This window comes from Cryptomeria japonica, chromosome 10 (genome assembly GCF_030272615.1).
Source record: "Cryptomeria japonica chromosome 10, Sugi_1.0, whole genome shotgun sequence".
Lineage (NCBI taxonomy): Eukaryota > Viridiplantae > Streptophyta > Pinopsida > Cupressales > Cupressaceae > Cryptomeria > Cryptomeria japonica.
Genome location: NC_081414.1, coordinates 17,259,726 through 17,403,904, shown reverse-complemented (window position 1 = coordinate 17,403,904; position 144,179 = coordinate 17,259,726). Strand labels below are relative to the sequence as shown.

The window sequence follows — 144,179 nt, the reverse complement described above, 5'->3', positions numbered from 1 at the left end:
GGGTAATGACAGGGGTTCGATAGGATAATGAAGGGTAATGACATGGTATGATAGGATAATGAAGGGCAATAGGATATGAAGGAGGAAATCTGCCCCCAAGTGTGGTGTGCAAGAAGTTCATAAATTACGCATGACGCCTGTTTGCCAGGTTTTCATCATGGTACTTGCCCAAGGCGCCTGTTTGCCAGGTTTTCACCAGTGGACGAATTATTTTTCTTTACTTTTTTTCTTCTTTTGTCTTTTTTTTCACTTTTTTTTTATTTTTGTATTTTTGACTTTTTCAGAAGAAGATGGACACATGATAGGGGATGGAAGAAGGACTCAAGCGTCTTTTTATTTGGATAGTAGCCTTGAAAAGAATGGACCATGACCTTTAAAAGTATGCTCAAAGACATTGGTAGGATAAGGACATGGAAAATGAGATGAAACTAAGGCGAGGATTTATGCAAAGGATGGGATAAGAGGGATGGAAGGATGGAAAATATGCTTTGGATAATGGATAGGGTATTGGAAGAATTGGGCTTGAGTAGATGGAAATGTTGGCAAGATCAACATTGGCACACACCTTGAGGGGTGATGGACTGATGGAGGAAATACGTATTTTGGATATTGAGAGTTGGATGGAGGAATAGCTTGGGATTTTGGGACATAAGGGCCCAAAATGGATGAAGAAGGTGATGGAGGAACAGACTTGGAAGGTTTGGATGGAGGAATAGCAATTTTGGATGCCAATTTTGATGTTTCTTTAGGCTTTTGTGCTTCAAGGAGCTGCTTGGGAATCCACATGGTTTTTGACTTTTCATGCTTTTGTGGTTCCTTGGAGTGCATTGCTTGCATAAGGGATTTAGGAACCCATATATATTTTGACTTCGCTTTATTTTGCTCAATGGGCCTTTGTGGCCTTTTGTATTTTTCTTTTTCTTTATAGATCATATTGTTCTTTGTTTTGACATGTCGATTAGATTGGACATGTTGATCCTTGAATACATGTGGATTGCTAGACTTATGACTTTTATACTTGGCATCCAAATTGCTTGGAGGAGGGAATGAATGTTGGTGTGGACGGGAATGATATGGAGGCCTGTGGGATGGATGGAAGGTTCTCCAGGATGTGTGCCTTTGTTGATGTTGCATAGGAGATGGAGGGATATAGGGACCTAGAATGGATGGAAGCAATGATGGGGAAGGTGGACATTTGGATTTTGACTTTGAAGGGATACCAACGCCTTGAGTGTGAGCTCTGTAGCCATGACCATTAGTATACTCTTTCACGTGAAGGGATGCTTGCTTATGGAGATCTACTCCTTTGCCTTTATCAATATTTTGACTAATAGGATACTCTTTTCTTTGGGAAGAAGACGCGAGTTCATTATGAGGTGGATATGATATGAGAGAAATAATTAGATCTTGAAGTGGATCGGATTGCACCAAAGTGGAAGAACCCATTGTTAATGTCAGGGGTTCATGAACATCTTGCACTGCCACGTTAGAATCATGAGGGGTATCAGGATCATGAGGGGGACTAGGAGTGTGTAGTGGACATGGTTCAATGACAAGCTCTTCAAGAGATGGAATGGGAGAAACAATGGGATCATCAAAAGAAATGCGATCTTGGAGTGAATATGTTGGATTAGGACCAGGAGATGGAGGAACAAGTGGATCTTGTGGAGGATCTGAAGGAATGATTTGATCTTGACAAGGAGGAAGATCATTGGAATCTTCTTTAAAGGTGCTTTGCTCTTGACTTTTAATGGGATCATCGGAAAGGATGGGAGGAATATCTGGATCTTGTTTAAGAAGTGGAATGTCAATGGGATTTGAAAGGACATTGTGTTCTTGGAATGGAAGGGGATCATTTGGGATTGGATGGACTAAGATATCTTGATCTTGCTCGGAGAATGGAGTGTCAATAGGACTTTGGATAGGATGGACAAGAATAGGGGAATCATTGCGAGTGTCTGGGGAAATGAGATTTTGGTCAACAATTGGATGGGATGATAAGGTTTCAGGATCTTGATCTTGATCTATTTTAAGACACATTTCTTCATGCTCTAAATTATCCTCTTGACATGAGGTTGGACTTTGGATATGCATGGAGGATTCTGGCAAGGGATTAATGCTTTGGCATGAAGGAAATGCACTTTGAACATTTGTGATGGATTATGGCAAGGAATCAATGCTTGAACATGAGGAAGAGGGACTTCGAATGGGGTCCTCTAAAATAGGTAATGGCAATAAAATGCATGGTGGCATTGGATCTTGTATTTCTGAAACATGACAAGGATGTGCATCATGAATTGGATTATCTTGGCAATCAATTATGGATAGCTCTTGGATAATTACAGCCTTGGGTGTATTGTTTAATGAGGACAATATGGAAGGTTCTTGTGAAACTTTTAAAGGTGTAGGGATAGATGCCACTGGAGAGTCAATTTTCTTGTGGGGGGATGAGGCATTGCTAGACATAAGTGTATTATCTTTATCTTCCTCAAAAGACTCACTTAGTCGTTTCCTTAAGAGCATTGCAATAAGGCCACCCTTCTTTTTAGGTTTTGACATGATTGGACTTGGAATTTGAACTTGTTTTTGATTTGATGTCATGTTTTGATATTGGACTTGATGTTGATCAGATTGGTTTGACATGTTTGAAACTTGGGCTGGTGTGTGTTGCAACCTTTGTTTTTGAATGTTTTGTGGCAGTTGTTGACATTGATATGTTGATTGAACTTGAACTTGTTTTTGATTTGATGTCATTTTCTGATATTGAACTAGATGTTGATCATTTTGGTTTGACATGTTCAAAATTCGGCTTGGTGCATGTTGCAAGTTTTGTTTTTGAATTGGTGATTGTGGTTGTTGACATTGATATTCCACCATTGGTTGAACCATTTGTTGACATTGTATAGTTGGTTGGACATATTGTTGAAATTGAACCATTGGTTGTGTTGGTTGCATATGTTGAACAATTGGTTGTGTCATTGGTTGTGATGGTTGAAAATATGATTGATAGTAAACACCTTCTTGTTCTTGTTGTGGAGGCACATAATGTTGAAATTGATGTTGTCTCCTTTCTTGTAATTGTTTCATCATCTCTATTTGGGAGAGGAGAGCTGGTATGTCTGATCGTTCAAGAAGAGATCTTACATTAATTGGCTCAAAATTTGGATTTTGACCTGGAAATTTTTGAAACATTTTGGACATTTGAGATCTTATCTTCTCACTGTTTATCACTTTTTGCTCCAATATCTCCTTTTGTTGAGCTAGTTTCTCCTCTAGTTTTTGTATTTGGACATTTAAATCATCATGATAAGTTTGACCGATATTGCCTTGTTGTTGGGTTGGATATAATTGTGATTGCCTTGGATTAAAATTTGATTGCATTGTCGGTTGATATGTCAAACTTTGTTGCATCACTGGTGCTTGGAACCTTGTTTCAATAGACATGTCACTATGCAAATGCAATATTTTTGGAATTTTTCAAGGATAATATATGATATGCAACTAAATGCAACTTAAATAGATGAAAATGCAATCTATGTTTTTGGTTGTTTTTGAAGATTTTGACAAACTTTTGAATGCAAATCTAAAAGAGACCCTTAGGAAACTGAAATGATGTCTAGACCTCAAAGGACAAAAGGACGTAATTGACAAAGGACAAGATGACAATGTCTCCCCTATATGCTTGGATACTAAGCTAGGTTTGACAAAATGATATTGATGACAAAAGGACAAAGGACTTTAATAAGGTCTAGACCTCCTAACAATGACTTAGGGTTTATCAAAGATTTGGATTACTCAAGTATGACAAGATCTAGGTTTGACACTATATGCAAAAGGACAATTAATATGCAAATGGTCTTAATATGATATGACAATGACTTAGGCTTAATGAAGAGACTTGGGATATGCAAATGCAAATGTATGACAATGGTATGACTTTAATGCAAGAGGACATATGCAAGTGGATGACTCTTATTGACATGCAAAGGAGTATGACTTAGGTGAAGCCTAACCTTGATACTTGACAATGACTTTGAAAAATGCAACCTAGGATGAACCTAAATGCAAGTGACATGAATGTTAAGACAAGATTTTGAACAATGTTGGATAACCATGCTTTAGGAATATGATCCTTGAATCTTGCTGAATTTTTGTTGGATGAATGTCTCTTGTGTTCAAATCTTATGTTATATCAATATGTTTGTTCTTGAAATGGGATTCAACTTTTGACAATCAAAGAATACAAGATATTGCAACTTAGACTCAAGACAATCATGCTCATTTCCACATTTCTTATGGTAGGCAAAGACATTAGGTACTTGAGAGGTAGACTCATTATGGGATTCAAGGAGAATACATAGATGCTTGACCCCACGGGCTCCCCTCCACGACACTCACTTCTCACGACAGCCAAGCATCAGTTCCCATGGAATCTCCCCATGGCGAACTTAGTATCTCTTCCAAGTATCCGAATTTGTCCTTCTCAAGCAACTAGAAGGGTTTTTTGGCCTCTAAAAACAAGGTGTTTAGTAAGGATTTCTGTTAAGCATTACTCCTTGATGTCATGCAAGCATGATTGAGACATTAAGCCCATCAAGATACCAAACAAATGTAGTCGCGCAAGCGCGATTTAGACCAAGAGGCCCTACTTAGATGTTGATATGAGAAAGAGTTCAAGGGTCATCACTTCCCAAGTAACTGCAATTCCCACGTAACACTTCCTTCAAAGCTTTCGCTCATCGGGTATTTTTTTATAGTGAGTTAGAATGCCAAGGAATTCTAGCCGTACTCACTTTGGGTCGTTCCCTTCTCACGATTATCACTTGCTTGCTAAAGCAAAGTGGTCGGGAAGGCAGGCCCTCTAAGGGTGACAAACAATCAACAACACAAGTATGGTACCGAAGATCTGGATTTCTGATCACCCTAAGAAGGATGAGAGCATACTCTCCTACTCCAATGTCATACTTAACAATCAAAGCAAACAAATGTTCATTCCCACCTACTTATAAATCACTAAGTGCCTAATTAAAAATCTCAAACACACAATTTGGTTGTTTCTCCAAGGCAACCTGCAAAAACACATGTCAGAAGTTTGATTTGTTGTCTTTGACCATCGAATTTGCATAACACATGTTAGTAGTTTGATTTGTAGTCTTTGTCATGCGTATGCCAAGATCCTACACAAATAATTAGTACCAAAATCCAAAGCATAGAAAACAAAAAGCAAAAACACCAAAAATTATTTACATGAATGCATGATTAATTTGCCAAGCTAAATTAATCTAGATGAAGGTTGCATGATTTTGTTTTTTTCAAAATTTTGACCATTTACAGTAGCATAATTAAAAACGTCATAAATTTCTCAATATTTATCCAAATTACAAACCGTAAAATGATCTGGAAAGATAACAACGTGATCTAATAAACCCAGAAATCGTTTATTTTAATTCTGCACGCATTTTTTTACGTTTTCAATTGATTATGACTGTTTTTTTCTTCGAAGAAAAAAATCTGCAATTTCTCCACAAAAAAATTCTGCAACTTCACAAAACATTCCAAAAGATATTAGATCCAAGCATGTTCACGTCGGGTTCACCAGTTAATGTAGCGTAGAAATTAGGAATCATCACAAGATAAGTAGATCAATCAAAACACAAGACATGATAACTCAATCAAAAGAACATTCATTGCAAATGAACCTAATTCTAAGTACATTCAATAGAGGTATGAAAACAAAGCATTCAAAATGAAAATGTCATGCAAACCATATAACAATTCGGATGCTTCTTCCATGCGGCTCCATTGTTGTTCTTTCCTCTTCAATGGGTTTGTGGATCTCACCTACAAGTGCTCACACAATTGAAAGCAAGATTGATGAAAAGCTCAAGAGTACTAGAAGCGTAAGTTCGGTAGTTTGATAGAAATTAAGAATCAAGATTCGAAGGGATTTGATTGAAGAAATTCATCCAATTTATAGAGAAATTGGAGAAATGCACAAATTAGCATGATAGTGATTCGAATAGAAATTCAAATCAAGAATAGCAAAATTATGACATGTTGCTATGCAAAGAGGCTTATGACAATTTTATGACAGATTTTATGACAAATTTCCATGTCAAGACAAGTTCTATGACAAATTTCTATGTCAAGACAAGTTCTATGACAAATTTCTATGTCATGTCCATAAATTTAGGAGAGAAATAGGAGGAAACTAAAATTAGGAAATAATGAAAATAGGTGGAAATTAAGAATTAAGAAATAATGAAATTAGAAATTAGGAAAATGATGGAAATTAGAAATTAGTGAATTAATCAATAATTTTTCATTTATTAATTAATTCATTTACAAAGAGGAATAATTAGCCAATTAAATGAATATTTAATTGTAATGAGAAGACGTAGGATAAATAAACAATTTATTAATCCTAAAGGAAGAAATGACACACACAAGGTTAAATGATTAAATCACGAAACCCTAGAAGATGAATTAGGTCTTGAAAGATAATTGACTCGATTCGATTTGATTTTGGATTGATAAATGACCAATGTGATAAATGATTTAATTGAAATTGGTTGACAAAAATCAATGACAAATTGACCAAATTGACATGATTGAAAAAGGACAAGGATCGATGACGAATTGATCGCAATATGACAAGATTGACAAGGACAAAGATCGAACAAAATCATGATTAAAGATTGCTATCAACAAGACCTATTTCAAAAGCGAGATAGATGAAGAATGCAGAAGAAGGACTCGATGCTCGCAAATGATAAAGACCAAGTGCGTAACATGGAAGAAATGTTAATGCGACGCAAAAACCTAAAATGAGGCAATGCGTAAATGTTAAAGTATGACCTCACAAGCATTTGACCATTTTTGGGTGTCTACAGCTGCATATCATTATTGCTTTCTCATATAATTGCATCAATAAAAAACATGATGATTGTCTGAGTTATTCACCTATCTGCATTGAAAGGAACGAAGGTTGTCTCATTTCCTAGATACTTGTTCATGAAGTATTTAGGAGGCCTTTAGTCATTCATCTTCAACGTTACCTTGTGATTAAGCTTTATCCTTGGTTGGGTAGAAGTTTCACTACCAAGTCTTGTCACCCAAAATCTATCAATTGCTATATCTCACACATTAATCAATAGCTCTAAGTCATTACAAATACCCAGTTGGTCATGTGGCTAGTGAAAAACCCAAAGTTCTATTTCAGCACCGTTGTAATCATCATACCCAAGAAGGTTTCATTACTTACAAGTCAAGGCAATAAAATAAAATAAAAAAGTGTTATGTCAATATCCATCTCTAAGCAAAAAGAGCAAAGATATATAACTAAAATATCACGCATATAAGTGCGATAATAAAAGCTTGACTACGAGAACATGCAAATAACTCCATCAGGGCTGTGGATGCCTGTTAGCAATGGAGAAATATTTGAGAGATTACAATGCATAACCTTGTTGGAGCCCTAAAAGCTTGCTGGCAGCGAGGCTCTATCCAGGATGTTTTTGAAGTCAGAATAACTCACGTAGCCAGCCACATAGGATTCCAAGGGTCTTTGATGGTTATAAGAGTAAGAATAAACTCAAATGCACACACATGGGCAAAAGAAGATCAAAGTTTCAAGAATTGATGGGGAAGTTTTTTGCTCTTCCATTCATAAATCTTTGTTACATAGTGTGTTAGGTTGGATGGTCTAAAGTCTTTTGAGAACGGATTGAACTCCTATCTCTGAAACATTTCACACCTTTAATCCAATTAATGCATTTCAGAATGAAAGATGCACACACTCATCCTTGTTCGAATAGGAGTTGCATTTTTGTCATGCATCTTGCATTAGCATAACTCATATAAAAAAATCATTGTCTCCATATGCATCATCATGTTATCATCATAGGTCTTCACACTTGGGGGCATAACTGAAAAAATCATAAAAAGTCCTGAAAAAACGTCTTGAAAAATCCTACAGGTATTTTGCTTGCAGGTGCTCTTGGGATCTCAAAAGTTGTATTTTCTCAACTTCTTCATGGTATCAGAGCCTATATCTGCTGCTGCTTGTTCTTGATTTTTTTCAGAAGATTTTCTTTGGAGGCAAGGGTTTTTTTTTTTTTTTTTTCAGAGTTTATTTATTTATTTTGGATCTGGGGTAGCTCTTTGATTCTGGGCATTTTTGAAATGAAAACACCCAAAAGCCCCCATTTTCATATAAAATTTATCCAATTTGGACAACTTTGGCTCTGGGATTTTTTTTTGTTTTTCGATTTTTTTTTTAGCAGTTTTGCGGCTTTCCTAGGCCGATCCAAACACGACCGAGCCACCGATGGTTTGTAACTCGTCGGGACTAGCCTGGCGGTTTACTGCGGGTTAGGGAGTCCTCACAGACTGCTACCGGCGGTCTTTAAACTGTCGCCCCCCCACTTCATGGTTACCGTGGCGGTTTTTAAACCGCCACCCCCACAAGCCGCTTGCTACCAACGCCCGCCACAAGCCCCTACTTCGCCCGACCGCTGCCGCTACTCAGCTCGGCCACTGCCGCCCGACCGCCACCCAGACACCACCTCCCCGCCACCTGCAGGGGGGCCTTTGAAGGGCTTTTGACAGGCTATTGGTTTTTTTGCCATAACTTGGGCAAATAGAGTCGATTTTTGAAAAATAGTATATCGCCGAAAATATTTTTTCGAGATCTATTCAGATCTGGAGGTGAGATTTGTTGATTTTTTCATTTAGTATCTATTTTTTGCTGTCAAAGTCAGAGCTCTTTTCTGCACTCCAGGAGCCATACTTGGGCAAATGGACTCCGTTTTCAAAAACCGAATAGGCGTCGGAAAGGTCTTGGAGATACCTATTCAGATTTGTGGTTCATGTTTTCCAGAAAAATTACTAGGTACACAAGATATTGTCTGACACATTCTTTTAGCTCCTGTCTTCTTTTCTAGCTCTCAGATTGTACTAGTTTTTGGTTTTACATCTTGTGGGGGGTGTTATTTTACTACTTTTTGTAATTTACTTCAGAAAATTAGAACACCTAAAAATAAAAATAAAAACCCTTATGCATCCTCTGTCTAGTCTGAAAGATCACTTAATTAAAAAATGAAGAGCAAGTCCAGGTACAGGTACACATGGTAGATTCTTCAGTTGAGCTTCTTACATCCCAAAATTATCACCTCTAGAAAGATCGTATGATGAGGCTTCTCAGATCACGAGGGTTGTGGTCCTGTTTGGATGCAGATCAGCCTCAGTTGCAGTGTCCTTTTGAGATTCTTCAACACAGGAATATGATGGATGAGGCTATGGGTGTCATCTCCTTACATGTTTAAGACAACTTTCTCTTTCACCTTGATGGTTTTCTCACTCCTCGGGATATGTGGTCCAAATTTCATACTCTCTTTGGTACTATCAATGAGTTAAGAGCATTACAGATTGCGGTAGAGCTCTCTTCCTTGTTACTTGAGTCCTTTCCTCACATTGAGGACTTTCTGAACAAGTTTAAAACAACCAGATCTATCCTACACAGTTGTGGTAAAAATAAGACATACACAGAGTGTATCTACCTGATTCTGTAAGCTTCAAGGTCCCTATCAGATATTTGCTTCCACATTTTATTCTACTATGGATATCTTGGTTACACACTTCACCAAACCTACTTTTGATGTGTTTTGTGATTGCTTGACTCGTGAGCAGGCTCACCTATCTCAGTTGGACACTCTCAAATGGTCAAAGAACAGAGCATTGGTTGCTCAGACATCTAAAGAGAACAAGAAGCAAAAACCGAAGCCTAAGAAGGATACAGTTGGCAGTGAGCATTCCTCCAAGCCATCACCTAAGTCTGATTATAAACCGAAGTCCTATCCCAAACAGGAGGAATCTTCTAAGTCTGGTGAGTCTTCCTCCAAGACTAAGAAGAAATCAGATGAACTTTGTAGTTTTTGTGGCAAGGAAGGTCATCCAGTTTCCTGATGTTGGAAACAATTAGAGGCTTTGGAGGAAGCCATGCAACAACATCATATTTCTTCTCCTCAGCCTCCATCTTCCTCTTTACAAGGAAAGGACATGCTCTTTCTGCCCGAGCTATTACTTTTGCATCCACTTGGATTATTGATTCAGGGGCTTCTCACCACATGACACACTCACAACAACTTGTTACCTCACTTGCTCATAGTGATACTTTACAGATTGCAGTTGGTGACTCAACACAACTTTCAGTTTCAGGTTCAGGTTATGTTCCATTGACAGGTGGTTGTTTTCAGGATGTTCTTTTGGTTCCTGACATTTCAACGAACCTCCTCTCTATTTACCAGATTTGTCATTCTGGCTCTGGTAAAACAATTGAGTTCTCACCACATGATGTGGTTATAAGAGAGCTCCATGATCCTGATTTGGTTGTGGCTACTGGCAGTGTTGATCTTGATTCTCGGTTATACCGGTTTGATGGCTTTGAGAGTCCAGATGGTTCAGGTGTTTCTCTTGTAGCACATGCAAATTCAGTGAGCAAACTTTGGCATGAGCATTTTGGCCATGTCAATTACAAATACTTACAACAGATGAGAACACAGGCACTTGTGATTGGGCTCCCTCTGATATCCTGTACCGATGGTGTATGTCGAGGTTGTGCACTTGGAAAGCATCACCGGGATCCTTTTCCTACAAGAAGAGCCACACGTGCTAAGGCACCCTTGGATTTGATCCACAATGATCTTATGTCATTTCCGACTCCATCTTTTTCAAGGTCCAAGTATGTGCTCACATTCATTGATGACTTCTCTAGAGGTACATGGGTGTACTTTCTTAAGTACAAGTCTGATGCCTTTGATTCATTTCGAGTCTTTAAGACATTTGTAGAAAAGTAGTCTGGTCTTTCTATCAGGAGGATACACATAGATAATGGGAGAGAATATGTGAATCAATCTTTTACAAATTTCTGCATAGAGCATGGTTTGCATCATCAGTTATCAGTTCCTCACACTCCTCAGCAAAATGGTGTTACTGAGAGAAAGAACATAACACTATGGAAGATGGCCAATTGTATGCTTCAGTCACATTTTATGCAGCCTGCTTTTTGGGTTGAGGCAGTTAATTGTACCACTTATATTCAGAATTAGATGCCTCATAAGGCATTGCACAAGATGACTCCTGAGGAGGCTTGGTCCCATGTCAAGCCTGATGTTTCATCATTCTGAGTTTTTGGTAGTGAGGCTTGGGCATTTATTCCAGATGCTCAGAGGAAGTCCATGGAGAGGAAGAGCCGACCACTCATATTTGTTGGCTACTATGAGGATGTTAAGGCGTACATGTTATTTGATCCTAATTCTCGAGAGCTCCTGTTTAGGTGGGATGTCTAGTTTGATGAGCACCTTCCTTAGATGGATTCCCCATCGCTAGCTTCTCCCCAACTGCCTCCTCCTCCCTCTTCATATTTTGAGGATTCTTTATTCTTTGAGGATGATGCAGATGATGGTCCACCATCCCCACCACCACCACCACCTGCAACTCAGCCTTTGCCCAAGTGGGCCTGGTTTACAGTTGATGGTGTTGGTTCTATGACAGGTGATCCTTCAGACACTCGTCATACTCATGCACATACATCTGGTTCTAGTCTTCTGAGTCATGCCATTTTGAATGATCCTCAAAAAATTTCAGAGGCAACAGGTCACCCAGAGTGGGATAGGGCCATGGATGAGGAGTATTATTTTTTGATGAAGAATCATACTTGGGATCTTTGTACTCTTCCGAAAGGAAGAAAGTTGGTTCGCTGCAAATGGGTGTACCGTACCAAGTATGTTGCATATCGTTTTATTAATAAATATAAGGCATGTCCTGTTGTGAACGAGTTTTCTCAGGTGGAGGGTATTGATTACTCTGAGACCTTTGCTCATGTCGCCAAGATGAATTCTATTCGCTTTGTCCTTTCACTTGCAGCTTCACAAGGCTGGACAATTTTTCGAATGGATGTGAAGAGTGCCTTCTCGCATGGAGACCTTCATGAGGAGATCTATATGGACCAACCTGAGGGATTTGTGCAGGATTCCTCTTTGGTTTGCAGACTTCGGCATTCATTATATGGTATCAAACAAGCCCCTCAGGCTTGGTATGAGAAGATGGACTCTTTCTTGCTCTCCACACTCTTCACACGTTGCCATTCTCCCACAATGTATATTCAACGTTAGGGGATGACATATTTATCCTTGTGCTATATGTTGATGATCTCATCATTACTGGTAGCTCGTCCTCCTTCATTCAAGACATTCAGAGAGTTTTGATGGAGCGGTTTGAGATGACAGATCTTGGTCGTCTGCACTATTTTTTGGGCCTACAGGTTATTCAGTCTTACGATGGTATTTCAATACTTCAACAGAAGTATGCTCTTGATATGCTTCACCGATTTGACATGCTTGCTTGCAAGCCTGCACCCACACTATTTCAGTCAGGTGTTGTTTTGTCTACCACTTGTTCTACAACTTCCGTGGATCCTACCTTATACAAGCAATTGGTTGGCAGTTTGTTGTACTTGACACATACGTGCCTGAATCTTTCCCTTGCGGTTGGTCTCATCTCTCGGTTCTCCCATGATCCTCATGAGAGCCATTGGCAAGTAGCCAAACGTATTTTGAGGTATATTTGGGGCACTACACAGTTTGGCATTCACTATACTTCAGGATCCCCTCACATTGTTGGCTTCATTGACTCAGATTGGGCTGGTGGTGCTCATGATCAGAAGTCTACTTCTGGCTTTATTTTTTTCCTTGGTTCTGGCCTCATCACATGGTCTTGCAAGAAGCAGTTTGCTATTACATTATCATCTACAGAGGCTGAGTATCGAGCAATGGTGTTAGCTAGTCAGGAGGTTTTATGGCTTCGAAAGTTGATGACTAAGTTTGGGTTCCCTCTTGATAGTCCCACTATTCTTTGGTGTGACAATCAGAGTACCATTCACATTTACCTCAACCCAGTGGAGCACTAGAGGACTAAACACATTGAGCTTCACATGCATTTCATCAAACAGTTGATTCAGGATGACTTTCTCATCTTGGATTACATTCCTACAGAGGAGCAGGTTGCTAACATCTTCACTAAACCTTTTACATCTCCGCACTACCTTCAATTGCGCTCTATGCTTGGGGTGAAGGAAGTTGTCCTTGGGGGGTCTCATTGAGGCCTTCCTTCCTTCATGTTTTTTTTAGCATGTTTTTCCTATCTCTTTTTGGAGTAGAGTTTTTTCCCATGTGGTTTTCTCTATTTCTCTGGTTCATAGAGATTTGGTTGTGATTGGGTATCTCATCAAGCGTTGTTGTCGGGTCCCAAATTTCCCTTCTTCATGTAGTTGTTTTTTGCTTTCATGCATTTAGTTTTTTAGCTACTCCCTAAGTTCATCTTAAGGGGGGGTGTTAGAGTTATCTTGTATTAGCTAATAATTATTTATTTAATTATTAGTCTATTATACTCTACGCTTAAGCTAAACTTAGGTATTTAATAATATGGTAGGTATTTAATAATTATTCTAATTATTAAATACACTTTATCCCTTTAGGGTTGCACATCTTTAGGGTTTCATATTCTCCTTTTATAAGGATTGTATTGTATTTTTATTTTTCATTCCCTCTCTTAATGATAATCTTTCTCTTCAGAGCCATTATTGTGTTTTTGTCTCCAATCTTCTCTTATGACAGGTATTTTTCTTACAGGTGCTCTTGGGATCTCAGAAGTTGTATTTTTTCAACTTCTTCAATTTTATTTCATCAAATTAACATTTCACCAAATGTGAATTTCAGTTAATCTCATGTACATTTCAGCATTCGAAAACCCAAATTCAAATGCAAATCAAAATGAAATTGAATTTCAAGTCAATCTCCTAAACACATGTTGAAAATAATAATTAGTTGATCATATTAGTTAACCAATCAGTTAAATGTTCAATCTCCTTCAATCACATTTTTCTAACTAACCAATTATCTCCCAATCAATTCAGTCATCTCTCAATCAACTCAGTCAATTGGCTAATCTATTCAGTTCACTGGCCAATCTATTTAGTTGACTCCTCAACCAAATGGGTTAACATATCAATATATTGAGTTCACTGATCAATCAATTTTGTTTGACTATCAATCAACACTTGAGTTCTATTTCTCACCTCTTTTGTGTTGAAAATCTATAAATTCAACCTCTTTTCTCAATTCAATCTAGAATCACAGTTTTCGATATAGTTGCTAATCTATGCAGGAAATTAGTGCGATACTTGGGAGCCAATTCAACAACAACTAAGGAGAAGAGCAATGGAAGCCTTTGTTAAATCAATTGAGGGAGTCTTTAAATTAGATTTCAATTCATTTCATAATTTAATTGATATTAACATTATTTCATTGTAATTTAGGAGTAATGTGATTAGATTAGAGTTGGTGATTCGCTCTGATAATCTAATTATGTTATTTACACTTAATTTACCCCTGAAATCAGTCCATTTGATACACTTCGAAGTTTTTTGTGAGCAACAAAAGCAAGAAACATTTTGATTGCCTCCATCCTTAGCCATTAGAGCGAAAGTCTCCCAAAAATCAACTCTTGCTTGTGAATAGCCTTTGCAAACCAACCTTGCTTTGTTTCCTACCACTTCTCCATCTTCATTCAGTTTGTTCCAGAATAGCCATTTTGTTCCTATCACTTTCTTATCTGCAGGCCTAGAAACCAACTTCCATGCCTAATTTTTCTCAATCTGCTTCATTATTTAATATGATCAAACAAATATTAAGAAAACCATCCACCATCAAATATTCTAGAATTTTAATCCAATATAACAAATTCAATAAATACCCAACATAAAACATGGTATTGTAATAATAGTCTCTAAACAAAATGAATAAAAAGAGGCGAAAATATCAAGAGCACATACTTGCAGACTCCCTCCAATCTACTCTTTTTCTCTAATAATCATCTTTCTCTTTTTGAATGGTTTTAATTGACTCCCACAACCTATCTTAGTTTCTCCCCAGAATACATAGAATTTCTCATTCTATAGAGATATTTTATCTTCCTTTCACTCCTTCGTAGACTATTTAGTCCTTGACAATTAGTACACCATAACATAACTTTCTTCCTCTTGTGACCATTATGAAAGAATTAAATATAAATTATAATTAAATAAGAAGAATACAATATTTTCTTTAGAATGAACTTCATATAGTTAAACCAATAATTACATTATTACACTTTCAAATGATTTTTCTGCCAAACAATTGTTAGTAATGCTTATTGCTTTAAACAACCATAATTTATATAATGTCATTGGAATGATAAAATAATTTAAATAATAAGATATAAAAGTGTTGACTATTTCAACTTTTTCTATTAATAAATAATATGTGTATAGACAATTATTATGTAATAATATAAAAAATAAAGAAGAAAAAAGAGGGCCATGAAAGTAACAATGACATTGATATGGGCTATAAATTTGCTAAAGAAAACTTTGGAATTAGTGGCAGCAAAGAGACTATAGCTGCTTTGCTTGGAACTTTTGAGATAGATGCATATGTGGAGAGCAAGTTGATAGAAAATATTGTTGGGAATGAGATTCTCTTCAAACTAATTTTATTGATGTTTTTATCTATGCTATATAGTTATTTGATTCTGTTAATTATATGGTATGATCACATGATGTAATGTTCTAATATGTCGACACTATTTGATCTTTGATCCTATGGGGAGAACTTACTTTTTGTTATATATTTCGTTTGGATACAGGGAATTGTGGTCCCCATGACACATTTATATTGTAATCCGTTTTTTATTTGATTCTATTAATTATATGGTATGATCATATGATGTAATGTTGTAATATGTTGACACTACTTGATCTTTGATCCTATAGGGAGAACTTACTTTTTGTTATATATTTCGTTTGGATACAGGGAATTGTGGTCCTCATGACACATTTATGTTGTAATCCGATTTTTATTTGATTCTGTTAATTATATGGTATGATCATATGATGTGATGTTCTAATATGTCGACACTACTTGATCTTTGATCCTATAGGGAGAACTTACTTTTTGTTATATATTTCGTTTGGATACAGGGAATTGTGGTCCCCATGACACATTTATATTGTAATCTGATTTTCAAATATGAGCTATATTAGGATTGTAATGAGGGTTGAAGAAGAGGATGGGTATGGTTGCATAATACTATGATCTACAATAGCTAGGATCTTGAACTAGTAAGGAGAGCAAGACTAAGTGAGGAAAAAGCATGTGAGATGGAAATTAGATACTATGTGTAAGATGATAACTATGGAAATCTAAAAGAAATGGATGGAGATCTAGGTCTACTAAAGAATTAAATAAGGGTGTAGAAGTCTATGGATAAATATGATACAAAGGAATGGGTATAGTAGGGTATATGATAAGGGCAATTAATAATAAAGGTATGAAAATCTGAAAGAAAAATAGAAACCAAGCTAATTGTAAAGGAGTGAGTAGGTGAGATGTGATGAAGGAAAAGGAGGGTGTTGGGGTACATTAAGGTGTGTTGTGAAGGCTTGGTAGGGTGGGATACATAGAGGTGACCAGGGTTAAGTTTGTAAGAAATAGATCTTGGAAAAGCGAAAGATGGTGTCGGGTCAAGCTAGAGCTAGGAAATGCTACTGATATATGTTTATGAGTCATTTGAAATAAATGGGTAGGAGGATTGAAACATAACACACCACATCTGATCTTAAGACTAAAAATAGAAAGAATGTGACAACAAATTTGACCTAGAATTTGGAAAGGTGTAGTATAAGTAATGAAAAAATAAAAGTATGGAAATACAATGAAAAGAAAAATAAAATGGAAATGGGTATTTGTTGGTCTTTACAAATTTGGGATTTATGAGTGCAAGATTCACCTAATGAAAGATAGGAAAACAAGTCTAGGAAAACATGTTCCTGAAGTGTATTAAACCTAAAATGTGAGCTAAGATATAGATTTAAGATGATTGATTAATATCTAACGTGAACTAGGGTCACCCCTTCAAAATACAACTCGAAGGATCCCAAATAAGATGTTTTGCATTTTATATTAACAAATAACAACTAATTGAAAGAGTTAGATCGATCCTACATTTAAAATTTTAAAAATTAAAAACTGAAAAATCATTTTTAGTAATACCTAACCTAAATCATTAGTACAAGTATAATCTAACCCAAACTGAAAGATAACTATAGATAAAAATTCCAAAAAGGAAAAGTACAACATATGCTATTTTCACCAACACAACAATGATGAAGAGAAGCCTCTTTAAATTTGGTGAATGAATCCGAGAAAGCATAAGGGTGGAAAAGGCAATTGATGAAGACCCATATGAAAAAGTGTTGTGTAGAACATGTGACAAGGGAACATAGAGAATGACCCCTCTTCCTTTTTTTCCTATGTATTACGACCAAAGAGGGGACCATAAAGCCGGACCACCATACATGGAACCTATTTTTTAAATCATTATGTCCTTTCCGGAATGCTCTACTAAGCTTTTGACTATGACTGCCTAACATTTCCATTTAAATTATAAGCAAACAAGTTTCATACTTTTCATGACACGTGGGACGCCTTATTATTATTTCTTTTCTATACCTCGGTGTTCACATTGAATTTATTCTTTTTCTCGTAGAGGATAAAGTGTATGTTTAATATATGTTTTAAATTATTGCTTGTTTATTGATGATTTGAGTTGTCTGAATAGGATTTTTAATTAAGGATGATATCTTATATAATTTAAGATTATTAATTATTAAGATAAAATATTCATCACAATGATATTTATCTACATTCACATCAATCTCAATATCAATTGCATCAAAATTTGCATTATGTTTTGAGTGTTTTCAATCTTTACTTGTGTTAGCATCAGGGCATGACTATTAATGAAAGGAAGTCAACGGGGGTTTTTAGCACCATCTCATTTCTATATGCTTGCAATAGGTACAAGGGAGTGAATCTCATGGGTCAATAATGGAAAACTTGGTCCACCATAGTATGGTGCTATGGTGTAATCTTAGATAACAAAAAATCTTTAAGGATCTTTCTATCATACTCTTTTTTTTTTTTTTTCATCTCTCTTCTAGTATCAAATATTTGTTTCCATTTTTTTGTTATTATGGTCAAACATAATGAATCCACCATCATATCGAAAATCATATATGTTTTTTATATTTTTGTGTCTTTGTTATTCAAGTCTCAATCATTATTTTAGTCTTGATTCATATATTTCAAGGTTTAATTTGATAAGAGTTAGGTATGATAGAATAAGTGACTAGTAACAATTTGAATTAATGTATATGATAGTGAAAAATCACAATTTGAATTAATGTATATGATAGTGAAAAATCACAATTTGAATTAATGTATATGATAGTGAAAGACCACATACTATAGTATACAATTAAACAAGAACAACAATAAAGATTTTATGTTAAAGTCATTTTCCATTATTGCTCCTGAATTATCTTAGACTCTATGCAAACCTTAAAAAACATTAGACTCAAGTTGTTGTGTAATATATTTGATCCCAATCATTATGTATTTGATCTTTGATGTTTTGAATTGACACAATGTGCAAAATAAATATAGATGAAAATAAATAAAAATAGATAAGAAATAGAACATAAACCAAATTTGATATAGAAATATATTATTTATTAATATATATTTATGTTAATAATATTTTAACAAAATAAAATAAAATAATGGATATACAATTTTACCCTATTTTGTTTAGCTATATGATATGGGAGCACAAGCCATAGATCGAACCTCTTCTACTAAGAGTCAAGGACTAGTGGTATCTATGCCACCAAAGTTGAGTGAAGTAAGATCTCGGCCTCATCCTTTATGATGTCAGAGCCTAACAAAAGTTGATGGATGGTGGGCTCAATTAGAACCATTCAACTTCACCAACAAAAAGAAAAGCTATTGACTGGACATCACCATTACACCTTAAAAATATTAAAAGTATTGATTGATAGTATATCGAACTGAGTACGTAATCTTATAAGCCATGGATGGTGATAGCTACTGCTGAGCGGACAAGCAATAATACTGTAAACATTAAGTATACTCCATGGTTGGAATACGGACATTTTGCAAACAAGTCCAGAATAAAACAAGAATACTCCCATACTTAGTGCTTGGCTCATACTGATACCGGATCCAAAATATACCCCAACACGCTAACTGCATATTAAAAAAACCCTAGCACCTCCCAGTAAAATTTACAGACCAGAGCTAAAAATATTAAAAACCGTATGGAAATGGCTGTAGGTAAGGCGTTTCTGATGTTTTTTCCCAGAAAAAAAAAACCTAACTTTTAGGTACCTAAGAAGAGTGCAATCAGTACAAGAAGCTTTGGGTAGAAATTTAGGTACTGTGCATTTGAAGGGCAGGTCTGAAGGTAGAAATTTAGGTGTCAGAGAGGGAATACCTGCCCCCATACCTAATATGACGAGAATTTTAAATGATTAAGAAGAAGATCTGTAATTAGCTTAGTCGCTTAACAATGGGCTACAACAAAAATTATTGCTTTAAAAAAAATGTGGCTGTGCCGACCGTTGTTGAGTCCCGACTGTGCGGGGGACAACACAAACGTACTGTGCATGGCAGAAGTGACGCATTTAATGCACTTTTGTCATTCACTGGGCAGCGGGCAGCGGGCAGCGGGCACGCCATTTTTATAGCATTCATTCACTCCTTCCCCTTTCTCTGAACACTGCACACGCGATCGCGACACTGCACGCATAGTCGGTCGTCATCTTTCTCGTGTGCTCCGCAGATACAAAATGCCCAAAATTTAGTACAAAATTTAATCTTGTACAATATCTCCCCGCACTCCCAGCTAGCAGCCTGTTTTCATGTCCTTCCAGTTCAGCTGATTCAAATGAAAGATGCACTGGAGGAGTTGAGTTGAGTTGAGCTGAGCTGAGCTGAGCTGAGCTGAGTGAGTATTTGGATTTCCTATGGTGGGGATGAAGATAATGAGGATTTATCAGTGTGGTCGCCAAACAGTGCGAGTTATAGAGCCCGACGGCCAAGTCAGGCAGCTCCACCTGCCCGCCGCCGTTGCAGATCTGCTCCGCCTCCACCCTCACCATTGTGTGAGTCACGCGGGCGGAGGAGCCATTCTTCCGCTCGAAACGCAGCTCGAGAGCGGAGGAATATATTTGCTTTCTCCCCTGCCGCGCCTCTTTCCAACCTCCGCCTCAGCCCCACCGCCGCTGCCCGGGACCTGCCCTTGCTTTGCCCAGCCGCCCGCGGAGGAGGAGGACGACGACAGGAGGGCTTTCATCAAGTGCGGCCCATCGATCTGGTCCGGAAAGCGCCACTGGGCCTTTTCTAAGATCTCCCCCGAGGGCGTTTCGCTCCGCGAGGCCGCCGGCGCCGCCGGCGGAGGCGGTGGCGGCGGTAAGGGCGGCGCCGCCGTGGTGAAGCGCAGCAGGGTTTGGGAGCCTTCGCTGGAGATAATTGTGGAGGACGATGACGGAGTTTCTTTGGAAGGAGATACAACAATGACGGTAACGCGCACACGGAACGGCGTGAAGAATTCGGCGGCCAAGCTTTCAAGAGACCGCCGCACCAGTTGCAGGGGACGGCAATGATCATGCGGTGTATCTGCCCCGTTTTCACAATTTGTTCCAGTTAGGGTTTTGTAATGCAAAATTGTTGCCCTAGGCCCAACAATGGAAATGGAATCTCTTTGTACTTGGAAATATTTGTTATGGTGTTGTAGCACTCGTATATATGCGCTGTGTAATGACTTGTGAGGGTTTAACTCTGTAGATTTATGCATTGTAGTTTGTAAGTATAGAGCCCGTCTCATCTTAATTCATCTCTGGTGAGCAATCAAGCTATAGCTCTGTTTTCCACGTTGTTGCAGTTTTTCTGAAACCCATCTCATCTCAATTCATCTCTGGTGAGCAATCAAACTATAGCTCTGTTTTCCATGTTGTTGCTTTTTTTCTCAAACCCGTCTCATCTCTGCAATCAAGCTATAGCTCTGTTTTCCATGTTGTTGCACTTCCTTCTGAAACCCATCTCATTTCTACAATCAAGCTATAGCTCTGTTTTTCATGTTGTTGCACTTCTGAAATTTTGCAACAGGTAAGAAACCAATTCATTCCTTGTCAGAGAATTTATGAAGGCCAGGTAAGTTAAAGCACCAGTGGCATTAACTGTGTACGTTTTATCCAGAGCTCTTTAATGGTTTTGGTATTTAAATTTGTGTAACTTTTACGGTGGTCACGGGGAATGGAGCCCATTATTTGGCTTTCTCCATGTGTGGGAAGATTTGGATGCAAGCTTTAGAGCCAGGGAGTTGGGTAAAGGTAACAGAAAGGAAAGAAAAACAAATTTGTAGCAGGGCGGAGTTGTTGAGAAAGATAGTGCTACCTAACATATGCTGTGGAAATCCTCCGTGTGGTGTCAGATTCTTCTGAACATGTTCTTTTTATATCAGTATAAGTTTGTCTGGTGTGAGGTATACAGTTCCAAGCTGTCTAACTACCCACTCCTTAGGCTGCTGATTCAAGAACAAGACATGCATACAGTTCCAAGCTGTCTAACTACCCACTCCGTCTGTCTGTTCCATTGGAGTCACTCATCCAGCATTGGAGTCAGTAATCCAATAAGTAGTGTATATTTTATTAGGGAGTGTGCAGGATTGAAAGAGATGGAGATCTACTGTGGCTCATCACGTTATTGAGAACCCAAAAGAGGGAAAAAATACCCACGGCTTTTACAGTTCAGGAAGAGATTGAAAAGCTCATTCATGTGCACTTGTTTATGGGATCTCTCACTGTTCTTCAGTGAGTATTTTGAATGTGAAATGTCTGCGTTTTGCACAGATTCTTGGAATTCTCACCCTTGCTTGCTTGCAAGATCAGTTTTTGTGCCATGGGTTGATATCATTGTTCACTGAGATCCTCTTTTATGGGTGTCTTTTGCCGGCATATAATTAAACTGGGTCTCATTTTGCTGTGTCATGTCAGTTTAATCTGGTCAAATTGTATACAATTCAGCATAATTAATATTAGATTAAATGAATTAAAAAATGGGAGTGATAATTAAATAAAATGAAACGTGTAGAGTTAAGATTTTTAAGTTGAAGAGGATAAAGGAATATAATCTTAAGATATTAGGATATTTAATTCTAGGAATAAAGGTATTGCATTTGATTTAGGATAAAGGTATTGCATTTGAAGGTATATGGATATTTAATTGTAGGATAAAGTTATTTATTTGTACTCGGCTTTAAAGTTGAATTTTCAATTGGATTTGGTATAAAGTGCATCGTGTTTTTTAACCCACTCAAAACTATGGTTGGAAAGCATTGAGGAACACCTAGGGTGGTTGTCCAAGCATAAGGGTTGTGTTCTTGTAGGTCATTGTGTTTTTTAACCCACTCAAAACTATGGTTGGAAAGCATTGAGGAACACCTAGGGTGGTTGTCCAAGCATAAGGGTTGTGTTCTTGTAGGTCAATTAAGGATTCCCTTAATTTGGTCGCTTTATTTATGATTATAAAAATGATTAAGCATAAGGGTTGTGTTCTTGTAGGTCAATTAAGGATCCCCTTAATTGGATCACTTTATTTATGATCATAAAAATGATTAAGGAAATCAATCTTTAGACATGTAAATGTTTCTAATATGTTTTGTGAATGATCAATCAAATGAAGTTTAGATAATGAAATGAATGCACATTGAATGTTTTTTAATTACAAGTATGTGGCAATGAATCATACCAAACTTGTACCCAAGTTGGCTCATGCCAAAAAAGATGTGGGTTGGAGATAACCTAAATTTGAATTTTGAATTTTTAGGGGTCAAATTTGTTGGTGTGATTAGTCTCACACCCACAAGGTTGTTCAAGATATGGAAATAATAATTTCTAGGTAGAGAAAAAATGTGTGGATATTGGTGGCAATAATGGATATGATAAATGATAAATATATAATAACTTTGTGGTGGGCATGGGTAAGGTAGAGTCAAGTTTGGAGAATGAGTAATGATATAGGGGATGGGCCCAACATTGCACAAGAGGTGCACCATTTGTTGATATACCCACCCACGATGAATTACTACTCCTTCAGGGGTGGGAATAAGAACGAGTAAGTAGTGGTTTCCCCACCCAAACCTTGTAGGTTCACAAACAACTTAATTTGGCTTGTCGGAAGGCGACATTTTGGAAGACTTTGCTTAAGCTTCTCTCTTAAAAAATGAGGATCCACAATCGAAGGGAGGGCCTCTATCTATATACGGCAAGAGAAACGCTAAAATAGTTCTAGAATTTGATATGCAAGTGTATCAGGTCATTCTGTCAAAAAGAACCCAAATCTAATTAGGAATTGGTATAATTATGTAAATTTAGATGTAGTTGATAGATGGAAAAGCTTTAATGAAATATTATCCAATCATATAGATCAAACCCTTGATTTAAGTAACAAACATCCAAATTAATCACACAACAAATGCATAGAAAAATGATTGTGTTTATTTATCCACAATAGTTACACTCACTAGTTGTTACAATTAGGCCTTTTAGTCATATAACAATTATAAGTTGAAAGGTCGTGAATCTAATACAATACACTTTACTAAGATCTCTTTCCTAGTCTAGATGAATCATAGAGCAATTTTGCAACGTGAGTGATACTACAAATCTTTAGGTCCTTTCCTACAAAAGCAAATGCAAAATCAAATCCTCATTATTTTGATCTTAGATACTTGTATTCACACTTTAAATGTGCCTATTTCCTTGAATCTCCAATTCTACTCTCTAATCCACACTTCCAAGCTCCAAGTTCTCATTGTATGTTTCTACTTACCACCAAAATGAGTCTAAACCATTGGTTATATAAACTTCTACCTAAAAGAAACTCATTACATCATTCAAGGAAAAAAGAACTCATTATCACATAACCACAATATTAATTTAGGTTGCCCTCATGAAACATTTATTATTTGCAACATATTTTCATCCATTCTCGTGCATAAGAAGGTTTTAATTTAATTGCACTAGTAAATAAATCTTTATTAAGTATCAACAAGGCCCCAAATCACCAAATTGTACACAAATTTGTTGAGAATGACTTCACTTGGTTTCTTTCTTCACTACAAGTCATGGAATAAATCCTTATCCTTAAAGTAAAATAAAATAAAAATCTTGGAAATCAAATAATTAAACTTAATGATATCTTAGATCATGAAATATGATTAAACAAACACAAGGGTGACATTATACACCATTCATATTATGAATACTGCTCTGAGCATCATTGTATAGGCTTCATATTAACAAATAGGCTTTGATCTTTATGTGACAAATAAAACCCAACCAATCATCTTACATCACCACAATATACATTCCCATGTTTGATGTAGATTACTTTAAGAAACACAAAGCTAAACACCATCAACAACACCAAAAATCGACCAAAAAAACATAAAACACAAAAGAAGATAAAATGTGTATTTCTAAGCTATGCAATATTACATGATTCTTAAGATGTTCCCACATCAATTTCACCATTATATTTTGCCCCACTTTGAATTTCATGTGATTTTTAAATGTTTGTGTATCTTAATATATGTAAGCAATTACAAACAAGCATATGAAGTAAACATCCAAACATAAAAGATTCCAAGGTCAATGTAGAAATGGACTCTTCTATATCTCTTCATGTAAGACCAACCCTCAACATGTGTGCTTTATGGAAACCTACAAAATACAACAAAGTACATGCAACGAATAGTTCTATCACAAAAGCAACAATAATTGCAAATATAAATTAATTATTTAATCATGAAAGAAATAAAATAGCGATAATACAGTTACAATATGTTTTTCTTAGTCAAAAGTTGTAATGCTTTGTCTAGTGTGATATTAGTGGGATGACATGACATATTAGACTCTACCATGCAATAATTATCTATCTAGGCATGGTAATAATTCTATGTAGGAACTTCTAATTAAAACCTCAACATAGGAGTTATAGTGAAAACATATGCCCCTTTCAATTGGTTGAATCCATTGGATGCAAGGTTAAATCTATTTAGATAAAGTAAATAAAGTAATTAAAAGACACTTAATTAAATAATTAGATATTGTCCTAATTACTTCAACACTCCCCCTTAAGATTAACTTAGTGAGCAGCTAAAAAAAATTAAGATGAATGCATAGATGGTCCTGACAAAAAAGATCGATTAGGTACCCATGTACAAACCGATGCAACTCTCACAAACTGTGAAAAGGATAAAAACCCAGTGGGAGAAAACTCCTTTCCAAAAGAGATAAAAAGAAATGAAAAGGAGTACATGTGACTAAGCGTGAATAACACCAAATGTCTCCCCAAGTATTGAATCGATCACATAGGTACAAGTAATACCTCCCCATGCCTAGGAGAGAAAAGAAAAGACAATGTATTCCCTCCATAAGAGAGAAGCTCCAATGTTGAAGATGAAAGCTTGAGGACAAATGTTGGTGAATATCCAAAAGTGGCAAACCACATTCCTCCCCCGAGGACTTGAAACAAATCCAATGGCCAAGGCAAAAGCAACTCCTTGAAAGGAGATGGAAGGAATAGTCTCATGATGTGTGTCATGGAAGATTGCTTAATTGTCCACATGTCTGAATCAAAAGATGCCAAATAAATTAAAGCAAATCAAATAATTGTGAAGATACTTGATGAACAACTTCTAAAGGCACTAAAGGTGGGATGACAAGAATGCACAATTTGTCATCAAAGAGGAATGTAATATCATCAAATATGTCCTCAATGCCTATAGGGTATGCCTCAACAAATAACCCTACAATATATGGCAAGAAGTCATCCCAAAAAAATGAAATAGGAAGGGAACTATCGTTATGTTAATTGAATCAATAGGGGCCATGCATGAGCCAATGCCAATGTCATAAAAAACAATAGAAGATGAAGATTGAGATGGTGTCTCAATGTGAGGAGTAAGAATTAAGAGACAAGCCTTCGATCCATCAGGACATGAAAGACTTGTGATATACTCAATCATCTCAAAAGTACTATTATCATTGGGTATGTAACCTGCATGTTCAAGGGGAATAAGATAACCTACTGCATGATCCTCTAGAAATGTCGAGATATGAGGGTCTCCATAGATCTCTCAAAGGCTAGTCCAAATTTTGTGGGGACAATCAATGTCTAATAAAGCACACATAATTGCCAAAATCAACACTAGAACCAATCACTCTGACAATATGGTCATTAATGATCCTCCAAATATGTTTACCCCTCTCTAAGATTGTTTGAGGGATGAGTCCTCCTAGATAAGGCAAAAAATTAAGCCACCTAATATGTGTCAAGATGCCCTTTCTCCAAGACTCATAATTGCCCTTTGTTAGGTCGATAAGAAAAGGATGGATAGAAAAACCCATTATACCTCCTCAAATCAAATTATCAAACCCCAAAAACCTTAGTACATATAAAGAAGATAAAATAAAGCCCTCTCCCACAAATAGATCTTTTCTAAGTGCCAAAACATCCAAGCAATCGACCAGATAGTAAAATCACAAAAATCTGAAAAAAAAAATGTACTTATCAAGAAATCTAGAAAGATAGACTTGAATCTGTGTAAGGGAATTCACTAGCTTTCCAATGTCTATTTGTTTGCAAAAAATATAGTCTAAATATGAAAGATATAGCCTTGAAAGTGCAAAAATAAAGACCTAAATTCATAGGCATGGTATGAAAAATTGGAGCAAATGCTAGAAAAAAAAGACACACCAGTAGATTGGCGCCAAAACCAGCCTTTTGATGATATCTTGTTTGCATGATTTTGACTTCGTATGACCAAGTTATGGCCAAAACACAAAAGGTAGTTCAAAATAAAAAAGAGGTCCAAAAATGAAATATTTCCAAAATATTCCCCATTGCCTAAAAAAAGAGTTAGCCTGAAAAAATTGTTGAAATATTCCCTAAGATTCCATGCCAATTAAAGGTGATGACCTAAATATTCATAGGAATTAAAAAGGTTTCAGTCACTGCATGTCTAATAATTTGATGTCAATGGCAGATTATTGCATGTTTAGGTATGAATGCCTATGCAAGGGTTGTAACTACCCGCATGAGCAGTAAACGCTAGTAAGCCTAATTTTAAAAAAAAGTACACAAATTTTGACCAAAGAATTTGAATTTTTTTTGCAACTTTTTTTAACTTGTGTGCAATATTTTTAATGACTGCACAAAATTAATGGTGGTACGACCATGATGATCCATAGAAATGTATAGAAATTTGTATCATCCAAATTTTCTTTGCCCCAATTTCAATATGCTAGATTTTGACTATTTGATAGTCGATGGTAGGGTTTTTGGTTGCTCTGAGTGCAATTGGGACATTCGTTTCACTCCAAAATGCCCAAATTTTTTGTTGACCCTCATATTTTGCCTTGAATTCCATGTCCTCAAAAAAATTGACCCAAAAATTTAACTATTCAAATTTTAATGAAATAACAATCAATCTATAGGGTTTGGGATGTAATGAACGCAATGGCAACCTCTATTTGAGCCCAAAGTAGATCGAAAAAATTCTCAAGGCTAGATCCCTCAAGAACATGGACACAAACTTAGTAGATCTTCTCTAATACCATGTAGAAGTCAACGATCCAACCTCACAAGCCAAGAATCCTCTACAGGCACACCATTTGTCACATAGAAAAATCAAGCAAGGTTAATTTGCTCAACATGACTTGGGAATTTTGTATTGATTATACAAAAAGATTATGATTACAATGAATGAATGAATCTTCATGAAAGGATGGATGAAATCTTAGATACAAACCCTAAAGCTAGATTAAATTAGCTAGTGCCAAGTGTCACAACCATAATGAATGAGATAACTTAAGCAATTATTAACTTAATAAAAGCAAAAAATACCAAAATTTAGCTTAAGTGAAAATAGTAATTAGAAGACCTAATTAATAAATAATTAGATATTGTCCTAATTACTCTAACACTTTTAAAATGTAAAACAATTAATAATTTATTAAAACTCATTATATTTTATAATGATAAAAATATATATTTTTTATTTAACTAAAAAAACAAAAGACAAATAAAAATAACAAAAATAAATATATTTCTTCTATGCGTCTTCAATTCACCACGTCAAATTTTTCCTCCTCTTCCTTTCCCAATAAGTAAAAGTTTCCCTTGATTTATATTTCTAATATTTCCATATTCCCTCATTTAACTTGTCCAATAGCTTTAGTTCCCCTTGAGAGGTCTACAACATACCCAATTTTCCAACACACAAATGATGGAGCGGAGAAGGAGGAGGCTAGGGCTTCGCTCGAGGGAGTTTCAAAATTTTTAAAACTTTCAGGGTTTCCAGGGGTTTCAGGCTCAGGAGGATGGCTTTCAGGAGCAAAGATTTGCAGACTGGGGACCTCTACAGAACTTCACACAGGCACGACCTGGAAAATGGCCTTGGCAAAACCCAAAAAAGGCTTGGGAGGATCAGGACAGGTTTTTTCACTCTCACGCGAAATGGGGGGATGAAGGTGCAGATGGAAATCCTAAATATCTGAGAAATGGGGGACCCAGAAGTCAAGGACATTACAGATCAGAGTATGGACCGAAAACAATGTGGCAGCACTGTTAAGAGAAAGAATGATGGCCGAAAAGGAATGCCCAGAAACAGCGAAAGTCCCCAGACAATAAAGAAACCAGGAAAACAGAGAAAATATCCTTGATGATAGATAACAAAAGTTGGAATGACTCGGTCTCCTTTTTCCGGGCGAGGGGTTTTTTTGTTAAATGCTTTGGGGATTGGCCAGCGGTGGGAAAGATGAAGAATTGGTGCACTAAAACCTGGAAATGTAATATCGAGCTCAAAACCCTTCCAAATGGTTTTTTTCTTGGTAATAATAGAGGAGAGTAAGGATAAGCATGAAATATTAAATAATGGGCCCTTTTTCATGGGTGGAAGGGGTCTCTACATTAGGGATTGGGAGCCAAATTTCAACCCAGTGCTAGCCCCGATCGAAATAGTCCCTGTCTGGCTCAGATTATATAATCTACCCAGAGAATACTGGAATGAGGAGTTTTTTCAAGCTTTAGGGAATAAACTGGGGTTCTACATCCGAGCGGATGAAGCCATTGAGGCCAAAGACTTTAGCATGTACGCATGAATATGTATTGGCTGGAAACCCCACTACCCACTTCTTGAACAAGTGGAGATCATTACAAACGCAGGACAATGGCTCCAAAAAATAGAAATGGAGGAGTCAAATGAAACCTATCAAATCTGTAAAAAAGTAGGACACTCGGAGGAGACATGCCTTATAGGTCCTAAAGGGAAAGCGGTGGAGACAACGATAGAAGATGAGGTGATATTTTTCGCAAGCAAGGCCAACACTTGTGAGGGAATGGGTCACCTTGAGGACGAGATCCAAACCTCTCAGAACCCTGTATTACAGAGGGAGGCGTTGAAGACTCCCATCTTCACCGCCCCAGAAGCGAAGGAGAATGATTCAGAAGATGAGATTCTCAACAAGCACAGGGAAGCTGCAGAATGGGTGGAAGAGGCCATTACAAGAGTTGAGAAAGTAGTGAATATCCTGGATGAGGTTAATGCCAGGGCATCTCCTCCTGTGGACGTAGGTATCAATGTGGAGCTGAATCAGCCTTTGGAGAAGGAAATGAGTTCGAGGTTGGAGTTTGAGGAAGGCAAAGATTGTAGAGAGGTGGAGGGAGCCGAGGAGGATGACGAATGGGGATGGATGGACGAGGAAGATATTGTGGAGCTAAGAACCATAGAGAAATCGAAATCGACATGTACTAAGATATGATTAGGAGAAAAGAGATCGAGAGGCAGAAAGTCAAACCAATTCAAAATTGCAATGGCTGGTAGCGCGAAAGGCCAAAGTAAATTGACAATAGGGAAGGGAGTCACCCTTCCTGAAGGACAATAAAAAATCATATCCTAGAATGTTAGGGGCTGCAATGCCCTTGAAAAACGCTGATTGATCAAGCGAGGTTTAGATCAATTACGGCCAGATGTTGTTTTCCTTCAAGAAACAAAGTTGGACAATGGTGAAGAGAAGTCTCTATTAGGGTCTTGGAAGCAGTGGTCTGGGGCCTTTCTGGATTCAGAAAGTGCTTCGGGAGGTTTGGGTATCCTTTGGAATGCAAATATCCATAAGGTGGAGGAAGGTTTGGCCTCCAATATGTGGCAGGTATGTAAGTTTCACTCTTATCCTCTTAATGTTGAATTTATAGTAATCAATGTCTATGGACCGTGTAAATCTGGGCTGCAAAAAGGTTTTTGGAGATCCTTATCCTCCCTCATTTGAGAGTTAGATGGGGGTCTCTTAATCATTGGGGGGGATTTCAATGCTATTTTGGAGCTGAGTGATAAATTGGGGGGTAGGGGTGACATTCTTGTGAACCTTGCACTTTTTCAGAATTTTGTGACAGAAAATGGACTAAAGGAAATCAAGTCCAAGGAAGGTCAGTTTACATGGTCTAATCGTAGGATCTATGGACAACATGTTGCGGAGAAGCTGGACAGGTTTTTCTTAGGAGGGCCCTGGGCGGAAACTAATCTTCTATTTGCCTCAATCATTCATCCAGTGGCTGCTTCGAACCACGTACCAGTTGAGCTATCTATAACCTTTGATGGCCCCCCTGTCAGATGCCCCTTTAAATTTGAGAAAATGTGGTTGAGCGATCAAAGTTTGAGGGAGTTAATTAATGGTTGGTGGACAGGGGCTCCGGAGGTGAGTGGAACTAAGGCGTTTGTTTTTGTTAAGAAGTTGCAGTTCATCAAGTCTAAACTTAAAGAGTGGAACCGAGTGAAGTTTGGTAATATCTTTGCTAACAAAAGGGATCTGGAGGACAGATTAGCAAGCTTGCAAGAAGACATCATCCAAATGGGGATGACATCAGAAAAATTTATGTAGGAATGAGAACTCAAAGGACAATATAGTGAATTGTTAGCTCGAGAGGAGGTTTTTTGGAGGCAAAAATCGAGAGAGTGCTGGCTTAAGGAAGGAGATCGAAACACTAAATTCTTTCACAACTCGGTAAAGGCAAAAAGATCTAGGAACAAAATCACGACCATCCTTAATAGAGAAAACTTAGTATTAGATAAAGTGGATGATATCAATAAAGAGGCAGTAGATTTCTTTCTTTCTTTATTATCTAAGGATAAGGATCCTGAGTTGGAACAACAACAAGAAGGGCTGAATGTTATCCCGAAGTTGATAACAGATGCACAAAATCAGACTCTGATGAAACCAATTCTATTTGAGGAGGTGAGAAATGCAATTTTCAGTATGGAAGGGGATAAAGCTCCAGGATTGGATGGTTTCCCGGCCTTTTTCTTTCAAACTTTCTGAGAGATTGTAGGTGTTGAGGTTTGGGAAGTAGTGGAGGATTCTCGGTGTAGGGCAAGTGTGGCAAAGGAGTTTAACTACACACTTATTGCCCCGATTCCCAAGGTGGAGCATCCTACTAGGTTCAGTGAATTTCGACCAATTTCCTTGTGCAACACCATCTACAAAGTCATTTCCAAAGTGATGTCTAATAGATTAAAACCATTACTAAGCCTAATGATCTTAGATGAACAAAGTGGCTTTGTTCCGGGCAGATCGATTGTGGAAGGGATAATCATAGCGCATGAGGCAATTCACACAGTCCGCCAAGCGAAGGTGGATCGAATGATGATTAAATTAGACATTAGAAAAGCTTATGATATGGTGGATAGGGAATTTCTTGTCCAGGTTTTGCAGAGATTCGGATTCTCTAAAGAATGGATTAGTTGGATAAGGGCTTGCATAGGAGTGTGGACCTCTATTTTGGTTAATGGTAGCCCTCAAGGCTTCTTTCAAAAATCACGAGGTCTTACACAAGGGAACCCATTATCGCCCTTCCTCTTCATTATACTAGCAGAAGTACTGGGCAGATTAATTTGTTCTCAGCAACGGCGAGGGAAATGGAAAGGCATCAGAATTGCGGAAGGGATGGACCTAGTGACCCACCAGCAATTTGCAGATGACATTCTACTCTATGGATAGTCCTCTCTTCAAGAGGCCCGAGTAATGAGGAAAACTTTAGATGTCTTCTGTAAAGCAAGTGGCCAACAAGTAAATTGGTCCAAATCGGAAGCTATATTCTTTAACACAGAGATAGGCAGACAACAAGTTATTTCAAACATTTTAGGGGTTAGACTGGGGACCCTTTCGGGGAAATTTTTGGGTACCCCCCTGTTTGGTGGTAGGAACAATCCGAGCCTGTGGAATAATCTCATTGACACTTGTGGAAACCGATTAGAAGGTTGGAAGAGCAAATGGCTTTCGTTATCTAGGAGGATCATGTTGCTTGAAGCAGTTCTTTCCGCTCTTCCCATTTTCTCCATGACAGCCCTCAAGATCCCGGATAAAGTGTTAAATTTTATTAACAAGGGAATGAGAAAATTTTCGTGGAATGGAAAAGAGGCAAATGACAAAATCCCATTAGTAGCTTGGGACAAAGTCTGTCAAGACAAACAGGTTGGGGGAGTAGGACTGAGAAATTGGAAACTGTTAAATGAAGCTATGGGGGAAAAAGTGCTTTAACAGATCTATGATAAGCCAAACCAGAAATGGGTTCAAATTCTAAAGCATAAATACCTAGATCAGATGAGAAGAGAACGAATTTTTACAATTTCAGCATTACCAAAAGGATCAGCCATCTGGAATTTATTTCCTCATGCAGACATGTTATCACTGAACACCTCACCTGGGAAATTAGTAATGGAAAAATGGCCAATTTCTGGATAGATTCATGGGAAGGGAGACCAACTCTTGTAGAGAGACAAGATATTGAGAACATTAGACAGGTGACCAATTCCAATTGGGGAGAGAAGGTAGGAGATTTTCTCTTAAAGAAGAGATCACAAGGGGTTGATGTGTGTGAATGGAAAGAGGTAGAAAATTTACCTTTACTAGCAAATTAGAAGGAGATCTTAAAGAAAATCATGAAGGAGTACACTCCCATGCCATCCGCAAAGGAGGACACTATGAGATGGTGTGGCTCAAAATTGGGACAGTACTCAGTAAAAATTGGATACAATATCCTCGTCAATCTGGAGGAAAAAAAGGAGTGGCCTCTTAAGCTGCTGTGGAGTTCTCCAATTCTTCCAAAGGCAGGAGTCTTTACCTAGCTTGCTTTGAAAAATTGAATCCTAATGGGTGAAAGATTGAGCAGATTAGGGTTCTTGGGCCCTTTCAGATGTGTAATGTGCAAGAAGGCAGCGGAATCACTGGATCATTTGCTCCTACAATGTGAGGAAGCACAAATGGTATGGAAATTCCTTTAAACGAAGTTAGGCTGGCAAACTCCCCTTCCTAATACAGTCTTTGAACTTCTCTCTAGCTAGAATTTACCGATTAGCAGATCAGTCTTCTCCAGTGTCTAGTTAGTGGCGTCGTCTGTAGTATTATGGGAGATTTGGAAGGAAAGGAACAGAAGGATTTTCCAAGAGAAAAAGGAATCATCGGCAAGTTTGTTATCAAGGGTGGAAAGAGCAATCTCAGAATCAATGTCAGCGACAGCTATAAATCATAATTTAACAAAATATCCTTATTCCAGTGAAGACAAATTTATCCAAGAAAATTGGCCGCTTGTGAGCTGCCAACCCATTAATGGGTCCTGGAGGGTTAGTCCCCTGTCCGAACCAACAAAAAATGAGCCTAAATGGGAACCGCCAGCTAAGGAGTGGATTAAAATCAACTTTGACGGGGCGTCTAAGGGAAACCCGGGTATCTCCTGAGTGGGAGTAGTGGCGACATGATAAGGGGATTATCCTATTCAAAGGGGCTCGACGGCTTCAGAATGGGTCAAACAATGAAGCGGAAGCACATGCGACACTAATGGCTACAGAATTGGCTATTAACATGAAAGTGTCCAAACTACATTTGGAAGGGGATTCCCAAGTAGTGATCAATGCAATAGTGAAAGGTACCACCCCTTCCTGGAAATTAGCTCATTGGGTAGAGATAATACGCAAAAAACTCACCTCATTTGAAGCTTTTCGGGTTTCCCACGTCCGGAGAGGTGCGAACGTAGTGGTGGATCTCCTCTCAAATGCCAGATGTGATTTGTCAGATCAAGTGGCCAGATGGTGGAAGGGAAATGGGAGTGTTTGTGGTATTAATGCAATTCGTGAAATGATAAACAAGCAAGCATGCTTGACGGCTCGCAAGGACGAGTAATCAATCCCACTGGCTTGGTAATAAATGTGACAGTTCAAAGCACAGATATTGGTCCAAGACAATGGCGGAGGGCAGGAAATCTGATGTGAAATATCTTTCCATTTATTTCACAGATCATGCATTTATATCACGTCGCAAACGACGACGGATTTATTACAAATTCGATTATTGTGCATTGTATTTGCCAAAATCCGGTTTAATAAAGCTTGTTGGTGTCTTTGCAGTCTACTTTTCTGGTTTTTTACAAGTTTCGAGCATATTTTAATCGAGGCAAATTTCACGCTCCGCACAGAGAAGAAATTGGTCCCGTTCCTGGGAAAGGTCTCGGACAAACGTTTGCAGGGTCTCTTCAAATACAAGGATGATAAGTTGTGGAGTGCGGCTAGATTGATGCTGGGGGAGGAATTGGTGTATATCCATTTCCGGTACAGAACAAACATGGAAGTCTACTCCCTGATAATGGCATGGGCGTGCGAATTCGAACCTGAAGTGGAGAAAGTCAAACTAACAATGACAAAGCTCGTTGATGGGGATTTCCTAATCTATATGGACTCCATTCTGTAATGGGTGATCCCCCAAACCAGAATCTGTATCCGGGAAGGAGAAGCAGACGAGGAGATTCTACCATTTGTCAAAGGACCTAAGAGTCGACTAAAGGAGCAATGCAGGGAACGAGCTCGTATTGGCTAGGAAGCCATGAAGCTTTGTGTGAAGTTGATTCAAACAGACGAGGTGTTAAAGGCGTTGAAGGTGGTGGCGCGAATGGAGGTGGGAAGAGAGCTCCGGGACCGTTACGAGGGGAGAGCGGTTCAGTTCCTAGCCAGTCTGGAAGGTGACCCAGACTTTGGGAACCTGGACTGCATCCTGAAGATGAAGACGGAAGTGGCCAAAGGGAAAGCGTTGGCGGATATCGATGACATGGAGTTGAAGAAGCCGAACCAGAGCGACTCGGACTGAGCGGCCATGGTGCAAAATATGGAGCTTTTCTTGCTTTATGCTTCTTTTGATTTTTCTGTTAAAAAACTTTTATGGATTACTGTAATATTTTGTGCATTAATGCACAGTACTGTTATACTTTTATTTTTTGTTTAGCTGAAGCTGCATAGTAGGTTCGAATTGTTTTTTGGGCTGATGTTGATATCTTTTTGGCCCTAGCAGATTGTTGAAACTTTCTGAAAATTAATATATCCAAAATTACCGATCAAAAAAAAAAAACATACCCAATTTCCCCTTTATTCAATGTGATTTTCCCTCAGTCCAATTGAACAACCAAGTTCCTTTATTTTTTTTTCAAAAATTGTTGCATCTAAAATTAAATATAATTTTAATAAATTTGACCTAGAGATTTTTTTATTTATTTTTTAATGTAGAAAAGGATACACATTAATGAACCAAAATAAGGTTTTTGTTGTTGCATCTAAAATTTATATTTAATTTTAATAAAATTGATTCACAGATATTACATTTTAAAATCATATTTATTATTGCATTTAAAGTGGGAAATGAATGTAACTTTAAGAAAAAGAAGTTGTAAAATAATATTACCATTTTCTTAACATTAATTTGATATCTCTCATTTGTTATACTAATATGATAGTATGTGAATGTTTTTCCCAAAACATAAAGTCCAACTTAAATTTAGTCACCTTTCTAAATTTGATGGTCTAATTATTGGTGTGATTGAAATTTTTTTTTCTAAAGAATGAAGTTTTGGTATATTACAATTTGGGTCAATATCATCTTCCTCTACTTGGAAAGAAGAATTGTTAAGGATAAGATGAGAGTGGATGGTTTCTTTATGCCTTCCTATTCCATGTTGTATTCAATTTAGGATTTAATCCATGCCCATATTAATATGATTTATAATTGTATGAAGGTTCCATTAAGTCAATATTTGTAATTTTTTTCTTTAATTTATTTATATGACTATTTTATGATATTCTTAATATCAATTTGTTTGTGGAAGCAAAAAATTATTTAAATAAAAGAGTGGTTAGTTTATGTTTTCTACATATATGTCTGTTAGGTTAGTAGACATATTCTAAATCCTTTTTTTTCACATTTTAATTGTGGATTATAAATTTATTATAGAAATAACTAGGGTTGCATGAAGTGGAATGAGATATATAATCTAAATTACTAATATTTGAGATTGAAAAAGTCATTTAGCAAATCAAAAGCACATATATAATTTATATATTTTGATAGGGGTTAGATCAAACAACATACAAGAACATATATTTCTCAGATGAAAATATGAATTCTTTTTATTGAAGTGAATACTTATTACATAACACCAAGTATAAAACAAATAGAGGATCAAATCCTCAACACGGTGCAACACTACATAGCTCTATTCCCCTTGGTTCTAACACCTTATGTCTCTCTCTAACTTCCAATTTGATTCTCTTTTTTGCATTCCCTCCTTTTTCACAACTTCCACTTTCCCTACTTTTCCACTACTTTGAAATATGTCAGAATATGTCATAATGATTTTTTGACGCCTCCAAGACAATTTGAAACTAATAAGTCTTAACATGAAAAATAGCTCAACTATTAAGAGTTGTAACTTTTGATTTGTTCAACTAATTGAGTTTGTCTTTTAATTTGTAGTGCTAAGAGCACTCTACACCCTTGAAATTGATTTATCCAATTTCTCCATTTTTGGGGGGCCTCAAAAATCAATTATAAAGAATTTTTTGATATTTTCATGAACTTAAATATTTAATATCTTCACATCTAGACCTAATATTGACTATTCACCCACAATTGAAGGAAACTTTCAAGTCCATACATATTCAAAAGCAAGCTTACTAAAAATAGAGGTCCAACTATTCTTAATCTTTTTCAAAGATTTAAAGTTCTAAATCGTTCTTCAAAACTTTTAAAGGAATGAGCTTCATTGGTATTTTTCAATGTAAATAGAAATTAATATATATATTTTTTGGTGATATAAGATTTCTCTTATGCCTCTAGATACTCTTGCATCCTAAAATTTGTGTTCCTTTCTCGTTAAACTTATTCACCATTTATATTTTTAAGTATTTTATATTTAAATATATCTATTATATTATTACATTTGAAATTTCTCTATTCATGAATAAATGAACTTCTAATATGACATTAAGCATTAATAAATCAAATGAGATTTTTGAACCAACTAATTGAAACATTATCACCAATTTAGCCTTCAAATATACTAATATTCATATTTACTTATATCTTATATAGTCTCGTACATTGAAATGGTTTAGTTTCTTATGAAGATTACATGTGTAAATAAGATTATACTCACTATAGATTTTGATAAAGTTATTGATGACCCAATATTTTCCCCTCTATAGATTTTGATAAAGTTATTGATGACCCAATATTTTCCCCTCTGTAGTGTTTGCATAAGTCATATATCTATTGCTATAAACCATTGTTTATTACCCCATGGAACATTTGTTAAGTTTGTATCTCAAGTGTGAATTTTATTGCCATCCCTAGGGGTTGTGTATAGGAAGGTAATATTAATGTCCATCATTTGTTAGACCAATATTCTTATATTTAGATCTTAGTTGACTTAAAAAGATAAAATGAGGAGAACAATTTAGGTGCAAAATTGTATGACCTTAAATAACAAGAAATATTATTTACTACCACTTATATAATTTTTTTTTTTCAAACAATCCAAAAGAAATTATAAAAACGAAGGAAGCCAGCAATTACCTAGAGTTGAAAGGTATGTAAGGAACAATGCATTATAATAAGTCCTAATCATAAATGTAATCTATTGTGTTATGTATGTTTGTTTTTAATTTTACAACACATTTATTAAATTTTTCATCATGGAATTCAATAAAGATAAAATCAAGATTCCACTCAGTCTAATGGTTGGTTATATTGTTAAGGTTTTAGGGTTTATAATTTGATTATATGATTAATATTTTCTATAATTTTATACCTCATTATGTGGTTCGAATTGTTAGGGTTTTATGCACATTCTTTAGATTTTCTAAGTTTATAATTTTTTCATGGTTTTATATAAAATTAAAATCTAAAATAGAGGAAAATATGATAATGAAAAAAGGAAAAACAAGGGAAAATAGAGGGACAATGAGCATTGTTGAGAAAAAAGTATGTTCTACACCTTGCATAATGTTTATAATGCAATAAAAAATATGTATTTGTGGTGCATCGAGGAAATCTAGGGGTTTGTGGATCACATGGGTTAGATATTATTGGAGGCACTTTGTATGTAGCATTTAGATAAATATATAAGATGAAATGCACATTAAAAAAACTTAGTACAAAAAAAATATATTACCAAAAGAGAATTGAAGGGAAATATTTTTGTAAGATCGTGGTTTAGTGGATGCATGGTTTATGTAATACCACTTTGTGGTTTTGTCCATGCTTGTTTCTATAAAGAAAGCACATGAGAGTTGTTGAGTTTTCCTATCATAACCTTTGGCTTGTTAGCTATGTGAGAAGGGGAAGCATGGATTAGGATGTGTGGTTACATGTTTCTCATTTTCTTGTTGACATAAAGTGCAATTAGGATCTTGATGTTTCAAAAGACTTGTATGGAAACTTTGCAAGTGTATTGTAATTTTTATTCATCAGACAATACATTGAGTGTGTGAGTTCTTTTGGAGGCTAGGTTTTCCCCCTTGGGGATTTTCTTATGGTACATCTTGTGTAATCTTGATAGTATATGTTTGAATATTTCTCTCTCTTAAGGTTATATGGTAATGTTGTATTATTGCTACAAAATTTCCTTTTAGGTATATCTATCAATTTTAGCAAATTTAGGGCCTTCAAACGAATAGTTTTTTCCTACTTGATTTCTCATTACTATTTTCCACTTCCCTTATTCATTACAAGATCTTCCAATAATAAAAAAATCTTACAAGCTTGTTCTAGTCACTTTCTATGCCCTATTCAGTTAGTTTTTCCACTAAAATAATGTTGTTCATTCTAAAAGTGTATGTTTAGGTTTTATTTTTTAATAAGATAAAACAATGACCTTTAATTGAAGGTTATGTCACCTTTGACCAAAGGTTATGTCAATTTTGATCAAAGGACATTCCTGCCATAAAATCTCCTCAATAATCAAAGGTGATATCACCAATAAACAAATTTTATGCCTTCTATTGAAGTGTCTTGACAAATAGCATGCATCGTGCATTCAAAACAAGGTGCTTCCTTTGAAGGTGTGAAAATATTTTTCTACCCTATAGCTTGTTTTTGTGCTCCATCCCACACTTGTGGGACAAGATTTTATGCTTTGAACCTATATCAAGGGTGGAGTAAGGTACAACAATGACATGTATAGTGTGGGTATCAATAGATGTAGTATAAAGAGGATGAGAAATATGAAGCAAGGATGCTACACTAGCTTGGTATGAAAGGAAACATTAAAAGGCAAAGAGGAAGGTGAGATCAATGGATGGTAGTGGTGGGAAAAGAGAAAGGAATGTAATGAGTGGGCTACGAGGTAAATAGACACTAGAATGAGAGGTATTAATGACAGTAGTAGAGGGAACATGAAGAGTTGGGATCATATTAGAAGTAGTCTTATGAGAGGTAGGCATAATGAGGAGATGTATTTTAAGACAAGAAGAAGAACCAATGGATGAAGAAGGTGTGCAATAAGGAAGATATACCATGCAAAGTACTAGAAAAGACCATCTTAGTACCAATTATGTGAAGAATCCATATACTCAAGTATGCACCAATAAACAAATTATAAGATATGTGCATCGATGTAGGAGAAACGACATTACCAAGCTCTTTAAAAAATAATTATCTAGTGAGAGAAAAAAAAACTTGATTTCATACATGTGTTTTATGATCAAAAGTAGTTTGCTCATTAGGGATCCCTTAGTCAACAAAATAAGAATCCATCATAGGGATTAGGTGAGCACTTCTTCTCAAAGTTAAATTAGGGTTTCAACAAAAATCCTAGAAAGATAAACATTGATAAGTCAAGGGTAAAAACAAAGTAGAATACATCTCATTTATAAGCAACCGTAGATTTAAGAATAGATAAATCCTAAGCGTATATAAGAGTGGTTGACCAAATTGAAAAGGGACAATAAAATCTTTTTTAGATAAAACTTTAGGGTAAAAATAATTAAACAAACATAATTAGATAATTACCTTAATATTAAAGAGTCAACAAGAATAAGTATTTAGAGATTGAAACTAACAACTAATGATGCGAAGAATGTCCTAGATATTGATGTTGATCAAACTCATACATGAATCATTTTAACAATTATGAATAGAGATTAGCTAATGTCTTAGATGTTGATGTGAACATGTATTAAAGTGTTTTTAGATACATTTTGAATGGTTTCTAAATGATAGATTGTAGATGTGTAAGAAGAAACTAAGATTAATAACATACAAATATTTCATATTTTGAATCACTACATAGTAACGAGTAGGAAGGATTATTTTGATCTACATGAAAATGAGTGAAATTTGAATCAAATAATAAATGAATAAAAATCACTAGTAGTAGTATACAATTTTCATCCCCTATAGTAATCGAGGTTCCTATCCGTAGCAGTCGACACGTATGACATGGACCTTCCGCAAGCAAAAGACAATTATAACAATTAATACACGCCCGGTGGGACTCGAGCCCACAACCGCCTGATTAGAAGTCAGACGCCTTATCCATAAAGCCACGGGCGTCGCTACATTTTATGTTACTGTAAAACAGAATATAGCAATAATACAATTACAATATTGTTGTCTGTCCAATAAAGATTAGTTCCACTTACCAAATATGTAGCGGGGATAGCTCAGTTGGGAGAGCGTCAGACTGAAGATCTGAAGGTCGCGTGTTCGATCCACGCTCACCGCATTGCGTTTAAATACGAAGATCTACTACACAGTGTACTTAAAGTAGCATATCTTCTTTGAATGAAGTTTTTTCCTTCCTAGGGTAGAACTCATGTTGTTTAGAGGGCGATGAACTCTACGCTGAGACACAGTTCATTGGTCCGTTGTCCGTTTTCCTTAGTGATCTTTATTTATTTTTATTTTCTATTATTTATATAATTTTTTTTTACAGATTTTAGGAATTTGTTGACTAATTTGAGTTAGGTGAGATTATAAATAAGGGATCTCATCTTTATCAATAATGTATTATCAACGATATGAATTGTCGAGGCTCATAAACATAGTAGTTCAGGAGGGGCCCAAAGTACACAAACACACTAGCCCAACAAGAGTTTAGCATATTGGATGAGCAAGGGCACAAAGTTCATGATCACAATAGTATGGTGAGGGTTTGAAACTTGATGACAACAACAAAAATGTCATGCTTCAACTATCACACTATGCCATTTAAGTTCATTTTTTTTACGCTCATGATTAATACATGGCATGTAAAATTTAATCTAAAATTAAAAAAATAAATTTTTGACTTTTCTACCCCTTTTTCACTTACTATTGTGAGCACTTTTGGTATACATTTTTGTGACAAATAATTGGTTGGTTTTTTGCTTTGCTAAGGTTTATGTCTTTGCTTGAAATTTATTGCCATCATGTCACACTACACCTTTGGTGCAAGAAAACTTGTAAACTTCCATGCATTTATTACAATCTTTTAGGTTGCCTCTGTATGGCATCAAACTATATCAAACTATATCAACCTAATAATTTTTGTTGGTGCTAGTGATTTGGCAATTATGAACAATGGTTTGACTGAGCAAGCATCCTTAGAAGTTTGTGTCGAAGGTCTTTAGGAGATTAGAAAAATTGATCTTGTTGCAGATGTTATTTTATCTATCCCTAAGTTTGATAATATATGTAAATGACTAGAGTGCCTTACTTTGTCAAGTTGTTCTGTTGGGAGAACTCCAATGGGTTAGTAAGCACTGGGTCCCCACATGGGATCTATCCTGATGTAGTCTACAACCTTACTAAGGGTTTTTCTCTTTCATTTTGTTGAAGCTAGCCTTAAACGGGCTATCCTTAAACATGGCCTCTGGTATGTGTATGCATCTCTCCTAGTTTTTCAACCATAGACATGTGACTTTCTCATCTTGAATGAAAAGATGATTTGTATGCCAATTTGGCTTGAATTCCCAAGGGTATGACTATTATCGTTACCTCACTTGGCAAGATTATTTGTTTTGAGCTTAATAAACTCTATTTGACTCATTTTTATATGCATGTGTGTAGAGTTTGATCTTTTCAAGGACTTGAAAGGTTATGTGGATATGCAAATTGGTCATTTGCACCACACTTAACATGTTATTTACCTTAACCTACCAATTTTTTTTGAAATGTCACAATAACCATATATTTTATCTTCATGGCTAGAGAATATTATTCATTCCTCTCTTTCTCTTGTTAGGGTTTAGGCAAATCCGAAGCAAATACAAATTAACAATTATATGCAGATACAAAACACAAAAGATAAAGAAAAATACATAACACAAATAACACAGAGATTTAATGTGGTTCACCCAAGATGGGCTACATCTACAGAACACAATCGTCCAATCTTTTCTTATTATCCAATAAATCAATACAACACCATTACAATGCCTTTTTACATTCCAGCTGCTTATAACATGCAATTTTTAGGGCAACATACAAAGTCGTTTATTTTTAGGGTTTTTTCAATGTCGGTTTTTTTTTGACAAAAACAAATTTCCTCAAGGGTTGCACCCCCGAACTCCTGCTCGAGCCCAACAAGGATACATGATGAGTGTACAGTACTTGCATGATTAGTCACCACATATCAACCATTTCCCATTTGGAGACTGATTAGGCTCCACACCAAACAATCTCCCACTACTTGTTTGGCATCCACCTGCATTGCTTCTTCATATCCTTATGGTTCACCATAATCAATTAAAAAAATAAAATACAAAGAAGGAGAAAATATTTCAATAGGTCTACTTAACCTCGTAGAACATCTAACACTTGCAGGAGTTTGTGGGATATTTTGTTGTTGCTGAGCATCAAGTACCAATGGCATTTTATTTTTTAGGAATCTCATCCAGCACAACATATTCCTTTTTGACATGTTCATGCTTCTTTTCCTACATCTATTCTTTATACATGACCTTCTCATTGAATATAACATCTCCACTTCTAATTATTTTATGATTTTCACAATCCCATATCGATAACCAAAGTCATCCATTCCATATCCAATGAAGGTACATTTTTTAGATTTAGCATCAAGCTTGGTTATATTTTCTTTATCAACATGGACAAAAGATTCACAACCAAAGGTTTTCAGAAAAGAATAGTTTACCTTTTTACCAGTCCATGCCTCCTGTAGAATGCCACCATCCAAAGGATTTGAAGGTCCTTTGTTTATCAAATAAACAATGGTATGTACAACGTCTGCCCATAAATGTAGGGGCAATCCAACATGCAATCTCATGCTCCTTGCACGCTCCATGATGGTCCTATTTATTCTCTCAGACACACATTTTCTTGTGGGGTCCCTGGAACCATTTTCTACCTTCAGATTCTATTGAAAGAACAGTAATCTTCAAATTCTTTTCTGCAATACTCGCCTCCATTATCAGATCTAGGACACTTCATCTTTTTTCCTGTCTCATTCTCAACCAAAGCTTTCCATTTCTTAAAAGATTCAAAAACATCTAATTTTTGTTTTAGAAAATATACCCATGTTTTCCTGGTTGCATCATTTATAAAAATAACATAATAACAAGAGCCACCAAGAAATGATACTTGAGCCGGTTCCCATACATCTGAATGCACAAGCTCTAATTTCTTTCTCTTTTTCTCTTTCCCAACCTTGAAAAATATGACTCTTTTCTGTTTACCATAAACATAATTTTCACAAAATTCTAAATCAATCTGCTTCAATCCTGGCAAAAAAATTTTAGAGTGAAGGATTTTCATCCCTTTCTCACTCATGTGCCCAAGTATATGGTGCCACAATTTTGAATCTGTCCTTGCAACATCTAAAGTAGAAGTCCCTGCAACAAATTTTTTTGTAGCAGCTAAGGTAGAATAAGTATTACCAGTACACAAATACAATGTGCCTACCTTTGCACCTTTAGCTACTACTAATGCACCTTTAGTGACCTTCCAGAAATTATCTATAAAGGTAACTATGCAACCTTCATTGCCCAGTTGTCCTGTAGAAATTAAATTTCTTCTTAAATTAGGAACATGCCTTACCTCCTGCGATAGCCAATCATTTCCATTCTGCAACTTGATTTTTATCTTGCATTTTCCAACAATTTTATAGGGCTCATCATCACCCAAATATACCTGTCCAAAATCACCTTGAACATAATCTAGAAAATATTTTCTATGGGGTGTAGCATGAAATGAAGCCCTTCAATCCATTACCGAAGAATCATTAACATTATCTAAATACAAAATCAAGGCATCTTGTAAAGTATTACTTGCAACATTAGCTTCCTTACTATCATCTTCATTTTCATCTCCTTCTTTGTTTTTTCGATCGAGAACAACAATATTTCTTTAAATGTCCTAGATTTCCACAGTACCAGCAATCCCTTCTTCCTTTGGATTGAGAGTGTCCTTTCTTTGACTTCCCTCATGACTTCTCCCGCCCAGGGCCTTTTCCTCTTTCCTTTGATCTTCCCCTATTCTCTACATTCAAAACAATACCCGATGATGTTGAACTCTCACTTGTGCTTTTTCATCACATTTCCTCGCCTAGGATAACATCAACAACATCATCAACTTTTTAAGTGTTTGCACCAGAGACTGAGTTACTTACATCCACAACCAAGCTATTCCAGTTTTCTAGCAAAGAACATAGAATTAAGAGAGCCCTAACCTTTTCATCAAAGTTAACTTTTACAGAAGTCAATTGGCCGATAACTGTATTAAATTCATTCAAATGATCTACAACAGATCCTCCCTCACTCATTTTCATATTAAACAAATGCTTCATAAGAAATACCTTATTTGAAGCTGAGGGTTTCTCATACAGTTTAGCGAGTGTCGACATCAAATTTGTAGTCGTTGTTGCTTTTGATATATTGAATTCTACAAACGATGCAAGACTGAATGGTTCCTAGTGCCTTTCTGTCCAAAATATCCCAATCTTCATCTAACATCGCGGTCGATTTCTTTGTCTTTCCTTCCAATGGCCGCCACAGATCATTTTGATACAAGTAATCCTCCATTTGCATTTTCCATAACTGATAATCCTGGTCATTGAACTTCTCGACTTTGAATTTGGTTTCTTCCATTGCTCCCACTCAAATATGAAAGTCCCTATCAATTTACAGAAATACACGACTCTGATACCAATTGTTAGGGTTTAGGCAGATCCGAAGCAAATACAAATTGACAATTATATGCAAATACAAAAGATGAAGAAAAATACATAACACAAATAACACAAAGATTTAACATGGTTCACCCAAGATGGGATACATCCACTTAACATAGCCCTCCAATCTTTTCTTATTATCTAGTAAATCAATACAACACCATCACAATGCCTTTTTACATTCCAGTTGCTTATAACATGCAATTTTTAGGGTGACATACAAAGTCAACTATTTTTAGGGTTTTTTTAATGTCGGTTTTTTTTCAACATCTCTACCATGTCTTCGTCATCCTCGTAGTTGGCCAAGACATCTAGAGGAATGAGAATTTGTTACAAAAAAAAAGGAGGATGTCAATTCCCTACATTTAGTCTAGTTTGTTTAGATTATGTTTTGCAAAATTGTTATTCTTCTCTTGAAGATTCAGATAGTGATGACACGATTCTTAACTCTCGTCAATGAATTTTGTCTCTTGGAATGTTTGAGGTATTTCTGTCAAAGGGGAACAAAAAAAGGGGCATATAGGGAATGACTCACAACAAAAAAAAAGGAAAAATGAAGCTAAACAAACAAACAAAAATATGTAAACAAAACTAAACAAAATTGATAGAAAAATACACATCAAACAAACACACACGCAAATAGAAAGAAGTAACAAAAGAAAATTAGAAATGGGAAGAACCCTACTTGTTAACAATAAAATGACATATCAGGGTGTTAGGGATGTTGAGGAATGCATGCTCAAATGATCAAGTTTGAAAGTCTAACAAAAGGTAACATACTCAAATAACTAAGGAAGAAACCAAGAAAGGGGAAATAAAATCTAAAGGGAAAAGACTAAACAAACAAAAGGACACAAAGAAAACACACTAGAAGCTAAGAAAGAAAAGAGGGTCCTCACCTTTACAAGTCAAAATGGGGTGTGGGTGCAAAGCACAACACCATCAAATATGAGATTTGTGGGAAAAAAAGAGACTTCAAAACTTATGAACATTAGTGTTGGAATCTCCTTGAAGGGATTAAAAAAAAGTGAAATTATATGACAATTAGTATGTTATTCACTTTCAATCCTATCTAATGTTGTTTTACTCCAAACACCTTCCAAAATGTGTAACTTTTAATCTAGAGATCCACTTACAATATTGTTGGTTGACAGATTTGCCTCCCAAAAATAAGTCAAAGATGACTCATAAATACCCAATACAAGAGAGACAAATAAGAACAATAGTTGGAGAAATTGCTATTGAATTAGCAATTTTCTACTGAATTTTAGAGGTACATCTCCCTCTTATGATGTAATTTGTTTCTTTTTGAGGTGTGATTTTTACCAGAAAGCTTTGAGAAAGGAAAAAGGGATTCGACAAAAATATAATCAAATAGAATACAAAAATTATATCCTAAAATATTAAGATCGATAAAGGTAATCTACATTACTATTTCATTCATTCAAAGCTAAATTTTTACGGTAATGGGTACATGCAAATTTCATTTTCCATCTAACAGATAAAAGAAATATAACCCAAATGCATAGTATTTAGCATAAGGGGAATAGTTTTATTCATTCATCACAACCCAAAATTCATGATATATGAAATTTATTCAGTTCTCTCTTTTAGAAAATATCCATCAAAAGAAAAGGTCAAAAGGTGAGCCAAAAAAAAAGAAAAAAGTCCTTTATCTTTGCTTCCTATCTAACATAAATAGTCCACAATTTTTTAACTGCCTTTTTTAAAATAACAATCTTTGAAAGCAACTGCTTCAAGAAAGAATTTGAACAGTTACTCAAAAATAAAAAATAAAACAACCTATAAGAGCCTGATTTAATCACCTTAAACTAGTCACATGTCCAGAGTTGGGCAACATGCATTTGGGCCTTTTCTTCTTCTTCTTCCAACACAAAGATAAACCTCAGGTATTCTTCATAGCTCCTTTTGCATGCCCAAGCCAGGGTAGTCAATCCAGAAAGGATGTCCTCTTGTGGGTCTTCAACCAATATTGGGTCGAGTTGGACTATAGGAGTGACGCCTTCCCTTAGGAGCACCATCAACTTGTATCACCTCGACTTGGAAATGCGTTGGGTTAATTTGCCTAAGGTGTGGGTTTTTTGGATACAACATTTTTTCTCTGTAGAATTTGGTTGTGAACTTTGGCTCGCCTCTCCTCTCTCTCCAAAAATGAAGTTATCCTTTTGTATTCAGCGTAATTGGCCTTTTATCTCCATGCAACTCGATTCAATTGAGTAACAATCTCTTCTTGCTCCCTTTGAATCCAATTTAAATTAGGTTGGACTATGTGAAATTTGATCTTTATGAGGAAGCACCATACTCTCTCAAGGCGAGGGAATAATCCATATCGAATGTTGGCCCAAAGAATTCTAAAACGAAAATAATTGAAATTTTAGAGTTTTCATTTCCCAAATAAACACACTAGCCTACCAACTTATTGTTTTTTCTAACTAATCCCTAAAGAAACGATGAATTCTAAAATTTGCCACCTTTCGCATATGTACATGGCCATCATCTCATTAAATTTCGACAACTAGAAATAATATCATTGCTCTTCAAAAGTTGCGTCAACAACTATACATGCTTTAGCCACCTAACCTGTCAGTAAGGAGATGTAACCCCCATATCTTTGAGCAGATTACATCTTAGAGAATGGGAAATTCCATATAGTCAAGCGACTGTTAAGGGTTCTTGATCCTGTTGCATGAAGATCAAAAAATTACCAACCAAGGTGATGTCAACTTAGGTGACAAGACACCTTTAATGTAGTCAACTAATCAACAAATCTTGGAACCGCCTTAAGGTGACTGATACAAAGAAGTAGACTTTGGAGGATGGTCGGTCAACCAAGGATTGTTAGAACTTTAGAACAAATGTCGGGGTTCAAGAATGTTCCGACTGTCTGACTTTAAAGACTGGCGCTATTTATGACCAACACCGCCATTTCCAAAAGGAAGTTTAGGAAATCGACAACTTTCAACACTTTAAGAAAATGAAAATTAAACTCTGAACTCTGTGACTTTGTCAACAAATTCTAAAAATCGATAAAGGGGTTAAGTCTCGAGTCATTTCTGACAAAGATGGTTGAAAATTCAAAACCAGGGGTAACGAATATATAAATAAATAAATTGAAGATCTCAGTGAGTTAAACATATTGAATTGATCAAAGATAAGTTTAGAGATCATTAAAACCTTTGAAACCACCTCAAAAAGTGCTAAAATGAGCACCAAAGTTTTGTAGTGTAATATCTAAGAAAAATAGAAAGGGTTAGATAGTGAAATTATATTACAATTAGTATATTTATATTATTCATTTTCAATCCTATCTAATATTGTTTTACTCCAAACACCATCCAAAATGTGTACCTATTAATCCAAAGCTCTACTTTCAATATATAAATAAATAAATTGAAGATCTCAATGAGTTAAACACATTGAATAGATCAAAGATAAGTTTAGAGATCATTAAGAGCCTTAAAACCACCTCAAAAAGTGATAAAATGAGCTCCAAATTTTTGTAGTGCAATACCTAAGAAAATAGAAAGGGTAAGATGTGGATATAAAATATTCAATAGGATGTTACATTCGTATATGATGGTGGATTTGGAAAACTAACCTTGAATCTTACCATAAGCAAAGATTCACGAAAAGGTCCAACATCATATCAAGAGAACACTTCCTCAAGAAATGCATAACATAAACAAACATAAATGAATAAACATATGCATTCAAGAGACACTTGATTCTCTCGTTCTCCTATATACCAAGATCTTGCATGATAATGATTTTCTCTCAGATTTACAAGCACAATGCACAAGAAGCTATGGGAGAACGAAGTTGGTTGATTGATACAAATGATTGAAAATATGAGGATTGCTATGGCTCTTCAAAAGATTAGGCATGCATAAACTTTTAAAATGGCATTAAGACATGCAATCTTCAAAGAAGGGAGAGGCTCAAAAGTGAGAAAGAGAATGGCTTTATAGGAATCCTCATGGGAAATCCAAGTTTTGGGAAGGATGTGGAATAAAAGAGTGAAATGGAGAGATAAATGCTATTTATCCCACATTTGTTGAATAAATGTGATTGGTGGAGGTTGAAGGGGATAAATTAAATGGAAGAAAGGGATTTTATTAAATAAATAATGATTTGTTTAATTATAGGAAAGAAAAAGATATGTGAATTAAATAAATAAATAAAATTACTTATGTAAATAATAGAGGAAAAAAGTTAAATGAATTAATTAAATAATAATAATATATATTTTATTAATAGAGGAATTAGGATAAAATAATTAAATAAATAGAATATTTATTTAATTAAGTGAGGACAATTTTATGTGTCTACATTTTTTCCCTCTTTCAGACAATGCAACCTATCACATTGCTTCAAAGAAAAATTGATTAACTAATGCATGCCCTATGGATATCCTAGTAAGGATGATGATTGATACGATATGCCCTCTCAAGAGATTGATAAGACAGATTGTGATAAGATTGATCTCTCAATAGATCACAAACAAAATATTTGATGATTGATATTGCGCAAGTGATTAAGCTGAGATGCCCATTTGATGAAAATGCAGAATTAATAAGTGTAATTGAACACTTGATGTAAATGATCAGTATAGCCAGATTGATAAAATGATTAAGTTGATGGATTAATTTATTGATTAATATTGATACTAGCACATGATAGGTTGGCACAATGATTGATTAATTGATCAGGGAGCGATGGGATCCCATTAAGAAGCAAGTTGATTAATTTGGTATTTGGGTTGAGAGACATGTATCAGTGGGATAAAGCGATCTCAAAGAGATACAAGATAAAGATTGAAAGTGATGAAAAGGAGTTGAAAGCGATAAAGGAAATGGATAATGAGAAAGGAATATGAAGGTGATGTAAATTCTTGTGCTTTTTAAATGCTTATATCATCATTGAGATTATTATGGCAAAAGAATGAACTCGTTTGGATATGGATTAGACCCAAATGTATCAACATAACAATTGCATGTAGGAAGACACATCAGAAAATTAAATAATGCCCCGATTCACATGAGACCCATATGTCCTCAATGATCTTAGACAATCATGTCCTAAGAAGTGGCATCATATTACTAAGGAACAATCCACAAGCAACAAACAAGTGAACATGCCCCATCATCGCCTTTCTAGTCAAATACATTCTAGAGATAAAATTTCTAGCCAAGGACATCCTAGAAAAGCTAAAAGATATGTCACCAAAGATAAAATAAAAAACAATTAAAAGACCTAATCAAACAAATAAGCATTATGCTCCATGCTTAAATGATTCTTGTCACAGTTGATGTGTCTGGTCTGATAGGTTGATAGGATGTTGTTATGTTTTCTCGATCTTGGTTTTGTCATGTCATGATTTTGTTGAAGTCTAAAGCTACATGTTTGTCTAAAGTGTAGTGTATCCACAAACTAAATGTCTTTATTGCGAAGAAAGGGTAAAGTGATACAGTTGATGGTGCAAGTGAAATTTTATTATAATTTGTGAGTGAAAAGGCAGACAGAGATGATAGTTCCTCCAACTGCAAGATGCCAAATATCCCCCCACCACTAAGGTTGACGAGATGCCCCAATGAGGAAAAGGATTTTTATTAGTATGCATTAAGAAGGGTGCACATGAGTTATTCAAAACAATCCACAGGCCATGGCGAGGGTGGAAATGTTATTATGGTGTGATAAGAAGGATATGTATAAAAGTTATCAAGTAGAGTGCTAAAAGAGAGAAAAGAAAAGTCGGGCTACACATGGCATCAATTGTCCGATTTTCATCACGATACTTGCCCAAGGAGCCACCGAAGTGAAATCACACATGGGAAAATTTATTGCTTATATATATATATATATATATATATATATATATATATATATATATATCATTTTCTTGCTTTTTTGTATTTTTAAGCACTTTTTTTGATTTTTTTTGGTAGTTTTCGAGACTATTAAAGAAATTCCCTAAAATGCTCAATTGTAAAACCTACAAAGGTTAATGTTGTTGATTGGATTTTCAAGTGGTTCACCATCTAAAGTAGCCAGTTGATATGCTCCTGATCCATACACAACAATATTAATGTATGGACCTAGCTAGTTAGGTACCAAAGTTTGCCCTTTTTCTCTTTATCTTGCTGATTCTTTAGATTCTCTTTAAGGAAAAGATCACCAATTTCAAATATCCATGAGTTAACTTTGTGGTTGTAGTTTTTGCACATACGTTGCTAGTATTCTTTAAGGTGATTAAAGGTAGTTTGTCTTCTTTAATACAATAATTCTAACTCCTAGAAGCGGGATACTATGAAATCTTCATGATTATGCAAAGAGACCCGTAAGGAAGGTGTCTAGACCTCGATGGGCACTATGGATTTAGCACCTTAGACAAGGGCATATAGAGTGGTGCCTGTGGGAGTGCAAACACTCATGCGATAAGCCCACAAGGGACAATTCAATTGAAAATGTCAGTCATGACCGACTTCATTGACCATATTTTTTAGAATTCTCAAGATTGTTTTAATAGAGGCATCAACCTGTCTGTTACCTTGAGGATAATATGGTGTGGAGAAACGATGTTGTAATGGTTTAATTTGGAACTAGGGTCTCACCAAGTAGGTTAAGACCACCAATTAGCTAAATTAACCAATACATTAAAAGTAGGATGAACCCTCAATAGATCCAACCTCAATTCTATTAGGAAGAGGGTTAAATGCTAATTGAGGTCCTATTTCCCCTTTTGTTTGAGTTGAAATTGTGTAATTTGAATTAGGTTTGGAAATTGTGAATACTAAATCTATTGAAATAAAATGATGAAAACGAGTGTTGTAGAAACCAAACAAAGCTACAAGATAAGGTTCTGAGCACTAGAAGAGGATCAGAGCCCATACCTGTAAATTCAAAAAAAATTGTCGAGACTAGGATGAACCACCATGGTCCTCGATGAGTGCCATGGTCCCTCTGTAGCGCCATGGTCCTGAGGTGTTTCCAGAAATTTTGCAAATTGTCTTGGTCTCCTTTGTCCTTTCCCGCTTGTATAGCTCTCGAATCTGCCACCTACACACCAAAAAGAAGGGAAATTGTGTGGCTATATAAGGTTTTTCCTAAGTCAAACCCCTTGTTTTGGTGATTTCCACCTCAACAAATAGTCGATAATGTATTGAAAAGTGTGTGTGCTAGAACCTTGTGTGCATGCAAGATCCTAAATGAGCTAGAAAGCAAATCTAGAGTTCTACCCTACACTTGGAGAGTAAACCCTAAATGAATGTAAATGTAAATGCTTAAAATCACAAATGCAATAATGGATCTAAAGCATGAATGCAAATCTAAAAAAAAGTGTTGTGAAACTTATAAAGAGATGAAAATAACATGAAACCATACCAAACCCTAAGGGAGGGGTACAAGCCAATCAATAGTCGGTGATCTCCTATTATTCTTCAATATCCCAAAGCTTAAATTGATGATGAAAATGGTTGATGAAAACTTGATAAATGCTTGATTTGTTGGTTGAAGACTCCACGTAACCTGTACTTTCACTTCATAAGAGGCTCCTTCAATTGCTTGTCGATGGATCCTTCAAATGGGGAAGGGAAAGGCTATATGTATGAAACCCTAACTTTGTTTTTTATCATAGGTCGACCTAGAATCAATATAATTACGCAATCCTTTGGATTTAAACATTATAATACCGTCAAAACATGATCTCGAAATTCGGGGAGAAAAAGTTAGGACCATAGTGCCGCACAATGGTCCGACCAACTTTTTTGCAAATTTTTAAGGATGCAAGGTATCGTGATTATAAGGTAATTCCCAAGTTGGTGTGACAATTCAAGGTGTTTTGATATGTGAAATCGAGCCTTGAAGGTCGAAATAGGACATAATCAGGGCTTTTGATAAATTAATTAATCAATTGAAAGAATAAAATAAAAAGGGGCACACTTAGGATTAAGAGCCCAATTTTATGATGTGTGAAGGGATAAAAGAAGACTTTAGATTTAATTTAATTAATTAATTAAATCCATAAAGTGAATTAAAAATGCAACATGAAAACACAATAAGGCAAGTGCTAAACCTAAACGTGGAATTGTACCACCCAATGAAGGGTGTACAATTTACGACGCTACAAGTGTTAAATGTGAAACTTCTCACAAAGCTCACGAACATCCTGATTCTTGAATGGATGACTATTATTTGTGATGATAGGGAGGGGAACACTATACTGACATATGATGTAATTGATGATGAATGTAGTAATTTGTTTACCAATGACATGGGTTAAAGGAACAACTTCAATCCATTTTGTGAAATATTTTGTGGTAGTGATGATGAATTTATGGCCATTGGATGAAAGAGGATGTCTTTTTCCCACAAAGTTGAGTCCCTACCGATAGAAGGGCCAAGATGTAACAATTGGTTGTAATTCCTAAGCAGACACATGCATCAAGTCTCCATGTATTTGGCATTGCTTGCATTTCTTAACAAACTGATAGGCATATTTTTCCATGGTAGGCTAGTAGTAACCAGTTTGCAAAAGTTTCTTAGCTAGGGTAGAACCGCTAGAATGTGCCCCACATATACCTTCATGCACTTCTCATAAAGCAGTATTGACCTCATCACACTCAAAGGCATCTAAGGTACCATCGAGACATCGACGACATAAGGTTACGACTAAAATGACATAGCGGAAAGCTTAGCATATAAAGGTTTTATGGGATTTATTGGATAAGTCAAGTGGTAGGGTATTGTCATGTAAGTAGGTACAGATGTCTCCATACCATTGGGAATTAGGACCAACGATAAGATATATTATCTCAGATTGCAATATATTATAGGAAGGTTCTAAGAGCAGTTCCACCAAGAACTCACAGTAGGGGACGTTACTTGGAATCTCTACAAGTGACCCTATTGTATCCATTGCGTCAATTGTTCTGTTGTTATCCCTGGTAATTTTTTCAAAAGTAATTGATGTGAAATAAGCTTTAAAGTCATCCACCATTCTCTTGTACAACATTATCTTTTCATCCTTTGTTTTGTAATCATCATTAACATGTATGATCACTAGATGAGAGTCACCAAGAAAACATAATTCTAGTATTTTCCACAGCACAACCATATGGAGCCCAACAAGTAGTGCTTCATATTTTGCAATGTTGTTGGTACATGGAGAATGTATCTTGTAAGATTTAGGTATACAATCCCCTTGCGGTGTGACAAAGAGAATGCCAGTGCCAGAACCACCTTGTGTGTAGGAGCCATCAAATATAAGTTCCAAAGATGTGTAGATTCCATGTTAAGTATTGATTCATCAAGTAACTCTGTGATAAGGGGACGATCATCTATCATAGGAGCATCAACAGGTTGATCCGCTATAGCTTATCCTTTTATTGCTTTTGTTTCCACATTGAATGTCGAATTCACTAAGAATTATGACCCATTTAGCCAGTCGTCTTGTTAGAGTTGCTTTATTCAAAAGGTACTTAAGAGGATTGATCTTAGAAATGACCTTTGTTTGATGTGTAAGCATGTAATGTCGTAGCTTCTATGAGGCAAAAACTACAACAAGGCACACTCTTTCAATAGGAATATAATTAAGGTCAGATCCCACAAGAGTATGACTGATATACTCAATAGCACATTGTTTTCCTTTAGAATCATGTTGTGCCAAAGGTGCCCCCAATGTTGTGGTAGTCGTTGATATATAAAGGAGTAAGGGTGTGTCATCTATATAAGGTACTAACACTAGTGGTAACATCAAGCATTCTTTGATCTTTTGAAAAGATTTCTCACATTTGTCATCCCATCTAAATGGAACATTCTTATGTAATAGGTGCTACAAAGGATGATATTTATTTGCAAGTTGTGATATAAAACGATAGATAAAAATTTGTAATTTTCCTTGCAATGATATAAGTTGACTAATACTATTTCGTGGAGGCATTTCAAGTATGGCTTTAACTTTGGCAGGGTCAACTTCAATTCCCTTAGATGAGACAATGTATTCGAGGATCTTCCTAAAGGTTTCCTTGAAGACACATTTCTTTGGATTCAATCACACCTTATATTGCTCTAATCGTGTGAAGATCTTGTCCAATATTTCCAAGTGTCTATCTCTAGTGTAGGGTTTCCCAAGAAAATCATCCACATAATCTTCCAAATATGTATGCATCATGTCATTAAAGATATTGGTCATTTCATGTGATGGTATGATGAAAGAATAAGTATCCAGTAGAATACTGAGAGGGGGGGGGGGGGGGGGGCGTGAATCAGTATACTGAAAAACTGATACAAAGTTCCCAAACTCAAATTCAACCACACAAAGTAAACATATCTTAGTCAAGATCAATATTCATAAGAATACTTGACATCAACCGGTTTGACTGTTATAACAACTTAACAGTAAACAACTTCAATCTTGTAAACATCAACAATGCTTAATCATATCTCAACATATTCATCTCTCAATGCTTCCAGTTATCATGCCTTATCAGAAGTTAATCAAATCAACAAATAAGATCATAACCACAAAAACATTCACCACTTGACACAAATGTTTATATGTGGAAAACCCAAATAGGTAAAAACCACAGTGAGATAAGACTCACAAGGATAGCTATCTGAACTCTTTTGAAGTTCGCCCTGTTAGTAGCCAAGCTTGTTAAAGCTTTACAATAAGTCATGTTAAGAACTAATTCCGATTAGGAATCGCCCAATTAAGGGATTTACAAATATGCCTTGATGAAAAGCACAGTACCCTGTTAGGAGTAACCTCGCTGGAGGATTTAAGAATCCAAGCTAATGGACCACCTTGTTAGAGGATTTAATAAGTAACCAAGCTTGTTAGAGCTTACCCGGTTAAGGGATTTCACTTCTATTGTAATTGTTAAAAAACAACAGGTTTTTTTTATCTATCTGAATAGCACTACATTTGCTTGATCGGATCCTTTTAGGCTTCAATCTGTCTTACTCAAAGTGCAGATCCATTCACCGGTTAGGCAACTACACACTCAACAGATTTTTGCCAATCTTGCCAACAACCTTTACAAACAACTTCATCGACCTTAAATACAAATCAGTTAGGTCGGCAACACAACAAAAACCTAATTCTCATCATCAAGATTACAAACAAGTCGGTACAATCTTGACCGCTAGAAATCATAACAATCTCTTCTCAAGAAAATTCCAACCGCTTCATGTTCACCGCTTCATCGCACTTTGTAACTCATCATGCGTTGTGTATTAGATGCAATCCACTTTGCTCCTTCCCTAGACAACAAACAAATGCGCCAAAACAATTTGAACTTATCCTCATACAATGATCACACGTGTCTCCATCATTACCGCTCATCAGATAATAAAACAACAAACTTGATCAGTTAGGGTTTAACAACTGATAGGGTTTATCGGTTACATTGCATAGAAAGGTTTAACCCTTTACACCTGTTTACCGGTTCAACTCACAAACTTAGCATACCTGTTTACAACATCCTCCACAAAGCTCTTCTTACCAGTTGCTAGCCAATATAAAAAACAACAATATCAGCAATAACATGAATACCATTATCGGTTCAATTGACATCAATGACAACATATCATTAATGCAATCTATATGCAAAATGCCAACATCGTGTTGATAGGTGGCTCTAGCATTCTTCAATCTGAAGGGCATGACATTCCAACAAAAAGTTCCCCAAGGACAAGTGAATGTTGCCTTGATCTGATCCTTAGGAGAAATTTTGATTTGATTATAATCCAAGAAACCATCCATGAGGGATAACATCATGTTCCCTGTTGCTAAATCCATTATTATGTCAATATTTGGAAGTGGGAAGTCATCTTTAGAATAAAATTTGTTTAAGTCCCTAAAATATATGCAAACACAAACACTCCCATCGGGTTTTGAAACTGACACTAGATTTAAAATCCACTCTTCATAGTCAACTGGTTTTATGAATCCCATGTCTAGCAACTTTTGTAATTTTGCATTTATCTATAGCGCAAATTGCGTGTACATTTTCTCAATTTCTGCTTGACAGATTTTGCCCCCAATGGAAAAGACAAGTGATGCATAACTAAATTAGGATCAAGCCCTGACATATCTACATAGGACAAAGCAAATTTAACCCCTCTTTCCTTAAAAAACTGTATAAATGTGACTCTTTCTTCAAGTGTCAATGATTCTGCTAAATGTATGCTTTTGGTTTCTCTTTTGCACCCAGATTTGTTGGCATTGTTTTTTTAACCAACATAGATGACTTCTCATGATATGATGCTTGGGGAAGTGTGTCAAGCCTTCCATCCTTAGGTACATCCTTTATTTTTATTTTTTGTTGGGTCTAATAGTGTTGAGCATTTTTCACTACAAGACGTATTTACATTTTCTACAATTTTGCAACCGAAAGGCTTGGAATACCTACAAAGTAAACCACGCTATTGAGTTATATGGTGAAATCAACTCTATGATCCCCAAGGGGTAAGTCACTTCGTGCTTCGAGAAAGTTTATTAACATTGGTGGACCTTGTTGGTCCCAATCAATAAGTTGTGGGTGAACAAGTGGTAAAGGATTATGATTAGGCTCGAGATTGTGAACTGAATCAAGGGTACAAATAGTGTCATAGTCATATATGTCAATGAAATCATCATAGTCTTTGATGGTGCCTTCCTTTTCACCTTGTGTTACATTAGACTTCCCTACCTCACTCGAGTTTTCCTTAGTACTCAAGGTCTTACCTTTTTGCATATCATAACCTAGACCGGGAACTCTACGTTCACCATTAGGTTGTATTGGTTCAAGTATGCCTTGCTTTTGTAAACCAAGAGGATTGTGACCATCATAGCCATGTCATTCCATTATCTTAAGTCCTTTTTCATATTGTTCAACTGACATCTTAACTTAGATGAATTTTCATTTGGTTCCTTTTTCCATGTCTTCGTCTCTATTCAACCAACCTAGGAGATCTTCTTCCATTTCATCATACAAGGATCCCCATTTTATGAAAGTTATTGGTTTACAGACCATAGTAGTGGTATATGATGTGGTTTCAATCATTTGTGGTTTTCCATAAGTTGGGGAGACAAAGGTAGCTTTCCAATGCAAAGAGCACGACTCATAGTATATTCTCCCACTCCTTGTTCTTTTCAATGTATTTTGATCTCAGCCTCTTTGGATTTAGATGTGGATGCTTTTAAGGATTCATGGTCAACATATGCTTGAGAAGGATGCACTTCACAATTGCTAGGAATTGTGGATGCATTCCTAAGGTTTAGATTAATGCAAAACATAAAATGGGTTGGTAACCCAGATATTGTAATTTTAACACCATTGTGCAGAAATTTGATGCATTGATGGTATGTAGAGGGTACAACTTGCATCTCATGAATTCATGGTCTTCCAAAGAAGATGTTATAAGTTAAAGGGAGATCAAGGACTTGGCAAACCACATGCCCAACCTTGATAGGCAATGTGACTAACCCTTTGGATGAATGTTCCTCTTCATCATAAGCCTTTATGGTAATCTTTTTTTTCGGATCCACTGTATTTTTAGAGAACGCTTATTTTGTAATTAGTTTTGAAGTACAAATATTGAGACCTTCTCCTCCATCTATCAAAACTTGCTCGATCTTAACTTTTGTGGATGAGAGCTTCAATGTGTAGGGGTGCATTGTGTGGTTGTTGCATGGATGAATCTTCATTTTTTGTGAAGGTGTGAGTGTGAGGGAGATGATATGTCCCACCATAGCTTGGAATTGATCTACTTGCAAGTCAGTGGTCACTGTAGCAGTAGCAAGCACTTTGTCAAGGATAGCTTTATGCTCAGGAGATAGGCGTAAAAGATCAAGTATAAAAATTTGTGTGAGCGTCTTCCCTAAATGTTCTATAAGGTTATATCACGAAGTTGGTGTAGCGGGTTTAGAATTAGGACCTCAAAGGGTAATTATGCCTCTATGTGTGGTGATATTACATTTAGGTTCCTTGCCTTTTATAATCAAAGTATTTACATGATTATCTCCCTTACTAATGTAATTTATAACATAGTCATATTGAGCTTTGTTTGGTCTGTAAGCATGTAATGTCATATGATGGTGATATTGGGAAAATAATCTTGAATCTTATCGCCCAACCATAAGCAAAGATTCCTAAAGAGTCCAACGTCATATCAAGAGAACACCTCCTCAAGAAATGCAAAACATAAAACAAACATACTTGATTATCTTTTTCTCTTATCTACCAAGATCTTGCATGATAATGATTTGCCCTCAGTTTTGCAAGCACAATGCACAAGAGGCTATGGGAGAACGAAGTTGGTTGATTGATAAAAATGATTGAAAATGTGAGGATTGCTATGGCTCTTCCAAAGATTAGGTATGCAAAAGCTTTAAAAATGGCATTAAGACATTCAATCTTCAAAGAAGGGAGAGACTCAAAAGTGAGAAAGAGAATGGCTTTATAGGAGTCCTCATGGGAAATCCAAGTTTTGGGAAGGATTTGGGATAAAAGAGTGAGATGGAGAGATGAGTGTTATTTATCCCACATTTGTTGATTAAATGTGATTGGTGGAGGTTGAAGGGGATAAATTAAATGGAAGAAAGGGAATGAAAGGGATTTTATTAAATAAATTATGATTTATTTAATTATAGGAAAGAAAAAGCTATGTGAATTAAATAAATAAATAAAATTACTTATTTAAATAATAGAGGAAAAAGTTAAATGAATTAATTAAATAAATAATAATATCTATTTAATTAATAGAGGAATTAGGATAAAATAAAAATAAATAAAATATTTATTTAATTAAGTGAGGACAATTTTATGTGTATAAAATTGGAAAGAGTGCCAACATATCATAATTGGTGGGAGTATTCAACATCTTCGTCATGGAGTCCTATCCTTGGGAGTATTTCCTACCAAGTGTTATGGGCTCAAATATGTTATTAATTGGTTTCTATCTTTGTTACATGTTTCAATGCATAGTTGAGACGTCTTCTCATAATTGGCGACACTATGGTAGTTGGCATCTTCATCATGGAGAGTTAGTCTCCATATTCCTACCTACTAGGATTTATGACAAGGTGATCCCATAGTAGCGTGTCCCAATTTTTGGCCAAAGAGAGATAATGAAATCAACATTTTTCACCAAATTTCACTTTTTGACACCTAAAGCAACTAAACCATTAAAAATTTGAAGATAACATGAACTAGTGATTTTTTAGATTATATATATAGGTTACAATTTTATTTTTTTAATTTTAAGAATTCATTTGTGATTTTTTAATGTAACTTTTAATAACTAATTTTGATTTAGTTCAATATTTTTTTAAAGTAATGCTACTTTGATACATCATAATTTTATTTGTAGGAAGGATTAAATTATAAATTTTTAAACATAGATTTGTAACATCAATACCTAGGGCACATACATTTTTCCATAATTATCTATTGCATAATTTATTAGTAACCCACATCAAGAGTGGGTATAAATTTCACCCACAACTCAAGGAAGAGTTTGGGAAGAGGGAAGAAAAATATTTCCTTCGTTGATGAACAACAATCCAAGAAATACTATCATTTGGGACACCATCACAAAGGGGAGCAAGAGGGGAAGTCCCATTAGTGAGACTGCCAACACAAGGAGCAAAATGTTGACCAGTCAACACATCATCCACCAAAGGCTGGAGCAAAACATGAGCTACAGATGGAGTATGGTCCACAAGGCTAGAGGGGGCCACACCAGCAGCAAGGGGCAAAGTAGTATCCATACGACCAATAGAGGCCACAGTAATAGCATGAAGCAAAGTAGTATCCATATGGCCAGAAGAGGCCATACCAGTAGCAAAAGGCAAAACATCATCTTGGGAGGAATCATCAGCATACTGTGAAGAGTCATCAAAGGAAGAATTGAAAGCCAGGATAGTAAGGTGATCACCATTAGCCTCCTTCTACCAAGTAGTAGCACCTTTACGACGTGGGAGAGAACAATGAATGGCCAAGTGACCAATAGAGAAGCAACGATGACATTGAAAGGGGAGGTCCTCATAATCCAGTGATTGAGATCGTGGCCTATCCCCAACAATGAGAACCACATCCCCATGAAGAGGTATGGAGATGTCTATATCAATCAAAATGTGTGCAAAGGTAGAAAGACCCATGGAGGAGGTGATATCATCAACCTTCGAGAAGCGGCCAATAAAGTTACCAATGGTCTCAAAATAAGAATTCTCCCAAAAATGAAGGGGAAGATTAGGAAGACGAACCCACACCAGATGCACATTGAGTGGTTCAGTAAGAGGGTTAAAGGATGTTGTCCAAGGTTTGACCAAGAGGGAATGAACACCTAAATCCTATAGCTTGCTCAATATCAAATCACGGTCAACAAAAGAAACAAAAGTAGCAACAAGAAAACCCTTAGCACAAGGGAAAGCTCAATGTTAAGGGTTTCCAAGAATACATCACCCATCAATGAAGATCTAGGAGAGAAGGCCAAAGACTAGCAAATCTACACATTGACCCACAACGTTGGTAGAGATCCACATTTTCCATCACATCTTGACCACAAACCACAACAGGAGAGGTCTTGGCACAAGCAAGAGGATGAGATTTTCCCCTTGTGAGGTTGAGCAGTATCAAAAGTAGCAACACGAGTAAAGCTCCACCCACCAACAATTAAAAAAGGCCTTGGAGAGGGTTCCCCAACATTAGTAGCTATAGCAATAGGAGTAATCACAACACCTTCCCCAACAAAACTAGGAAGACCATCAACAACAACAGGAACATGATACACCTTGGGGAGGCCATCACCAGAGATCCCAACAAAAGACCTAGAGGGCTTGCAAATATCCCACCCCCAACGAAGTAGATGCAGGCCACATAGAAGCCTCAACAATAGGAATAAGGCTAGGAAGAAAGTCGGGAACTTATAACTTTCCCATTAGGCCAACGAACTAGTAGTGCACGAGAGAGCCATCATAACGAAAGCCAAAGCCATATAATAAATTAATTCCAATTAAAAATCCTAAAATCCTTCCCACTTGCATTTTCCTACAAAATCCACTTGCTCACTAACACACCTTTTAGATTCTTCTAATCCCTTCTAATTAGCTTAATCCCCTCCTAAACATTTGCACATTCCTTAAGAAGGGGTCACTTCTCAAAAACATGCAAAGTCTTCAATAACCATTAAAGGTTTTATTCCTTCTACAAGATAACCTCCAAAGTCTTCTCAAACCATTAATGGTTAACCCACTTGTAACCCTTGGTCAAAGACTTTCTCTCTAACTTAACCATCCATTTAACTCATGGGTCTCTTCAAGCATTCAATGCTTTGACCATAGTTATCCTTTAGCCTTTGCACAAGAGTTTATCCCTTGGATAATAGGATTATCCATTAACTCCGCCTTAACCAAACCCCCTAGGGTAACCTTCATGTCTCTTCAGGCATTTAATGCCTCTTCTCTCCCCACTCAAGCCTTCTCATATTGACACTTGTCAACATGTGATTGGCTTGAAGAGGAGCACATGGATTGAGGATCACCACTTCCTCAAGCAATCCTAACCGGATCAATCAACTCAATCTCAGCCCTTCATTTGCCCATTTTCCCTATAAATAGAGCTCATTCCTTCATTGTTGTGGCTCTCACACACACACACACACAAGAGTTATCCATGCATTATCATTGTTACTTACAATTTGGATGTTTTGTAGGAAGCCATTGTATTAGGTTCTAGCTCTTCCACTTGTTGGAATTGCTATTTAACCTCTTATACTTCATTTGCATCCCCATTCCACTCTCCACAATCATCAACCACTTCAAACCTTCATTTGTCATCTCAGTGTGAGTGCTTAGCTAAGGGCATACTTCGTGTAGCCACAAGATCTTGAAGAGAAGGACAAGGAAGAGACAACACCATCAAGCATAGGGAGAGGTATTAGAGTTATCTAGTTCTTTATCTTCCTATTTGCTTTATTACTAATCTTTCTTGATATGCTTTGAATGGATTTATCTTCATGTTATGTTTGTAGTTGAAAGTTTACTAACATGATTTTATTGTGATTGTCACTAATCCCTTTTTCATTGCATCAGGGCCATTTAATGACTTAAGTGTCGTTTAAAAAGGTGGTCATTTAAATGACTTGAGTGAAATTATAAAAGCATTTAATGATTTTTAATGAGTTTAAAAGGCCTCAAGAGAAATTGACCTAATTGGAGATGAATATAAAAGGCACTAAAAGAAATGAAAGAGAGATCATTAGATCATTTTATACGTGTGTTTGGAGAGCTCCTCGCTTGGAGAAGAAACCTAAGGTTTTTGCACTTCTTTGATAATTGAGAACAAAAACTCTCATTGATTGGCATAACTGAGGTTGTGAAATATCTTCCGAAGGGTTGCCCATGGATTGGCTTCATTCAAGAGTCAAGGTTGAGCTTATTGGAGAAGAAAAAATGAAGTTATTGATCTGCTACTACAATGACGTGAATAGTACCCGCGCTTCAGTGCTACTGTAGTATTAATCATTTTTGGTACAATATTACCCAGGGTTTTCATTACATATTTACTGGTATAATTTTCAGGGGTTTGTGTCATCATCAACAGATCATCCAGCAACTTGTGACGGGTTCTTTACATTGAATTCTCATGTTATTTGCTTGTAATCAGATTGCAGCAAATCGCAACCATTAGACATGGCATAATCTTGTTATGTTAGGGATTGGTAGTGGGAAAATCAGTCATTGTAATTTGCTTGTAGAGCATAATAATCAGAGTTTTGTAGTTAGTCCATTTTATAACAACATTGAATAAGAGGATTGTAGTTGTGTTTGCATGCTAATTATTTGTATTAATGTCTATCTGTTGTAGGTGCACTTTTCTCATGAGGTCATATATATGCATCTGAAAATACAAAAAAGGAATTGCATTTGCTTCTTAGCTTTGACTAGACATCTTAGTGATCATTTACAAGCATCCAAAACATATTTGGTACTAATCGAAACAAAACAATCAAACTGTAACACTGAACTAGCAAGCATACAGGTTGCAAGCAAAGTGTTGGTTAAATTGTCTAAGGCAAAAAATCGGGGATTTACATCAGATTTTGGCAAGGCATCCTACATATATTGGTGAAGGCCTTACTGGAGGTGCTACCACCGGCACATGTACCTGTCCCTATGTCTAGATAGGTATTGCCTCCACGTGTGCTCCTCTCTGCCTCTACCTCCCTCTCCTTCGTCTCCTCCATCGTCTGCATCCCCTCCAACAACTTGATTGGCTGTGGGAGCAACCTCATCGAATCCTAGTACACCCAGAATAGTGAGTCGTGTTGGTCAGTGGAACTCCCAGCACGCTACATATGCACCTATACTACCCGCATCTATGACATTCAACCTCGGATCTCAGTCCACCGAAGTCACCTCTGTGAAGTTGGTTTGTGCCTCAAATGGGCCTATGGAATCCCCTCATGTACCAATCTCTCATGTAACTCAAGGATGTGTATGCTCCTGCATCCATGAATCAATTTGTGTCAGCCATTTCCTTTCTAGCCCCCGTCCCCCTCTTTCACCCTTCCTACGACTTGGGACATCCCTTGGATACCCCTCAAATCTTTTTCACCCATTCTTTTCTTCCCTCTAGCCCTTTCTTGTGAAGACTATGTTTCTCCCCTCAAAGACGTTGAAACCGTGCCCTATGCGTCATTCTACAAGGCGCAAACAACGATGCACAGTCCACATTCCTCCCCTTTTTCTGCACATCACAGACGTCGCTTCTTTAATCGACACCTGCACATGCGCCCCTACGCTTGCACAAATGGTGATCCGTCATGCAAACGTTCATCCCTGGGCACAAACATCGAATATGCGATCAACATTTGTGCCCCAATGAGTTTTCCCCTCATTTATTACCCCTAATTAATGCTAATCTACTAAAATGACAAGTTGGCTCTAGCCCTTTCTTGCAGAGACCGTGTTTCTTATCGCAAAGACATCGAAATCACGCCCTATGCATCATTCTACAAGGCGCAAACAGCAATGCACAATCCACATTCCCCCCCTTTTTTCGCACATCGCAAACAGTTTTTTAATCAACACTTGCCTAATTAATCCTAACTTAATCATAATCACCGTTTCCCTCCAATTTTAAATTTCTCCACTCATTCTCTCTCCTCATGTCTCATCCTCATAATTCACTCACTTGCATTTCAATCCTCTATTATCTCACTTAATCACTCCCCTTAATCTTTTGCACATTTTTAATCACCATGATTAAGGATGGGTCAACTCTTTGCCATAAATGACTTTTCCATCTCACCTCCCAACCTTAAATGCTACACACTTTTGTCTATCCAAAGAATTTCAAATTCCTTGAATCTCCTCATGCCGTCTCTTCCCAAAGAAATTATAATTCTTTTGTTCTTTTTTCTACCAATGCCCTCTCTTTCTTGGAAAATTTAATTTCCCCTTGTCCTCCCCCAAGGAACTTTTAATCCCTTTCTTCTCTTCCCAAGGTACTTGGAGACCTCTTCCCATGTACTTGAGAAATGTGGAAACAAAAAATGTCTTTATGGCAAATCTCTTGGATCTCCCACTTGTCCCCTCAAATCCTTCTCACATTTAATCCTAGCCCTCCATTTCCCTTCAATCCTAGCCATCCATTCTAGGCCCTTCCAATTTATAAATTGAAATCTCCTCCCTTCACAATTCATCCATCATTTTCATATTGCCATGTTGTCCATTTGAGCCAAGAAATCATTCATCCCACCCTTATTATCCCAAGTTTTAGCCACAGCCATCATCAAATATCATCAATCCTATCATCTTCTTGTGTTTTGGAGAGCAATCCACATCCCTCACATCAAGGAGCAAATCAAGTGGAGACAAAAAAACGCAACTTCCCAATCGGAGGAGGTGAAGAAAGAAGGTATAAAGAAGGTTATTTTGCTTTGTTTGAATACTTTAACATGTTTATGATTTGATTTGCGCACCTAACCTTTTCACCCCTTTTTCTCATCCTCTACTTCATTTAATATTTTCCAAACCACTTCTATTCACATGAGAGACCACAATGAAACGAACTTGAAAAATGTTAACAATGATGCTCCTGATGTGGTCTCGTGGACATCATTAAAACTTATTCATTTGTTCATTGACTTGGCCCTATAATTTAACCCCTTTATTATCTATTCCCTACTCTACCCGTTTACTCCCAACCTGGCCATATTATTATTTCATTGAATATTCCTTACCTTATAGTTCATTCCATTATAGCTTACTATAGGTAATCCTGTATTTCCAACCAACTGAACATCCAAAACACAAAAAATTAATCCAGCGAACCCGACTTGTGACAAGTTCCACAAATAAACGTTTTCAAAATTTGACGCGCATATACATGTATCCTTGCAACGATAAGAATTATTGTTTTGGATTCAAGAGAATAAAGATGGCTAACATTCCCAGTTTTTATAGCATCGGCATCTGAAGGATGCTGGATGACATGCTAATGGTTTCTGGAAGAGTTCCACAATGTACATTCACAGAAAAAGACACAAACACCGGCATACCATCACATATCCATCTTATATGGTGATAACACGGAATATCCTCTTTTTAATTGACAGATAAAAATGAAAATATTACGAGCAGAGAACAGAAAATTGGTCCGATCTGTTCGCAATGTAAAAACTAGAAGAAAATGACTAGGTTTTAGAAATCAAAAAACAATAACAAATAATATACCTAAGCATACTAAGTATAGAATAAAAGCGTTGTTTTAAGGACTACATTAAATAGAGATAAACACTAATGTCTGGTGTCATTTCAGCAGAGTGCAAATGTTTTGAACTGTACTTCCTATAGCATTAAATGCTTCCAAACCCGTAAATAAACTTGGGTGTCGGTCATTTGCATCTCCAAGGAGGAAGCAAAAAAGTCACCCACTCGGAATGAATCTAGAACAGATTAACACAATTGTAACTTTTCATGTAACAAAAAGGATAATGAGGAAACTCAAATGCATTAGAAACTACCAGCATTACATTGGTATGCATCCTGGGAGTTACGATGATAACCTGGATATCCCAGGTACTTGGGGCCCTTGGATGGGACGTCCCATTTTTTCAATGTCAATTATAAGAAAAAAAATGCTAAAAGACACTTAAAAAGTATGGGAAGACAATCATCATTGCAAATTCAACACATTGTATTTACAGCATAATTCAGGAAAAAAATTTGCACCCACAACAATGTGTGTCCCCACATTCCACAAACAATTTTACTGGAACCCAACCTCCATTGTTCTTTCCAAGTGGACTTCAAAAATTAAAACTTGCAAGGTAACCCCCATGTATGTTAAAATGTTTCAAAAGCAGACTCCAATTAGCAGTGTACTTGTTTAGAACTGTGGGCAAAATAAAGGCATCTTAAGTCTTCAGGTGAAACCAAATTTGAATATGTTCTTCAGTACGCAAAATTAAGACTCAAGAAAAACATTGTCATAAAACTGTCCCAACAGTATATTTAATTAGGTTTTGCAATAATAGGTGCATTTACCCTCATATACATTAACACTAAAAACCATTTGCCTAACAAATGGTTACTAAACATTAGCAAATGCTGCTCATAGAAGATCATCCGCTAGCAATGAAGACAAGCAATCAAATTTGAATATTCCAGAACATCAACCAAAACACTCGTCAGTTTAGAATAAGCTATCTATAATTATTGCTGGTAGCATTAAATACCGAATGCTTAGCATCATGGCATCCACATTAACAGGTTATGATCAGAAATTACATACAAATCACTATAAAGGACTTGTAGACTCTTGTGTTGTTCTTCAATGTGGACTTTGCCAACTGCTTTTCTTCTTTTATATTGGCACACCCTGCAACTTTTACATTATTTTTAAACAGTTGCAGTTTTCAATACAATAATTCAGTCCGAGCAGTAAGAGGAAGATCAAGACTATCTACTAGGAGGACAACTCCAACTCCTTGGCTGAGGGCAATAACTCAGTAAAATTCTGTGACTGTATAGATCAGACTAGCAATATGGTCCCTCAATTATACAATCTGTTCATATGTAATGAGTATTCAACAGAAAAAGTTGCATCCTTCAAGTCTGGTAACAAAATGAAACCCAGCAACCATGTTCCATAGTATGATCCTACATTGCTAGAGTATATTTCTGCTGCAACATGTAAGTCATCCGCCCAAAAACCAAACATAATCTCAATCAGAAAATATGTCATCCTCAACAATAATAAGCTCTTCAAACAGAGAAACTACATATTCCTCAAGGCTATGGAATTAGGCAGCCTATTGAGAAGATATGAACAAAATCAACCACATCAACGATGCCCTTTGATGGGATACTCACCCCCATAAATCACACACCAGCATAAGGATAGATTTTATCCACCATCATGGTGGACCAAACATCAATATTTCCCACCTAAACCAATAATGGTTTTGCCTCCAAACAAAAAATGGTTCCCACAAAACAGCGAGCTGCCAATTTCCACTTCAACATTTCTATCATCTTGTTCAAAACAAGAAAGCAGGCTCACATTGTAGAGTAACTTAGCAGCAAAAACATCCCAGACTGTATGTTTATATTCCATGCCTGAAATCTCTGATTTGCTTTACCAACTGGAAGCATACAACTTTCTTTTCACTATTCTTTTAGGACATAAGCTTGTATAACTCACAAGAAAGTGGAAATTTTGGGTTTCTCCAGAACCAATTCCCTCTCCTTTATATGAGATTCTTAGATTTGGCACCCTGCATTAAAATCAAGCCCAAATATAAACCATGCTAATATACTTGCAAAATGTTGAATTTGTACCAAATCAAAATCAAAATCTTATACATGCCAATTCCAATTTACAAAGCACAAAGTAGAATAAAAGCTGAAATTGTTGCTTGTGCAAAGTAATTGTGAGAATATAGACAATACATTCAACTAGGAAAATCACAGCAACAAGAGATGAAATATGATATAGCGAGCTAATTTCTGGCATTGACTCATTAAATCAACAAACGTGTTTCACAATTACTATCGAAAAGTCAAAAAGACATCAAAAGATGTGAAGAATCGAAGTCACCAAACTCAATTAAACCAAAAAAACTAGGTTTTAGTGTTGCAAGGCTGAAATAACTCTAAAGAACCTCAAGTTCCTGCAGCATAAGTTGAGATTAAAATTAGACCCAAAACTCTTCGTGGAAATGGCTGCATAGAAAAGAGGAGAAATAATATTTGGGTTCTACTAAGGCTTCATGTTTAACATTGTTGAAAAATATAGCTAGAATCGGATTCTAACCTGATTAAATTTTAATGTTGCCTTGGGCAATTAAACTTTAAAATATATTGTGATAATTAGAGCGATCAATTATGTAATTGGGCTGGGCCCAAACTCATGTAACTTGTAAATGGGGTAGGCCCAATTTGGGCAGTAAAACACACGTGTTAATTCTGATCACTAAAATTTTAACAAGATTAACATGGTATCAGAGCTTGGTTTGTAATACTTGTGATCAGATTTAACAGGCATATTCACTCTCAACTTATCTTGCTATTCCGATCAGCATGACGTCCTACCTTAGAGCTGAAGATAGGTTGGATGGTGCTGCCAACTTCACATCATGGAAGATCAGAGTAATGATGGCTTTGAATGACCTTGCTGATTGTGTCAGTAAGGATGCTGCTGAGCTTAATAGTGAAGAAAAAAAAAAGCTTGGAAAAAGGACTTCCAAGCACAAAGAGTGATAATTGACTCTGCCAAGGATCATATTGTGTCATCCATCTCCAAGAAGAAGACTGCTAGAGAGATGTTCAGCACCTTGAAAAGATGTATGAGGTCAACAACACTAGCCGCATCTTAGCCTTGAAGCAGCAGCTCTCTCATGTCAAGTTGGAGAAAGGTGAATCCATAGCCTCTTACTTCATGAGGATTACTGATCTAAAGGATCAGCTTTCTACAATTGGGAAAGAAGTTGAAGACAGCGATCTAACCATGATGGCTCTAAACGGTCTTCCTCCATCATGGGAACCTTTCATACAAGGAATCAGTGCTAGGATCGAGCTTCCTCAATTTGAACGATTGAGAGGAGATTGTGTCCAAAAAGAATCTCAGCTGGCTGCAAAAGGAGCAATTAGAAGCTCTCATGGTAGTGATCATCGTATGCTTGCAGCTCAGAGCAACTTCAAGAGGAATAGAGATTTCAGACCTCCTGCTACTTATGATTCAAGGAAGAAGCCGAGAGATCTATCACACATTCGTTGCTTCAGATGTGACAAGTTTGGTCACCATGCGAAGGAATGCCAAAATCAACCCAAGCAAGGAGAAGCGAATCTAAACGAAGTTGCAGAATCGAAGGATAATGAAGACTTCCTCTTCATTTCTGCCTTGTCAAGCAATGTGCCGACAGACAACAACACATGGTTGATCGACAGTGGTGCATCTAAACACATCACAGGCTATCGGGAGCACCTCTAAGACTTGGTGGAGAAGGAGTCTAATCTTCATGTGGTAATTGGTGATGATGCTCGGTATTCGGTAAGAGGTTTCAGTACTACTTCTTTAAACTTAGATTCTGGTATTTCTCTTCATCTCAATGATATTTTGTTTGTACCTGGAATCAAAAGAAATCTCATCTCTATTTCTGCTTTAGAAGACAAAGGTTATAAGGTAGCATTTTCTGAGGGAAGAGTCCTTGCATGGCCTAAGAAATCTAGCATCAAATCAGCTAGTGTCATTGGTAATAGATATGAGAGCTTATACAAGCTTTCAGCTCATCCTATTCAAGCTTTCATTCATGAGGCTCCCGGGTCTAGTGAGCTATGGCATAGAAGACTTGGTCATCTACATTTCCAAGCTCTCCCTTCACTTGAGAAAATGGTTAAAGGTATGCCTAAACTTAGTCAATTTCATCATAATACTTGCAAAGGTTGTGCTATGGGTAAAAACACTAAAAGTCCATTTCGTAAAAGTGAAAGAGGGGCTAAAGAAAAACTAGCACTTGTTCATTTTGATTTATGTGGACCTATGTCAGTTGCTTCACCTAGTGGATTCTTATATTATGTAATCTTCATAGATGGTTTTTCTAGGAAGACTTAGATTTACTTTCTAAAGTCTAAAGAATCTGATGAAGTCTTAAGTAGGTTTAAAGAATTTAAGGCCTTAGTTGAAAATCTATCTAGGAAAAGAATTAAAGTATTAAGGTCTGACAATGGAGGTGAGTACACCTCGAGTAGTTTTCATGACTTTTGTGTTGAGACGAGAATTAAGAGAGAGTTATGTGTTCCTTACAACCCTCAACAAAATGGGGTTCCTAAAAGAAAGAACAGATCCATTGCTGAAGTAGCAAAGGCTATGATTCACGATCACGATCTACAGACTTTCTTATGGGCTGAGGCATCTAAAACTACAGTATACATTCAGAATAGATGCCCTCACTGTGTATTAAAGAACATGACTCCCGAAGAAGCCTTCACAAGAATCAAACCTGACATCAGCCACTTAAGGATCTTCAGAAGCCCTATATATGTTCATGTACCTAAGGAAAAGAGAACCAAGTTGGAGCCATCCGGGAAGAACGGTATCCTTGTTGGATACAGTGAATCTTCCAAAGCCTTTAGAATCTACATTCCAAGTTAGAGGTATATTGAGGTAAGTAGAGATGTTACTTTTGAAAAAATATTGCTCTTAAAAGATCTAAGGGTTCTTTGGTTGACATTGATAAAGAACTAAATGAAAATCAAAATATGGATGTTGATACTAACCCTGAGATTCAAAGGGAGTCTATTGAGACTCCAGAACCTATAGAACATAATGATCCACCTGAGCCCATCTATCCAACTGATGGGCCCAGAGACATTGTGGTTAGCAAGAAGAGACCACTTTGGGTTAAAAACACTATTCCAGAAGCAAAAAAGTTCGCAGCTCCCAAAGGCACCTTCAGAGAAAGTAGGAGACCTAAGAAGTTCTCCAACTATATTGCATTGATGTGTAACATCATTGAGACCAAACCATCCAATGTAGAAGAAGCTATGAAGCAGCAAGCATGGAAGTTAGCCATGGATGAAGAATACCATTCCATCATCAAGAATGATGTTTGGGACATTGTCCCTAGACCTAAAGGTAAGTCTGTCATATCCTCTAAATGGTTGTTTAAAATCAAACATACCACTGATGAAAGTATTGAGAAATATAAGGCTAGATTTGTAGCTCGTGGTTTTTCCCAAAAGGAAGGCATAGATTATGAGAAAACATTTGCTCTTGTTCGTAAATATGAGATTCATGGAAGAGAATCTCACGTTTGCAGGTTAAAGAAAGCACTCTATGGCCTTAAGAAGGCCCCTCGAGCTTGGTATGAAAGAATTGATAAATATTTGGTAAGCTTTGGATTTAAGAATGATGTTGATTCTAACCTTTACTTTACAGTATTTGATGGTGAAATGCTAATTCTGGTTTTATATGTGGATGATTTATTTCTAACTGGTGAAGATAGTCTCATCATTAGATGTAAGAAAGAATTAGCTTCAGAATTTGAAATGAAAGATTTAGGTTTAATGCATTACTTTCTAGGATTAGAAGTATGGCAAAGATCTAACAAAATCATTCTAAGTTAAGGAAAATATACCGTTGATATCTTGAAAAGATTTGGAATGATGGATTGCAAACCTATGTTTACTCCTATGAAAACTAACTTGAAGAAGTTAAGTATATCAGCAACTAACTCTGATTTTGCAGATCCAGCTGAGTACAGACAGTTAATTGGATCCTTGATGTATCTAGTTAACACTAGACTAGACATTTGTTATATAGTGAGTGCTCTCAACCAATTCATGAACAAACCCAAGCATGTTCATCTTGTTGCAGCCAAGCATATCCTGAGATATTTGCGAGGCACAATTGGTTATGGGCTTTATTATCCTCTCAACACTGTCATCACCTTGGAAGGTTATTCCGACTCTGATTGGGCAAGAAGTGTCTCAGACCGGAAGAGCACTTTAGGCATCTGTTTCAGCTTGGGAACCGCCATGATCTTTTGGGGTAGCAGAAAACAGTCCTCAATTGCATTGAGTATTACTGAAGCTGAATACATTGCGTCAAGTGTGGCGTCAAGAGAAGCAGTGTGGCTTCATAAGCTTCTTGTCGGGTTGTTTGGACAACCTTGAGAACCTACAGTCATCCATTGTGATAATCAGAGTTGTATAAAGATGCCTGTCAATCCTGTGTTTCACGACAAATCAAAACATGTGGAGACTCATTATCATTATGTTCGAGATATGGTACAGAGAGGTGCCATACAGCTGAAATACATCAACACTGATGAGCAGATAGCGAATATTCTCACCAAGCCTCTTGCTCGAGTGAAGTTTGAATACTTCAGAGATAAGACTTGGAGTTGTGGAGAACACACCTTTGGCTGAGAGGGATTCTTAGCTCCGGTGATACATTAAGTTGTATCTTCCACCCTCTGCGGGCAATGCAAGGTGGTGTTGGATATGGTACAGAGAGGTGCCATACAGCTGAAATACATCAGCACTGATGAGCAGATAGCGAATATTCTCACCAAGCCTCTTGCTCGAGTGAAGTTTGAATACTTCAGAGATAAGACTTGGAGTTGTGGAGAACATAGCTTTGGCTGAGAGGGATTCTTAGCTCTAGTGATACATTAAGTTGTATCTTCCACCCTTTGCGGGGAATGCAAGGTGGTGTTGTATCCTTCTCAGGGAGAAGGTTGAGGTGAAAGACCTCTTCCACCCTCTGCGGACAATGCAAGGTGGTGTTGTATCCTTCTGAGGGAGAAGATTGAGGTGAAAGACCTCTTCCACCCTCTGTGGGCAATGCAAGGTGGATCCATCCTCTGCGGGTATGCAAGATGGAAGGTTCATAATGTTTTGTTATCACAATATAACTTGGTTATTTATTAGAATCCTCCCTAGCTAAGAGGGAGTGTTGAAAAATATAGCTAGAATCGGATTCTAACCTGATTAAATTTTAATGTTGCCTTTAGCAATTAAAATTTAAAATATATTGTGATAATTATGTAATTGGGCTGAGCCCAAACTCATGTAACTTGTAAATGGGATAGGCCCAATTTGGGCGGTAACCGTAAAACACATGTATTTGAATATATAAGTATTGTTTTTGGCGGCAAGATACAAGGCCAACTTGGGAGATAAGAAGACTTGTGTCTTGTATATAACAAAGGCATATTGATGCCTTACAACATAATCACAATCAGCAAATGATCTCTGCATATATGCGATTTGCCATCAGTAAATTTGTAACATTGATTGGTGAACATAACGAACTTGTTATCCGCAACTTAACATCAGCGATCACTGGCGAATATACCTTGCACTTCAGCGAACATCATTGGAGATTGCCGAATTGTTACTTGTCATTATTCAATCAGCATATACTTCAGTTCCGGTTGGGTCATTGTATTTTGGATTACATATGTGCTGAGCGTGGATATTGAATAAGTCTGCCCCTATATTGATTGCCTAAAAGTTCCAGATCAGATAAGTTTATTTTCTATGCTCTATGCGAGCTGAATTGTACATGTAACACTGCTGATTATAATTATTTTGATCTGGATCTTTGTTGCTGGGTTTTTCCCTCCAAGAGGGAGGTTTTCCCAGGGTAACCTTGTGTTCGTATGTGTGTGCATTTGTCTATTTCTGAGTTTTGTTAATTCTGATCACTAAAATTTTAACAAAATTAACAAACATGACATTAAAACTAAGACAGTGACAGAAATATAGCAGCAATAAATATATCATGACAGTGACAGCAGTAACAGCAATAAATAATGATTCAGATTCATAGTTGATGATACAAGTTATATAACAGTTATGAGTTTTTAAATGTCATGAAGGTATTTTATTATTTTAATTTTAAAAAACAATTTTTTTTGTCATAAAGGAAAATCAAAATTAAAAATTGCCTTGCCATCAGGGATGACCAAACTTCTACATGGCATTTCCTGTTCCTGCGACTCATGTCTGAAAAAATTCAGAATTTTGAAGATTTTCCGGGATGGTCTACCATACTGCCATACACAAAACCCCATTAGAGATGGGGAAAGGGGCTTAAGGGTCAGGGGACGCATCCTGTGAAACACAGCTCTTATACGGTAGAGACAAAAGTGTAAGGTTTTTGTAGTTAATGGGAAAGGATAAGGTAAGAAAGAGGGTACATGGTGCTGCAGGTAGTGAGGGAGAAGCAACAACCCTCCCAAGTTGGCAATTCCAGCATAGTGGGAGAAGATTAGGATCAGCTAAAACAGAAAAAAGCGAAGAGCAATATGGACGGTTGGGAAGTTGAAAATTATCCCTCTGCAGAAAATTGGATCTTTTTTCCTAGAGGCCATCAAAGGGAGACATGTTCTAGAGCTAGATATGGCTATGCTGGAACATCATGTCCATTCAATCCTTAAGGGATCTAATGTGCAGATTCTTAGGTATTTAATTAATTATGGATAACATCCTTGCAAGGGCTAAGAAAGATTGGTATACCCATCCAGAATATTCAATACTGTTGTGCTTATGAGCCTATTCATAAAGTTTGGCATATTTGTGTCAAGCCTAATCAGGGAATCAAAATGTCAACCAAACCCCAGGATGGATTCACCTGTATGCCCATGTTTAAAATGTTTGCAGATTTCATGGGAAAGTAACTTCATTCTTGCAAAGTGACTTTGTGAAGAGCAGGACCAAACCATGCATGAATCTGCATTGAAGTCAACCACTCCAAAAAGCATTACCTTCAAGGCGGGCAGAGTATAAATGAATTCTCACTCAACTTATAGATGAATGCATGCCTATTAAATCCAAACCTCACAATGAGTGTGATCATCTCTCAAAGGAATGCCCCCTTGCTGAAAATCCAAAAACCTAAGCTACAACATAATCAAATAAAACATTGGAAAAAAATGAGTCTTAAATGGGTAAAAAGGTAGAAAAAAAGCTAGCACAATTATCATATTATGCAATCTGTTAGTGAAAACAAAACGCTGCTGACATCAATAGGGAAAGAGAAAAAAGCAACATGCATGTTAAACTAACATGTGACTGGAGAATTGGATGTTTCCAAGATGCCAAGACATCAAGGAACATCCATCTGTCGTGCAGCAACCAAGTAGGAGACATCCCTGGGAAGTCTCCCCTCAAGAGGGTATGTTGAGGGGCATCCCCTCTAATGGGGATTTTGAGGGGATGCTGGGACATCCCAAAGGCCCTCAAGAAATTCAACCATGTCCCTTAAACGTCCTGGAAACCTGCAGCCGTCAACCATGCCCCTTAAAAATGTGGTCCACTAATCCTAATCCTAATAGTCTAATGTGCCCCACCCACACCCTAGACACTCAAAAAAGGCTATAAACTGTGTAGCCTCATTATTTAGACAAGTCAGATTCCTCAGCAAGCATAGTGATACTGAAATAGTGAGGATTAGCATTGGAGAAAACACAAGGATAAAAAATTGAAAATGAAATGTGCCATGAAGATCCTTGTGGCCTCAAATATCAAGGATGTATCCAAAAAGAGCAAAACGCACAGTATGGGGAATATTCAAGAAATGCAATCAACTTGATTTTCATACAAAGAATTGTTCACGTACATTGCAATGTAAAACAATACTGCATGCACTGCATTTTAGTGCCAATTAGTTAGAAGATAGTTTCTTGCTTGTAACTGTTAGACATCAATTACAAATCTCTTTTTGATTGTGCAGCTCAATCCCTTTTCTGACAATATATGTATTTTAATTAATTTTATCAAAACGACAATGCATATTTTGAATGCATGTAACTGTCTATAATACATGCCAGTTGGAAATACTAACAAAATGTAGTGCTAATATTCTTGCGCATTACTACTGATACCATCAATGCTAAAATCTAATTGATTAAAATAGATCTGACTTAGAAGCTTCGTCTGATTCTAAACCCATAAGCAATAATGTTGTTTACACTATATATCGAACTATCCACAGTTCAATTATATTAGTCGAGTACTGTCAATCACCCAACAGTATCACAGACTTATGAAATGCAGATCACTTCACTATATATATTGAATGATATTGCCTTCGCACAGATATAAATCAGTATCGACTCCTTTGTGTCGACTGTGTACTATGATTTGTTTGTTCTCTGTATGTGTATCCTCGGCTTAATGTGAGAGTCAATGATTTATAAGCATAGTGATTAACATAGAGTCACAACTCTATGTGGAACCGACATGGTTCCACATAGAGTCGTGACTCCTATGTGGAGGCATGCTAACCAATAATCACCAACGTATAACAAACAGTCAAAAATGATTGTATAATCGGGATTACATGCAAACACAATCGGTAAACTAAACCAATTAATAAACATAGTATAAACAATCCATTAGTAATTAGTGAAGCCCATAATAGATTATGATGACAATATTTAATCATTGGATATACACAGATCGGTATATAATACACTTGAAGCTATGTATAATCAGTAATATAAAATTATTACTGATTATACATATGATCGATTATTTGTAGAATCTGATTGTCATCACAATGATTAAATCGATTATCATACAATATTCTAATCTGTGATCAGAATGCTAATTTGCAGTGAAGGATAGGAATAAGGAATAATCGTACAAATGTCTAAGGCCGTTAGGCCAATTAGACATTTGAACGATTAGAGTCATCCGACTGTTGCTACATAATTTCAACAGAGAAAACAGCAGTATGTGTCCTATACCAATGTATAAAATGTTGGCATTGGTTTCCATGATGCAACAATTCATTGCAGGTTTGATGAGTGAGTGAGATGATCAACTAATGAATATTGTATTGCGGAAGTTATGCTTAACAGGTTCTTTATCCATAAAAGTAATAACTCATACAACTTAAGGCAGTAGTTTGATGTTCTCAGAAGTAATGTGCACTTCCAACTGCGATGACAAATCGAAGAATGCATAGAATTCCCAAATGCCAGAACCTAACATCTGAAAACGTCACAAATGAGAGCATTCTTGTGGGAACAAGGGAATATTTGCAATTCACATAGTATATGTTGTTCAAATTTTGTATGCTTGGATTTCAATCTCATGACCAAGTTAGGAGTAATCTGTCTTGTCAATCCAACCATACTAAAGTTAAGTAACATGATAAGATACAACATCACTATTACTAATAGTATAATATAAAAATAACTTATATTTAAAGGAATATAGGTAAAGTATGCCGAAAGATACCATATTTGTTCATTAATCTACTAAAAAAATTATTATATTGTAATTAATATTAAATCATTATAAAAAATATTCTAAACTAAAAAACTCTCGATCGCTCGCTCTACCCTTGTGTGCTGCTCTGCATTCACATGCCTCGCTCCTTCCAAGCTCCATGTTTCCTAGGATTCATGTGTGGTTTCGTCTAAATCATGATCTCTATGAGGGTTTGATGGTGAGAATGTCACTGGGGTGAGTTTTGGTTCGAGTGTCACAGTTGGTGTTGGAAAGAGTGTGTTGTTTGAAGCATCCACTGCTCCTTCACGCTCATGCCCTAATGCAACCTTGACACCCTCTCTGCCAAACTTTTGCCCTTCCGCTACCACAACAAATCTGCCAAAACCATCAAGGGAATCCAAGAATTTTAAGCAGGCTTTGCACTTTGGTCTTTTTTGGCTGATAGAAGGAGAATTGGGGTTTCTTATGATGCATTGGCCCTCCTCCAATTTCGGTGACACCGCATGACTATGTCCTCTCCTTTTGTTCATCATTCCTCCACAGCCTCTAAGATATGCTTGAATGATTTGGCTATGTTTTGGGAGGTATTTTTGTAGGATCATGCCCTAATCTGCCGATTCACAAAGATCTAGCCAAAATTATGGGATCTACACTCATGGGATTCTGAGAAATGGAAAGAATATATGGGTGGACAAATTTAGATTTACCCGTGCCAAGAGGTTCTTTATCCTAGAATTTGATTCTAAGGTGGATAAGGAGTTGTTGGTGGAAAATGGTCCTTGGACCTGTTGACATTTCCATGTCACCCTTAAGCCATCAATTATAGCCAATATGAAACATCCTATAAATGGCTTAAACCCTTCTGCAATTAACCCTTAAAGCCTAAAACCCTAAACCCCCTAAGCCTCCATGCCTTAGTCGTTGGCCTTGTTCTAATTTTCTGTCGACCTGCCCAGTAGGTCATACCACTTAAATCCACCAGCCAAAGGGCCCCTTAACCATTTCCTTCACCGACCCTCCTAGTCACCCAATACCGGCCCCATTATTTCTACTTTATCAGCTCTTACTGTTGTCCTGCGGGGGTCAACAATCAGCATTCCAAATGGCTAGCAGGTTGGCAGTGTCCATCTCTTTTTCCGCAATCCCACGTCGGTCAACAATCAAAATCTCGACAGGCTCACGGACTGGCGGTGCTATGCTATTTCTCCCACAGTCTCGCACCCATCAACAATCAAAGAGGACGCAGCCTTGTGGTATTGTGGTAAGCTTACCATTGATCCTCAGTGATCAATTACCGAGAGAAAGGCGTCTTGCGGGGTAGCAGTGTGGATGAAGTGATGATTCGAATTGGCCCCGCCATCCCACAAGGAGAAGGAAATCCATCCACAGGTGGCTTGAGGTATCACAATAAGTTCACCATGGTCCTGGAAAAGGATCGAAGACATGAATCCAAACTGTCGCGGGCTTGCGATAAATAATAAAACAGAACAAAGTAATGTCCCACAATCTCGCAGAGGAAAGAGGACAGTTTGATCAGACGGCTGCAGGATGGCGATGAAGGTTTGTCATTCCCGCAGGCCCGCAAATGGCAGGGGCAATGTTAAAACTGGACCTGCAAGCTAGCGGGGAAGATTTGTTGCTATTGCAGCCTTGCAAAATGAAAGGGCAAAATTAAAAAGTGGCCCGCTATAGGGCGGTGACAAAAATCGATCGTTCATTTGTGTGCAAGATTTTCATCCGACGGCCTATATTCAAACCCAATGCAGAACATTCAAATTCAAACGAATAATTGGGGTGGTTGCTGACTAACAGGTCAAAATTTATTTCTGACCTTGTCAGTGGCCCAATCTGATTAGATCTTGCTCCAACTACTTCGAGGCTGATGCAGGGCGGTTGACATTAATTTATCTGGGCTCTGCAGACGCTACTCAAGGTTGTCCGTGCCTATTTATCCCTTGCAGAGGACTTTTGCCCTAATAGAGAACATTCAAACGCCATCCCTATCGCTGAGCCGTGCAGATTTCAAGGATTTCATACCTTCATTGATAGCAACAACATCTTTTCTGTCCTATAGATCTATTCTAGCACGCAAGCAATCAGATCCTTGATCTGATTTATGTATTCTATTCTTGTAACTTAACCCTAGTCAGTTAGGGTTTCCGATTTCAATGCCCAATTTGAGTTATGCCTGCCCTACAAAGGCAATTTTGTAACATATTTTTAGGGTTCTTCTCCCTCTCTTAGTTTTCGGATTTCTCATACAAGGGTATACTTTGTTATCTGTAAATCATCTTGGCTTTTGTTAATGAAATTATTTACTTTGCCTTCTTTCTCATTCATACTTGTTGTGTTATGTGATTACCTTCTTGTTGAATGGATTCTTTCCTTACTTCTATGCTATATGATTGTGTAAACTCTCTTAGTTGATACTGTCTGAAAATAACTCTTTGTTCCTTTCAGTATTTTCTTAAAAGCGTACCTTCATATGCTCTTTAGAAGACAACAATGGTGGTAATTTCATTGGTATATGGTGCATCTTATAGGCTGGGAAAAGAATCGGTTCTAATATTGGTGCTGTGTTGGGTTGGTTTAACACTGCACCATGATTGGAAAGGAAGTCAGCCTTCTCCAGAGATTCAACCTCACATGTGCAAGGTCCCACACTTGAAGGTTGTTTCCATGTTTCACAAGGTTGTCTAAGTTGATAGCTTAGGTAAGGGTGCAAACTTTTGTGACAACAAGACCTTTCAAGGCAATTTCCTATGTATGAAGCCATGGTTTGTAGCCTTTGATCCATGTCCATAAATGTTCACTTTTGCTTATTTTTGGGTAAGGTTACCATATCTTCCTTTATAATTCTAGGAACTTGACTGCCTAAGGGCCATTGGGAATGTCTTAGGAAGGTATCGCTACACATCCAAGGAAACTACAGATTATCAAAATTCAACTCAAGCTTAAATATGTGTTGAGATGTACTTATCTAATGGCCTCCTTACAAAGATACTACTAAGGTGGGTAATAGAAACAGGAGGCAACCTGTTGACTATGAGAAAATTGCCTTCAAATGCAAGAGGTGTTTCTCAATGGATCACTTCACACCCCAATGTCAAAAACAACAAGCTATGAGGAATTAGGCATCTTTTGGAAAATCATCCTAGTGGGCTAGGATTGGGCCCCAACATTAAATCATTCCTCCTAATTCTCCACAAGACTCAAATCAAGTCCATGCTCCTCCTAAGGATTTCAAAACTTTCTCCTTTCCTTCTCCAAGGGTTCATTCTTTGTCTTTGCTTGTTGTCCGCTCTAAAAATGGCATCACGGTGGCATCCCAGATCTCACAGAAGACATCCCCGCCTTGATGGATTCTACCCCGACGTGTTCTCTACCACTGGAGAATTCAGTGGTGATGGGCAGTGAGGATGGCCAAGAAGAAGAGTTTTGTCATCCAAAAGATCATGGCTACACTGAAGTTAAGTCCAGGAAACAAAATCCTCAACATCAAACGAATTTGAGGTCCTACAAGAAAGGGGACAAGGTGGAAAATTAATGATTTTAGTTCAGCAATATGGATTGGAAGGCAGTTTATGCTTGCCACCACAAAAAAAAAAAATTCATGTGAAGGATTGAAGCCTCTCTGGTTTAGCTCACATACAAGTCGCAATGGGTGATTTTGCATGGGCCCTATTTACCATATTGCCATGAATTTTTCTTGAATCATGCTAGGGTTTATGTTCCTTTTTTAATCACAGATTTTTGTTTGGAATTTTTCCAGAGTTCGTGTCCTATTACCCGCGTTTTTTTTTGAAGGGTTTGTTGTTTCCCGCAAACTGTGATTTGCAAACAACGACAGATTTTGCGTTTTGCAGGCTTCCCATGTTTTGCTTCTTTGAGCACGTTTGTCCTCGGCGACGATGAATAGTTCATTTTGCCGCCTGTAACAAAAGGGATGCTAGAAGTTGACGCGGCAGAGGGGGGTTCCATGCCTCAAGTCGTGAACGATTCATTTCGTTTGCTGTAGTCCAAACTACAAAAGCGTGCTCGGCCCTTTTGGTGATGCGTGTGGGATTTGAACACAGAACCTGCGAATGAGAAAAACGTTGGCTACAGGCGTGGATAAAGGCTATTTTTCTAAGTCGAACCTATTTACTGTTTATTTTGCATTTACTAAGAGCGGTTTTTTTATAGCTTTTTTGTCCTTAAACCTTAAAAAAAATATTTTGAGGTTTTTTATAATTTTTTTCCTTGAAAAAAAAGGTTACTTTTTTTATGATTTTTCAATAAAAAAAAATTATTTCTAGGTTTCATAATTTTTTCCCAAAAAGATTATTTATGGGTTTTATCAATTTTGTCCACAAAAAATATTTTTCTGGGTTTTCTGACTTTTAGCCATAAAAAAACATGGGAAGGTTTTAATTGTTTTTTTCCTCAAAAATTATTTTTGGGGCTTATAATTGTTTCCCTTAAAAAATTGTTTCTAGGTTTTCATGATTTTTTCCTCAAAATTTGTTTGTGGGTTTTTGCGATTTTTTCCTCAAAAATTGTTTGCTCACTTTTCAAGATTTTTTTCCTCAAATTGTTTGTAGGTTTTCATGATTTTTTCCTGAAAAATTGTCTATTGGTTTTTTTGATTTTGTCCTCACAAATCATTTGTGATTCACCATTCATGTGGGATTTGGGTTTTTCGATTTTCTCCTCAAAAATCGTGAATTCTCTTTTGGAGGGTTCCAATTTTTAGGATTCGACGGTTTTTTTTCCACAAAAATCGTGGTTTGTTGCACTTAGTTTTGGGTCAAACCGTGGTATCTTGCAGTCTATTTTAGAGTTGCTAGAGCAAACAGTGCTCAATACTCTTCTGCAAAAAGTTTTACGGTTTTTACTAAAATCATTTTTGTTGCTTTTTGGAGGGTTTTCCGATTTTTCCTCAAAATCGTGGTCTCAAGTTTTTTGCACTTCTATAATTTGTGTGTGACAGTTCTGTAATTCGCATGTGAGGGTTACATCAGTCGGATGGGATCAGCTACTCTTGGTTCTTAACACTTTGCAGATCCTGGGAGAGTCTCCACAACAGTAGAGTGTTCTTTGCGTTTGTGATCAAAAGACTTGCAGTGTCTTCCGTAGGGTAGTTAGTTGATAAAATGACCATTAAGGGAGGGTATTAAAATAATTAATTCTTTTTACTCAGTTACCTTTAGTCGTTCTATTAATGGTCATTTAGTTCGTCATTTAATTCTTTTTAGTTATTTTGCTTTTAGCTTTTTAGCTTTTTAGTTTCACTTAAACGGTTTGTTCTTTTTTTAGAACACCGTCTTGTAATTCTCTACGTTGTATATTCGTAAATATAATCAGTCAATTATTTTTCATAGCTTAGGATACATTTTGTTACTACAAGTGGCAACAGTAACCTTTAGATTTGACACCCCTATTAGAGGGTTGATGTGTTCTAATCAACACTCCAAAAACGGCATCACGGTGGCATCCAAGCTCTCATAGAAGACATTTGCCATTATGAATTATGCCTTGGCATGTTCTCCTATGACGTTGAAGAATTCAATGAGTATGGGCAGGAGGATGGCCAAGAAGAACAATGTTGTCGTCCAAAAGATCATGGTTGGACTGAAGTTAAGAGGAGGAAAAGATGGAAAATTAATGATTTCAATTCAGCCATATGGGCTGGAAGGCAGTTTTTCTTGTTATTATATTTTTATATTGCCATTAAAATCTTTAACAAAGAAAAAAAAATTTAGAACCAAATTATTATTATATTTTTATATTTCTATTGAACCTTGACAAAAGAAAAAATCTATTAAGACTGCATTATTATTATATTATCATATCGTTATATTTTTATTTTATATTCTCATTTTTATATTTATCCTTGAGAAAAAAGTGGATTTTATGTAGGGGCACTTTCAATCCCCCATAATTAATAATATTATTTCTAGTCTATTATTATACTACTATTTTAGTATATTATTTATTATTATTTTATTATATTATTATATTTCAACCCCCCATTATCAATAATATTAGATTGAGATAATTACAAGTTAATTGATTGCATGATGGAAATAGCATCAATTAAACTCAGAGTGAGTGATTGTTGAGAGGTGGAAGTGAAGATATAATTAGCATTAAATAGTTATTTAATTAAGTGCATGAGATGAGAAAATAAATTAGATTAAATTTAAAATAATAATAATTTTTCTTTTCTTTTGCTTTTAATGCATTTATGTGTCTCACACATCAAATTAAATGCTTATAGTTTTTATTGATGGACGTTTTTGCATCCATATGTGAGTCTAATATGCCTTCAGCATAATCAAAAACAAAGGAAACAACAAAAACAACTAAGTCTTAAAAGCTACTTTAGATAGTAAGCTGCAATTCCTGTTAAAGGGAAAATTTAAGGCCATGATGAACAATATGCACATCATTCCAATGGTAATGAATTACTGCTGTAGCAACCAACAGCTGCTTGATAGATTAAAATAAAAAATTGGATCTAAAGAAGAAAATGCAAAACAAATTAACCAAACAAACACCACAAAGGATGACCCTAAAAACAATCCAACAAATCAAAAAATGCACAGGAAGAAATGAAAAAATTTGCTGATTCGGGTAAAACTCTCACCAGCTCCAAAAAAATATTTATGAACAAGAGCCTGACTTCTGTACAGCAACCCACACTTGCTTCTGTACAAATGTCCAATAGAAAAAGAAAAATCAACAGAGTATTTGCCAGCATCCTATACCTATTTCATTTAAATGGGAACAATAAAAATTACTGGGGCTTGCAATTTGAACCAATGGAAAAAAAGGCATAACTCCATTAATATGACCAACCTCTTGACCTCCATAGCCTACAGCAGCACCCCGTTTGTTTTGTTTCATTTCTAATGCAGATGCTCCATCTGCCTCCCTTGTTACAGACGCTGATGGCCTCCTCAAAATTTGCCTGTGGTTTCCTGTTCAATAATCAATTACACCAGAAACATTTCAAAATACTAAATTTAAAACTGTAGTATATACAACTCTCAAATTTGATAGATAAGAAATATTTTTCCCCCACACTCAAACAATTAAAGCATACCATTTTCCCCAGTTAGAACAGCAGTACGGCTGATGTTTTGACCTTCAATATCTCCACCTCCACTTGACAAGATATTTTCAATTTTTGGATCTACCTGATTAATATCCAACGAGGCTACAACTCCCAAATGAGTATTAGCACGGCGAGATGATTGAGGACCTCCTAAGTCAACATATGATGATTTCCCTGGTACAGCCACAAAACTGTCACTTGAATTATCTACTTGCAAAAAAGTATCCTCCGTTACTTTTTCTACCAATGCAACCTTTTGTCGGGACAAACCCTTATCAGTTTTTTCTATTTTCAAAGCACCTTCGGGAACAGCTTGTAAGTGTTGAGCTGCATCAGAACCAGGTGGGCCATCAGAACGACGACGAGGAGTCCAAACAGGACGGTCAGGCCTGTCCTTATTTCTTGTGCGTCTATCCTGTTTTTCTGCCATGCAAATTGGACTGTACAACTCCTTTGAGGTTGCATACATATTTTTCTCATCTTGGAAATTCTTAACATCTACATCAACAGAAGAACTAGCAAAACTGTGATCTTTCAAACTAGATCGAAGGCCAGGATGTCTTGGTGGTCGCTTATCCTTTTCAGCATTAGGCAGCACTTGATTTTGCTGCTCCAAGTTTGTGGACATGACAGATATGTGAACATCTTGGCTTGAAAGTGTACCCCTGCCTACCCTTCCATTAGATTCCCAACGATGATTGTGCTTGAAATTCATGGAACCAGAAGCTCCTTTCACAGGAGACATCACACCTTGCAGATTTGATGGTCCACCAGTCTGCTGTGCAGAAGAACCTTTGAAATTGGATGTCTGCCGCTTATGAACTTGAACCCCAACATCCATGCTATTTGGCACAGATAAACCCCCAGAAGGCCCCTAAAAATAAAAGATGCAGAGGAAAGAAAAGTAAAACATGATTTCTCAGCAACGCAGTGACTCCATGGAGAACCCAATAAGAAAGGAAATATTTAAAGCATAGTCACAGTACAAGCAAAATCAAAATGCAGATTCTCCTGTCAGCTGAACTGATTCATAATTAAACGGGTTGTGACTCTCAATATACTTACATTTGCAAATTCTTTTTCTCTGTCTTTTGATAGCAGCAATCGTCTCTTTCCAGATTCCCCACTACAATCCCCAACAGATGCCATTTCATCTGCAGAAGAGACTCACATAACTACATATAAAGCATTCATATCCAAAAGTGGTGTTTTACTTAATCTAATTTTTTTATAAGAAACTTTAGGCACCTATTTTATGATTCCATCAACAAATCAAGTAAAGTACAAACTCGGCACACTTACAGGCATCTACAGAAATGTGGGATAAACAACAAGCCTAGACAAACGATGCATACCATGATCAAAAACGTGGACTTAACAAAAGTGAAACAATGTTGTGAGGGCAATGAAAATGGAATAAAACATATCCAGATCATATCTGTAGCAATGATGACATTGATAAGCCCAAAGGCAAACTACTTCATAGGAAACTCATAACCAGTTCCAGATGATTGTGTATACTCAAATCAGCACAACAAAAAGTCATAACATACAACTCATTTTAATGGGCCAACAGCCTTATGAGAACAGCCTGCCTTCTCTTCAGGTCACACACTTATTTCAGGGATGTCCAGAAAATGCAAATAAATCTATAGTCTAGCTATGGATATGTATGAATATATCAGACAGTCCAACCTACCCACTTTAAAAATTTCAAATGCTGCTGCTCCAAAATCTGAGAGCTGTTTAAGAAAACATATCCAAAATTATCACATTCTTCATTCTTAATGCAACCTAGGCTTCTACAGAGCATTTCATTTATGCTGGAACACTGAGTGGTGGATGGTATGCATGAAGAGACCCTTTGATCCGAAATGAATCATGAAATATGTTGAACTTGGTTTATTTAAGCCACTCATCACATGTACTAGTGGTAGTGGATATGACTAACCCAGCTTAAAACACACTCACTCGTATCAAAGACACAGTTCAGTAAGAATGCAATTGCAAAACAGAACAAAGATTAAAAAAAGCAGACGTAGAACGCCCAGTGGCAATAAAAGCCATCAATGAAGTTCAGCCTATGAAAATTCCATTCAACCCAAAACAGGACAAGCAAGAAAATCCTAAAATAAAAGTGATCATTTGTACTTACATGTGCCTAAATCCTAGAATGACAATTTTATATTGGCACATATTCAATCTTTGATGAGCATTTATGATCCTACGAGGATTAGAAAAGAACCGAAGGATGACAAGATGGTGCAAAGCATATAGAAGATCTATAAAATGTTAAAGGTAAGTAAATTAAGATTTTAGTTCAAAATCTTGACACAATACGAAAGGATTGGCCTATACCATTGGAGTGTGGGTTTGTGTTTGCCTTTTCTAACAGCCAGTTTCTAGTTAGAGTTATTTTGCTTGTCCTTTGATTAGTGATTGCTGTCCGTAGGTTGGTTATTATCCTTAATATTAGCCTCTTCTTGGCTCATTTAGTTTGTTTTGGCTATGTATGTCCCCACTTTTGTGGGTTCTCAATAATTTGTTCATTTTCTTTAGTCAGGGCACCCTATAGATTTCCTCTCTAATATTAATCAAAAATCAATGGAAAGCAATATAGCACAACACTGTTAAAATGAAGCCTGCATACCAACCACATTCCAAAAAAAATTGTTTGTCTGCAGTTCTCACTCAATACCACACTGTACCAGACTATGGCCAATGCAGCTTTAATCTCTTTTACAACTGACAATAATAACTGACTAATACCTTATCAAAAAAATTGGCATTTAAGACTTTGCGTTTAATGTTAGTGTTAACAACTATATGTTGTATAACTTATATCATTAGCTATGAATCTGAACCATGATATTATTTATTTCTGTTATACTACTGTCACTGTTGTCACTGCTGTCATGTTTAATTTTATTGCCGTTATAATGCTGTTTATACTGATGTTACGATGTGATCATAATGTATTTAAGTCTTGTTTTAAGATCACGAATGATTTTATTTAAATATTATTAGAACTTGCATTTCCATCAGGGACATCTGGCTAAACATAACTGCAGTGTTTCCTATTTCTGCAACACATTTCAGAAACGCTTCAAAAATTTGAAGATTTTGGAAACGGCCTGAGGAGGTTCCATGTCATCCCATCATAACCAAAACAGTGAACACCAATGGGGATGGGGACAGGGATTTGAAGGCAGGCGATGAATCCCTGCAGGACACAAAAAATAATAATATTATAATTTCAATTTCATCAACAAAGTTATGAACTGAGAATTTTTAGAAGCTTTTAATTTTTTTTAATTGTCTGTAAAACTGCATCCAGGCCTGACTGTACTTTTCAAAATATATAATACTTTATAAAACTATATAAATTCCATATGATTAATATTACATTTAAACTTTTTATAGTCACTGTTACATCTATTCCATGATAAAATAATTTTGGCTGATGCGGAACATTGTTTGAAGTCCCCATTTTGAAATAGGATTTAATAAAAAAAATAATAATAATAATAAAAATATAATTACAATGTAATTAAGTTAATGAATGGTCAAAAGGCATGGAATCAAGAGAATTGTGACTCTCTCAAACATGAGATATAAGAGAGAAGAGATCATTTGAAAACGGATAAGGAGGGGGAAAAAAGAGTGAAGCATAGGAATTACGGAAATATAAATGAATGGTAAGGAAAATGAGGAAATGACTCTTTAAAAGGGTGATAAATATGAAAGGTTGTGACCCTCTTAAAGGGCAGAAATGATGAAGGGTTATGACTCTTTCGAAGGGTGATGAATATGAAAAGTTGTGACTCTTTCGAAGAAAGACAATTATGGAAGGTTGTGACCCTTGCAAACGGCAGACATGATGAAGAGGTGTGACTCTCTCTCACATCGGAAGTTATAAAGGGGAGAAGGTTTCATTTGAGGAGGAGATACAAGGGTGATCGACTTGGGCAATAATTTATTATTCCCAAAGGTAGCGATGAAGGGATAGAGACTGATAATATATGAGATATTAATACTCAGCACGATTGACTGATTAAGACTGTTTGGTATTGAGGTTTTCTATGTGTTATAGTTGAACTACTCGCCAAAACCAAAAACTCACCAAGCCCCCAAAAAAAAAACTCGAGAAAAACTCGGCCAATACTTGGCAAAAACTCGGCAAAAAACTCATTAGAAATGCATTTCTTTTTGCAAAATTCAATGAGAAGATGCATCCCATGAGTCAATCAATGAGATCACAAAAGAAACAAGCTGAGTCTAGATATATTTAAATACAAAGTGGGTACAAAATCGCATCCTCATGAGGAATGTTGATGGCTGGAAGCAAAATAGTAAATAGTTTTTGTAGAACTAAAAGTAAATAAATCAATACAATTACATCTTCCTCTTCCCAACTCTAGTTAAAACTAGGGGGGAGGTAGAACTAGAGGGTCTAGTCCAAGAAGTCTGTTGTGGACATGATTGTGCCCCCTCGCTCAGTATGATTGGCTCAGGCTGTTGTAGACATGATTGTGCCTCCTCGCTCGGTATGACTAGCTCAGGTTGTGGCTTATCCTCCATCCTAGATGCAGCTCTGCCTCTAGCTGCCAGAGCTGCACCTGGCACTGGCAATGACTCCTCATCCTCCTCAAAGTCATCCAGTGTCAAACCAAATCCACCCCCCCCCAACTCCTCCGTAGCCTACCTCTCCAAATCATTCATGTCATACTCTATAAACAATGGAGGCTACTCCTGCGATGTCCAATCACTATAAGGATCTACATCATCCAAATGAATTGGACCAGCTGGTGCTTCCTCTACCTTCCTTATGCGCAACCAAAGATTATATTGCACAAAGACAAGGTCATTGAGGCATTTTTGAGTTAACTTGATCCTCTTCTTCGTGTGGATGGCCTCAAACAAGCTCCAATTGCGCTCACAACTGGATGAAAAAAAAGGTTAACATAAGATTCTGAGGGCAAATTTTTTGAGATTTAGGGTATTTCCACCCCAACTTTGCCACCAAGCATCTGCAAAATAAAATTAGGTTGAGGGTAGCACCCCTCGCAGGGGTCCGAGGGTGAGAAAGAGAGGGGTAGAGAGATAGGTCTAGATCTTGGGGGGGAGAGGAGAGAGTGAGATGGAGAGTGGTAGAGAGGGGGATAGAGGAAGAGTGATAGGGACATAGATAGGTCTAAAATTTGGGGCAGATAAAGTGAGTGAGATCGAGCGAGCGAGAGAATGTTGATAGGAGCATACTGAAGTCTAAAAAATTTAAAAGATCTTCTAAAACCTAGAATTTGCATTATAACTCCCAGAGATCTGAAACCACTCTCAAACATCTTGCCAATATATACATGAAATATAACATAAAGTATAAGACTTATACTTAAATGTTATATTTCATGTATATATTTTGATGAAGAGAAAAAAACTGACTTGAAAAAAAAAAGATAATTTTTCAACATGTTTGGGCCTCTTTTTTTTAATGCAACTGAGTTTTCTATAGAAACTCGCCAAGTTTTTGTAATTTTTCGACATGTTTGGGCCTGTTTTTTTTAATGCAACTGAGTTTTCTATAGAAACTCGCCGAGTTTTTGTGAAAAACTCGCCAAAATATCAGCGAGTAAAAGTTGTAAAAACTTGCCCTGAAAAAAAACTCGCAAAAACTCGCCCAGTTTTCGGCGAGTAGTCCAACTATGCTATGGGTAACATAATAAGAGCTGTGCCAGTATATTTATATTTCTCCATATTTATCATTATTAATATACTGCTGTTTATGATTATATCACAGTAACCACTGACTGCATCTGATCTATTAATTTCTATAATTCATTTATTACATGTAAAGTATATGTATGATGCTAGAATCTGTCATATTTTCTGAGTACTTCCAGCCATGATAGAAAGAATGTAGGCTTACAAGAGGGGTTTGGTGATGGGGCACTCCTCTAGGTGTGCCACCTCTATGAGGAAACTAGATGGTTTCATGAGGCCAAGGGGGTACAGATGATACTGCCCTTGGGCCTCAAGGAGATGGCTTATGGGGCGACCTGTTGTGACCTCTTTCTCCTATCATGGTGCATCAATACAAGGAGACCAATCATAAAGATAAGGAAAAGGTTGGCAAAATGAGGGGATAACACAAAGTGGACATCTCACTGGGTAGACCACCTCATATGGATGGCATGGGCCACATGAGACGAGGAATGCTATATCCGCTCTTGGGCCTAGGGTAGAGGGTCCGAGACACCCCATTGAAGTCACTCTTTCCCATGCTCTCTTATGGTAGAGACTTCCAAATATGTTTAATGCTTTATGACTGAATTGATAATTCTGCCCTGGATTACTAATGTCAACTATTATAATCAGCCTATTGAAATTATTGTTGTTGTTTAGGATTTCTAATCTGTTTGCAGGCTTTCAAACAGGAGAAGGTACACTCTAAACCCACCTACTTAGAAATTGAAAATCAAGGCAAATTTAGGGCATTCCCAATTAGGGTACATTACAGACTCCACAGAAGCCCATAATGAGACTGAAGACCTCTGATTAGTATTATCTGCTTGAATAATTATCTGCTACATCCATTGACAATAGCACTCTTGTAGAAAAGTGTTAATTGGTCCAAAGATCTAAAACCAGCAAGGTTTGTCACTGCCAGTTTTCAGCCAGGTGACATCTTTTTGAGAAGACCCACCAGCACCACAAGGGAAGAAATCAAGACATTTTTCCTAACTGACAAAGATGCTTCTCTTTCATTAATGTACCAAGTGACAAAAAAACCAACATTAAATCATCTCCAAAGTCCATTCTCAATAAATAAATGGAGTAACAATGTAGCTGTTCTGGAACCAAAACTGAATAAAAATCATCCAAAAGAGATAAAGGCAGTTCCAGAATTTTCTCTGTGGAGTTGATGTCTTTCATACAGATGTATCTTCTTATATTTTTGTTCAATATATTGAAAACTCCGATTTTCTATTAATAATAAGCTGTGTTTGTTTCCCTGAACATAGCTTGAGAACTTTGGGGTCAGAATACATTTGACTTTTTAATTTAAAAAATGAAGAATCGTGCTTATTCATAAGATAGCCAATTCCAGAAAAGGGCATTCCTATAAATAGCAAGCACTATAAACGTATAAAGACTATTGAAATCCAAAGAAATACATATTTGCTTTCAAAAAAACGATGTAAGTAAACTAACTTCAGCATTCTTCTATGTTTAATAATTTTTAATCATTACCTGTGGGTTCTTGCATGCTTTTAACTGAATTACTGCCCTCCTCTTCACGTGTTTCAATGCCCTCAGAGCAATTATGACGATCTTTTCCATCAACATCTTTCCTACTCTTCTCAATTGATATCTCATTGATGCAGCACTGTTGTTGATCCCTCTGTTGAACTAAAATGCATGTTGGTTTCTCCTTGTTGCTTGAACCCCTTGTGCTATCTCTCATGACATACTGTACATAACACAATATTCAAATTGGCAAACAGTTGATGTCATAAAATAAATAACTGAACAAATAGTTCAAAAAAGATAAACAAGCACTTCAAACAAACAAATGGAAACAATGAAAAAGAACAAAATATAACAACACCTTCAGTCCTGACTACATAAACTGAAGTAAAAAACCAAGAGTAGCATTGCTATCTATCCATAAGCATGATAAAAAAACTTTTGTTATGAGAATAACATGTGTATCAAGAATGTGAGGTAGTTGTATTTGGAGATCATACAGCAAACTGCGTGTGCATTTGGATGTTAAATTCAATAAAACAACTATCAGTTTATGCCAAATTATGTGTAACACACATAATAAAAACATGCAATAATATTGAATCAAGTGCTTTACTCCAAGCTTTAGCTATTATAATGCTTCAATTAATTTCTTGTGAGGATTGGAAGCTATTAGTCTCTCCAATTCCCTGAACTTTGAAAATTTAGGCACTTGTAAAAGTATCTAAGAATATTTGTGATGTCCCCACTTTGAAATGGAATTTAATGGCAAATAATAATAATAATAGAATTAAAACTCACAAGAATAAAAATAAAATTTAAATTAATATATAAAAGAATATATTAAATATAATTAAAATTTAATTAAGTTAACGAAAGGTCAAAAGACGTGGAATGAAAAGTTGTGACTCCCTCATTTGAGGGGGGGATGATTGTGGAATCAGAAGTGCAGATCAGATTTAATAAAAAGTGCAGATCTGATTGTGAAAGGTTGTGTCTCTTTCAAATGGCAGAAATAATGAAAAGTTGCACTCTTTCAAAGGGTGCTAATGGTGAAAGGGTGTGTCTCTTGCCAAAGGGCATACATGATAAAGAGGTGTGACCTCTCCCTCACATTGAGAGATATAAAGGAATGGAATCAAAAGCCTCCATTGAGATCACCATCAATCAGATCAGATCAGAACTGTTATTAAGTTACAGGCAGTAACATCCTTGTTCTTGGTGGTATGCATGGGGACTGTTATAGCCCTATAAGGATACACTGTAGCTTGTTTATCAATTAGATCACAACCTTTATCTCAGACAGACTATCATGCCCCGTTCCTAACCTTTATATTTCCTTTGATCAAATATAATATATGCCTGACACTATAGCATTAATAATATGAGTTTATTAATAACCATGATCAAACTAGAAAGTAGAAACATCCGATCAATACTGAAATGAATGTATTTTAAGGGGAAATCAATTATGGATATATCCATGATTACCCAGCGACAACGGAAATCACATAATAATCAATGGTGAAAGAAAAATAATGATAAACAATGAAACATAGTTAATCGATGAAAATGATAAGTAAACATTAATATTAGTTAAGTCAAAGAGAGGTACGAATGAGGAGTTATGGGCAGGGGTCGTGTAAAGAGACGTCTCCTTTCACTGCATATCTCCTCACATCCTATTTAAAGGTGGATACATATTCTGTCAACAGCATTGAATGAGGGTGGGTGAAAGGCATCAAAAAGTCCTTGAAGAAGAGAGCATAAAAGGAAAGATCGAATCTGCAATTATCATTAAGAAAAGGCGATACTCTGCTATGAGGTTTCTGTGCATATATTCTATAATACTTTCTGCATACTACTATTGATAGCAGATCGCTGTTATGATTATTCAATATAGTATACTGCATTTTATCTCCAATCTGCTCATTTCCGATTCATACTATGTGATTGCTTATCGCCAGAGTTCCCAAACTCGCCGCGAGTCAGGCGAGTTCGCCGAGTTGGCGAGTCGAGCCAAGCTCGGCGAGTTTTGCTGACTCGGGACTCGAACTCGGTGAGTTTTGACCATAACTCGCCTGACTCGCGAGTCAGGCGAGTTATGGCAAAACTCGCCGAGTCCAAGCTCCAAAACTCGGCCACCACAAGTCAATGTTTTGACTTGTTTGACAAGTTAGTATCTTCGTCAGGATTCATATATGGAATAAAACATTTAAGTATAAGTGACATTTCCTTATGTCTTTTCTCTTTCTTATACTTTAAGTTATATTCCATATATATTGTCAGGATGTTTGAGAGTGGTTTCGGACCTCCATGAGTTATAATGCAAAATCTAGTTTTTGGAGGATCCTTCAAATTTTCAGACTTTGTCAAATTTCAGGCCATTTCAGGATCAGGATGACATTCCAAACTTTTAAGGCGAGTTCACTCTGACCTTGATGTAAGGGATGGGACCTAGGAGGACACTATGCATTCAACCAAGGTTTGATTTAGCAACTTGAAGCGTGACCAGATAGTACACAAAAACCCTAGGAATGATCTAAATAACCCCTAATCACTCAACTGACCTAACCTCCTTCACTCCACCTTGAGGAGATCCACCTGATTTGATGACCTTTGAGAAACTCAATCCCTTCAATGCAAAGGCTAAGACACTAAAACGACCAACAACAAAACTAAAAGAGCTAACCTTAGAAAGCAAAAAGTGGGGGTCTTCATTTGCAATGGGGCGATGTGTAAGTACCTCACAACAGGGATGTTTCTTAAAATTTTGAAAAAAGGGGGTGAGTTGGGGATATTTCCTACCTATCCCCACACCCCAAAAAATCCCCCCATGGGGCACAAGGTTATTTTTGGCAAGGGACATGTCTCTGAGGAGCATATTTCAAACCCTTCTGGCCTCACAATTCCCCCTTCCATCCAACATATATATAGCCTAAAAACTAAGAGGTCCAAGAAAGACCAAGGTCAACTATAGTCCCAAGGTAAAACCTAAGTTCAAAAAGCACACTATTTAATGCTACCATACACAAGCATTCCTTACAGTTTCCAAGTGAAGATGTTCATGATGTCTCATGTTGGTGCTCCCAAAATTTCAATTTGGCCAAAGAAAATACTAAACAGAAGCCCCAAACAAGTAGATACTCTACCAGCATGCCTTTCATGGCATAACAAGCTAGCACACATTATAATTGGGCTTTATTCAATATTGGGTGCATGAAACAAGTTTTAAATTGTTAAAAATCTCTTAATTTCAAGGTTTTTTTAATTTTGCCGAGTCATTGCCGAGTCGTTGTCGAGTCATAGCCGAGTCACGAGTCGAGTCGGCCTTGCCGAGTCCGAGCCGAGTCCGAGTCTGGGAACTTTGCTTATCGCTATTTAACATGGGATATGTGATATATATGATGTTATATATATATATTCTGTCTGATTATTGTAATCAGCCATGGTTGGGAGATGAAGGATTGCAATAGGGAGAATGGTGTTGGGGTCACTTCTAAGCACGCCACCTCATATGTATGTCAGGGTCCACATGAAGCCAAAGGCGCTCTGCCTTTGGGCTTAGGAGGATAGACCACCCTATTGAGGAAATCCTTGTCCTCTCTACCATGATGATAGATGGAATCATGTGAGTAGGATAAGGTGGCTTGATTGAGGAAGAACGGTTGATAAGACACCCTATCAAGTGTCGCTTAGGGAGAATGGTTGTTAAGACACCCTGCAAGTTACCCATCCTAGCTTGCTATGATTGGGATTCCTTTAGTTATGACCTATGATTCAAATCTCCACATTTACAGTTGTTTGTAATTTCAAATTGCTTTAAGTTTCATCAATAATTGATCTTTCTTTACTTTATAGTCTTTCTACTTTACTTTATGAATCATAGTTAGTCTTTCTTTACTTTATGGATCATAATCAGTCATTCTATATTTTATGCATCATCATAGTTAAAATGTTTGTAATTATTAGTCACTTGTATGTTATGATTGGTAGGTTAATTTCCTAACTTGTTTGCAGGGTTTTCTATTAAAGAGATAAATGTATTCTCTCTCTAACCCTCCCTTATTGGCTGAGAACTGTAATCTAGGGCAAACTAGGGCATTTTACAAAAGGGGACATTACAATCTTGAAATGAATGATATAACAAATTTTCCACGAAATACAAATTTCACATTCCAACCTTAATAAAAAGACATGCTGCTTTTAACCATTTAAATGTCTTGCTTTCCTCCAGGAAGAGAAAAAATTGACACATGCTACATGCTTGTTTGTCATTACATTAGCTTGAAGAGCAATGGAGATCCTGGCTTAAGTCAATATTATATTTGATTTAATGCACAAGCATCCTCAGTAGATATATCTCCTGAATTCAAATAAGCAAACAATTGCCAGATTTAAATTGCTCAACAAATTCATGTGCCCTGTATTCTCAACAATGTTGTACCAATACAAAATAAAATACCAGTTTGACAAAACACTCCATGCCGAGTCTAAGCCAACTTAACTTTTAATAAGTTTGATTTTGATTGTTTGAAGCATAGTTTGCAGACTCAGACTCAGAGAGTACTTGGCAAGCCCAAAATTTTCAACTCGGGAACTTAGAAAGTACTAAAAATTAAAATTTCTTTTAAAAAAATAAATCTTTTTGCTAAATTCAATTACAAAATGTACTATATTAAAAATTGACATCTCAAAAGAGAACATGCATGGTTTTAAGCAAAATAAACTTGTTTCACTTTAGGGCCAAAAAATGTGGTTCAATTTATTACAAACAATACTGCTGCTTGTGTTGCTGCTAGGAGTCTACTAACGGGCAAATTCCCCTCTATGATTTTTACCCCATGTTGCTTCTTACTAGTCCATGTGACTGCACCCATACCCTAAAGACATTCCCAAAAGTAAAGTTTCTCATATCGATAGAATCTACCTAATCTAAGTCTATAAAAACAATCAGCCGAGGATCTTTACATCTATACATTATATTCATATGAAAACATGGATATAGCATGTGTATGATACTAAGAAAACATTTTAGAATGCAAACATCGAACATACAACATTATCAATAGACTCAATACTCAATATGCACTCATAATTCAGAATTTCAATTCATTCACATTATCAATATGCATATCATAATAGATATTAAAGAAATAACATACATAATGGAGCCTAATCAGACTCGGAGGTTAAATTTTCACTACTTCCATCAGCGCAGTTTCCCCCTATATTTTTCAACGGGGGTTTGGGGGCAGCAACCCCAAGTTGGGGTCAAAAATACTTTTATTATTTTATATAGGCATCGGGTGTTATTTTTCTATTGGCAAAAAACCCTTCATGAGATATTTCACTCTCTCAATTACGCAAAAAACATCATTAAAAAAAAATGAAAATACGACTTTTTTTATTTTAATATTTTTCCCTAGCCCTAGATGTGGGGGACGGCTGGGACATCCCCAATCTGTCCCCAGCCGTCCCCGGGACGTACGGACGTCCCCCACAGCTAGGGAAGCCGTCCCCCCGTTTCGGAGACGTCCCCTCAAAATTCTGACAATTTGGGGGCAGGGGGGGACGTCCCCTGGCCGTCCCCAAGTCCCCGAAACGTCCCCGGGACTGGGACGGGGGTTTTCAGGTAGGGGACGCGTCCCCGGGTTTCGTAGTTTAATTCTTACAAATTTATTTCTGAATATCGATATTAAATTTAAATATCTACATAAACTACTACATATACACAGGGACATATAAATATATACTTATATAGATATTAAAAGACATAATTTTTCTTTATTCAGTTAAGAGTTATTTTATTTACTACATGTTCAAAAAAATCAGTGTCTTTACTTTTTTTACCATAGAATTATTTTATTTATTATATATTTAAAAACTTTATTGTCTTTACTTTATTTTACAATTTTTACTCTAGAGCTATTTCATTTACTAAGCACTTTATTTACTTTAGAATAACTGCCTTCATATTAAAATAAATGTAAGTTTTCAATAGTTTCTTTCACAGCCATTGTATCATGCATGAAGTTACAAATTTTTAACTTTACATTTCAAAAGTCATTATTCATGCACAAGCAATACATTTTATCTTTGATATAAAAGCGTTGATTTCATGGGCATGCTTCTAATACAGCATATTTAGTCTTCCATGGATACAAACACAAGCTTACCGCAACATTATTCATTTTGCCTCTCTCAATACCCCTCTTATTAATCAAACCAGTTGAAGCCGCTCCTCTGGGCCGTCCCCCTGACTTTCTGCCTGAACTCGATAATCTCTAAACCAAAGCCACATATATGCCAAATTAGCTAAAATATTATATTACAAAACAAAAACAAAAAATATTGTAAGACGTAGAATATGGGCATACCTATAAGCAAAATAGCAAATTAAAAATGCTATCATATGAAATATTAAACATCTAAAACTGGATCCAGCTAACATGTACAAGAACACAATGATGCAAAACATTGAATCATTGCATACATAATTACACAAGCACTATGTTGTAGCATGCAAAACTATTACATATGTTTTAGGGGCCATGTGACATACTATGGTTAACAAAGCCTAACAGAAAACCAATTTCAGCTGTACATGTGCATTTGCAGAAAAAGAATTCTTTAAATGTACCAGAAAGCCAATTTTAAATCTTCACATACATTTCAAGAAAAAGAATATAACTATATATAAATACCAGTCCACTTTTTGCAGCCCGCTTCTGCCGAACATACTCCATCAAAGGAGTGACAACCATATCATCCTTTTGAGCACCTACAATGAAGATAAATAACTTTATTTAACATACGTGGTTTAGAAAAGCTATATGTGCCTATAGGTTTTTGCTCATTCATCATAAAATTGCATGACAAGGAATTATAACTATGCCATAGATTTTGCTCAATCAACATATGTTGCATTAAAATAGCTTCTGAGCAAGCAACAAATTTTGCTCATTCCACAAAAAAATTGAAAAATAAAAGAAGGAATTGATAATTTTGCACAAGTAATCCACATCATGTAAAGTTTGATAATTTGACACAAATTGTACAACAATTAATTCTAACTACTAACCTGGCCTTTCAGCTTCTTTTCTGTCTAATTGTATTTCTGCACTTGGAAGATTTTCAACCGGTTTGGCTATCATCTCAAGAAACTCCAAGTACTTGGGATCTAGCATATTCAATACAGAACATTATAGATACAAAAGTTCAGAACAAAAAAAAGTATTTTGCTTTCTTGTAACAGGCAAAATGCATGTGTCCAACAAAGCAACAAAGAAACAAAAACCAAAAGAAACTACATTGATGTCTACAAATGTCCGAAGTAGATCAATGAGATTCGCAATTATAGCTAAGTATTGGAATGAGCAGACTAAATCAATGTGACCTTAATTATATAATGTCCAAGCCTAACTAAACTTGCTTACCACACTGACCCAAAAAAGTGAAAACTGCAGATTAGCACAGAATACTGGCCTGTGTCAAGGCTGCTTGGCCAAAGAGAATATTCTAAGAGTGATAATACCCTTTGACACATTAAATAGATCAACGAAAAATCTTTCAAAAAACATATAGTCAACAAAAACAATTATATTGACCAACCAAAACTGAAGAAGGAACTTAAAGAATAAAAGCACTATACCTTTGTCAATGGTGCCTTCACGTGGATCTTTCTTGGATGTATCAGGGACACCTTGATATGGTGCATATTCAACTTTGGATGTACATTGAGTGCCTAGACATAGCAATATACATATTTATGTGTAAGTGTTCCATAAACACAAAACTAAGGGGTAAAAAACCACCAAATATTAGGGTTGATAAATAGATTAGTACTAGTATTTCATTACAAAAAAATTATTCTAATTACTTCACCGTGCAACAAAACATTTAACAGACACTGTAATTAAATGAAGCCTCACATAGTTATACGACATGTAAAATTTAGATGACATTATAGATTTAGTTAGCCAGTTCATCTCACAGCCACTTTTCTGACATATTCAAACCAACTCCTTACAAAGAATATTAATCTATTATACAAACAATAATTTAGTAAAAACTTATACCTCACTTTGAATTAATAAGCATTTCAAATACCAGAATATTATTTGACAAACAGTCTAAAATTTAACAGATCATTCACATAATAAAACATGCTCAAATTACTTCAACTTACAGTCACTTATGTCAGGAGAACTGAAAAAAAAGTTATGACATACTTACATTAACTATTATAGAAATTGCATTATTTGCTTCATATTTAACTAAAAAATAAAAAAAATAAAACAGAACTCTTTCATCGTACAGATCACAAATCCTAACACAACTGAATATTTGAGAAAAACTCTAATTGTTTTAGAATCACCCAAATAACGTTATATTACAGTCAACATAAATAATAAATACCTTTTTCATCAACAAAGACATGGCCGTTAAACACATCGGCAAATTCAAAAACATCTATTGGTGTCTTCATTTGGATGTATGCCCTGGAAAAGAGCTGATGCCGCTGGCTGTGACTATGGATGAGACTGCACCAAAAAAGAATTAGCAATCCATTCTAAAAACCTAAGGTATAGTTCCCTAAACCTACAAAAACAAAAACAACTCAATTATATAGATAACTAAAACCTCAGCATTAAAAACTCACTCCAATTTATTATAAAATCTAAGTAATTGAAAGCATTAAAATTTCATTACAAAGGCCTAATTTTTACATGGTACCATATTTTTATTCTGAAATTGTCACACTAAAAACTTAAATTATATTGTTAAATTCATTCTTAAAAAAGAATTATAAAGAACATTTCAAAATTCATTCTGAAAACTTAAACTACACATCAGTAAAAATTTATTCAGAAAACCTAAATTATGTGTGGCATTATAAAATCATGAGGCATTAAAAATTCACTTGGAAAACCGAATGAACAAGTTCAATCTGTGGCGTCCCCCTCCAATAGGATTGATCAAACTAAATTTTGATGACGCAGCACAGAATAAACCCAGTTTTTCATGAAGAACTGTTTTTAGAAAAACCCTCATCCTCTCTACATTATGTCCTCAAGCTTGTGATCAATACTCCTCCAGCCAACTCCGTTTCAAGACACAGCAAAGATGGCATTGGAAACCAATACATGAGAAGAACGCATGAGCAGCCCAATCATTCCATGCCTGTGGGAGGTTGCATTCCCTCTACACTTTCTGGTTTGAAATGAAAGTGGAAACCAATGTTCTCAGACACCATGCCCAGCGAAAAACCCCATGGTTCCTGTGATCCAGTTCAGGTCATTTTCGATGATCATACTTATGCCACACAATCAGCCTCTGCCAACAATGCTCAGCAGGGGCTTTCTTTGAATTATATGTAAATGCTCCAAAGTTTGTATTGTTAGGAAGAAGTCTCACCCTTTCTTCATAATGTTAAGAACAAAAAAAAAAGATTTTGGAGATATAGAACACAAAAATGCAATTGTCAAGGCCCTACTAGTCAATTTTGGCCCCAAAAAAATGTTAAAATAGGACATAACCAAAGCAATCCAGTTACAGTGACATGTGCCTCTTCAAAATATGCATTTTTTTAGAATAAGAGTGAAATCAAGTTCCTAGATCATAAGTCATGGCCTCCCAAAGTTGGGCTTCCCACATTGAAAATGTAAGAGCATGTATGACACATAGGAGTGTTGTACGAGGGAATTACACTAGTTACCAACTTATGACACATCATAAGGCATCTTTGAATAGAGATAATGGAGCCAAAATGAAACATACAAGTTAGTGAGGGGAATATGACAAACTCATGGCAAGTTAAAGGAATATGTCATTTTTATTTTTTATTCTATGGACTCATTTTGGGATTTGGCCATTAGAATTTGACTAGAGGTTTTGGGTGCCACCTTTTGGGTGGTTTTAGCTCACAGTTTCATGTATTGTTTCTCCTATTTGTTGGGTACTTAAGATGAAAGATATATATTATATAATGAGTTTAGGTACTATTAAGCTACTAGAATTGCTCTATATCATTTCTTGGTGATACTCCTAAAAAGGCTTACCCTTTGAAAGTGTATTTTAACCATTGATTTCTATACGACAATAATATAATGTTTTGTAGTTACATCATAATCTTATGTTACCAAGTTTGCTACAGATAACTTGTTGGTGAAACTCCTAAAAGGGCTTAAACTCTGCAGGTGTATTTTAACCATTGATTACTAAATAATAATACATTGAGTTACTGTGGAGTGTGAGGTTTTTCTGCCAAAAGGATTTCTCCATGTCAATCACTATATCATGGTGTATTGTCTTTGTGTTTATTTCTTTGTAATTGTACGATGAAATTGACTTTTGCATGTACATTCCATCATAGTTTAGTATAGGAAGCATATTCCACATCTCTGCTTCCGTTCATGCATGTCATGGGCACTGATTATATTCAGTAAACCAAAATTGAAAGATTGCATCTGCAAGGACATTGTGGAGCAAGGAGAGCCTTGCTCAAGATGGTGAAAGTCGTACAATCATCCATTGCTTCTGTATGCAACGGACTTCTCCTTTATTTCTTTTAGCCAGTATTGGTGATATTCTCACTTATTGTCATCCTTAGTCTCCTTTGTTTTCTATTTTTCGTATGATCCTTTTGTTTTCCATAGATAATACTTGGGGTTTTGGGGTTAATTATCACTCCTTGGTTTTTGTTCCAATTTATTGGTCCTCCCTATGAGTGTCATCTTTGTATGTCTACCACAGTTTAGGTGGGTTGAATTGTTTGTAAGAAAGCTTGGTTTAAGTGTCTAAGGAAAGTAATTTTTGACCAGAGTAGCTGGAAACTCCTTTATCCCTCCCTGGGCACGCGTATCCCCGTATCCGTTCCCGTATCTGAAATGGATACGTATCCGATACAGCCCGGATACATGTCGAATACTGTACCCATGCGTGCACAAAAAACCTTGATTTCCAATCATGCTAGATACTATGTGATTTGATTGTTTTAAACTTTGACGTAAATCTTCCTAAATTTAATTTTAAAAAACTTCATTGATGCACTTTTTTTAAAAAATTTGTATAAACTAAATCTACAACAAATGAGAAAGACAAATGAAATGTTTTTCTATTTCAGTGACCCATTTTTTGGGTTATCTTCCAATGCAACTCTACTATTTTTGCATATTGTAAAATGTTAAATCAACTTATCAGTATTTATGTAGCAATTATGTGACTATATTGCTTTTGAAGTAATGAAGATCTCCTCGGATAACTATCTTTATTTATGTAGCAATTATGTGACTATACTGCTTTTGACTATTATGTGACTTATCATTATTTATGTAGAAATTATGTGATTATATTGCGTTTATGAATGACGTATCCAGACGTATCCATATTGGGGATCTTAAGAAATAGCCGTATCCATATTGGGGGTCTTAAAATGGCCGTATCCGATACTGTATCCGTATTTGTATCCGTATCCGTTTCCATGCAACTTTGAATTTTTCTAATTTTCCCAAGGTACAACTAGTCTGGAGAATGTTGGCCATTAAAAGGCACACGACTCAGTTTGTCAGAAAGTTATTGAAGATATTAAAATTGGAGAAGTCAAACAGCCTAGTTTTTTCAATATTGTGGAAGAGGGAAGTAGTGGTGTCAACTAGATTTCTAAGAATACAGGAGGTGTATTCTAGAAGATCATATGAATATGCTTAATGCCATTAATTCAAAGACTGGTGAAATTGAGAACATCCATGAAAACTTTTACACTATAATTCAAGAGGTAAGAGGCCTGGTTTAACAGGTTTGCCTTTGCCATGGGGTTCAGTGCTCCACAAATAATAAACAACTCCTGAATGTTAATTCAGACAACAACTTGACAAAGACAACTAGTTCTATCTTGTTTGTATGACTTTGATAGCTGAATCATTAAGAAAAACTAAATTGCATAGCAAATTCAATCTAAATCATTAAGAAGAAGAAAAAGTTGTCTGTAAATTTCTGCAGGCTATAGACAAAATGTGTTTTAATGAACTACTGGTAGCTAATAAACTCTAGCTGTTTTAACTACGGTTTATGTTCTTAAATGTTAAATTTATGCTCCTAAATGTTTTAACAAATTTTGTAATAGCAGTTTTGGCAATATTTCTGTGCAATCAAAAACACAAGAACTTTCTTAAATGATGAATGCTATCACTTTTATTTTAAGCTAGTATGTGAAATTCTTCAACCTTTGCTACGTCTTTTTCGGTTTTCTCCATTTCAAATTCAAAACAGAAATTAGGAGAAGACGACCCATTGACAACACACATCGAAATACTCCAAAAAAAACTAAAAATGCTAATATCACAATTCTAAGGTAAAATAAAAACTTATATAACATAATTGCATGAAGCATTTAAAATTTAACGTAAACCAATGGAGAACATCAAAAATGCATTTTGAAAACCTATGTTATGCATGGTATGAAAAAATTGTCTGAGTACTTACATAATGCAGCACATAAAAAAATCATTTTTAAAAATATACATTACCGATAGCATTAAAATAATGCAACACATAAAAAAATTATTTTTAAAAATATACATAACCAATAGCATTAACAAACCATTATGAAATACCAATATTACATGGTGTATGAGAAATTCAATCTATAATTCTAAAGAGCATAAACATTAAATCTCATAATCCAACCTTTAAAATTTATGGTAAAATGCTAAGATCGTAATTCTGAGACAAATAAAAATATATTGTGAAAATGTGAATTACACAAATAAGTCATTGCCATTTTCCCTCTTTGCCATATTCAAAAAGAGGTATTTCATCATAGCTAATTTGGATCAATCATAATCAACAACCATCACTACACACGCTACAAGTGCAGGACAGTCCACTTGCAATAGTTTGCCGAGATATAGACAGCCATCAGCTCATATAAGATCCACAATTGCTTCGCCCCATTTCCAATCAATTCATTCTGAATCCTCATACTATGTAATAACATTAAAAGGTCATTTGGAAAAATCATGACATCTATATCACTAAAAATTCTATCTAAAACCATAAAAACAACTAAAACCTAAACATGCATAAAAGACAGCATAAAAAATTCAGACTAAAACCTAAGTTGTACAGATCAACAATTTTTTGAAGTTAAAACCCAATTCATACAGAACCTCTTAATAGTCATGGGAAAAATTTTGGAACAGCAGGGTTGTGGCTATTAAAATAATATAAATGTTTTTTTTCTTAAAAGTTAAAACACACGTAAAGCAGAAACTTATAATAGTCATTTTTATAGAAGGAACTTTGAGGGCGGCAGGGGAGTGGCTGTTAAAATAATATAAAATTAATATTTGAATTTTAAAAATACATAAATATAACATAAACAAACCAAAAGAAGTCGAAATTCCAAGGACTCAGCATGATAAAAATTCATTGATTCCATAATCCACTTAAAAGACGAATAAGCATAGACGCAATAAAAACAAGATGTATATTGAGGGATGCCATAAAAGGAAACGTTGTCTGATGCATAGTACATGCGTGCATTGAGCAACAGGCTCAATATTCAGATTGGTTGTCAGATTGATATGATCTTCCTCTTCCACTCCTTTCCTCTTCCTCTTTTCCTCTTCTTTTGATGAAAGTAAAACAGCAATAGGTATTGGTTTTAAAAGCATTTTTATAAATGCTCATCTTCCACTCTTTTCTCATTCCTCTCCTCTTTTCCTCTTTCCCTCCTCTTTTGGTGAATGCAAGAGAAAAATGAGCATCAGTTTAAAGAGATTTTTTAGGTTAAGGGGCATTGGTGGGGCCCTCTTTTAGGGTTTTATTGATTTTAAAATGGTTTTTTTCTGTTTTTTATGTGTTACATGTGGAAGGCACCCTAAAGCCTCGGAGATAGCCACGGAATGTCATAAACCTTTAGGAGATGCAAAAAATCCCCCAATAAACCAAATGGGGGAGGGAAGTCCCATCCAAGTCCCCAGGACATTTGGGACACAACAAAGATCTCAGGAACGGGTTCCCATGGAACACTGATAATAATTCATTGTTAAAAATCTAATTTATAGAAAGCATTAATTTGTTCTTAAATCTTGAACTACACCAAATGTCCATAATTCCATTGTAAAAGTCAAATCTATAGAAGGCATTAATTATTTATTCTTAAATCTTAAATTACAGCAAATGTCCACTCTAATAATTTATGCACGGCACTTATTAATAGATTCTTTATACCTAAGTTATACAGAACATTACGATTCCATTCATAAAACCTAAGTCATACAGCGAAATGATTATTGATCCTTAAATCTTACATATTCCAACCACTATGATTCCATTTTAGAAACCTAAATTATACCAATGCATTAATTTTAGGTTCTCAACTTCCGGAGCTGAACCACTAAAGCAGTCCTAAACCTTGAACTATTCTAAACTATACCAGGCATTATAATTGTATCTTAAAAATCTAAATTATACAAAGCATTAATCACTGACAATTGAATCTTAAACTGCAATGCCCTGTAAGCAGGAAATGAATGATTAAAGCAGTCCACTTGGACCATGGTTCAAATCGCCAAGCACCATATGATGATTGTCATCAGGCGAGAACCCCTGCCCATACTGCCGTCTTATAAGGGAAATTGTTTGTGTATCAGGGAAAGAAATGGAATAAATTTTAAACTCTGCCAAACATTATGATTAAGGCAGGGGTCTCATGGAGGGGGCTTAAGCTCTATTTTTTAGGAAGAGGTGGTCTCATGGAAAAAACATTTTTTGGCTACAGGATTAATTAGAATCTTTTCCTAAAAAATAGAGCCCCTACCTTTTAGGCTTGAAAATCTAAGCTGGTGAAAATGGGGTGGGGCTAGAAATTGCCCCACCAGCGTAGGAATGTATTATGCCATTTGTCAATTATATATATTTTAGAAAAAAAACTAAATTTATTTGCTACCAGATTTACTTTAATTTAGGAGTTTAAACTTAGGAGTTTAAACTTAAGTTAATCTGCACTACAAAGTTCATGACATCCTTAAATTTAGGAGCTGAAATTTTTAAGCTGAAGTGAAAACTCCTAAAAAATCTAAGCAACTCAGGCTCTATTTTTTAGGAAGCCCCCATCCATGGGACCCAGCCTAAGTTCTTAAAAGCCTAAACCAAAGAGACCAGTATGATTTCATTCTAAAATCCTAAATTACAAAGAATATTAATTATTAACAGTTAAATCTTAAACCAGAAGCATTACGATTACATTTTAGAAACTTTTTATTGCATGCAACATTAAAAAGGCATTCCCAAAACGAACCATACTGAACACAAAATGTTTGTTCTGACAAAAGCCAAAACCCAGAATACGAGAACTCTAAAAATTCAATTTAAAACCCTAAAGTCGAAAAAGATAAACACATCAAAAAGACAGAATGTTGGAATTTACAAAACCCTAGCACGGGAAAATTGTACCTGGTATGGGCGGGGCGAAAGACGAGCCAATTGTAGCGGCCGCTGAAGCGCGACTCGATCTGCGCCCTCAGCGCCGCCTCCGAGAGCGCTGGAGGCAGTCGCCGAAGCACCAATTTGGTGGCACTGCCCTGATCCTTCATCTCTTTCCCGATTTGTTTATTTCTTCTCCAAAAACCCTATAAGCTTCTTTAATTCCTACAGACATGTGTATTGTTAATTATAGAAGAGCTTTTCTTCCTATTCTCTATACAGCTATTCCGTACTTATCCGCCATTGATAGTAGGATCCTCCGATCATCTTACCATTCCTCTTCATCTTCTTCAACTACAGGTCGGCCTTGGTTTGGATTTGCTTTTCCTTTCTTTTTCGGGAATTAAGTGTAATTCGTTTATTTGTGTTAATTTGGGCTTTTGTTTTTTTTCTTTTTAGCTGAAGTTTGTGTAGGAGAAATAGAGAGGGGAAGCAATATGCATAGTTCGTATTTTCGTTTTGGATTAGTTTACAATAATGATTGGATACCGACTTACGACAGCTAATGGGTTGCATTTGGCGACGCTTTTGCTTGCCAAAAAAAATTGGGTGCTTTCTTAGGCTGGAGTACAATGTATTGCCTCCTTAATGCGAGAAGAATGAGAAAGATCAATTTTTAAATTAGGAAATAGTTACAGATTTTATGTTTTTAAGATGTTGGAGGTCTTAAGGAATCTTCTTTTTCATTCAGTTTGAAAGTTATGTAAGTCATTTAATCAACTCAAGTCAACATAGAAGTCGTATAAGTCATTTAATTAATTCGAGTCAACATAGATGTCACTTTGAAAGATTCAAATCTCTAACATTAAAATGTTATGGCCTTGCCATTTGAGCATGACCCCATTGACAAATGGTTATAGATATTATTAGAAGCATTTTTAAGATCTATATTTTGAGGTATATTTGATTCGAGAGAAATAGTAATTTTTAGAAGTGAAATGGTGAAATTGGTGTGTGTGTAGTGATAAAGGAATGATTTTGTGTGAAGTTGGGTTCATTCTTCTAGCCTTTGATCCAACTATACATGTACATATGCCTATACATATAACCTTATCCTATCCTAATACATGCACTTTTGTACATTCATCTTATCTACCATAATATTATACTCACCTATGCACCCACCTTCATCTATGTATTTTCTAGCTAATCTAAGTTTAGACAATTTTTAGGGACTTGTTTCATTTCGTTTTAAAACTAAAATTTGGTAAGCTAGCCCCATTCATCCTCCAACCTTGAGCCAACAAGACACAAATTTGTTGTACTTTCATTATATGTGCTAATATTTAAAGATATTTAGCGCATTAATTCTAGTCATCTTTTAGTCATCGAGTACCCATATGTTCTTTTTCTCATCCAAGAGCAATGGAGCAATCAATAGTGACACGATTTGATTTGGTGTATTGAAAGAGTAATAAATCTACATACTAAGAGTGCTTCTCTTTTATTTCAAACCTTATCCACTTTTCAAGGGTTGATCGAAGATAACTTGTCTCCTTGCAAGAAGTTGATAGTCCTTGAGGTATTTCTAAAATCTAGCAAGTCCCTAGATCATCGAGAAGAGCACAATATACATTTATTCATCAGGTGAAATTATAGAATAGAACATCACAATGTGCAAGGATGAGCATGAACTTACTACATATCTATAACTACAACTTTGTAAGTTAGATCCACAAAGTGCCCTCTAATAAAACACAAATCTAGTTTGGACACCACTTGATATTGCACTAACAAAGAGGCACTTTTTCCAAATCAAGCATCAAGTTACACTACAATTTTCTTTATTTGGCATTGTTCTCCAATCATAGAATTGAGTAACCTTAACCTTGTCTTCTTATTGACTTCCTTAAAATAGCAAGTTCACTTTTCCATATTCAATCACTCCATTAATCTGGTTTGTTTTAAGTTTATTTGTGCGCATTTCATTAAATTAGCATATGTTACACATAAGGAAAGCACATTTTCTTTTACAATGAACTCATCCAATCCTACACAATTCAATATTTTTTATAAGGTTCTACATTACATTAACTATATTTTCATATCATTTTTTATTTATTTTGCATTATATTTTAAATACAAACTTCCTCTTATATCCTTGTGCCTCATTGATACATCTTTTTCTTTTAAGATATGTCTTCAATATTACAATGCTCTTATTGCCATCCTACCCATCCTTGGCTATTTCATCAGGGTTTCACTTTTAGATTTCATGCAACATTGGTAATCTAATTTTTCAATATGAAAAGTGTCGGTTTGAGATTTATTTTTATCCTTCACTTATACCTAGAAGTTTTCATTTAAACCCTAATATGCTACCTTTTTCCAATGGCAGTGATACTTTTAATGATGGCCAAATTGTGATCTAAGATATCAAACTAGGTAGATATTTGGACCATTAGGGTCATGTCATTCTAGCTCATATAGTGACACCAAGAAGTTCAAATGAGCTATTTATTGTCAAATCTATATCATAGAGGTGTTCTTAGATAATGAACTATCTATTTTATTCTTGTGGAGGTTTTTGGGATGATATGGAACATCTAAAAATCTTTGTTGGATGTTAGAAAATAAGAGATGAACAATAATGTAAGAAGCTTTGAATCGACTATAAATCATATCAAATAGTATTTACCGAATGGAAATAAAATCAGCTCTAGCAACAAAAGAAGGACATCATATAAAAGTAAACACATAACATTGTGATTACGTAGAGAAACCCTTTCAAGAAAAAAATTTGCCAAGAGAGGGCAAATTTGTATTATTCTGAACAAAAATATTACAATACATGGAGATTTCAAAATGATTATAGTACAAAGAGATTTTTTACTCTCTTCTCTTGCTCTCAACCTGATGATGGACCATGGAGTTGATCTAAAATATTGATAATAATAAAAATTCACACTATCAAATCTAGAAATTACTCAGAAAAATGATATATGAATTGTGGGAATTTCATGCTTCTAACATCTATGTACCTATAAAACAACTCATGTTGTCTCCAGCTCAACCCCTCAATATATAGACTCATGGAGGCTCAAAATTCCACCATAGAAGATTATCGTGGGTCAAAACAAGGTTCCAAAATACAATGGTGAAAATCCATATGACCCCTACATGTCAAACATAGTCTCTTACATGGCATTATACCTTCTTATAGGTTGTCATAAGAATCCCCCGAAAATAGGAGATACTCTTACATGCACCATAGACTATCAATAACTTATGTAAGGATCCTCTTACGCATGTCATGATAATTGATTCTCGCATCTAAAATGATCCACCCCATTTTTAGCCCTTAGAATTGTCATAGAATCCATCATAACATCCTTGAAAATAGGTTTTACATGTTTTACCACTTGATTGACATCTTTTGACAACTAATAACTTGTTTTTAAAGGCACCAACATATGGCAAAAGTGCCCACTCATAAAGACTCACATCCCTTACAATGGAGCACAATTATTTGATAACATAAATGCCAAATAACCATAGGAAAATATTAAATATTAATAAATAAATAATCTAGAAATACTAAGATTGAGACACCTTGATTCCCAACATTGGCATATGAGACAACTTTCAACATGATTCAACTCATTTGAGGCCTTATAATTTTGTAGGGGAAAAATTAATGTGTCAATGGAATCAAAAGTTGGATTTGATTGCAAATTCAAACAACCCTTGAAAATAATGCATTTTTCCAATGGCAACTAATTTCAAGTTCAAATGAAAAAGGTATAACCTCTAGAAGATCTAGGTAACATGGTTGAAAAAATGAGGCAAACCATAATTTTTCCTTAATAAACTAAAATCTATCATAGCAAACCTATAAGTCACAAAAGGGTAAATGACTCATTTAAGGGTGAATGAATTATTGGCAAAAGGGGCGAGCATATTATGGGTAGCTTGATAGTTATAATTTGGAATAGAAAGAATTTTTGTTTCTCCATTTTGATAATTGTACATGTGTCTCATAACATAAAGAATCAAGAGAAGATATAATTAGTTATCTTCTTCTCATATGAGAAAGGATATGAATGCAATATAATAATTTTTACTACTAGATACAATATAAATGAAACGTTATATATACAAAGATATGATACACAACAAGGGCTGGTCATTTAACTATATTTTTAACTATATGTGTCTTTAAACACTTTAGACCAACAATTCTTGTAATTCTAGTCTGTAAGTAAAAAGAACATGCTTTGTAAAATATAGGGAGGTTATTCAATTCAAATTGTGTGTGTAATTGAATATCTCAATGGTAGATTATAACAATTTAGGGGGATATTTGAACCTAGTTGTGGTTCCCTCTTGTCACATTACTAGCATGATTATAATAGGAGTTAAATAAAATGTGACGATGTTATAATGCATTACAATCATTTTAAATGGTCTTCTCTTCTTTTGTGTAGGTTGTTGCAACTTTGTGATGAGTTATTAAGCTTGTTCATTTGAATAAGGATGTATTTTTTATTTATATGTATATAAAATTCAAGTTCAGTTTATGATTTGTAAGTGAGGCATATTCTTCCATACAAATTGTGACCCAGATGCCATTTGGAGTAGACACTAAACTAGAAGGTGAAAGACTAATTACATTTCATTAAATTCACTTTTTCTTTAATTTTTTAAGAGTGGATTGATTCTTGCATGCTTTTATGGTCTACTGATATAAATTAGCACATTATTAGCAGGGTAAAATTGATAAATTGTTAAAGAATTATGTTATGCATTCTTACACCTTGCACGTATGTGTGAAAGGTTTATTGGATTCACTTGTGGTGATATATTACAATTTTCATATTTCAATGCATATATAACGGTGTTGTTATCAATTCAATGTGAGTCCTTGCAAGTAGTTAGTGTGTCATATACAATGGCATATATTGGGGTTTACCATGCATCGAGTGTAGCTATTGTTAGAAGTACGGTTGTCATTGCACCAAAAGATTGACCTATTAATGCTCAATACAGCCACTAGACTTGTAGAATCCACAGGAGGAAGTTAAGCCATGTCACAAACCCGAGCGCTACATTGCACAACACAAGGAGACCAAGGGCACACACTTTGCAATAATCCCCCCCAACACAAGCGAGGGGGTTTGAACCTATGACCCAGACACTAATACCAATTGTGTTGACTTGAATTTCATCCTCAAAATGCTACCTACAACATGTTAGTTTCACAAAATACAAAGGAGATGCTACAAGAAATCCAAATTCAACCAATGAAACTACATGAAATACATATTAAAATAAAAATATTATTTTTACCTTCATGATTTAAGTCTCATTGTGTCCTAACTCCACTATTCCTGGTTGCAGATGGTGTGCTCTCAGACAAGCACTGATAGCTTCCAAGATGGCATATGAAGAATGGACTGATAACTAATAGTTAACCGATACTATGATATGCAATGCTAAATGAATATGCTAAATGATTATGCTATATGATTATGCTATTTGCTTCAAGATTAAAACTCATGGATGCATAAGTTTCACAAATGATTAGCTTGCAAATTCACTTGAAGACTAACTCTCTCTCAACTCAAAATCTTGATTTTATAGACCTTGAGAGGATAAGATGATGTGGCCTAGATCAACGGTCATGATCAGATCTGCAGATTTGGATGGTTGTGAGCAAAGGTGAAGGTTGAGAGAAAGGGGAAGGAGAAGACAATTGTCACTCATCTCACCTTGGCTGGGTTGTTGACTGAGGGAATATAGGGATGGTTGGAGAAGATTTAGGCATGAGAGGACAAGTGGACTCAAGTCCTTCCTAAGATGTAGGGATGTTGGAGAGAATATAGAAGGAGGTTATGAAATATGTGTATGTACACAATATTTCATTAAATTTGGAAGTTGAAGATAAATGATGGATTAATATTTAAGAAATGTTAATTTCCTTAGCCACGTGGTGGATGAGTTGGCAAAGGAAAGATGAAGTGGAGATGGAAGGTGAGTTGGAAATGAAATTAAATAATTAAGAATTATTTAATATTTGAGACTATAGGATAGAAGAATAATCATTAAACATTAGATATTCAAATGGTTGAAGGCAATAATTAAATATTTAGATATTCAATTAATTGATTAGAAGAATAATTAAATATTAGATATTTAATTAATTAGAGGAATATGATAGATGAATTAATTAATAAAATATTTCAATTAAATTAATTAATAGAAAGAAACGAAATGAATTAAATAAATTAATCTTTTCAAATTAACTATATAATAGAAGAATAATTATTAAATAAATATAAAATATTTATTTAATCGCTCATAGCCATTTTTATGTGTATACATTTTGCCCCTCTTTGAAATGATGTCAAGACAACATTGTTTCAAAGATTAAATCAAGTCTTGATAGTGTGCTTTATCATTGTTTCAAAGATTATATCAAGTCTTGATAGTGTGTTTGATGGAGATAAAAATATTGATTGTGTGCCCCCTCAGGAGATTGATCGTGAAATTGTTGAAAAATTTGGTTTGAACGATTGATCTCATGATAATTGAAAAGTTTCGTCAATTAAATTCATTTGTAAAAAACAAATTAAATTGCCCCATTGAAAAGCATTAATTACCCTTTCAAATAGTAATTATAAAATTAACCAAGGTTAATTTTATTTTCATTTTCATCCTGGTCAGCTTGTGAAGAAAATTGTCTTAGTGAGGTGGCAAAATGGTGATTCCTTTGGAGAACCATCGATTTGAGCGTGTTCGACAATATAAGTGACCTCCTGAGTATGGGTATCCGGTATGTATCTTATCTTGAGCTTTGTTTGCAACTTGTCGTACAATTTTTCATGTTTTTGGCGCGTTTTTGGATTTTTTTGCAATTTTCGATATTTGGTTAGTGTTTTTGCATTTAAGTTTAGTGCATTTGCATTTAGGTTTAGCGCATGTGCTCATTTTGGTAGAGAATGTGTTAAGAATGTTAGCGCTTCTGCATTGTGTGTTTGTGCTTTTGCATCTAAAGTTAGCGCATTTGGTTTGTTTTGCGCATATGTTCGTAGGGTTATCGCTTTTGTTAAAACAGTTAGCACATATGCTCTAGATGAAAGTTTGTGATAGATTTCATAGCCAAAAATCACTTTGTTGATTAGATTTAGGCGTGTCTGATGTGCAATTATGATGAATAGGTACTTGATTGATTGATTGATAATGTTGATTGATAAGATAAACGATTGATTGATTTGATTTGATTGGATAGATTATCTCTAAGAAACCGATTTAGTTTCTGATTTAAGAGCATAGCAGAGTTTTGATTGAACTCAGTGATTGATAGAAAACCATGTTTGATAGGTTTAAAATGATTTGATAGCCTAATTTGCTTCATTTTGAAAAGATTGATATGATAGATTAGAGATCTCTTTGATGTGATAGATAGATGAGTGATGATTGATCGAATTCTCTTAGTAAACAGGAGAAACTTGATGTTCTCTAGTGTCGAGAGAAATTCCCAACGATGCGGCACTTAGTGCCAGAGCTTACATAGGCATAGGTGAGACATATGGATGCCTGTGGATTACATCATCTACTATACATGCCTAATATTACCCATAATAGGGGATTGTTGACAGCGTTAGCCGAGAGATGGCATAGCGAGCATAACATTTTCCACTTGTCCAAGGGTGAGATTATTGTGACCCTTGAGGATGTGTATAGGATTCTTCATATCCCAGTGATTGGCGAGCTAGTTCAGTATGATTTTTAGGATCGTGTAGGGACAGAGGCTTGTAGAGCCATATTTGGCGATGAGAGCATCTCGAGAGGAGAGATCTGATGGGAGGATATGATTATGTATTATGAGACTCTCTCTGTGATTATTGCAAGTTTGATTGGGGGATTTATTTGTCCAGATAGGAGATCTCGAGGTTTTGTTGTTGGGTGGGGTGAGATTCTTCAGAGCATGATGTAGCATCATACTCGATATGCGTGAGGTGTTTATATGCTTGCTCATTTATATCATGATCTTCATCAGGCTGTTTATGATGAGAGTGCTAGTCTATCGACAAGATGTACACTTTTGCAAATCTGGTGCTAGGAGCATATTGCTATTACTTGGCCTATTCATCATAGAGTTCATGGAGAGAGGCAGCCATATGTTTATCTGTATGCAGGTATCCTTACTCAGCATAAGCTGGCTAAGATGGAGTATTGGCGTTGGGTTCTTAATTCATTGGATAGTGTTACTTGGAGACCATATGTTGATTGCGAGTCGTGGATGGATGATGCACGGACATTACCATTTATTATGTAGAGTAGATATCTTATTGGTCGGACTCCATACATTATTGAGAGACAATTGATGAGTTGCATTCTTAGACAGTTCGATATCATTCAGCCTATGCCTACTGGTGTCACGATATATGCTCGATGGTATAGAGATAGGCGAGATTGGGGATCTTTTTTGTCATTTGAGATTGCTCACGCAGAGTTTCTTACTACTCCTAGGGTGGCTTATGATATGAGTTTGCACATTCTTGATCCTGGGGTTACTGCAAATTGCACTCAATACATACTGGCACATCCATTTCCTCGTATTACAGATCCAACAGATCTTCCTCCCAACTTAGGAGATGAGGATGAGGATTCAAATGATCCAGTTATTAGGAGACGGAGACAGAGATGAGAGCTTAGAGCTGCTCAGGAGGTCGGAGGAGGTGGAGATGAGGGTGGGGATGGAGATGGTGGTGGTAGGAGACCCGAACGGAGAGGAGGTCGATTGAGAGTCTGTGGAGGACCGTTTGGACTAGTTGGCAAGATTGGGAGACCACTTCCTATGGGTGGGAGAGAGGTTGGATGAATTGGGAGGGATACTGGCAAGGCAGGGATGAGATCACTGAGAGGGTTGCCATTGACAAGAGGAGGCAGGATGACTGGACTGGATGGGGGTTGCGGGAGAGGCATTGATTTTGGTCAGATTCAGCCATACCCTAGGGTTATTGTAGTGCATGGTGGAGAGGATGAGGATCCAGAGGATCATGTGCCACTCATTAGACGACGGGTTCTGAGAGCTACTCGGACTAAGATTCCAGCAGGTGGATAGGGAGGTGGAGATGAGCATATTGGGGTTCATGTACCACAACAGGATTTACCAGAGAAGGATGTGCCAGAGCAGGAGACCATTGATAGTCTCAGAGCACATATAGATCAGCTTATAGCATAGATACAGACACTCATGACAGAGAGAGAGACACACAATTGTCAGGAGACAACAGAATACTCAAGGCCTTCTTGATCATATTCAGCAGGTTGGATCGGACACTCTCTGAGATGATACTATTAGAGAACTAGTTTGGGTCAGGAAGGAGACTTCCCGTTGGCGACGACTATACGAGGATTTAGTCGCAGAGAGCCAGAGAGTGAGTAGTTATCATAACATTGTGTTGATGGATACTAGCAGTGGTGGAGTCATGGGGCCTCCTCAAAGGAGTGGTGATCATGGGAGACATGCATTTGGAGGATCTTCTTGTCCACAGCCACAAAGATGGACATAGTCAGGTGGTAATGGTACAGGACAACTGTGACTTGACTTTGAGGCACTTGTATTTTTTATCTGATATCATTGTATACTTGGACTTTTATTGTTTTTACGATGATCTATATGCAGACATGGACTCTATATGATGATCTTTTATTATGCATGTTATTCTATATGATGATGTTCTATATGCATGTTATTCTATGTGATGGTGTTCTATATGCATTGATGATTTTTCTTTATTTCTTTTCCTTATGATTATGATCTATATGATGTAATGATAAATGCTTTTTATTTTTTATTTTGATGACCTTGGATGCAACTGAAAATGATTACTAACTTTAAATGATGTGTAAATGAGATGATCTATATGGGAATGCAAATAAATTATTGATTTTTTTGTTTTTGATGCACATGGATGCAAATAAAAATGATGTGAAAATGCAAATGTTTTATTTTATATGCAAATAATGATGAATGAATCTAAGTGCAAAAATGCAACTAAATGAGTTTAATGGACAATAATGCAAATAATAATGATGATACACTACATGATTAATGAAATGCACTTATTTGAATGCAAACTAATTCAATTTTTGAAATGCAACTAAATGAGTTGAAGTGATTCTAAAGATGAATGCACCTACAATGATCAAATGCAAATTATTTTTTGTTTGTCCAAGTATACTCAATCTTTATTCGTTGACCGTTGATTTATGAATGAAATGAGATGCTTATAATGCAACTAACAATGAATGCTTATAATGCAGATGAATAATGAGCTAATCTAAAATGATTTAACTAGAAATTATACTACCATTCTTCATATGCTTGCCTTGTAACAGTGCTTGATTTCATCATTGAGCTTTAAAATGTTGTAAGAAAATACAAGCAACTTGACATAAAGATCCAAGATGACCTGAGTATTTCTTACATGGATTTTGATATAGCAAGTTAATACAAGCAACTTAATATAATGAATCAAGTTGGCCTGAGTATTTCTTGCAGAACAGACAAGGATTATCTCCTTTCATGCATGACTTGGAACATCCTCCTTGATCTTTTGCCGATCATATCCTGAGACAAGTACATACCTTAAGAGATAAACCACAGACAATAATCAAAGAAAAATAATCATGCCCCATCATAGCTTCTCTAGTCATGGACATCCTTGAGTCGCATAGAGTACATGATTAGCAATAAAATCAAGATATAAACACTGAATCTTGTATGTCATTCTCATGTTCTCATGGTCATTAACTAATATAATCATCTTGATGAATGATCTTTGATATTCCTTTATTACTTGTTGGTTGATTCTTTGGTTTATGAGTTTCATAATTTAGTTATTATAAGATGCCCTGATCTTTGTTGCTTTGTTGATTCAGGTGTTTTTTGTTTTTCTAAGTTTTCCGAATGTTTTGGATTTTCAAAGATTCAAAAGATCACCTTAGCGAAAGGAATTAGGATTTTTCCCCCAGTGGAAACAAAAATTTATTATGGATGTATGAATTGATCAAGATCCAAACCATGACGAGATACAAATGCAGATTGATTGATTCTGATAAAATCTAAGATAGTGACTATGACAAGTGTGTCAAAGATTGATGATTGTTGGTAAGCTGCATATTTTCTGCTAATGGTTCAGAGCAATGGATACGAAAGATGAAACAAATAAGCTAAGATAGATGGAAGCAATAGATGTGGTAGGAGTAGATAGGATGGATTGAATAGGTGCACAAAGCGATCTCATAGATGGAGGAACTCACTTTCTAGATAGCACCTGTTTACCAGGTTTTCACCATCTAAATTTATTGCAATTTTTTATTTTTTTTATTTTTTCATTGTTTTTTTGCTTTTATCTGTTTTATGCTTTTTAGGGATTTTCTGCTTTTCTGATTTTTATTGATTTCTTCAGGACTTTATATGCTTTTTTCTAGGACTTTATATCTCAAACATAGAATTTCTCGAGATGAATAGAATTGATAGGTTCATCAAACCAATCACCTTCAGGGGTAGATAACTTGTATGCTCCTGGTCCATATGTTGCTACTATGACAAAAGGTCCTAGCCAATTTGGTTCAAATTTTCCCTTATTTTCTCAGTCTTGTTGATTTCTTGGATTCTCCCTCAGAACTATATCTCCAATCTGAAAAATGTGTTGCTTGACTCTATGGTTATAACTTCTTGCCATTCTTTGTTGATATACTTTCAAATGATCTATTGCATTTTGGCGACGTTCTTGAATCAGTTCAAGTTCTTGGAGTCGAGAGACACGTTGCTCTTCTTCTAGTATAAGACCTTTCAAGGATACTCATAGAGAAGGAATCTCTACTTCTATAGGTAATATGGCTTCTGATCCATAGACCAAACAATATGGAGTTGCCCCTGTTGGAGTGCGGATGCTGGTTCGGTATGCCCAAAGAGCAGGATTCAGCTGAATGTGCCAGTCTTTTCCAGCTTCATTGACTGTTTTCTTCAAGATTTTCAAGATAGTTTTGTTTGATGCCTCAACTTGACCATTTCCCTGTGGATAATATGGAGTAGAAAACCTATTTTGGATATGAAATTGTTCACATAGCTCCTTCACATCTTGATTCTTAAATGGTCTTCCATTATCAGTGATAATGGTCATAGGAACTCCATAGCAATAGATTATATAATTCAAAATGAATGATGATATTTGTTTTCCTATCACTGTTGTTAGAGGTACTGCTTCAATCCATTTAGTGAAATATTCAGTAGCAGTCAGAATGAACTTATGTCCATTAGAAGATGAGGGATTTATCTTTCCTACCAAATCAAGGCCCCATTGAGAAAATAACCATGATCCTATCATAGGATATAATTCTTGTGCTGGTGCATGAATGAGATTCCCATGGATCTGACATTATTTGCATTTCCTAGCATATGTGAATGAATCTCTCTCCAGAGTAGGCCAATAGTAACCCATACGAGGAAATTTCTTAGCCAGTGTTAAGCCACTTGAGTGTGTGCCACAAATACCTGCATGAACTTCGTTGAGAACTTTCCCAGCTTCTTCTTGTTCAAGACATCTCAATAGAGTACTATCTAGACCTCGCCTATATAGGATATCTGCAATAATAGTATAGCGAGAGGACTGACGGATAAAATTCCTTCTTTGATTGCGGGATAGGTTAAGAGGAAGGAATTCTTTTAAGTACTGATAATTTTGACCGTATAAGGATTGATTGGTTCCTGGTACATGGCAAATTTAGTAGATATGCTGGGATTGAATGGTAGGGGTTAAGATATCTTCCATGAGAAATTTGTAATGATGTTGATTCTCCTGATTTTGCAAGAGAGATACTATTGTAGCCATTGCATCTGCTGCTTTATTCTCATTTCTTGGAATTTGGGTGAATGATATTTCTTTAAAGTGTTCTTTAAACTCCTCTACCAGTTGTTTGTATGGCATGAGTTTGTCATCCTTGGTTTGATAATCATCATTTATTTGGTTGATGATAAGTTGTGAATCACCATAGACATGTAATTCTTTGACATTCCATTCAATGGCCATTTTAAGCCCAATAGTCAATGCTTCATATTCTGTAGTATTGTTGGTGCATGGAAACCGCAGTCTATATTATTTCAGAATTGTGTGTCCCTGAGGTGTGATGAAAAAGATTCCTACGCCTGATCCATATTGTGTGTAAGAATCATCAAAGTACAATTCCCAAAATTTTGTACTTACTGTCAAAATGTTTGCATCGGGAAATTCAATGTGCAAAGGCATGTCGTGTTGTAAAGGTGCTTCAACCAGTTGATCAGCAATGACCTATCCTTTGATAGCTTTTCGATCAACATGCTCTATATCAAATTCACTTAGTATCATAACCCATTTGGCTAGTCTTCCTATCAAGGTTGACTTGCTCAACAAATACTTTAGTGAATCTATCTTTGCTATTAGTTTCACGGAATGAGTCAACATATAATGTCACAGCTTCTGAGTTGCAAACACAATTGCTAGACATGTCTTCTCTATTGAGGAATAATTTAGTTCATAGCCAACAAGTGTTCTACTGATATAATACACTGCTCTTTCTTTTCCTTCTTCATCATGTTGTGCTAGGAGAGCTCCTAACGATACATTTGTCGCTGACATATAGAGCAACAATGGTTTCCCTTTGGTTGGTGATACCAGTATTGGAGGATTCATGAGATATTCTTTGATTTGCAAAAAATCTTCTTCACATTTCTGATCCCATTTGAATGGAATATTCTTATGTAGAAGATGGGTGAATGGACGACATCTATCTGCTAATTGAGAGACAAATCTCCTGATTGATTGCAATCTTCCTTGTAAAGATCTCAATTGACTTATGTTCCTAGGTGACCCCATTTCCATGATGACTCTGACCTTTTCAGGATCTACTTCAATTCCGCAAGTTGATATAATGTACCCAAGAAGTTTTCCAGAGGTTACTCCAAATGCACATTTATTTGGATTTAATCTCGACTGATATCTTTCTAGCCTGTCAAAAATCTTGCTTAAGATATTCAAATGTTCTTGTCTTGTATGAGATTTTGCAAGTATATCATCTACACAATCTTCCATAAATGTATGCATCATATGATGGATTTTTGTCGTCATAGCCCTTTGATAAGTCACTCCTGCATTCTTAAGCCCAAATGGCATAACATTCCAGCAATTAGTTCCCCATGCACAGGTGAATGTTGTATTTTCTTGATCTTCAAGTGCAATTCTTATTTGATTATATCCCGAAAAGCCATCCATTAATGAAAACATCTCATGTTCTGTTGATAAGTCCACAATTATATCAATGTTTGGTAGTGGGAAATCATCTTTGGGACATGCTTTATTCATATCTCTAAAATCTGTACACTCTTATGCTCTTATCTGGCTTTGACACTGGTACAATACTTAAAACCCATTCTCGATAAGCAATAGGTCTTATGAAACCCACATCTAATAGTTTCTTCAACTCGATTTTTTCAAGAAGAGCAATATGTGGATGCATCTTTCTTAGCTTTTGCTTAACTTGTTTTTCTTTTGAATCCACATTAAGACGATGCATGATAAGATCTGGATTAAGTCCTGGCAAGTCTACATAGGACCAAGCAAAAAAATTTTGTCTTTGTTTAAATGATTCCATGTATTATTTCCTCTCTTCATCTAATAATGAGACAACATAATGAAGTATCTTAGTATCCTTTGATGTACCAATGTTTACTGCTTCTGTTGGTTCTATTAGGATAGCAAATCTCTCCTAAAAATATGCAGGAATAATGTCAAACTTTCCATCTTCTGGCGCCTCAAAGAGGTTTTCACCATCAGATACGTCCTTTATTTTCCCTTTTGATTGATCTAGTGTTGCCATGAAATGGTTTTCAATAGTATATCTCTTTCCTTGTTTTATTTCAATTTTGCGAATGAAAATTTTGGCATTCTCCTGACTACAAGAAATGTTACTTGATTCTGCAATGGAAGGTATCTTAGGTATTACGGGTTCGATAGCATTAAGATACACGGCTAAGTCATGATCATTGGAAAAGACATCTAATTCAGGGTTTTCTAAATTATCCCAATCAATTAGTTTAGGATGAAGAAGGGGTAAGTCATAATCATTGTCATCATTAGGTGCTTCAGAGTAGGTAATGTCATAGATCGAATGATTTTGAGAATTGTCTCTCCCAAGTGTCTTCCAATTAGTTTTAACAAAATCAGTATTAGTATTTTGTAGTTCACACTCAAATGGTTCTTCAGCTGACATTTGTCCCTTAAATGAATGGATTATATCAACACATACGTCTTTAATACTACAAATTCCTTCTTGATTATTTTCAATTCATTTGCATTTTGAAGTTGACATACTTGTGTACATGATAAAGAGGATTCTTTTGCTAGATTTTGTCTTCTTTCAAACTCAACTTCTTCTGGACTAATAGTCAATCCTACTTGACTATTTCTTAATTCTTCTATGTTTCTACCACACCTTGATACATCTTGTTCCTTATTTGATAAAAATATGATATTTCCAGATGCTTGATCTATCTCTGTTTTTGCTTCTTGTGGCGTTACTTCTTTGTCTTTGTCATCCTCTTTCTTTTGTTGTCTTGTATATGTCTCTTTTCTCTGGATTTTGAGTTCTTCTCATCTTCTTTCTAACTCCACCTTTTAATTGGGATGGTTCACCTTTGTCATAATTTGGAAGTGGAGTTTTGAAAACTAGGTGTGATTCATTTGTCTTGTGGCTATCCACTGTGATAGTTCCATTATCAATTAGATCTTGGTTAAGGTGTTTTAATCTTTGACAATCATTTGTTTGGTGTCCTTTATTCTGATGGTAATTACAAAAATGATTGTCATCCCACCAATTTGGCTTGACTTGTGGTTCATGGCCTCTTACTTATGGTAACACAATTAGTTTGTTGGTAAGAAGAGTTTTTAAAGCTGATTCCAATGGTTCTCCAATGTTTGTGAATTTCCTCCGAGGATTGGAGAAGAAGGACTTGGTTTTATTGCTTTCGTGATTGTTATTGCTTGGGATTTGACTTGATAGATTAAAAATTGGTTGTTGTTTCGTAGCATTGTTGTTGTCATTTCCTCCATTGATGACATTCCTATTCTTTGACCAGAATTTGGGTTTGTCATTGTTGTTGTTGTTGTTGTTGTAAGAATTATTGTAAAGTTCTAGCTCTCCTTTCTTTACCATCCCATCTTCTATTTTTAGACCATTCTCAATCATCTTGGCGAAGGAGGGAGGACATTGCATTTTTAGTCGATAACTCATTTCACTGATAAGATTATCAATGAATATGTCCATCTTTTCTTGATCAGGCACATCTCTTGGATACCTATTAAACATGTGTTTCCATCACTGTAAGAAGATCATAAAAGATTCACCATTCTTTTGTTTAACATGCATAAATCCAACATTGGTTTCTTATTCCTTACATTGTAGGAATACAGTGAAATAAATTTATTCACGAGTTCTTCAAAAGATTTGATTTCGGATGGTAATCTTGAAAACCACAACATTGATTGTCCATTTAAAGTCCTAGGAAAAAGACACATCAGGTAAGTTTCGTCGTGTGCAAATTCCATACTAATAGTACAAAAATCCCTAATGTAATCCCGAGGATTAGATTTTTCATCGTATTTGTCATATTTAGGGATCTTGCAATTCTTTGGAAATGGTGCCATATTCAATTTTTTATCAAAAGGATATGGGCAGATATCTTCTAATGAATACTTCTTGGATCTTGTTCCATTTTGCATATCTTTCATCTATTGTTGTAGAGTTTGCATTTGTTGAGTAAGGTTTAACAACGGATTATCCATATAACTTATGTTTATTTCTTCGTAAGTTCTTTTATCACTACGCTCTTTTCTTGTATCATCAAGTTCTTTTCTCATCTCTTCATGACCTTCTATGTTTAGATCTTTGTTGTTTTAATCATCTGTGTTTTGGGTGTTACTTGCCTCCGCATCTTGTTTTAAGCTTTCTATGTTAAAATCTTGTGGCAATTTAGCTCCAAATTTTGCCAACATCAAGAGATATTTCTCTTTTTGTTTTGCCAGCAATTTTTCTATTAGCCTATCAAATTTGAAATCTTTCTCAAGGTCTCTAATGGTATTATTGACTACTTCTTCGTCAACAGTGGTATACCCAAAAGTTTGGAATACATGATTATCTTCTTCCTCCATTTGTTTTTTTTGTTTTCTAAGTTGTTCGTATTGAGCTCTAGTCCAAACTGACATGTGATTATTTCAATTTTTTTTAAATTTCCAAAGGACAAAGTCAATAAGTGATTATTGGTTTAGGAAGACATGCTTTGTTGATTTTACCACTATTGTTTGTTCATTGTGATAAAGCATCTCTTTGTTGAAAAGCACGTCCTTGCAAAAATTTTCCGTCAAACTTTGTCCCGCAACCACGTAAATAGAGATGAAAATGGTGTAGGAATGTCCTATGTTTTAATAAGATCTTGCGATTGATATACAAGAATCTTATTCTTTTTTGAGTAGCTTTATAACTGGGTTTTCTTTTCTTAAGGTGATACTTAAAAGTCATACAAGCATCTGACAGTTTACAAGTTTGTTTGATTCCAATGTTGGCGCAATTCTGATTTTGATATGACCTAGGTTCAAAATAGGAAAGATATATCCAAGATAATGAACACAAGATGAATTGATCAAGCTTCGTGATGGAGGATTTGATATATCATGATGAGAGACTTCACAATGATGTTGATGTTTTGCACTTAAGATGTTTGAATCAATAGCTTGTCGAATGTTTATGCTTATAGAAACCTTTCAGGAATAGCCTGTTGGATTAGTGACCCAGTTGTTGAACTATTTTGAAAGTGCGTGATAGTTTAGAGACAAATCTACTCAAGAAGTTTTTTGATGCTGATGTTTTGAAAATTTAGCTTGATCTGGTGTTTAAATTTTGGAAAGCCTTTGTACTACCTTTTTGATCAATTTTTCCAGCAATTGGTTGGATTTTTGCTCACTCTTAGATGATAATTTTCTTCAATTTTTTACCATTTGGAGCATGTTATAGACATATAAGACACAATGTTTAAGAAATAAAATGCATAAGCAAGTACAAATCTTATGGCAGGCTGAGGCAATAATTGTTGAATCTCACATGGGGTTTCCCCCGAGGCTACACTATTCAAAGCGGATATTTAGATGCTTGACCCCACTGGCTCCACCCTTGGCACTCACTTCTCTGGGGCAGCCAAGCACTAGTTTCCATGAAAACTCCCCATGACAAACTTTATATCTCTACTAAGAACCATATGTGTGAGCCACTTCACAGGTCCAACCTCCTGTGCCAACAACTAGAAGGATTTTGGCAACTAGTACAAGTGGTTTTTAGTAAAGGCTTATGGTCATGTGGCCATACATGCGACACTTTCAACTCTGTAAATACAAAAGGTTCCCAACCTACAGAGGTTATGCTCTATACGGTTTATGGGGAAACATAGTGTCGGTATGAACTTATCAGCACATGTTGTTTGGGACTTTCATCACAAAAATGATTTATTTAGAGTGAATTGGAAGGACTTGGTATTAGCCTGTTTCCACTTTGGGTCATTCCCCTCTCACTGGCCCCCTCAAGGCAGCTCGGGAAGGCAAGCCCTCTAAAGGTTATACATAAAAGAAAGTAGGTCTGGTTTTTTGATCACCGTATGATGGTGAGAGCATACTTACCTACTACTTCATCAAGCATGGAAAACATAAGTTTTGTTTTAACCTTTAAAAGTCTATGTGCAACTATTTTAAAGAAGTCACTCAAAATGCAAGTTGCATACTGTCAATTTATCCCCTTAGTTAAACTAAATGAGCAAGACATGATGTGTTACTTTCCAAAATAGAGCTCTTAATTAACTAAGTGAGGAAATGCATAAAATTTTCTTTAAACATAATCCTACACATGCATGTCAGTAGTTTGGAAAATTTAAGCTCTTGGACATTCAGACTTGCAAGGAAATTCTGTCAGTTGCTCTATTCTAACAAATGCGCTATATTTCACCTCAAAAGTGCTAATCTATAGGGTAAAAACAGTAACCTGCACTACAAAAGTGTTGCATTGTGGAATAAGAAGCGAGAATTCTCTAACAAAAGCATTAACCAAACTGATAAATGTGCTAACCTATAGGACAAAAATGCTAACCTAAAAGACAAAAGCGCTAACCTGAAGATTAAATGCATGGATTCTTGGACAAAAGCGCTAACCTACATGATAGATGTGCTAACCTATCAAACAAAAGCACTGTCAGAATTCACACATGCGTGAATTTGCATTACAAATGCGTTAAATTTGCTTTTGCAAGAATAAGACAGGATATTAGAAAGATGAGTTCGAGGCCTGAGCTCCACAGTGGGCGCCAAAATGTGTTGACTTGAAATTCATCCTCAAAATGCTACCTGCAACATGTTAGTTTCACAAAATACAAAGGAAATGCTACAAGATATCCAAATTCAACCAATGAAATTACATGAAATACATATTAAAATAAAAACATTATTTTTACCTTCATGATTTAAGTCTCATTGTGTCCTAACTCCACTGTTCCTGGTTGCAGATGGTGTGCTCTCAAACAAGCACTGATAGCTTCCAAGATGACATATGAAGAATGGAATGATAACTAATAGTTAACTGATACTATGATATGCAATGCTAAATGACTATGCTAAATGATTATGCTATATGATTATGCTATTTGCTTCAAGATTGAAACTCACAGATGCATAAGTTTCACAAATGATTAGCTTAGAAATTCACTTGAAGAATAACTCTCTCTCAACTCAAACTCTTGATTTTATAGACCTTGAGAGGATAAGATGATGTGGCCTAGATCAACGATCATGATTAGATCTACAGATTTGGATGGTTGTGAGCAAAGGTGAAGGTTGAGAGAAAGGGGGAAGGAGAAGACAAGTGTCACTCATCTCACCTTGACTGGGTTGTTGACTGAGGGAATCTAGGGATGGTTGGAGAAGATTTAGGCATGAGAGGACAAGTGGACTCAAGTCCTTCCTAAGATGTAGGGATGTTGGAGAGAATATAGGAGGTTATGAAATATGTTTACGTACACAATATTTCATTAAATTTGGAAGTTGAAGATAAATGATGAATGAATATTTAAGAAATATTAATTTTCTTAGCCACGTGATGGATGAGTTGGCAAAGGAAAGATGAAGTGGAGATGGAAGGTGAGTTGGAAATGAAATTAAATAATTAAGAATTATTTAATATTTGAGACTATAGGATAGAAGAATAATCATTAAACATTAGATATTCAAATGATTGAAGGCAATACTTAAATATTTAGATATTCAATTAATTGATTAGAGGAATAATTAAATATTAGATATTTAATTAATTAGAGGAATAGGATAGATGAATTAATTAATAAAATATTTCAATTAAATTAATTAATAGAAAGACACGAAATGAATTAAATAAATTAATCTTTTCAAATTAACTATTTAATAGAAGAATAATTATTAAATAAAAATATTTATTTAATCGCTCATAGTCATTTTTATGTGTATACACCAATTGTTAGAAGTACGATTGTCGTTGCACCAAAAGATCGACTTGTTAATGCCCAATACAACCACTAGACTTATAGAATCCACAAGAGGCAATTAAGCCATGTCACAAACCTGAGTACTATGTTGCACAACACAAGGAGACCAAGGGCGCACACCTTGTAACAATCCCCCCAGCGCAAGCGAGGAGGTTTGAACCTATGACCTAGGCACTAATACCACTTGTTAGAAGTACGGTTGTCGTTGCACCAAAAGTTTGACCTATTAATGCCCGATACAACCACTATACCTATAGAATCCATAGGAGGCAGTTAAGCCATGTCACAAACCCGAGTGTTGCACTGCATAGCACAAGGGGACCAAGGACCCACACCTTGCAACAACTACTAGTTACTTTAGTCTAGTTATATCATTTCTATTTAATTATCATATTAATGTAATCTCTAGGGACATCCTTCAAGGTTTGGAAAAGCCTAAAATGAAGGAGAGATTACCCATTCTCAATAATTAACCTTTGGTTGACCATATTTTTTTATAGAAAAACTCCATCCTTTCCTCTTTCTTGATAAGTCTCTAGCCTTTAAAATATGTCCACACAATATGAATGTGGACCTACAACTTTGGCAAAAAAATGGCACCATTTACAAGAATAAAGAACTAAAAAAAACCATTGTCAATCTTTGTGGGGTTCAATTAAATTATCCATCCATTCACAATAATGGCAATTTTCTTTGTGTGTAGTGTTGGACTCCCATTAGATAGCATAAAAAAAAGTATCATTCCCAATGACTATTAACCTTGGTTGTTATATTGAAGACCTTTGAAATTATTCTAGTCAATAAGTTTTAAAGTTGTATCATGTTGTTGATTTCTACAATAACACCTCCTAACTGATTTTGATTATTTTTGCAAGGTTTTATTTCTCTATTTTGGTAAAGAGTTGTAGCTTTTTCATCTAGAGAGAGAGAGAGAGAGAGAGAGAGAGAGAGAGAGAGAGAGAGAGAGAGAGAGAGAGAGAGAGAGAGAGAGAGAGAGAGAGAGAGAGAGAGAGAGAGAGAGAGAGAGAGAGAGAGAGAGAGAGAGAGAGAGAGAGAGAGAGAGAGAGAGAGAGAGAGAAGGATATATTCAAGATATCCTCAAGAATATGAAGAAACAACCATGCAAGAAAAAAGGTAGCATGTCATGTGGAGAGAAAAAGACATGGGCAAGTTTCTCAAATCTCTTCTCAAACATAGGAAACTAATACTTTTTTAGGGGGGAGTTTTTTTATACCTAAGGTATATACTTCTAATATTTTTTTTAGTAATGTAGTAATAATTACTAATACACCTCATAGATTGAATTATGATGCTAGAAGACATGCACATATAGATATATCTCATGATAGATATGGTCAATAGCTTTTTATACCTTATCCAAATAAATGAACCAATATCAGATTGCACAATATTTCCTCTAACATATTGGCCTTCGTAATGCTAATAAACTAAATTAGCTAAAAGATGGTGATAGGAAAGAAATGTAGATCAAGGACTAACTTACTTAACCACCTTAAAGAAAGAACATGTGAACTTCAAATAGAGATCCAAATGAATGGAGCTAAATATAAAGAAAAAGGCTTGACATTTTAATTTATGTCTAAGCAATCAATAGAAAAAATAATTAATTTTCTAGCTTTGCAAGTAAAGTCAACAAGAGCATGATTCCCTTTGAGAAAAATTTCTTTTGTAATCATTTCTTTCTTGTAAGAGTCAAGTAAAGGAAAAGGATGCATGTCACTCTCATAGGTATTTTTGATCTCATTTTTCTGAGAGTTTTCCCTTTTGCATTATTGGCTACAGGAATCCACATGTCATCACAACGCACGTTCCAAAACTGAATATTTATGCATATGATCTATCTATAAGGGTAAAAAATAATCTAATAGATACTGAGAAATTTCCTCCAAGACCTCCTATTCATGTATTCCCTAGAGATTTTCTATCTCACTTCAAGAAGAGGACCCCAATCCATCATAGGTCAAACAACCCATGAATATCTTCCCTTATCCTCATGTATTGATAGCTTGAACAACAATACCTCCATAAATAGAGATGGAAGATATGAAAAGCATTTGGTGAAGCTTTTTCGATGAGATCATCAACCTTAAATAATAATAGGCATCACTTTCAAAACCACCACATCAAGGAGTCTAAGGGGGTATATCCCCTTATCAATCTAATAATTATCACTCCACTCCTAAACTATTGGTTATACATAGCCATCAAATTGGATGGTTTCATTCCTAGCACCATTATAGACGGTCGCCCCTAATCCCTAGTGAGAATTAGTCATTGACCAAAATAATTTGGCAAACAAACCCAGGGCATGGTATTTCCCTTGTAATAACACTCATATGTCCATATTGCCTGCTAGGAAAATTGCGACAAAAGATAACAGAGCAACAAACACAGATAGAAACAATGTCAACTAGGTATCAATATCAATTGTCTGGTATGGATGATGCAGTCTTAGCTACCCAAATGCAAGGAATTTCTTTGGAGAAAGAGGGTAAAATCTCACTTGAACTTGCACTTTTCTCTAAGGTTGAAAAGGAAAATATAGTATTTGCAAATGATTTGTCAACCTCAAAATCCTCACAAGTTCAATTTGACTACTTCACTCAATAAAAAAGAAAAATTGTGGAGACTTTGAAAGTCATACCTTGTCCAAAGATCGAATTCAAAAGTAATCCAACACTTTGGGCAAGTTATTTGCTAGTACAAAAGTAGGATAATATTGTAGCATAAAAAGTGAAGTATATTGGGCTACAACCGTGCAACCACCGAATGTCGTGGAATAATTAAAGAAGATACCTACTAATATTTCACTATGGTATGTGTTATCCATCTAAAACCAAAAGACTCGTTTGTAAGAGGCATTAAATGAATAAGAGAAGTCGGTGATTGCAATTCATTTAGAAGATGTTGGTTGAAATAAAGGAAAATAATAGATAAAAAATTAATAATTGCAACCAATGACTACTTATGTGATCAAAGGGGGAAGTAAGTAAAGCCAAACCTATTGTAATAGTGGAAAATAGGAGTTCACAAGTTTAGTTATGTAAGCAAGGAATTAAACCTATTTCACAAATATTACATTAAATGGAGAATGAACTCAGTAGATTCAACCTTAATTCTGTTAGGAAGAGGGTTGAATACTGCTTGGATTCTATTCCTTTCAATTGAGTTGAAAATACAATTGAAAGGATGTAATTTGAATGCTAGATCTATGGCAAATGATGGAAAATTGGCATAAAATGGCATAAATATTAAGTTACAAATGTAGTATGCAGGCACATAGCTATATTTGAGGTGAGGGAACAAAGAGGAACTTGTACCTAAAAATTCAGCTCAAAAGTACAAGACCACGATGCTTGGGGTGACCTAACTCCCAACTATCAGATGTGACCAAATAAGAAACTTTCAGAATTAAAAAGTCACTCAAAATATTCTCTCAGAAGTTCATTATAACTTTGCGGAACTGAGATGCCTAAGGTGACCCAATCCTATATTTATTGCTCGTGCAAAAGTCCGATTTGATCATCGTTGCCTCTTCTACCGAAATCTTCATTTGTAGCTTTTGAATCTGTTTAGTGCACATAGAAAGAGGGTAGGATGTTTTGTTGATCGGGGCTTTCCCAAGCCAAACCTCGGGTTTGGAAGTAACCCTTGAATTAAAATTGAAAGGGAAATGCTTGAATTGAAATGATTTACTAAACTGATTATACCTCCAATTGATGAAGCAATGCTCTTAGGATAATTCTTCCATCTGTTCATGCAATAACATGATAAATCACATAAAATCCACCATGAAATCATAATTGAAACATAATTGAAGATATCTTGACATAACTTGTTTCTCCTTTAATCAAATATGCTCTTGAAGAAGAAGACTTGCTCTTGAATTGGAGTGAAAGCATAGTGATGAGATGCAATAATGAGATGATAATAATAGATGATGAAATGAATTGAGAGATGTGCCTTATATAGGGATTTCAGAATAAAAGCACCTTTAGACCGACTTAGAATTATGATATTTTTTCATTGGAGAAATTTTTGGATAGGGTAGGACTAACATATTATCCTCCTAGAATTTGGGAAAAAAGGTGTTGGACTAGGACGCTTGGGCGACCTAGACAAAATAATTTCGGCTCGACTTTTTAGGGATGCGAGATAATAGGGTTCTAATGCCAAAAATATCTTTGTATGAAAATATATATTGTTTAGATGGGGGAAATGTGTCTTCATATTTGAAATGGGACAAGATTTATAACAAACCAGGATAATAAAAGATAAAGGGCACACCTATAAATAAGGGCCCAAATAAGAGCGTGATGATGTATTTAAGTTGAATAAGACTCATAATATTAATTTAAATCAATAAAGGTTCTATAATGCATAAAGGAATGAGAAATACTAAAATGGGTGCTAGGAGAGTGTGAATTTGGACACTTTAATTAAAGGTGTACAATTTAGGACACTACATTTAGCCCCCACTTTAGTGGACTATGATCTTACGATCATACTTATAGTAAAGTAGAAATGAAGACATAAAGAACCTACAAGTAGGACAAGCTAGGTATAGGAGAATACTAAATTTGAGGGGTGATCAAGCCTTTGAGCATAGAGTCTTGCCAATCCATGCAAGTAACCTTCACAAAGCAAACAACATTAGCCCTTAAAATAAAAGGTTCCAAATTAACTAGTTGAAGAGACCTCAATAATCAAAATGTCTTAGCCACTATTATCATTCTTGGAATGTTATTACAAGAGCACAAGTGGAGCTATAACAAGAACAAGTATGTACACTAATTGAAAGGAGATGAAACCATGATTCAATGCTAGCCAAGTGTGTTATGATATGGGTTCATGTGAGAGAGAAGGGGGACAAGGATTCCATGCGCTAGCAAATTGTGTTATGCAAGGTGATTCATGAAAAAGGAAAGGATAGTTGAAAGGTCTAGCAACTTGTGTTATGCTAGTCAACCCATCCTAAATTTTGGTGCAAATGGATAGCCAAACAAAACATTGTTTGTAAGGAAATATGCAACATAAATTTGAAAAATGATAACCAAGCAAAGCATTGTATGCAAGGTAATCCGCAACTTGAATTTAAAAATGATAACCAATCAAAGAATTGTATGCAAGGAAATCCATAACATGAATTTGAAAAATCATAACCAAGCAAAGCATTGTATGCAAGGAAATACACAAATTAAATTTGAAAAAGGATAACTAAACAAAGCATTGTATGAAAGGCAACCCATGACTTGAATTTGGAAATAAGCTATAAGGAGACCATGATGTATCCCTCCCCCCCCCACCCCACTTTAAGATGTCAACATAGCCCTATGTTGATGTCTTGAGGTAGAAAGAGAACACTATGTTGGCATTAGATTGTCATTGATGTCAACAGTTGAGAAGATGTGCTGGACAAAGATGCAGAGATGATGAGTGTCCCAGGGTGAAGATTATCCTATTAGAGAATATGTAGATTGATAAAGATAAGTGAAGCTACCCAATGAGTATTGGGATTATGTAAAAGAGCTAATGCAATTTACATCTTGGATATGAAGTTCATGAGGAGTGAGATGTTCTGCTCAAGGTAGAAGAATCTTGGTGTGGAAGTTTAGACTAGACAGTTCCAGTTGTTGCAACAATGCCATATAATGATCTAGAGGGAAAAGGTCAAGGTGTCCACATGCAGATAACTCACAAAGGGAAGTTGAGTAGATTTTATTGTATGTGAGAAAGTCGAAGATGATTTGAGTTTAGTCAAAGGCCACCAAGAAGATAAAAAAGACAAGTTGGGTTAGCTATTTGAAATTGTAAGTGGATAATGTAGAAGTTGAGAAAGCCAACTTCACAGACCCCGAAGATCACCTGCATGCAAATAACCTGTCACAGAAAGAAGAGATGGAGACAAACAAGCAAGGGTGCTCTGAAAGCTGAAAAAATGTATTCATCCAAGAGAGAGATAAATTACAATGATGAATCCTTATAAAAGGATATTGTGCAACCCTAAAAGAAACCCTAATAGGTAGACATTTAATAATTAATATAATTATTAAATGTCACAAATGCAAACTAAAGTGAAATCGTAAGAGAGGAATAAAGGTAATTTAATCAACATGATTAAATTAAAACCTTTACTCTAACACCCCCCCTTAAGATGAGCAAAAGTGCAGTTACAAACATGTGCAAGAAAGCAAAGGTAACTACAATGCAAGAAAACTTGGGTCCCGGCAACAAGGCCTGATCAGGTACCCAATTACAACCAAATCTCTGTAAAGTGGAGAAATAGAGAAAACCTCATGGGAAAAACTCTACTCCAAAAAGAGATGAAAGAAATAAATGCACTAATAATAGAAGGATAGGAGGTGGATAACATGATACCCCCCATAGACAACTTCTATCATATAAGTACATATACAATGGTCTCCATAGGAGAAAAAGAAAGAGACTAGAAGCCCCCCCCACAATGAAGAAACTCCTGTCGCACATATGGATGCCTGAGGTAGAATCCAGAAAGAGATCCTGAAGCGGCATATAATATTCCTCCCCTTGGGAAGAAATGGATCCAAAGAACGAAGATGAAGAAACCCTGTGAAGAGAGAAGAATCAATCTGTCTCAAGATGTGTGCCATAATAGGATGCTGAAGAATCCCTCTGTCTGAACTGAAACAAAAGATGTCAAATCCAAACTGAACTGAAGACTCAAAAACTGCAACCTCTGAATGCACAGATGATGGTGGGCTAACAACTGGAATATGGCTGTCAACAAAGAGGAGCTGAAAATCCTCAAAGTAATCCTCCAAGTCTGCAATATAGGACTCTACAAACAAAGACGAAATGCCTGCAAGATAAGAATCCCAAGTAGCCATGTCTGAAAGATGTATGATGTCCTGCTTAGCTGAATCAATAGGAGCCAAAGAAGAGGCAATATCAAACTGATCAGGAACAAAAGGAGATGATGTTGATACATGTATAATCTCAGTCTGAAGAGTAGGAACTGTGAGACAATCCTCTGATTCATCGGAATATGTAAGAGTGTCTAAATATTGAAGTTCCTTGAAAGTATCATGATCAAAAGGTGTGTTATCTCTCCAACCAATGGGTACAAGACAATCTGAACTAGGATCCTTTGGGAATGGAGAAAGACTGGGGTCTCCATAGATCTCCCAAAGACGTGTCCAAAGTGAGTGAGGACAATCAATGCCCGATATAGCCCACACAGTGTCAGAATCAACACTAGACAAAATAACTCCTACTATGTGATTTCTAATGATATCCCAAGCTAGTGTTCCCTCTAAAGTTGCTGGTTCAGGTATGAGATCATACAAATAAGGCAAAATATTAAGCCACCTACAGTGTGTAAGTATGCCCGTTGCCCATGACTCATAATTACCCCGTTCTAGAAATACAACTGAAGGGTGAGTAGAAAAACCCATGATAACTCTTCAAATTAACAAATCTGAGACTAAATGACTTTAATACTGATAAAGCAGATCAAATAAAGCCATCCCATGCAAACAAATCATTTCCAAGTCTGAAACGTCCAAGTAAGTGACAGATGTGTGAAAACACAAAGTATTGAATAAAATGTACCTGGTGTAGATTATAGAAAAATAAATGACAGATCTGTAAAGAGCACAGAAACCCCTTTCCAACGCCTATTCGTTTGCGAAAAATGGAGTCCGTATGCAAAAGATATGGCTCCTGGAGTGCAAAAAAATTGTTCTGACTTTGACTGGCAAAAAACACTGTAAAACGGAAAAATCAGAGAAAAAGCGTCCATCGATTAGATCGGGCTCGGAACCAGCTTTCCAATGCCTATTTCCATTCGAAAATCCGAGCTAAAATGCCCGAGTTATGCCCAATTTTGTAAAAACAGCTCAAAAAAAAAACAAATGGCCTTGCAAGCCCTCAGGGGCTTAAAAAAAATGGCCCCTGGTCCGCTTGGCGACCAGGGGCTGGCGCAGGGGTGAGGTGGCGCTGTGGCGGCGCGGTGGCGGACTGGCGGCGCGCGAGCGGAGTGCGAGCGGCACGCGGGCTGCGGGCGAGCGGCTGGCAGCGCGCAGGCGGCGGGTGGTCGCAGGGCGGCGCGGCGGTGGCCGGGCGGTGGCCGCCGGGCTGCGCACCGGCTGTGCCTGCCGTTAAATTGGCTGCGCCCGGCGGTGCTTTAAAAAACGCGATTTTGAATTGTTTTTTTGATTTTTTTTAACTTTCACCTCGGTCTGCGTGCCCTAGGGCCGTACGACCTTGGGGCAAAATTTTTTTGCCTTCTGGAGCAACTGTGTCCAAATCGGACAAATTTTATATGGAAATAGGCGTTTTTGGGTGCTATGAGCTCAACGGTGAGGTCCGTTTAGGCTCAAAGTGCACCGAAAAAAAAATACCCCCCTATTCCAAAATAAAAAATAGAAGACAAACACAAATCTGATGCAACCAAAACCTGAAAGTCAGATCTAACCTTTGTAGCTCCAAATTCTTCAGAAGATGAACAGGAAGCAACAGGTCTGGAGCTCTGATACCATGTAGAAGTTGAGAAAGCCAACTTCACAGACCCCGAAGATCACCTGCATGCAAATAACCTGTCACAGAAAGAAGAGATGGAGACAAACAAGCAAGGGTGCTCTGAAAGCTGAAAAAATGTATTCATCCAAGAGAGAGATAAATTACAATGATGAATCCTTATAAAAGGATATTGTGCAACCCTAAAAGAAACCCTAATAGGTAGACATTTAATAATTAATATAATTATTAAATGTCACAAATGCAAACTAAAGTGAAATCGTAAGAGAGGAATAAAGGTAATTTAATCAACATGATTAAATTAAAACCTTTACTCTAACAGATAAGAGGACAAAGGCAATAGAGTTGTGAAGGCATTGGGAAAACAGTGAAGACTCAAAAATGTGTGGCTAGGGTATATCATAACACATCGTGTTAGTAGCACATTGTTATAGGAATATAATAACACACTGTGTTTATCGCTATCAATGTTTCATGGGTTAATAGATTGCGTTGACCAAGGTAGTTGTGAAACTACGACAGGAGAAGCACATAACACATAGAGAGTGTTATCACTATTTTGCGGGTCAACAAACTGCGTTGACCAGGGTAGCTGTGAAACTACGACAGGAGAAGCACATAACACGCAGAGAGTTCTATCGCTATTTCATGGGCCAATAGATTGTGTTGACCTAGGTAGCTGCAAAATCGCGACAATAGAAGCGCATAACACACCAAGAGTGTCATTGCTATTTCGCAAGTCAACACTTTGCATTGACCAAGGTGGCTACAAAACTACGAAAAGCTCATAACATGCAGTGTTAGTTAGATTGCGAGAAACACCAACTCAACACTCTACTCATGAATCCAACGTGGATCTTTTGTATGCATAGGGGTATACTGAAGGGTCCCACCATCCATTATGTTGCTAAGTGAGTTATGAGGGTTAGGTGGACAAATCTTTGACAGGTCTATGTAGCTGAAAGGGCATGTGTATCAAAAAAGATTGTTCAATCTAAATAGAAAATAAATACAGGTAACATTGACAAAGGATAGTTTGAAAGATTTCTAGTGTGGGGGTTGTGTACAAGATAAAATCATATCGCAGAGATTGTTGAGAAAATAAGGAAAGTGTCATTTAATATGGATGGTTGACAGTTTGAAATGAGGAGAAAAAAATAAATTATTTAGTGGCTGAAATATTTTATTTTTGAAATTCCATTTTGGAGGGAAAACCTTTGGGGTACATTGACCAAGAAGTAAAGTTAGTGGATATGAGTAGTAGTTGAATGAATGAGTGTGAGTTTGTGGTTGGCGTGCAAGTGAAAAATCTTTGCAAAAACAAAGGATGCAGAAAAAAAAAAGAGGGCCACAGAGAAGTTGTTTTGGTAGGTGCACATAACATGATGCTAGTGTAGGCATAACACCGCAAAAGAGACAAAATGTACACAATGATTAGATGTGAAGAGGAGAAAAAAAATACCTGAGAACCAAAGTAGAGAGAGCAGAACAATAGAGGACCAAGAAAGAATCTCAGATGCACTCCTATTGAAGATCAAGTGAAAGGTGGTGGAGAGATTAAGCATAACTAGGGTGAGGTTCCAAGTAAGATTAGTGTGAGCAACTTAGACACACAAAACAAGTTCCAGTGCAAAGAAGAGAAGAGGGAGGTGCAAAAGTGTGACTTTAGATTCTGCACAATGTTGGAAGAGTAGAGAAGTGAGGAAGGCAGAGCAGGTGTGTATAAAGGAGAAGAAGATATGCAAAATAGAGTATAGATAACAGAGAATGGTGAGGCAAATATGGAACATCTGCATTACACAGAGGCATACCGAAAAAAAGGTGCTGCCAAGCATAGAGTAGAGAATAGAGAAGTGCAAAAAAGAATTGAATGCAGAAAACGCAATGGGCTATACACATCGAGTAAAGCAGAGAGAAGACAAAGGACAAAGACTTCAAATAAAATAACTAAGAGCAGAGAGCAGACAAAGAAGAGAACAAAAGTGAATAGTAGAGACCAAAGACCAGAGAGTGCAGAGCTGAGGTAGATAACACAAAAGGTTATTCACACAGAGTGGGGTAGAGTAAGAGGACTGAATCAAGTAGAGATCAGAGACTTGTGTGCAGAGATAAGAAGAGGATCAGAGAGAAGAGAACAAAGATTGAAATTAAAGAAGAGTTAATTCAATCTCAAGTGTAGAGAACATATTGCAAGTTACACAATTACATTTGTAACAAGGTGCATAATCGTTATTGAACATTTATTCATTGTATGTTGTCTAAGTGGGTGCTCAGATAGGGGGTTGGTGATCCTTTGGGTTGGTGCCCATAAACTTTAGGTGTCGGTGCTCCTTTGGGTTGGTGCGCATAAATGTGTAATCAAACTTTTACTTGTGAGGTTGGATTAAAACAGTAGACTCTAGCAAAATTTCTCACTGAGGTTTTTCCCTACAGTGGGTTTTCCTTATATATCTTGTGTTATGAGTTTTCCTTGTGTGTGTGAATGTGTTTAATATATTCTCTTATAGTTTCTTGAATTCTATTATTAGAGCTTTGATTATTAGAAAGTTCAAGTTTTTGTTACCACTAATTCACCCACCCTTTCAATGGTCGATCGCGTTCCTTCACACTACTCTTTTAAGCAAGGAAGAGATAGTTGTAAAAGAGATATCTCGCAACAAGTGTAAGGGAACCTTTTGAGGGATGCACAAAGAGAGAGAGAGAGAGAGAGAGAGAGAGAGAGAGAGAGAGAGAGAGAGAGAGAGAGAGAGAGAGAGAGAGAGAGAGAGAGAGAGAGAGAGAGAGAGAGAGAGAGAGAGAGAGAGAGAGAGAGATCTTTGTTAGGATAAGGTGACATTAACCTTGCATTTTCAAGAGGTGAACATGAAGAGGTGATAAATATAAATAGGATAAAATACACTTCTTCCCATGTCCATAATGAGATATGAAGGGTCATGTATAAGGAGATCAGGTTTGGGAGGAGAAAAGGTGTCCATTTGGGGTTTTAAATAGTCACTACAAGCTTTAGAGCACTTGAAATGTGTAAAGACTACATGGATTTTAAATTTGATGCCCATGAGGAGTCACTTGAAGAGTTGTTTATTATTTTATTGTGTCTATTGGCTATTCATTTCTCCAAGGCATGGGTTTTTGCAAGTGGTTTTGGCCCCTTGTTTTGGGAAAACAGGGGTGGTTTTTCCTCTCTCATTTGGCTATAAATTGGAGCCAAGGCATAGTTGGATATTCATCAGTTGGTCATTGTTTCCAAGTAGTTCCAGGTTCATTCAGAGAAGTGTAGTGAAGTATATTATCATGGTATTCTCTCTTTTGAAGAACAGTAATATACTTGCCCTTGTTCGCTAGTGGAGTTTTTTTCCTAAAAGGGTTTCTCCATGTAAATTTGGTATCTCTTTTGGTATGGTTGTTTTTATATTTATGTTGAATGGTGTAATCACATGTTCATTTTAGATTTGGTTTCAAATTTGGTAAACTTTTCAAATTCATAATCACATTAAAAAGTTAATATTGTAAGCTTTCTTCACCTTATTACTCAACAATTGGTATCAAAGCCAACAATTTTGTTGAGAGGGGGACGCCTTTCTCTTAAAGTATTGAAGGTTTTTTGATATAGTGGGAGATTTTGCTGTGTGGTTTTGTAGATTTGAGAAGAGGATTAAAATCTATGGCTTCTACTCTCACATAAATATTGAAAAATTCAATGGCACTAGATACGAGATGTGGAAATTAGAAATGGAAGATCTTTTTTTTGGAAGAAAGAGATTAGTGGTTGCCAATTTCACATGAAAAGAAACCAGAGGACTCTACTTTGGATGATGATGCTCTAAAGAAAGTGGACAAGAAGGCACGAGGAACCATTGAATCGTGTCTTACCAATTTTTTCCTCTTGAATGTCTCCATAGAAGACACCACATACAAGTCATGGAAGAGGATTGGTGACATGTATCAATCTAAAAGGTTTCCAGTAAGTTATATCTCAAAAGAAGGTTATATTCTTTAAAAATGAAAAAGGATGAATCTATTACAAATCATCTGAATATTTTTAATCTGATTATAAATCAACTTGCATTGATTGATGCTAAAGTAGAAGATGAAGATAAATATATCTTATTTCTTTTTTTTTGCCCGAATCTTTGGAAAATCTAATTGTTGCTATTAGTAGTGGTAGTACAAAGGCAAAGACAAACAACTTGATTTCCATACTTCTTTAAGAAAAGGTGAGAAGAAATTCTATGAATATTGGCTCCCAAGATGACTTTCATGTGCGAAGAAGATCCAAAGAAAAATGACCTAAAGGGGATAAAAAAAGGGAGAAGTCTAAAGGACGATCAAAGACCCCTGGAAAGAGTAGAGTAAAGTATTGGAATTATGGAAAAAGATGACATGTGAAGAAAAAATGTAGAGTTAAGAAAACAATATTGATTCCTCCATGACAAATTCCTTTGATGATGATTCTAATGCTTTGTTTATTTCTCCTAACACTATTAGTGATAATGCTTGGCTTATTGATTCGGGTGCATCTTATCACATGACTCCTCACAAGGAGTGGTATTTCTCTTACAAAGCATATGATGGAGGAGATGTTTTCCTTGGTGACAACAATACGAAAAAGTTTGTTGGTAATAGAAAGGTAAAATTATGTTTCAATGATGGAAGAGTAAAAACCATTGATAATGTTTTGCATATTCCACAACTTGCCAGAAATATTCTTTCTATATCTAAGTTAATGATTTTGGAGTGCATGTGACATTTGAAAAATCTAGTTGTAGGTTGGTAAGAGGGAATTTGGTGATAGCTAAAGGATCTCAAATAGGGACTTTGTTTAGGATTAATTCCTCTACTTTTTGTAACGCTGCCAATGTAACTAGCAATGAAAATACATGTATGATGTGGTACCAAAGATTGAGTCACAATGATGAAAAAGGTCTTAGGACCATTCTAAACAAAAAGTCGGTTGATGGTCTTTCTAATTATTATGCTGGCAAAAATGATTTCTATGAGCATCGGGTGTTCAGTAAGCAGAATAGATCATCATTTTCTAAAGGAATCTATAAGGCAAAGAGATCATTAAATTGTATTCCTTTGGATGTGTGTGGTCTAGTGGATGTTGTTTATTTGGGTAAATCTGAGTATTATGTTTCCTTCATTAATGATTTCTCAAGATAAACTTGAATTTATTTTATGCATTCTAAATTTTGAAGTTTTCTCTCTAAATTTCAGGAATTTAAGGCCTTAATGAAAAAGCAATTAGATAATAAAATAAAAGTGTTGGGGATTGATAATGGGGGTGAATATTATTCAAGGGAATTAGATGAGTTATGTAGGTATTGTTTGGTTGAGAGACTACTCCTTGCACTCCTCAACAAAATGGGGTAGTAGAAAGAATGAATCAAACCATAATGGAAAGAGTAAGGAGCATGTGGAGTAGTGTTAAGCTTGATAGATGCTTTTGGGTAGAAGCTATTGGTACTAATTGTTATTTCATTAAGATCTATTTTTGTTCAACTCTTACTGACAAAACTCCTTATGAAGTGTGGACAGGTAGAAAGTTGTTGGTTGCACACCTAAGGGTCTTTGGTTGTGAAGCTTTCATCCATGTGCCTCAAGAGAAGCGACCTAAACTGTATCTAAAAGCTCAGGAATGCATCTTTGTTGGTTACAGTGAGAATGTAAAAGGTTATAAGCTTTGGACTCCTCTAACTCAAAAAAATGATTCTTTCTAGAGATGCTATTTTTCAAAATTTTAGAGCTTACTTGAGTGAAGAACAACCAAAGGAGAAGACAAAGATAGTGCACTTTGAAACAAATATTGAGAAACAGGAAGATGCACTTGTGGAAGAATATATAGATGGATTTGAGGATGGAGAAGAAGAAGAGGGTTCAAAGAGTTTAGATGATGTGCAAGATGAGCATACAAAGGAAGATGAGCAGGTTGAGCGCATTACTCCTACCTTGAGAAGGTCCACGAGGCAATAAAATCCAGTTGATAGGTATAGCCCACTAGATTTACCTTGTATATTTGATTTGTTAAGTACTAACAATGAACCTAGATCCTTCAGGAGGCTCTCTTTATGGAGGAAAGTGAGTCTTGGAAGCAAACCATGCAAGAGGAGATGATAGCCTTCGATAATTGTGACACTTGGGATCTTTTAAGTTTGCCCAAAGTAAGGAAGCCTATTGGATGCAAGTGGGTATTTAAAAAGAAGTTTGGTGTAGACAAATAGTTAGAGTGGTACAAGGCCAAACTAGTGGCCAAGGGCTACTCCCAGATAGAGGGAGTTGATTTTGGTAAAATTTTATTTCCTGTTGCAAAATTGACATATTATATTCCTATTGTCTATTGCTACTACTTGTGATTTTGAGATAGACCAAACAAAT

The 144,179-nt window shown here is 36.0% G+C and overlaps 2 protein-coding genes and 1 non-coding gene across 4 annotated transcripts; 2 read left to right on the top strand and 1 right to left on the bottom strand.

Moving 5' to 3' along the window:
- The first annotated feature begins 19,193 nt into the window (after positions 1 to 19,193).
- LOC131859460 (uncharacterized) lies at positions 19,194 to 21,878 on the top strand. Its single transcript, XM_059213219.1, has one exon. The coding sequence runs from the start codon at positions 19,985 to 19,987 to the stop codon at positions 20,621 to 20,623; it is 639 nt and encodes a 212-aa protein (XP_059069202.1). The 5' UTR covers positions 19,194 to 19,984; the 3' UTR covers positions 20,624 to 21,878.
- Positions 21,879 to 41,044: 19,166 nt separating this feature from the next.
- TRNAF-GAA (transfer RNA phenylalanine (anticodon GAA)) lies at positions 41,045 to 41,117 on the top strand. The gene has a single exon. It is a non-coding gene; the product is annotated as a tRNA-Phe (tRNA).
- A 27,151-nt stretch (positions 41,118 to 68,268) lies between these two features.
- Positions 68,269 to 109,101, bottom strand: LOC131076720 (regulator of nonsense transcripts UPF3). 2 transcript variants are annotated; one of them, XM_058014028.2, is made up of 13 exons: positions 108,940 to 109,099; positions 108,638 to 108,832; positions 101,597 to 101,721; positions 100,830 to 100,922; positions 100,260 to 100,358; positions 99,883 to 99,959; positions 99,355 to 99,462; positions 93,179 to 93,398; positions 86,996 to 87,084; positions 85,919 to 86,804; positions 85,672 to 85,793; positions 85,460 to 85,521; positions 68,269 to 69,353 (listed from the first exon to the last, which is right to left on the bottom strand). In XM_058014028.2, exons 2-12 carry the CDS (start codon positions 108,775 to 108,777, stop codon positions 85,477 to 85,479), a joined length of 2,004 nt encoding a protein of 667 aa, XP_057870011.1. In that variant the 5' UTR covers positions 108,778 to 108,832; positions 108,940 to 109,099; the 3' UTR covers positions 68,269 to 69,353; positions 85,460 to 85,476. The 2 variants fall into 2 exon arrangements, with proteins under 2 accessions (XP_057870011.1, XP_057870012.1); XM_058014029.2 differs by lacking the exon at positions 85,460 to 85,521 and having other exon boundaries at positions 108,638 to 109,101.
- Positions 109,102 to 144,179: the final 35,078 nt, after the last annotated feature.

What these genes read in the sequence shown, in the direction of transcription:
- LOC131859460 (XM_059213219.1), top strand. Translation starts at nt 19,985, where the DNA reads ATGGTGGGGATGAAGATAATGAGGATTTATCAGTGTGGTCGCCAAACA.
- LOC131076720 (XM_058014028.2), bottom strand. Translation starts at nt 108,777, where the DNA reads ATGAAGGATCAGGGCAGTGCCACCAAATTGGTGCTTCGGCGACTGCCT. An exon ending in AAAAGAAGCTGAAAGGCCAG is followed by an intron (nt 99,960 to 100,259) that starts GTTAGTAGTTAG and finishes TCTTCATTGTAG; the next exon opens with GTGCTCAAAAGGATGATATG. An exon ending in TGTTCTAACTGGGGAAAATG is followed by an intron (nt 85,794 to 85,918) that starts GTATGCTTTAAT and finishes ATTATTGAACAG; the next exon opens with GAAACCACAGGCAAATTTTG.